Raw genomic sequence first — 144,179 nt, forward strand, 5'->3', positions numbered from 1 at the left:
AGGCCTCTGGTTAAAGATGGGTCTGCAATATAGGAGAGCTGGATTCAATACCATATTGTCTTTATGTTTTCCCACCTCCCTTGGCCTCAACTCCTTCCTCCCCCTTGGGCCTTTTCCTCACCTTAATATTGTAAGAGGTGGATTCTCCGTCCTGCTCCTTGTGGTAGGGGCACGTAGATGTGGGGGGCTAGCAGCGACCAAGATTCTTTACTGGTGCAAGCCCCCCTGTGGGAATCCAAGCCTGCTGTGACTCCATAGGTTTGCTGCTTTACAGTCTTTATATGCAATTCTTATGTTCCTTTTAGTTCGAATAATAATGTTTTGCTTCTTTCCTTTTAGGTATGGAAAGGTATTTTGGTGTTGTCATGCAGTTTGAAGATGAGCATGGGCAGGTAGGCGAAAGCGCGGTGTGCGCGATGCTGTCCGGTGAGTAATTTGCGATGCGCTCCACTGTTTTGCCCTTTATATTGCTAACCTGTGTCTTTTCTGTCCTTGCGGTTGCAATGTTCCTGGCCGTGCGCCGTAATGTTCCAGAAATGATACTGACCAGGAGATGACTACCCATGTAAGAACTGTGTGGCTTTCTTAATTCGGGAGGAAACGTGAGTAAACACGTACTAATGCTGTCTTTCTTTCTCCTCTTTCCAGTTTATGGTATTCCAGAATGCATGCGGTGCTGGATGATGGAGTTCGTACCTTCAGGTGAGTGCAACTGAAGTCAGCGATGGATTGAAGACAGGATACTGTTCCAGGTAAGTTTCGTAGTGTTCTTTCTCTCTCTGCAGGTCCTTGGTTTCAGGTAAGCTTGCATCAAAGAGCTGGACACGGTGAGCGTTACGCTGCCCACAGCAGAGTAACGCAAAGCATGTTCTGCTTTTTGGGTGTGGTTTAAATAGTCTCAGGTAAAGTAGTCCAGGTAAAATAGTGCCAGGCCTGCCACACCCAAAGTAGTCCAGGTAAAGTAGTCCCAGGCCTGCACATCCAAAAGACTAGACCGCACAGCTCAGTTCCTTGTAACCTCCATGTTGGCTGAACCCCCCCAAGTTAAATAGTCCCAAGTAAATAGTCCCATTCTAATGTTGGTCTTCATGATGGTTATGAGCCTGGCGCCAAAGGAGAATGGCCTCCCTGCCCCTCTCAAAATTGAGCCACACCACCTGAAGTTCCGGAAGCAGCTCAAAACTTTCCTCTTTTCCTCTGCTTTCTCTCTCTCTGTCCCCTGTTGATCTACCTGACCTACCTGTCTGCTGTACCGACTGGTTGCTTGGCTGTGCTCAGAGTCCAGACTCTTTCTTGATCAGTCACCCTTGCACTGCCTCTGGGCCTACCATGTACTTAGGGGCTGTAACTGTAACCCTACAGTCCTTTGTCCTCCTTGAACTACCCAGAGCCCTGGCTGCACTTACTCAGAGCATTGCTGCCCTGTTTTTTCCTCCTCTCTCCCTCGCACTTCCCCCTCCCTTTCCCATTGCACTTCTCGTTCTCACACTTGCACGATCTGAATAACACAAGGCCTAATAAGATCATTTGTCTTGTCCTCCCTCTGTCTTCCCTCCCGTGTCCTGTCACACCTAGAAACACTTGTGTACAGGCACGTTATAAATGACTTATCATACAATATCCTATCATTTTATCAAAGATGCCCAGAAAAATATGCAATGCCTCAGTAAGGAATGGCTACACTTGCAGCACCCAAATGCCAAATGCAGAGTGCCTCATACACTAGTACTGCCTCATACATAAGTACGGGGACGAGGACGAATTGGAATAGGAGCAATGAAGATTACCAATAAGTAATCAAGGCATTAAACACAAGTAGTGCGGCTACACCATTGAGCTGACTGGGTTTAAGCACCCCCCCCCCCTGAAATTTTGGGATATGTTGACTCGTCCTGGCTGACCTCCAGAGCAGTTGTTGGACAGAACAGGACACAGATGTTAAACGGCACCTGGGTTTCGCTGCTAACAAGGGTGCAGCAATTACTAATGTAAAGCATTTCACTGTTACTACCTGCATTCAAATGCCGCATTTTTTAGGCAATTGAAATCTTGATTTGGGTTAAGTACTTGAATGCTAGGGGAGTGATTGGAAGGGTAGAGAGGGAACAGGAGACCACTCATTCTCCAGCAGCCATAAGTGGGTGCTTTCAGACTTAAAGTCCAGACTTAACTGCTTGTAACATTGCAGCTGCACTAGAATAGTCTCATTAAAATGCATAAATAAGTAAGATGCCTAAACACTAATAAGTTTGGCTGTCTGCCATGAAGTTAGCACCTCTCCCAACATTTGAAGGGTTAGCCCCCCAAAATGTATGTGTGCACCCTTTCACGGTGCACGCACACACACAGAAACACACACAACCAGCCACCCATACATGTGTGTGCATCCTTTCACCATGCACTCACACAGGCAGCCACCTATACATTTAAGTGTGCACCCTTTCACCATGTACTCAAACATGCACACATCATGGGGTTGAGAGGAGCCCTATCACTTCAAAACGAGATTGTTTCTTAAGGACCGAACCATAACGGAAATAATTTCTTTATGAAGGCAGAGTGACTTCAAAAGTAAACTATTCATTTTTGAACTCTTAGGGCTCCCCTCAAACCATTACACGGAGGCCTTCAGCGAGGGTCGTCCATGTCATGGGGTGGGAGTGGCCCTCTGGCTTCAAAAAGAAAGTTTATTTTTGTAGTCGCTCTTCCTTCATAAAGACATTATTTCTATTATAGGAATAATCTGTTTACGAATGCAGAGTGAATTAAAAGAGGAAAAGAAATATGTTTTAAAAATAAAATTGCATATTTTTTTTTCTTCAAGTGGGGGCCCCCCCCCAGTGTGCCATACATTACATGTCTACACTCTGAATTTGGCAGTGGTTTCTAACAGATACAGAACTGGAGTCAGATTGCTAAATCAATGATACTTATCGGTTATAAAAGTTGAATTCTAGCAAAGGTGCCCTACAGTACTGACACAACTTGTACACTCTGTATTATCCTCACTTTATATTCATGCTTTACTGCACAGTACCAGCAGCATACATGGGGTGCTACAGCTAGATTCCTGACGTTTTCCTAAACCAGTTCAAGAGCCTTACAGGCTTTCCTACCTCAACATCTATTTAGTCTCATATATATTGAAACCATAGCATATCATGCCGGATGCACAGTCTAGAGAACCTGATAGCACTCGACTGACGTCTATCTTGCCACCTCTCCTCCAACTTCCCCACTCACCCCACGTTTCCCCCATGCACACATCCTTATATGTGCAACCCTCGCACTAACACTGCAGTCACCTGTCTTGAAAAACTCAGTTCATTACCCTGATAAGTTTTTTTTTCTTCTTACAAATTGACCCAGTGAAATCCTCCAGTATACTATGGGTCACTCATCTCAAATCCATCTCTTAAACAATCACCATTGTCATCTAGTAACTTGCTTTGGCTGGTCCACATGCTGTCCTCGCAGTAAAACTGAGCTGCCCACTGGTAGATTCCTCACATCATGAATACCACTAACGTTCCTCAGTTATTACACATGCATCCCTACAACCTGCCCTCACCTTTTGTTCATTTTAGAGTAGTTTTCTGCTTCACCATCAACACCTGCCCTGCTGTCACCTTCTGCCATCACCACCCCTCCCAACCTCTCCCTTCCTTATCCGCAGACCAAGGTCTGGCAACACGCTTGTGTGGTTCACAAGACGCTAAATATTCGGAAGAGTTTAGGTGCTTTAACAAAACTACAGTGACCATAAACACAATACAAACATTAGATAAAATACCATATCGCAGTCAATTCTTGCACCACAACCTCAAAGGCCAGGAGCCTTTCGACACAAATGCGTATCTTCTCTTGAAACAGAACAGTCAGAAACGGACCAGTCTGCAGAATTCACAGTTCCTGGTATCAACAAAAGAGAAAAGCTGCTTTTCATGTTTCATCGCTCCCACAAACCGAATACAACCCTCTCTCTTTTTGATCCCACATGGAACCCAGAAACCATGCACATGGCAGCAATACATTATAAACACCCCAATAACAACATCATGTAAAGGTCTAGGACACACATTTGTGTCTGCATATTAAATATCCCTGCACGACCATTCACCAGGATTTTTCTGCTTCCCAGTCTAAGGATAAGAATTGACTTTCTGACACTGTATATATCCAATTTCGCTACACACATTAGATTGTGATATTTAAGTCTACTAAATCATGGCTTGGTTTTCAAGGCACATTTTCAGAATCCTTTGTTGGCTCCATTTCCCACAGCAAAAATGGACACATGAGCATTCCAAATCTCTTCTGACGATATCCTGTGTTTATCTTTCCAAGAGCCTTTGCAATATTCCTGGCAGATCTTTGTGTTATTGATGCCACTTAATAATAAACGGATTATATGAATTAGTTGCTCTTCACCTCAGGATAGAATCCATTTCGCAGAAAATAAATCACTGTATCATATTAATTTCTCAAAAGAGCCCTCTAGACCCCCAGTCGAAGGATACGCTGCGCATAGATATAGGACTGCCTCTTGTGCAAGTGAGACTACACACATGCGTTAATGTAAGTAATGGTAGCATGTGTGACAATCCACTGAAATGTGTGAGGAGAGTGATGTGGGCAGAACAATCATCACAATCACCCTTGTGCTACCCATCCACTTACCAATCACTTTAAAATGCTGGAGGTGATGGCCATGGCCGGTTTGACACCAGATGACACCCCAGGCGGGAAGCATCGTTGGCGCCCTCCCCCCCTTTCATCAGAATGCACCCTTCCTCCCCCGACTGGCTCACGTCACTCCCAAACTACACCTCTGTTGTGCGACAAAATAGTTTCATTACATTGTAATTCAAGTACTTTACAGAAGAATTCTAATGTGAAAACACAGCTGTTGCTGCCCAAGTAAATGGTTTTTCTGTCACCTTGTCTTAGGGAAGCAGTTTCAAACTGTCCGTACTAGCACACTGCAGTGTGACCAGCCTGCAGGGGTCTGAGGGCCCACTGGCCCTGTATTGCAGCCAGGTTTTCTATTTGTACCAACTCACATGTATTTCACAAGGGGCAATACTAGAATAAACGTATGAGTAATTTTCTGATAGTAGGTTATCATTCCAAGATGTGACAAATGAAAATGTGAGGAGAACGTGGTTTTACTTTGTTTCAGGTGGCGACAACAACTCCAGGCAGCAATATCTCCCAATAGACATACCAAGCCGCCGCACAAATGGTGAAAATTCGAAATGGCCCAGAAAACAAAGGCCCTTTGACAGCACTCAGGGTCTGCGGTGCAAGGCAAACACACCAAAACAAGCCGGTTCCCAAAGTCTCTCGGAGACTGACATATTATGTCGATGAGTATAAACTGGCTTGCTGGCGGTACATGTTGCAAACTTTAGTCTGCATGCCATGCTCAATCTCCAGGTGCTTGGAATTCCCACCTCCCACTTGAGCTGGCCTCACTTCATCATTGCCAACAAACGCCCAGTCCTTAATACAGGTCATACATAAAGTAAGAAATAGCCATCTTAAGACAACTGAGCATGCTAGAACGAGAGATAAAAGATATGGACAACATAATGACAAACTATACAATTATGACAACCGATTTAGCCGCTCCCATCATGCCTAGTGTAAAGCATATTAAATGTAGCCCCTATACACAAGACAAAATCACCACTGCCCCTATATGCCGAGTATACCTCATCAAAAGAATGCAAGTAAGTAGAGGTCTCACGCATCACATTTTCATAGTTCGACAACATCTGCAGTTCAGTGACCTAGTCCACCTGGGCGCCTAAAAAGATACCGCTTTTTAATGACACACACCTCAAGGGATTATGCATTGCCTATTCTAATTTTCGGGCATTTTACACAAATGTGCATTATTTTTTTGTAATACAGGCAGCAATTAATAATGTGGAATATGCAGTTTAGCTACCTGCGGTGGGATTACTTTTGAAAAGGAGCTCTATAAGAGCAGAGGGTTAATAATAATGATGACTTGGTGCCATACCTGCCTAACTTCCGGATTTTTCCCAGTGACTCAGGAATTTTAACCATTTCTCCGGGTCTCCGGGAAAGACCCTCGAATCTCAGAAATTTTGGTGGGGGACAGCTTTCACTGATTACTTTTTTTTGTTTTGTTATGCTGGCAGGACTGCACTGCCATGGACTCCCTGACTGAGTGTGGCTTTGTCTCTGCAGTAATGACTGTAACGCTTCCAGTGCATTGGCAAAAATAATGCAGGTGAAGCAAAATAACGTCTCTGTTATTACACACTCATGCTACTAGTGCACTTTGACAGAGATTGTTTGCCTCCAATCTCTGTCAAAGCGCACTCGAGCAGTGGGAGACACCGGAAGCGCACTCGAGCAGTGGGAGACACCGGACACACTCATGAGTCGGCCCAAACACTTACCTGCTGTGCTGCTGCTGCATCCGCCACTCGCTCCTCTTTTCCGAATGGCGGGGCGCCAGCCAGCCCCAATCATCAATCTATCAGTGCGCGCACAGATATAGCCTGAGGGCACGCTGCACGTGTGCTACGCCCATGGGCCTGTCTGGCACCAGCGGGGCCTGGGGCCGGGGAACTGAAAGCAACAAACAAATGTTGCTAATTTATTTGTCAATTGCTGCCATGCCCTGCCTGAGGGCAAAGGCAGCCTGAAGCAGTAGCAATACAGAGACATGAGTGACGTTCATTGTTTGATGTGTGAGTGGCATACAAATTATTCTGAATAGGCCTGGCAGGTGCGTGTGGCCTGGCTTGCAGGACTCAGAGCACCACCGCGTGGCACCCCCTACAGGCTGACTGACATCAGGCAGCCCCCTGAGCTGCCGGACACAAAGACCGGCCCTGGTAAAGGCTGCTCTAAGGGCCAGTTCTGGAGGAAGGCAAAGCCACATGGCTGCCTATGGGGGTAACCAGAGAAAGGACTCTGGAGATTCCAGGCTTGCCCTCACAAAGATTAAATTCGGCCTCATTGCAAGATTGGGATGGGCAAATAGCACTTCGACTGAAGCTGAAGAAATGTGTGCAGGACTCTCTCACTGACAGCCCATATCACGTATTGGCCTAAACAAAGGCTAGAAGCATACCACAAGGAAAAGCAAATAGAATGTAGCAGCTCGGTTTAGCAGCCAAGACACACTTATGACAACGAGTTTAGGATATGTATTCTTTGTGGAATTCCAGTTTCATATGCCTTCTGAGAGTGAAATGAGGTTTGTGCTGCTCTCATTAGGTGGCAGTGGTGGAGCCAGGGTGGGGATAGGAGATGCTGCCACCCCCTCTGGATCCCCGGTGCCCAGTGCGTGACCAGTGCGCCCCCCAGCCTGCACTATAATCCGCCCCTACTGCCACCAAAAGCTGCCTGCCTCCTCTAATGTTAGGAGGTGGTGAAAGAGATATTGAGATATTAAGCATGTTGTGTATTTCCATGAGTGTCGGCAAAACTCAAAAGGCTGCTTCATGATGCACAGCTGACATGTAAGGAACAGCACACGCAACACCCACAAAGACACACATTATTAAGGTGCCAAATGGCATGAGTGCAACTGCAACTTGAGATCTTTCCTGAAAGCCCATTTCTCTGATAGCCGGTCAGATAGCGCAGTGAGATAAGCTCACCCTCATATCTGTGCGACAGCCTGCTGTGGCAGGCTCAAATCCTAACAGTGTCAAATCAGCCTTTCATCCTTTGAAGGTCGATACATTGAGTGTCTTCTGTTATTTTAGCACGCTGATACCTATGGGTCTATAGCGCTATAAATGAAATACATTATTATAGGCCAGATGGTTTACGGAGCAGTCCAACAAATGTCAGGATTGACAGCTATGTTGTGATGGATCGTGACACAGCTCTGACCATCTGAGAAATCTCCCATTTTTCCTGTAAGGCGGTTCATTTCAGAATTATCTGCAAGGCATTGCATCTTTTCTCTGTCAGTGCCAGTGCCCTTGGATGGAAACAGTTGCGTAACCCTATTGTAAACATCCGTGCCGCCCCCGGCATTGGCAGAAAGCTCTGCTTCTGTGCCTTCTCCTCCGTTTTGTTTGTCGGTTGGAAGGGTGTGTGGAGCAAAAGTTCATATAATTAATGTTATTTTATTTTTTTGATGAAAATAGGCGCTGATGGGTTCCGAATATTAGAAATTGCATGCATTTAAAAGTCCCCATTTGAGATGTGTTTTCCACTGTTTGTGGGTCTGAGTTTTCTCATCTATCTTTTATGAAGCAATGCTATATAATGGCAACCCTCTCTTAATGCTTGTCTTACAAACAGAATATTTAAATCACTTTTTTCTCTTTGGCTTCCTATATAAAATCCTTTATTTTCCCCCAATTGCTTTAAGACTGGTCAGTTCTTCTTATGAAATAAATCTGGTCTTCATTCTCTAGATAGGTTTATTTATTTATTTTGTTTATTTAGTTTATAGTGCAGTTGATTTTTTAAAACCTTATACACATTTCATACAAACACTTACATTAATTACATAGCATTACATAACATTAATTGCGGTTTCTGTACACACCATTTCATACTACATAGCATTCATTCAAAATCATCAGCATAATGATGTTAAAAACAATAACATAAAAATAAGAAACAACATATAGTCATCCTAATCATGGATTAAAATCAGTTAATAGTCCCATCTAATAGGGTTTGTGTTCAAGCAAAATGTGTGTCATCCTTTATCTAATTTGTTGCATCATAAAAGTTATTCTTTTCCAAATGTGAAATGTGATGTGTGATTCCCATATGCAACAGTGTTTCTGCCGTGAGGATGGTGGACCAGAATTGGTCTGTGGTAACCATTCTATAATCACTTACCAGATCCCTATGGCCCCTAATATAACATTCCTGCAAGCAGCTACAATCTGTGAAGAGGTGTCTAATCGTTTCAACCTCTTCCCTGCACAGTCAGCACACTCTTTCCTCATATGGGACAGAGATCCAGGCCCCCACATACTCGTAGCATGGTAGTATATTAAAACGGAGGAATAGAATGAATCTTTGGACTTGCTGATTACTGACTTTCATTAAGTAATTACTGGGTTTTACTATCTGGAATCCCTGCATAGCGTATTGTGCACACCGCTTTTTCAAGCTTAAGATCACTAGGTTGTTAGCTATGTCCCACTACACAGCCTTTTTAATGTAGGCGGTTACATGCATTAATCGCTTCCATTTCATCCCCTGGCATAGGCAGGCCAACTTCATGGAGGAGTTGTACAGTTTTCATTAGCTCATTTTGGTTTTTATTCTTATCCATATTCATGGCTATGACACTCATTAAGCTTTCCTGATTCTGCTGTGACAGCTTTATCTTAATATAAAGTGTACTGCAGCGTATCTTCCACAGCGTAGCCAGGGATACTAAGCCTGATTCACATCTGATGGCTTCTACTGGTACAGCATTTGGTCATCATAGGACCAATCTCCATAATTTCCCCTCCATTTTATCAAACCATGTCATATATTTGGCTTCCAGTGTTTCTAAAGCATACAATATACCCGGCACGATGCTGCTTTTGTAAATCTCAAAGAACCCCTCAATGGAATATCCCCCTTTTCATGCCATGTATCTTCAAATAACATTCCACTTTTTCATCATCCTATCTTTTAATATATTTTCATAGCATGTTTTGCGAGGTCCATTCATTATTGGGATACCTAAATATGGAAACATTTCAACTACCTACAATACTTCGTTATCAATCTTCCAATTGTATCTTTGCTTTTTATTCATATGCTCACGATTGACTGAACTGTAGAGGCCAATGAATGTCTAGCATCTCCTATGTAATATGTGTTCCCCACCAATCCTAAGCAGCGGAACTAACATAGTCTAATGATGTCTCTGATGACATAATTGTCTATTATAATGTGATGTCTGTGTAATTTTTGGCAGATCGCTCTCGTGCATCAGAGTTCTTTGCTCACATTTTTTTATTATTATATAAACTTTGTTATCCTTGCAACTCATCTCTTGGTCTTATTCCCTGCCGGGATGTGTTATCTTATTTGTTCATTATTATTGGGACATATGTAATATCAGTTGCCTTCATTTTCTATCTGCGATTCCGGATTGGTGCACCTCCAACGATCTCTGCCTTAATGCCAGTAAGACTGAGATCCTTCTCATTGTGACCCCTACCCCTGCTTCCCCCCCTCTCTCACTCTGGCCATCCGTCTTGGGCTCTCTTCCTTCGCCTTCCTGCGAGGCAAAAAAACTTGGTGTCATCTTCAACTCCACTCAAGGATCAAGTTCACGACTCTTTGTATTGTCCACAAGGCATTCTGGGGCCAGGGCCACCACTACATTCAACGCTTGCTTCCAAAATACCTTCCTTCTCGAGTGGCAAACTTCATTGAGCTGACTGGGATTCACCGGCCCCCTCGCCCCTGAAATTTTGGGATATTTTGACTCGGCCTGGCTGACTTACAGAGCAGTTGCTGGACAGAACAGAACACAGATGTTAAACGACACCTGGGTTTCGTTGTTAAAAGGGCCCAGCAATTACTAATGTAAATCATTTCACTGTTACTACCTGCATTCAAATTCCACATATTTTAGGTAATTGAAATCGTGATGTGCATTTAGTACTTGAATGCTATGGGAGTGATTGGAAGGGTAGAGAGGGAACAGGAGACCACTCATTCTCACAGCAGCCCATAAGTGGGTGCTTTCAGACTTAAAGGAGAGAGTTAACTGTTTGTAACATTGAAGCTGCACTAGAATACTCCCATTAAAATGCGTAAAGAACTTAGAAGCCCACACACTAATAAGTTTGGCCGTCTGCCGTAAAGTTAGCACTTCTCCCAACCTTTGAAGGGTTAGCCCCCCAAAATGTCGGTTTTGTTACGCCCCCGAACACAAACACACACACCATTCACCATATACACAATGCACACCCAGCCATCCATATATTTAATTGTGCACTCTTTCACCATACAGTCACACCAGACAGCCACCCATGCATTTAGGTGTGCACCCTTTCACCATACAGACACACAGGCAGCCACCTATACATTTAATTGTGCACCCTTTCACCATACAGGCACACCCAGACAGCACCCATAGATTTAAGTGTCCACCCTTTCACTGCACACGCACACACATTCACCCATACATCTATGTGCACCCTTTCACCTTACACTCACACAGGCAGTCACCTATACATTTAAGTGTGCACCCTTTCACCATACAGGCACACCTAAGCAGCTACCCATACATTTAAGTGTGCACCCTTTCACCATACAGGCAAACCCAGGCAGCCACCTTTCCATTTAAATGTGCACCCTTTCACCATACAGGCACACTCAAGCAGCTACCCATACATTTAAGTGTGCATCCTTTCACCATACAGGCACACCCAGGTAGCCAACTTTACATTTTAGTTTGTACCCTTTCACCATACACTCAGACATGCAACCACCCATACATTTAAGTGTGCACCATTTCACGATACAGGCACTCCCAGGCAGCCACCCATTCATTCATGTGTGCAACCTTTCACTATACATGCACACCCAGCCACCCATATATTTGTGTGTACCCTTTCACCACACACTCATACAGGCAGCCATCTGTACATTTAAGTGTACACCCTTTCACACCATACCGGTACACTGAGGCAGCCACCCATAAATGTGTGCACCCTTTCATTGTACACACACACACACACACACACAAAACCAGCACCCATACATGTGTGTGAACCCTTTCACCATGCAGTCACACAGGCAGCCGACCTATACATTTAAGTGTGCACCCTTTCACCATGTACTCACACACGCACACGTCATGGGGTTGAGAGGAGCCCTATCACTTAAAAATGATATTATTTCTTAAGGGCCGAACCATAATGGAAATAATTTCTTTATGAAGGCAGAAGTACTTCAAAAGTAAACTATTTATTTTTGAAGTCATAGGGCTCCTCCTACCCCATGACATGGAGGCCTTCAGCGAGGGTCGTCCATGTCATGGGGTGGGGGTGGCGTTCTGACTACAAAAAGAATGTTTCTTTTTGTAGGCTCTATTCCTTCATAAAAAAAACATGATTTCTATTATAGGAATGATTTGTTTTTGAATACAGAGTGAATAAAAAAAGGAAAAAAAATATGCTTAAAAAAATGTTTTTCCATTTTTTTTTTTACTTAAAGTGGGGCCCCCTCTCAGGACATGTGGTGGCAGGACCATATGCAACGTGGGGGCTGGGGCGCCCCTGTTATGCCAGTGTGACATACATTAAAATTCTACACTCTGCATTTGGCAGTGGTTTCTAACAGGTGCAGACCTGGAGTCAGATTACTAAATCAATGATATTTGTCGGTTATAAAAGTTGAATACTAACAAAGGTGCTCTTACAGTACTGACATAACTTATACACCCTATATTATCATCACTTTATATTCATGTTCTAACACAGAATACTAGCCTAGCAGCATACATGGGATTCTACAGCTAGATTCCTGAGGTGTTTCCTAAACAAGTTCAAGAGCCATACAGGCTTTCCTACCTCAACATCTATTCAGTCTCATATATATTGAAACCATAGCATATCATGCCCGATGCACAGCCTAGAGAAACTGATAGCACTCGACTGAAGTCTATCATGCCACCTCTCTCCCCTTGCCCACTCACCCCACGATTTCCACCCATGCACACATCCTTATATTTGCAGTCCCCCGCACTAACACTGCACTAAGCTGTCTTGAAAAACTCTGTTCTTTACCCTGATATGTTTTTTATTTTTCTTACGAATTCACTGGGTGAAATCCTCCAGAATACTATGGGTCACTGATCTCAAATCCATCTCTTAAACAATCACCAATGCCATCTAGTAACTTGCTTTGGCTGGTCCACATGCTGCCCTCACAGTAAAACTGAGCTGCCCACTGGTAGATTCCTCACATCATGAATACCACTAACGTTCCTCAGTTATTACACATGCATCCCTACAGCCTGCCCTCACCTTTTGTTCTTTTTAGAGTCGTTTTCTGCTTCACCATCATCACCTGCCCTGCTGTCACCTTCTGCCATCACCACCCCTCCCAACCTCTCCCTTCCTTATCCACAGACCAAGGTCTGGCAACACGCTTGTGTGGTTCACAAGACGCTAAATAATCGCAGAAGTTTAGGTGCCTTAACAAAACTACGGTGGCCATTGACGCAATACAAATTTTAGAAAACATAACATATTGCAGTCAATTATAGCACCATAATCTCAAAGGCACGTAGACTTTCAACACAAATGCGTATCTTCTCTTGAAACAGAACAGTCAGAAACGAACCGGTTTGCAGAATTCACAGTCGGTGTCAACAAAACAGTAAAATCAGCTTTTCATTTTTCATTGCTCCCCGCAAACCGAACACAACCCTCTCTCTTTTTGATCCCACAGAGAAACTTGAGACCATGCAAATTGCAGCAATCCATTGTACACACCACAATAACAACATCATGTAAAGGCCTAGGCCACACATGTGTGTCTGCATATTAAATATCCCTGCAGGACCATCCGCCAGGATTTTCCTGCTTCCCATTCTAAGGATAAGAATTTACTTAATCCTTTGTTGGCTACGTTCGCCACAGCAGGGGGTGGGGGGAACACGAGGGAGACACGGGCATGAGCGGGGGTGGGGCAACAGGAGACACATGGAGCAGGAGCGGGGGGTGGAGCAACAGGAGACACACAGGGCTTGAGTGGGGGGTGAGGGGGTACACGATGGAGACAGGGCATGAGTGGGGGGTGGGGGGAACACGAGGGAGACACAGGGCATGAGTGGGGGTTAGGGGGAATACGAGGGAGACACGGGGCATGAGAGGGGGTGAGGGCAACAGGAGACACGGGGCATGAGCAGGGGTGAGGGGGTACACGACGGAGACATGGGGCATGAGCAGGGGTGGGGGGAACACAAGGGAGACACGGGGCATGAGCGGGGGTGGGGGGAACAGGGCGCACATGGGGCATGAGCGGGGGTGGGGGGAACAGGGCACGAGCGGGGGTGGGGGAACAGGGTGCACACATGGGGCATGAGCGGGGGGTGGGGGGGAACAGGGGAAACACACGGGGCATGAATGGGGGGTGGGGGGAAGGGGAGAGACACACAGGGCATGAGCTGGGGGTGGGGGGAAAGGAGGGAGACACGGGGCATGAGCAGGGGGTGGGGGAAGGGAGGAGACACACGGGGCATGCGCAGGGGGTGGGGGGAAGGGGAAAGACACACGGGGCATGAGTGTGGGGTGGGGGGAAGGGGAGAGACACACGGGGCATGAGCGGGGGGTGGGGGGAAGGGGAGAGACACATGGGGCATGAGTGGGGGGTGGGGGGAAGGGGAGAGGCACACGGGGCGTGAGCGGGGGGTGGGGGGAAGGGGAGAGAGACACGGGGCATGAGCGGGGGAAGGGTAGAGACACACGGGGCATGAGCGGGGGTGGGGGAAGGGGAGAGACAAAGGGCATGAGCGGGGGTGGGGGGAGGGGAGAGACACACGGGGCGGGGTTGGGGGGAAAGGAGGGAGACACAGGCCATGAGCGGGGGTGGGGGGAACACGAGGGAGACACAGGGCATGAGCGGGGGTGGGGGCAACAGGAGACACATGGGGCATGAGCGGGGGGTGAGGGGGTACTGGATGGAGACAGGAAATGAGTGGGGGGTGGGGGGAACACGAGGGAGACACGGGGCATGAATGGGGTGGGGGGTAGCGGAGAGAGATACGGGGCATGAGCGGGGGAAGGGGAGAGACACACGGGGCATGAGCGGGGGGTGGGGGAAGGGGAGAGACACAGGACATGAGCGGGGGTGGGGGGAGGGGAGAGACACACGGGCATGAGCAGGGGGTGGGGGAAAGGAGGGAGACACGGGACATGAGCGGGGGATGTGGGGAACACGAGGGAGACACGGGGCATGAGCGGGGGTGGGGGCAACAGGAGACACACGAGGCATGAGCGGGGGTTGGGGCAACAGGAGACACATGGGGCATGAGCGGGGGATGAGGGGGTACACGATGGAGACAGGACATGCGTGAGGGGTGGGGGGAACATGAGGGAGACACGGGGCATGAGTGGGGATTGGGGGAACAGGAGGGAGACACGGGGCATGAGCGGGGGTGGGGGCAACAGGAAACACACGGGGCATGAGCGGAGGGTGAGGGGGTACACGAGGGAGACACGGAGCATGAGCGGGGGTGGGGGGAACGCGAGGAGAAACGGGGCATGAGCGGGGGTGGGGGGAACAGGGCACACACGGGGCATGAGCGGGAGTGGGGGGAACAATGAACACACAGGGCATGAGCGGGGGTGGGGGAACAGGGCGCACACACGGGGCATGAGCGGGGGGTGGGAGGGAACAAGGGAGACACATGGGGCATGAACGGGGGGTGGGGGGAAGGGGAGAGACACACGGGGCATGAGCGGGGGTCGGGGGGAAGGGAAGAGACACACGGGGCATGAGCAGGGGGTGGAGGAAGGGGAGAGAGACACGGGGCATGAGCGGGTTGGGGGGGAAGGGGAGAGACACGGGGCATGAGCGGGGCGTGGGGGAAAGGAGGGAGACACGGGGCATGAGTGGGGGGTGGGGGGAAGGGGAAAGACACACAGGGCATGAGGGGGGGTGGGGGGAAGGGACGAGAGACACAGGGCAGGTGCGGGGGTTGGGGGGAAGGGGACAGAGACACGGGGCATGAGCGGGAGGTGGGGGGAATGGGAGAGAGACACGGGGCATGAGCGGGGGGTGGGGGAAGGGGAAAGAGACACGGGGCATGAGCGGGGGTGAGGGCTTACATGAGGGGGACACGGGGCATGAGCGGGCAGTGGGGGGAAAACGAGGGAGACACGGGACATGAGCGGGGGTGGGGGCAACAGGAGACACACGGGGCATGAGCGGGGGTGAGGGCTTACTTGAGGGGGGCACGGGGCATGAGCGGGCAGTGGGGGGGAAACGAGGGAGACACGGGGCATGAGCGGGGGTGGGGGCAACAGAGACACACAGGGCATGAGCGGGGGTGAGGGATTACATGAGGGGGACACGGGGCATGAGCGGGCAGTGGGGGGAAAACGAGGGAGACACGGGGCATGAGCAGGGGTGGGGGCAACAGGAGACACACGGGGCATGAGCGGGGGTGAGGGGGTACATGACGGAGACATGGGGCATGAGCAGGGGTGGGGGGAACACGAGGGAGACACGGGGCATGAGCGGGGGTGGGGGGAACAGGGCGCACATGGGGGATGAGCGGGGGTGGGGGGAACAGGGCACACACAGGGCATGAGCGGGGGTGGGGGTACATGGCGCACACATGGGGCATGAGCGGGGGGTGGGGGGACAGGGGAGACACACGGGGCATGAATGGGGGTGGGGGGAAGGGGAGAGACACACAGGGCATGAGCTGGGGGTGGGGGGAAAGGAGGGAGACACAGGGCATGAGCAGGGGGTGGGGGGGAAGGGGAGAGACACATGGGGCATGAGTGGGGGGTGGGGGGAAGGAGAAAGACACGGGGCATGAGTGGGGGGTGGGGGGAAGGGGAGAGACACACGGGGCATGAGGGGGGGTGGGGGGAAGGGGAGAGACACATGGGGCATGAGTGGGGGGTGGGGGGAAGGGGAGAGAGACACGGGGCATGTGCAGGGGAAGGGGAGAGACACACGGGGCATGAGCAGGGGTGAGGGAAGGGGAGAGACAAAGGGCATGAGCGGGGGTGGGGGGAGGGGAGAGACACACGGGGCGGGGGTGGGGGGAAAGGAGGGAGACACAGGATATGAGCGGGGGTGGGAGGAACACGAGGGAGACACGGGACATGAGCGGGGGTGGGGGCAACAGGAGACACATGGGGCATGAGCGGGGGGTGAGGGGGTACTGGATGGAGACAGGAAATGAGCGGGGGGTGGGGGGAACACGAGGGAGACACGGGGCATGAACGGGGGTGGGGGGTAGGGGAGACAGATACGGGGCAAGAGCGGGGGAAGGGGAGAGACACACGGGGCATGAGCGGGGGGTGGGGGAAGGGGAGAGACACAAGGCATGAGCGGGGTGGGGGGAGGGGAGAGACACATGGGGCATGAGCGGGGGGTGGGGGGAAAGGAGGGAGACACGGGACATGAGCGGGGGATGTGGGGAACACGAGGGAGACACGGGGCATGAGCGGGGGTGGGGGCAACAGGAGACACACGAGGCATGAGCGGGGGTTGGGGCAACAGGTGACACACGGGGCATGAGCAGGGGGTGAGGGGGTACACGATGGAGACAGGACATGCGTGAGGGGTGGGGGGAAAAAGAGGGAGACACGGGGCATGAGTGGGGATTGGGGGAACACGAGGGAGACACGGGGCATGAGCGGGGGTGGGGGCAACAGGAAACACACGGGGCATGAGCGGAGGGTGAGGGGGTACACGAGGGAGACACGGAGCATGAGCGGGGGTGGGGGGAATACGAGGAGAAACGGGGCATGAGCGGGGGTGGGGGGAACAGGGCACACACGGGCATGAGCGGGAGTGGGTGGAACAGGGAACACACAGGGCATGAGCGGGGGTGGGGGAACAGGGCGCACACATGGGGCATGAGCGGGGGGTGGGAGGGAACAGGGGAGACACATGGGGCATGAACGGGGGGTGCGGGAAAGGGGAGAGACACACGGGGCATGAGCAGGGGGGTGGAGGAAGGGGAGAGACACACGGGGCATGAGCGGGGGTGGGGGAAAGGAGGGAGACATGGGGCATGAGCGGGGGGTGGGGGGAAGGGGAGAGAGACACAGGGCATGAGCGGGGGGTGGGGGGAAGGGGAGAGAGACACGGGGCATGAGCGGGAGGTGGGGGGAATGGGAGAGAGACACGGGGCATGAGCGGGGGGTGGGGGAAGGGGAAATAGACACGGGGCATGAGCGGGGGTGGGGGCAACAGAGACACATGGGGCATGAGCGGGGGTGAAGGCTTACATGAGGGGGACATGGGGCATGAGCGGGCAGTGGGGGGAAAACGAGGGAGACACGGGGCATGAGCAGGGGTGGGGGGAACAGGGCGCACACGGGGCGTGAGCGGGGGTGGGGGGAACAGGGCACACACAGGGCATGAGCGGGGGGGAACAGGGCACACACACGGGGCATGAGCGGTGGGTGGGGGGGAACAGGGGAGACACACGGGGCATGAACGGAGGGTGGGGCGGAATGGGAGAGACACAGGGCATGAGCAGGGGTGGGGGGAAGGGGAGAGACACACGGGGCATGAGTGGGGGGTGGGGGGTAGGGGAGAGAGACACAGGGCATGAGCGGGGGTGGGGGGGAGGGGAGAGACACACGGGGCATGAGCGGGGGTGGGGGCAGTGGGGGCAACAGAGACACACGGGGCATGAGCGGGGGTGAGGGCGTACACGAGGGAGACACGGGGCATGAGCGGGCGTTGGGGGAAAACGAGGGAGACACGGGGCATGAGCGGGGTGGGGGGAACAGGGCGCACACGGGGCATGAGCAGGGTGGGGGGAACAGGGCACACACAGGGCATGAGCGGGGTGGGGGAACAGGGCGCACACACGGGGCATGAGCAGGGGGTGGGGGGAACAGGGGAGACACATGGGCGTGAACGTTGGGTGTGGGGGAATGGGAGAGACACGGGGCATGAGCGGGGGTGGGGGGAAGGGGAGAGACACACGGGGCATGAGCGGGGGTGGGGGAGAAGGGGAGAGACACATGGGGCATGAGCGGGGGGTGGGGGGAGGGAGAGAGACACACGGGGCATGAGCGGAGGGTGGGGGAGAGGGAGAGACACACAAGGCGTTAGTGTGCAGGCGGCAGATCCCACTCCTTGGCCCTCCGCTGGCCACTGTGTGCCGATGGCATGAGCGGGGGGCTGGAGTTACAGGGGAGACACGGAGCATGAGTGGGGGTGGGGGCGACAAGAAGGACACAGAGGGCATGAGCGGGGGTGGGAGGAACAGGAGACAGACACGAAAGACTTACTGTGCAGGCGGCAGATCCCGCTCCTGCTGACAAAGCCTCTCATGTGAGGAACAAAGATGGCGGGCGTCTCTGAAGCCAGACGCACTGCACACTTTCACTGCATCCAATGAGGGAGCACGTCAGATGTCCGCGGACATCACGCAAGCTGCTTGCCCAATCACCGTCCTGTCCGCGGTGCGAACAGGGAAGTGTGTCCGCGAAGCGAACACAGATAGCACTCATTTTTTTCACTTATATTTTTGTCATTTTTTTTAAAACTACTGGACGGATTTACACCAAATAAAGCAACGCACGCTTTCGGGACCAAGCCGCCGCTCCTGCCGCAAATCTGGTGTAAATCCGTCCAGCGGTTTGGGCTGTAGGTGTGAGCAAAGATTTTTCCCATTTTGTCTATGGAAAAAACTAAAGTTTTGGGACCCCCCTATAACTTTCCCCCCCCTGGACGAATCCTCACCATACTTTGCAAAAAAATTCAGAGTGGGCCATATACTTATTTTCCAAAGTTTGGTGAGGATTCGTCCAGGGGGAGTGAAGTTATAAGCCGTCCAAAAAGTGCTCTTCCTATGGAAACAACAACTTAAACATAACTACATGGCCACTACCGTGGCCATGTTATATATATATATATATATATATATATATATATATATATTCAGTGAAAAAACGTTGTTAAAGGGACGTTATGGTTAAGTTGCACTACGAAAAACCTATGAAATTCAGTAAAAAAAGTTGTTAAAGGGACGTTATGGTTCAAAGTAAAACCGAAAAACCCCTGAAATTTGGCAGTTATGGTAACATAAGCAACCATAACTCGCGCCACCGTGCACTGCTAACACTAACATCCAGGACATCAAAGATGACATCACAAATGTCATTGATGACATCACTGATGACATCACATGTCTGGCTCTCCCTTTTTTCCTTTACTGACATATCTAGGCCACATAGTTTTCTTCAGTAACAGTCAGGAAGTAAAAATTGAAAAGGTACTATATTTGTAGACTTCGGGTCAAGTCACATCATATGAAACATATACATAGCGGAAGACACAGGCTTGAAAGAGAGCAATCCTTTCTGTGCATGAAGATAATCATTAGGGTTATCAGCACTTTCTCATAGTTTTATTTGTATTACTCTACCTTCCCTGTATATGCTCATATTTATTTACATTGTACGGACTCTCCTTTCCTTTGGGTGCAGTCACAACATGTGATACACATACATATGTTAAGTAGCAGCTTTGAAACAGAGCAATAGTTTCTCTGCATAAAGACAATCAGTTAGGTTATGAACTCTTTCTGCTACTACTTCTGCTTTTTTGTTTACTTCACTGTGCCTGTATATACTCATATTTGTATGTGTTGTTGTCTCTTTGTGTTTTGTCTGTAATAATTATGTATTAAGTGGGTTTTATTATCTACTTATTACTTGTTTCACAGTACCCAAAACTCTAATAAGAAAGCAGTTATCATTTCACTATTCAACGTGACAAGATTATGAATATTGCACCTTCATCATGTATGCTGCACACACTGCCTATGTTTCTGCATGAGTAGCTTAGTATACTGTATAGAACCTCATAACAGAATGCTATTTATATCAATGCATTGCTTAATGCACTAATTAGCTCATGACATTTATCCCAATGATCCTTGACAGTTTTTGGTCAGCATTATAAAAATTCCTTGTACAGAGTTTTCATGAAAAGTAAATGCACATGTGATGTCATCAGTGATGTCATCAATGACATTTGTGATGTCATCTTTGATGTCCTGGGTGTTAGTGTTAGCAGTGCACGGTGGCGCGAGTTATGGTTGCTTATTTTACCATAACTGCTGAATTTCAGGGGTTTTTCGGTTTTACTTTGAACCATAACGTCCCTTTAACAACTTTTTTTTTCTGAATTTCATAGGTTTTTCGTAGTGCAACTTAACCATAATGTCCCTTTAACAAAGTTTTTTCACTGAATTTCATAGGTTTTTAGTAGCACAACTTAACCATAACGTCCCTTTAACAAAGTTTCTTTACTGAATTTCATAGTTTTTTAGTAGCACAACTTAACAATAATAACTTTGACTTTATGTACATATAATATGGAACATACTGAACCCTTTCTACTGAATTTGACGGTCCGCAGACATGTTCGGACAACAGTACCACCACCTAGAAACTCTGGGGGGTATGTGTAATAGTTATATCATAACATAGGAACATTTAACAAATTCACAAAACAGCACACATACAAAGTGTATGTAGTAATACTTAAGGTAACCCATATATGTAACACACTAACCATTCATTTAAATACAATGGGCCTCATTATGACCAAGGCAGTAAGTTACTGCCTGGGTCGTACCCTTACCACCATGGTGTAAACTACGTTTACAACATGGTGGATGGTGGATTTACCTCCCCATTCCAAGGTGAGTGGGGCGGTAAATCCCCATTTCCCATTTTACCCTTCCCCATTCCCATTTCTGCCCCATAGGGCATAATGGGAGTGGGGAAGGTGCTAATTACGCCACCGTAAATTACGGTGGCGTAATTAGCACCATGATCCCTTAGCGCCATGGATTTTAACGCCTGCAAAAAGCAGGCGTTAAACTCACCATGGCGCTAAGGGACCTCGGAATCAGGCGTTAAGGGTTGGCGCCGTTTACGGCACCGTTAACCCCTTAACGCCTGATTCGTAATGAGGCCCAATATGTTTTAAAATGGAATATACCAAAAGAAGATAAAGTGGATTCCACCATAATTACCTCATAGACGCTCCACAACCAACAGCAAGACCAGACGTATAGACTACTGATTACATATCTCACCAGACATAATAAGTGCCCTTCTTTTTATTCATATGTGTATAAACTTTCTATATTAGAAAAAAAAACATATTACTTTTTTGTTTTCTCACAGAAATGTGTAGTACTCTCGACTGGCTAGAGGAGCATTTCCCACGAGAGGAAATGTTAGAAGATAGTCCACCTAATGACTCACACATTACTATATAAACCAATTAATAAATATTATTTTGTATACATTTAACATATACATTTTTCTTATTAGAGACCATACAAAAATTCCAAGCATCTCACAACAACAATCAGAGGATATCACTCTACAACAGATTAATCAAAAAATGGACAACCTTATGAAAACATTTTATGGATTTGAAAAACTTTGTGGAAAATCATGTGAAACCACCAACAGCACACCATTGTCCAACCTGCACTTGTCCCCCCTCACCCTATCCCGCTCAGTTAACCCCAAAACCTGTCTATGGACCAAAGTGTCTCAATGAGCTTTCCTTCCCTTCTTCACCTGATCCCAGTTATCTAGAAATCCCTATTTCTCCTGTTTTTGTTTCCGTTTCAGCCCCACTTTCTCAGTCATAATTGTATATATATATGAAATAAAGTTACTTTTCTTATATTCTGTTGTAATTACTTTCAGTTCTTTGTGGTGAAACCAATTTAGGTGTCCACGGACAGCGTGGTTGTTCGGAAATGTTCGTAAAGAAACAAAAATGTAACTGTCCTGAGGACACTACATCTGTCCGTAATGTTCTCATGCAAGTTGAAAATGTTCTAAGAACACTCGTAGTGTCCTAAAATGTTCGTAAATAAACGAAAATGGAGGTGTGCTTAAGAACACTATGCCTGTTCGTAGTGTTCGCTAGCAAGCAGAAACTGTTCTAAGAACACTCGTGGTGTCCTTAATTGTTCGTAAATAAACGAAAATGGAGGTGTGCTTGAAGCGCTATATCTGTCCGCATTGTTAGCAAATAAATTAAACTGTGCTAAGAACAAACGGCTGTCCGTAACTGTTCGTTTTACATGTGACGCACTTTTAATTAGTTCAGGACCCGAACAGTGTCCGTAGAACATCAACACGCATGCGCAAAACAATGTCCCTACATTGGGTGTCCTGCGGACGGCCGCTACCTTAGCGAACATGCTCACAAAACAATCATGTGACCGCACCCACCCTCATCTCGTGCTCTAAATGCAGACACTGTTCGTGTCCCTGAACAGTTTAAAAGTACATTTCCAAGCAATCCACAATATTTCTAATTAAAAAATCACCATACCACAAATAACACATACTAATCCTAACTTTCCACATAGTTTTTGTGACTTTTTGAACCTTTTTTGATGTTCGATCTGTCTTGCGGACGGCACGCATGTCCGCGACCCACGCACAAGCACCCCTATATAAGACCACGCCCTAGAGCGCATTCTCATTGTGTTTCTGATTATTCCACAGAGCACACTGCATTTTGCTGCATACTTTGCAGATTTTGAGATTTCCATCTCCAAGCCTATGACATCCATGGCTCGACTATTACCACATGGTGCTACATCTTCCTCAGCACCACCCCCACCCCCTCCACCACCACCATTTCCCCAAGGGCCTGAAGAGGGGAACAGGAGTGAGGATACAGAGGAGGAAGAAGAGGATGACGAGAATGAGGTAGAGGAAATCCCTACTAGCCGCCCGCAGCATGATTCTTGGGTGTGGCGGTTGTTTACCGTTCATGGGAATGGTCCTAAGGCTCGTGCGAACCGTGTCACCTGCAACAAGTGCAAAATGGTACTCAGTCGCGGGAGGCATGGTTCGTATAGCTTTGGGACTACGACCCTGAAGTGACACCTGAACTCATTCCACACTGGGGCCATTCGCAAGGTTGTACCTTGCAAAGAGCGTAGTAGGTTGATTGCCTCTACTTCATCCTCCGTTTCTGATCCTGTCACCACAAGGAACACCTCTGTGGGACAGCGTCTTCCTCAAGCTGCCTCACAGGCCATACAGCATTCTGATGACCCTTACCTTTCGAGGGTCACAGTTGTATGTATGTACTGTGACACAGTACTCTGTAGGGGGGAGCGACTTCGGAGTGCTTTTGAGACTATCGTCTCAGAGCACGAGAAGACCTGCTAACTACCCAAATAAAACCCACTCTACATCTTCCTCTCTCAGCTTGCCCTTTCTTATCCCTGTGGTTGGTGTCCCCCCCTTTACCCTCCTTTCCCCTCCTCTCCTAGTGTGTCGTGTGTAAAAAACCAAAAAAAACAAAATAACAAAAATCAAAAAAAAAATAAGGCTCTTTTCAGAGCCGCCTTTCACAGTTAAAAAATAGAAATAACGATAAAGAATGCAGGGCCCTTTCTATTTCTTGAAAGTCCGTGGACAGTTCACGAAAATAAAAAAAATTGGGGTGCTGCCCTATTGTAACCATTGCTTTTTTCTCTGGGAGGAAGTGGTGGCTCTGAAAAGAGCCTTTGGGAGGTGTTTGTATGTCAAAAAATATAAATACTTAACACCTACTTCAAAATAGATGCTGCATTTCTAAAAAAGGTCACAATGCATTTTGTACATTTCTCAGTAAAATCCAGCATAAGTAAGATGGACTCCATCTCTGCGAAAAATGTATGTACTACGAAACATAATATTTTCATTGTGAAAAGAGAACATGCCAAAATCTTTTAGGAAAGCACAAACAGCCTTATTGACATTACGCCTTGCTTTCTCCATTTGTGGACCACATGAGAAAGAACAAAGCCACATTTGTCTCTGCGCAATCCGTGAAAAAATTACTTTGGAGTTTGGAAACATATCCATGATCTTCTGAAGTCCTTCTTTCATTGCAAATTGCAAAGAAATTCCAGACACATGTCCTAAACTGTTCCCTCCACAGTGAATTACAATTATGTCTGGATGTTCCTCTATCTTCAAAGTTGCACAGAGAGGTAGCAAGTCCAGCCACTTCATTCCACGCACTCCATGCCAGTGCACTTCCAAATGTGGGAATCCAAGATCTACAGATATTCCACAGCTTTCTGCATGCACCTTCAACCAATGTATCCACGAGTCTCCCAAAATCCACACAATCTGTTTTTTGAAACACTCAGCCATAGCTATCTGTTCTTCTCTCACCAAAAAGAATATCAGAGAAAACCTCTCCTAGCACAACACACTCACTAAACTTTACTGACCAATCCCTTGCAACATTCAATCTCATTTGCATGCCTCCCCACACCAAATTCCCCGGATGTAATACGCGGTGTCCTGGAACTACCGCCATGTCCGCGAATGTATCGTAACATGGAGAGCCCTTCTACCATTTCCACTTCACTCTCTGTGCCATTCCCTCATTGGATGTAGCTAAGAAATCACATGACCATCCACCAATCAAATCCACGACTTCTACATGTAACTGCATCATCATAGATCAGCACTGCAAATGTACGGTGAATCTCTTGGACTACAAGTCTCATACCATTGGTAAGCACGATCTACGAGAAATACTAGACAAATCTCCAAGATTTCTACTTGCAGCTTCGTCCATATCCATATGCATGAACACAAACTACAGGTATGCATATTTTCTATACAGTACATGAACACATTTTCTAACCGATAATCTGTAAAATGACTATAAAATAATTTTTTCATTATCCTAAAATGAACCGTGACTTACAAACCTTTATACCGTTTAATTTCTTCGTACACACACACAAACGCAAATAATGTTAAACTAATCTTTTTCAAATAAAATATATAGACTACATATAATCAAACAAAATTACATGCACTCTCTATGATCAAATCTCAAAGAATAATATTTCTACAAACACATATTTGGGTTTACTTTTTTTAGTTTATATAATTACTTACATTTATATAGGACAAGCAGGCTATGACATTCACTCACTATTACATGGAAAAGCAGGCTATGACATGGACTCACTATTACGTGGAAAAGCTTAGTTGCAGGAATAGTGGTATACAGTGGTACATTATGAATTTAACAAGCCATAGTGAAGATATTTTCTTTCCTACAGTTAGTCATAAAATAGTTTTAATGGTTTTAAGGAAGGCGCTGAGCATTTCAATTTAAAAAATCTATGTCTAAATTAAAAAGAGTGCTATATACAAACCAAATTACTAATTTCTTTCTTTTACAATTGCAGTGAAGACCATTCTCCTGAAAAGAAGCAGCCGAATTGGAACTACAAAGAACAACTTAGAAGCAAACTGCTCATTTTAGAAAAAAAGTTAGTAGAATGTTACCATAATATTTGAATTATTACTCACACTGTAAGCTTAATTCATGCTATTTCTGTGCCTAAAAATAGAGATTCTGCACCATTCTGACCAAAAATCCCCCCATCTTAAACAGTGATTTACTGGCAGAATGGCCCACAAATTCCTATTTTTCGACACACAAATTACCCAACTCAGCCGCTAGAATTTAGATGTTGTAGAAAAAACAACTGTTTTAATTGTATAGCTTTAGATATACTATTTATACTTCTCCACACCACTAGCTTGCTTTTTTCTGTCATCTGAACCCCAGTTTAGTAACACATTAATTCAAGAATAGCCATCCCTACTAGTTGTATTTCCCAATGCACAATCACACACCATTACATACATCTTTATCACCTTACTCAAACAATCATGCACACACCACACATGCATTGCAGAACACCCCAACCAATACATTCTGTATTCTTTTCAACAGACCCTAAAGAATGCCTACCTAAAAGCAACTCCATAGAAAGGGGCGCAGAAGTAGAGCAAATGAAAAGGAAAGTCTCCAACATAAACATCCATCTATGGCAGAATTTAAAAAAAAAGTTGAAACACAACAGCTAATACAGTCATGTAGTGAAACAGAGGAAGTTTCTAGTACAAAAACGTTCCCTCCTCTATCAAAAAGTAAAACAACCCAAAAAACAATTAACAGAAAATCAACTATCACTACCAATAAAACTTCTTCTATAAATCTTGATATAGTACAAAGTAAGCATACCAAGAAAAGTATTTTAGCCAAAATGTTCCGTCACAAAGTCCTTCAAATTCTTATGAAAACAGGAGAGAAACCAGGTTCAATACTTCAAACCTATCGTACGAAAGTAATCTCAGAAGCGTTGATAGACAGTGCACTTCTTCTCAAAACAAAGTTATTTATTTTAGTGTTAAACAGAATGAAACTACTAACAAAACTAATAACTAAATTACAAAAAAGACTTCTCAATAAACGAAATGTTAACAGAAATAACTTCTTAAATATCTGTGGAGGTGAATTGAGTCACACTACAACCACAGAACCATACTTTAATGAAGAAGCCTACGAACAAAAGCAAACAAATACAATTGCCATACGTAGCAGTGGTCAAGGTTATGAAAAAGTGAATAATACCATAATGGAACAAGAAGAACTCCTTACAAAAATATGCCCTGAAAACGTAGATTTACCCCTCCATTCAACTGAATCAGAACATCTAGTGTACAAATGGCCATGCACGTCAATGTGTAACATTCCCAAAAAAATGTTCAAGTCTTTACGCCAATTCCTCAATCAATATGTGAAAAGCAAAGACAAAATCAAAATTAAACTACTGCAAAATATGGATGCTTGTCCAATACGCAAGTACACAGGACTACAAGGACATTGCTTGGCCTTCATTACAGGACCTACTTGCAAACCACCCTTCCATGATATCAAAAGGATATCAACACATCATGCAAGTATAAGAAATCTAGTTTATAAACTGTACTATCCTAAAAGTCCTGCTTTAGTACTAGCCAATTTAAATAACATTATTCTACACGGTACAGCAAAAGACCTCCTAGAAGAAATCAACTATATCCAGACAAATTATTTTGGAAGTCAAACCCACTTACAAGATGAATTAGCTGTCAACCAACTTCGTAACAATTCTGCACATGGCAATATTTCACTACAGACATACAAAAAAGAAATACTAAAATTTGAAAGTACTTCAGCTGAAGTACCAAACCACGTGTGTGTATGTTGCCTCAGAACTTTATATAAAAGTAGCACAAAAACTATAGACCTATCATACAAAATAGAAGACAATGAAGATTCTAAATGGTTTGAATTAGCTCTCTACCTTATAGCAGAAAACAAATACGGAATAACTGACTCCATAATACTTTGCAGGTACTGCACTACAAAACTTGACAACAACCAAACTCCTTCACGTGCTATCACAAATAACTTGGAATTGTATCCACTACCAAGACCCCTTCAACAACTTAATTTATATGAGAGCATCATAATTCAAACAGTGCACCCATTTCAAGCAATAATACGCCTTCAACCAAAAACTGCAAAATTACCTCCCTCTGAATTAGTGAAAGGTATTAGTGGAAAAGTAGTGTATTTACCATTAGATCTAAAAGAAAATGTGCACACTCTGGGAGTGCAACGCCCAATGCAGCAATCTTTAATTATCTTGGTAAATGGAGTACCTACAAAAGACAAAAATATTTGCCAACAACTGGTAGATTTACATAAAGTTAGAGAAGCCCTACAATATCTTAAAGAGAACAATGAATATTACAAAGAATTTAATATTGAAGAAAACTTGCAAGATACAAGTGAAATAATTGAACAGACACAAGAAGATGGTCAATTTGAGCTCCTAGATCCTGCTACAATATCAAACACTGTAGACCATTATACAATTCATCCATTGCACTCTAATGACACCATAGAAGATGCACTGGAAACGTACCAAATGCGTCAAACAAAAGGATCACCAATCAGCATTTGGGAAAAAAGTATAGAAGCACGTGCTTTTCCTCTACTCTTTCCTACTGGCAAAGGAGGAAGATACGATGATAGACCTATTGAAATATCAGCATCAGAATATCGCTCATTATGAATGTATTCTGAAGATCCCAGATTTCGACAAAATGTGGAATACACATTCCACCTACTCTTTGAAAGTGAACTAGCAACTTTATGTTACAGAGTTGCACACATATTAAAATCAGGATCACACTTTCAAAATATGACAGCTACACAATTATTACAAAAAGTTCAACAAAAAGATGAGGTTTTACGAGCAAATCTTACAAATCTATTAGCAAATATGCATGGTACTAAAGATTACTGGTTTCGACGTCATGGAGATGTACGTTGTATGATCAGAAACCTTGGCCCACCCACTTGGTTTGTTACATTAAGTTGCGCAGAATATGCATGGGAAGATTTACATGCTTTCCTACGCATATCAAACGAAAACAAAACAAACATAGATATACTAACACCTGGAGAACTTTGTTAACAGGATCCTGTTAATGTTTCACAATATTTTCACCATCACTTCATTGCTATGCTACATTTTATATGTAACAAAACTGTTCCTCCCTATTGGAGAAGTGCAACACTTCTTTTGGAGAAAAGAATACCAAGCCAGAGGAGCACCACATATCCACATGCTTTTATGGATTAAAGATGCTCCTAAATTTGGTCAAGACAGTGATGCCACTGTTTTACAGTTTATTGAAAAATATGTCACTTGTGAAATTCCATCAGAATCCACAAATAGTGATCTTCATGCAAAAATTTTACAATTCCAAAGACACAAATGTGGCAAATATTGTCGTCGCAAATACAAAAACAAAAGGAAATACTACACCAAATGCCAATTCGGTTTCCCTAGACCAGTCACAAATACAGGTCAAGTGAACAACCTCATGTCTTCAGTTAGACATAGGCCCTCATTACAAGTCAGGCGTTAAGGGTTAACGCCACCGTTAACCCTTAACGCCTGATTCTGATTTTAACGCCTGCTTTTAGCAAGCGTTAAAATCCATGGCGCTAACCCGCCATGGTGCTAATTACGCCGCCGTAATTTACGGCGGCGTAATTAGCGCCTTCCACACTCCCATTATGCCCTATGGGGCAAAAATGGGAATTGGGAAGGGAAAATGGGAAATGGGGATTTACCGCCTACTCACCTTGGAATGGGGTGGTAAATCCGCCATCCACCATGGTGTAAACAGAGTTTGCACCATGGTGGTAAAGTTGGTGCACTTAGCACCAAGGTTGTAATGACCTCCATAGTGTTAAAGGTAAGTCACCTAAAAATACATATTGCATAAAAAGAAAAGAAGAAGAAAAATATATCAATGATTACAATGCAATCATTGCCTACTTATGGAATGCAAACATAGACGTGCAGTAAATTGCAGACAATTCTACTGCAGTTGCACGATATGTCACTGCATACTTAACCAAATCAGAAAAGACAGAGCTCCAAGACCTCTGGAATGACCTGTCATCAGATAAAACAGTGTCTCAGAAATTATACAGCTTGGGCATAAAAATGCTGTCCCATAGAGAATGTGGATCCTATGAAGCAGCTGATCGATTGACTGGTACTGCATTGTATGCTAAATCTGCAAATATAGTATGGCTAAGTCTTGGTCCAGCTAAATCTAGAAAAAGAGTTCTAAAATCATACGAAGATATAGAAACAATAGCCAAACATGATCTCAACAGCCAAGACATTTTAAAAAACAATTTATTGGACACATACTACCCAAACAGGAGTACCACTTTGGAAACCATGAGTCTATACCACATAGCCCAAATCAACACATACAAAAATAATATAAAACCTGATGAACAAAACCGTAAATACAAAGTGACAAACTGTGAAGGCAGCTTAGTAAAACTCACCAAACCAAATTTAATTAATCATATCAAATTGTCATTAAAGACTCCTCAACATAAAGAAGTATATTACATGTCCCTGCTACAACTCTTTAAACCATGGAGAAAAGAAGAAGAAATACTAGATAACTATGACTCATATGAAGACGCTTTCAAAGCAAATCAAAGCAGTATAACTGATGTAAACTTTGCACAGTACAAAACAATGTTGCACAATGAACAGCAACACGAAGAAGAACTCCAGGCCCAACTAGATAAGGACACTCCTGACAGTAATCAACCATCTGTCACAGGAAGCCAAGAACCACTATGAGACCCACCAATAACAAATGAGGCAGAATTAGCTATGATAGAAGTACAAAACACCATGTGTCAGTATGAAGATAAAAAAGACTTAACTTTACTAAAGAAATTGCACATGGTGTACAACATGAAAACAAAATTACAAACCTATACTATTGTGTGTCAGTGGTGAAGCTGGTTCTGGCAAAACATTCCTAATCAAAATCCTCAGTAAGTTCCTTCAACAATTCACAAACAACAAACTGTCAGCTATTGTTACTGCTCCCACAGGTTTAGCTCCCTACAACATAGGTGGTGTCACTTAACACTGATTACTACTCCTGCCAGTAGAACACCAAAACAAATTAGATTATTACAAACTTTCTGCAGAATCTGCAATGAAACTGTGCAGAGTATTAAAACAAATGAAAATGCTACTAATAGATGAAGTGAGCATGGTGTCCAACCTAATGTTGGCTTTGATTCACCTCAAATTACAGAAAGTACTGAAAACAAACTATGAGGAGCTCTTTGCAGGAAAACACATTATTGTTTTCGGAGATCTTCTTCAATTGACACCTGTAAAAGGTGAGCCTATTTTTAAAACATGAGGACACAAACTCTGTCGTAAAACTGTTGGCAGCATTGGAAATGTCAACCTTTGGCAACATTTCCAATACAGAGAATTAACACAAAACATGCGCCAATCTGCAGATCTCACTTATGCCAACATCTTAAAAAGTATCAGAGTTGGTATACTTTCTAGAGAAGCAGAAGCAATATTGAAAACCCGGCACATTCATGTACTTTATGGTGATAATACATGTGCTACAGATGTTATGGAACAATTAGCCCACAACAATGTCAATTGTATGGCCTTAATGCCAACTCTTGCAAGCTGTTTCAAATCCAATGAAATCATGTTAAGTAAAGAAATGCAACCAATAATGGAAATTAGCGCCACAGACAAACTAGATGTACATGGAATGACACTACCCATGTGTGACCAAGCCACAGCTAGACTAAACAGTTTAGAAAAATCAATCTCAAACACAGCAGGCTTGGAAAAGATATTAAAATTATTCTTAAACTGCAGAGTAATACTGAAACGTAAACTTGACATAGACCAAGGACTAGTTAATGGAGCACTGGATACAGTTGTTGGCTTTCAAACATACCCACGTGACAACAAATTTCACTTTGTCAACATTCTCTTTGACAAACTTTCAGAAGTTAAAAGAATAGGACGCTCAACAGCTCGATTCCTTCTCTTCAAAGACATGTATGTACGCAGAGAACAATTTTCTCTAACTCTTGCATATGCAGTCACCATTCATAAATCACAAGGTCTTACCTTAGACAAAGCAATGATAGACATTGGTAACACAGTCTTTAAAGAAGGCATGAGCTACGAGGCACTATCACGCTTACGTACGCTTGACGGTCTATTTCAAATCAACTTTGATGCAAGTAAAATAAATGCTGATATTCCTTGCATTTTAGAATACAATAGACTTCGTTCACTATACACCCCCATCTACAAACATATCCTGTCCCACAAAAAGGAAAATGTTTTAAAAGAAAACTAAATCAAACAGAAAAGCAACATGATTTCACTGCAAATCCTCCAAAATGAGTAAAAGAACCTAAAATTTCATCAAGTACCACAATCAAAAAAGAATCAATTAGGGAAAGTAAACCAGGTACTTCTTCAAAGAAGGAAGACAAACTCCAAAAAAAGCAGTCAGATACAGAACTACATGGTCCATATAAACTCTCAAATATAGTTGGTGTAAGTTGCTATGCAAATGTAGCAATGAATATTCTATTTCAATTACCACCAATTGTTGAGAACATTTACTTACACAGTGCAGACCCATTGTGTTTGCAAATGTTAATACTTCACAGAAATGCAGTAAACAATCCTGACAACCCGTATAGTGTTTATGGAATAAGACAACAATTGGACTACTGTGCTGGAATGGTGAAATTCACTATAAACTCACAGAAAGATCCACAACAATTTCTAATGTACTTACTACAAGTACTGGAAAACAAAAACATACCTATAAATTAAATCTTCCAGATTTCATACATGTGGAAACATACATGCACTCTCTGCAACAATATGACACAAGAACAAATCCCCAATGAGCGCTTTGTGTATATATCAATACCTAATTGTGAATCCGTTCCATTTCAGCAACTTGTACAAAATGCAAACCAAGGTAGATTATGTTCCACCTGCAATTCAGATAATCGCTCCACGTTAGTTATACAAACACGTAGTAAATACGTAATACTAATGCTTCTACGTTACAATGCAGATGGTACCAAAAACAACTGCAAGCTGACTGGATTCACACATGGTCAAATATCACTTGGTAGGAAAACCTTCACAACAATAGGTATCATCTACCACGCAGGAGCCACAACCAACTCAGGACACTACACTGCATATATAAAAAACAAATGTGGATGGTTTGAATGTAATGGTAGTACAATTACTCTAATGCATAGATTACCAGCAAATCTTACAAACGCTTATTTAATGTTCTTAAAACCAAAATTTGATAACTAAACTGTACTTAAACCTTAAGTACACTTGTAGTAAAAAAATATAAACTGTCACAATATTCCAAAAGCTATCTAACTGCCCAAAGATGCTACAACAACTAAACAGATAAATTAGGACTGCTCAAATAAATCAAAAAATAGACAGTTAGAATACGCCGATTGATATCTAACTGTCCCAAAATTTAGAAATATTCAAACAGATAAATCAATACCACGAAATTATATAAAAAAATAAACAGTTAGAATACGCCTACTGGTATCTAACTGCTCCAAAACTGTACAATATCCAAACAAATACCTAATATCTTACTGCTCCCAAAAACTGGAACAATCCAATGTATAAAGCATAAACCAGAAACAACAAGTAAACACTGAAAACAAACAAACAAATAAACTGTAGCATAACAGAAAAAGTTTTTTTTTTTAATCCAACAGATTTTTTTTCTCCCACTGACCCAATGATTTTAGCAACAAACACAGAAACTGAGCAAATTGCACAGTACTCTTGTTTGTCATCGACTAAATATGAGGGTCAAAAAAAAGAAAAAATGTTAATTGTACATTGTAATAACTCTTTATAAAATACTAATACTAACATGCTATTTTCTTTTATCACAGAAATGAACAAGAAAAACATGGACTTCAGTTACTAAACCAAATAGTAAGTATAACACCATCGCAGCATATCACACCCATACTGGCTTATAACATTGTTCCTTATAAATTTGTTTTTGACCCAAAGTTATAAGCCCCTCTGAGTGTGATATGCTGCGGTGCTTCTGGCCAGGGCATACACTCTTGGGTGCATGGTATATGACTGTGATATGCTGCAGAGCTTCTGGCTAGGGCATAGACTCTTGGGTGCATGGCATATGACTATGTCACACCCATAGATTCAAGCATTGCAACCATTTTAATGTCCGCGGACACAAGGAAGGTCCTAGAACACATTCAACTTGCCAGAGGACAATACGGACAGCGTCCTCAGGACACCCCCATTTTCTTTGTGTACGAACATTTCAGGACACTGCGACTGTTCTTAGAACACTTTCAGCTTGCCAACGAACAATACAGACAACGTCTCCAGGACACCCCCTGCGAACATTCCAACACCCCATGAGTGTTCTTAGCCACTATGAGTGTGATATGCTGCTATACTTGTGGCCAGGGCATAGACTCTTGGGTGCATGACATATGACTGTGATATGCTACGATACTTCTAGCCAGGGCATAGAGTCTTGGGTGCATGGCATATGACTGTGATATGCTACGATACTTCTAGCCAGGGCATAGAGTCTTGGGTGCATGGCATATGACTGTGATATGCAGCGGTGGTTGTGGCCAGGCCATAGAGTGTTGCGTACATGGCTAAATGGCCATGCACCCAACATTCTATACCCTGGCCACAACCACCGCAGCATATCACACCCATAGATTCAAGCATTGCAACCATTTTAATGTCCGCGGACACAAGGAAGGTCCTAGAACACATTCAACTTGCCAGAGGACAATACGGACAGCGTCCTCAGGACACCCCCATTTTCTTTGTGTACGAACATTTCAGGACACTGCGACTGTTCTTAGAACACTTTCAGCTTGCCAACGAACAATACAGACAACGTCTCCAGGACACCCCCTGCGAACATTCCAACACCCCATGAGTGTTCTTAGCCACTATGAGTGTGATATGCTGCTATACTTGTGGCCAGGGCATAGACTCTTGGGTGCATGACATATGACTGTGATATGCTACGATACTTCTAGCCAGGGCATAGAGTCTTGGGTGCATGGCATATGACTGTGATATGCAGCGGTGGTTGTGGCCAGGCCATAGAGTGTTGCGTACATGGCTAAATGGCCATGCACCCAACATTCTATACCCTGGCCACAACCACCGCAGCATATCACACCCATAGATTCAAGCATTGCAACCATTTTAATGTCCTCGGACACAAGGAAGGTCCTAGAACACATTCAACTTGCCAGAGGACAATACGGACAGCGTCCTCAAGACACCCCCATTTTCTTTGTGTATGAACATTTCAGGACACCGCGAGTGTTCTTAGAACACTTTCAGCTTGCCAACGAACAATAAACGCAACGTCTCCAGGACACCCCCTGCTAACATTCCAAGACCCCACAAGTGTTCTTAGAACATTTTCAACTTCACACCGAATCCATTCTGTTTATTTACGAACATTCCAGAACAGCCGTGTTGTCCGCAGACAAATCGAACACAACAAAAGTGTCTAGCACATAAAAAAATACAACATTGAACCCATCTCATACTCCCCCCACCCTCCCCAAACACTCTTACACACCAACACACGCCTCTAAATACAATTTTTAATTCAAGTTTCACCGCGCTGTCCGAGGTCGGCGGCGAATGCAAGATGGCAGGCGCGACAGAAAATCTGACTCGCATCACGCACCACACCGCCCAATCAGCGAACACGTCGCATGTCCGCGGACATGACGCAAGCCCATGGGCCAATCGGGGTGCTGTCCGTGAAGCGAACACAGATATCACACATTTTTTGCCTTACATTTTGGTCATTTTTAAAAAACTACTGGACGGATTTACACCAAATTTGCAAAAGCACACTGTCTGGACCAAGCTGCCGCTCAGCCGCAAATTTGGTGTAAATCCGTCCAGCGGTTCGGGCTGTAGCCGTGCACAAAGTTTTTTCCCATTATGTCTATGGGAAAAAACAAAGTTTTGGGACCCCCCTATATATTGACAACGTGCTGTTAGATATGCATATATTTATACTTTTGCAATATTAGAATTTCTTCAATTTTTATTTTTATTATGCAATTTTAATGTATTTTTATTGTGCTAAGATTTGTAAAGATTCGATGATGATGATTATGAATGACGTATGAATTGATATGAAGTTATATGTAGTTATATGAAGTTATAAGAAGTTCTATGAAGTTTGTATTTCTTGTAATCTTGTAACTTTGTATAGTTATGAAAGATATGTTTTATTGTTTCAATGCTGAAAGTATTTATCTTGTTCATTGTTATGTCTTATGTCTCTATGTTTTATGAGATATTTTGTGTAAATTTCTAATATTTGAACTAAATCACAATAAACGTATTATTATAGTACTGAAGTTATAAGCCACAATGGGTGTGATATGCTGCGGTGGTTGCATGCACCCAAGACCAAAGTTATAAGTACTGAAGTTATAAGGCACTATGAGTTTCAAATACTGCAGTGGTTGTGGCCAGGACCTAGAGTCTTGGGTGCATGGCCAAAGGCCATGCACCCAAGACCAAAGTTATAAGTACTGAAGTTATAAGGCACCATGGGTTTCATATACTGCGGTGGTTGTGTCTAGGACCTGCACCCAAGACTGTAGTTATAAGCACTGAAGGTATAAATCAGCATGGGTATGATCTGGTGCGGTGGTTGTAACCACGACCTAGAGTCTTGGGTGCATCCAAGACTGAAGTTATAAGCAGTGAAGTTATAAGCCAACATGGGTTTGATATACTGTGGTGGTTGTGGCCAGGACGTAGAGTCTCGGGTGCATGGCTGAAGGCCATGCACCTAAGAACGAATGTATAAGTACTGGAGTTATAAGGTATCATGGGTGTGATATGGTGCAGTGGTTGTGATTGTGATATGCTGTGGTGGTTGTGGCCAGGGCTTAGAGTCTTGGGTGCATGGCTGCAGGCTCTAGGCCCTGGCCACAACCACCGCACCATATCACAGCCATAGATCAGACCTATAGATTCGAATATCTATCAAATGTTTGTAATTATACTTACTGTTTGATTTGTTGAGATTCAATATATGTTTTACATGAATTTGGTACCTGGAGGAAATATTCTTTTTCAATTTCTGTGATAAAAGAAAAGAGCATTTTAGTGTATGTATTCTATAAAGACTTATTACATTGCATAATAGACATTTCAGCTTTTTTTAACCCTCATATTTGGTTTACAAACCAGTGTACTGTGCATTTTGCTCAGTTTTTGTGTTTGTTTTTCAAATCATTGGGACTGTGGGAAAAAAAAAATCTTTGTCGGATTAAAAAAAAACCTTTTTTTGTTATGCTACAGTCTATTTGTTTGTTTCCTTTCAGTGCTCACTTGCTGTTTCTGGTTAATGTTCTATCTGTTGGCTTGTTGCAGATTTATAAAGCAGTTAGATACCTGTTGGCGTATTCTGTCTATTTTTTGTTACAATTTAGTGGTATTCATTTATCTGTTTGGTTGTTATAGATTCTTGGGCCAGTTAGATACCTGTTGGCGTATTCTGTTTATAGTTTTTTAATAGAATTTTTGTTAATGTTGAAGTACAGATTAGTTACTAAATTTTGATTTTAAGAAGATTAAATAAGCGTTTGTAAGATTCGCTGGTAATCCCTGCTTTAGAGTAATGGTACTATCATTACATTCAAACCATCCACATTTCTTTTTAATATATGCATTGTAGTTACCTGCATTGGTTGTGGCTCCTGCGTGGTAGATTATACCTATTGTTGTGAAGGTTTTCTTACCAAGTGATACTTGACCGGGTGTGAATCCAGTCAGCTTGCAGTTCTATTTTGGTACCATCTGCATTGAAACGTAGAAGCATTAGTATTACGTAGTTACTATGGGCCTCATTTCGACCCAGGCGGAGGACCATGGTGCTATTAGCACCATGGTCCATGCCAGTGTCCGCCATGGCAGAATGGGGAATTACCACCCCATTCCGAGGTTGGTGGGGTGGTAATTCCCCATGCCGCCATTGCCCTTCCCCATTCCCATTTTTGCCCCATAGGGCTCAATGGGAATGGGGAAGGCGCTAATAACGGTACCGTGAATTGCGGTACAGTTATTAGCACCAAAGTTCCTTTGCGGGTCCCTACTTTAACGGCTGGAAAAACCAGCCGTTAAGTTCGGGTTCCGCAAAGGGACCTCATAATCCAGCGTTAAGGGTTTAACGGTGCCGACACCTTTTACAGCGCTGTTAAACCCTTAACGCCAGGGTCGTAATGAGGCCCTATGTGTTTCTATTAGTAAGGTGGAGCGATTATCTGAATTGCAGGTAGTACATAATCTGCCATGGTATTCATTTTGTACAAGTTACTAAAATGGAATGGATTCACAATTAGGTATGGATACATACACAAAGCGCTCATTAGGGATTTGTTCCTGTGTCACATTGTTACAGAGAGTGCATGTTTGTTTCCACATGTATGAAATCTGGAAGATTTCATTTATAGGTATTTTCTTGTTTTCCAGTACTTGCAGTAAGTACATTAGAAATTCTTGTGGATCTTCTTGTGAGTTTACAGTGAATTTCACCATTTCAGCACAGCAGTCCTATTCTTGTCTTATTCTGTGAACACTATACGTGTTGTCAGGATTGTTTGTTGTGTTTCTATGAAGGACTAACATTTGCAAACACAATTGGTCTGTACTGTGTAAGTAAATGTTGTCAGCAATTGGTGGCAATTGAAATAGAATATTCATTGCTACATTTGCATACCACCAGTTACATTTGAAAATTTGAATGGATAGTTCTGGGTCCAAGTCATTTTTTCGGAGTGTGTGTTGCTTCTTTGAAGAAGTACCTGAGTTACTTTGACTAATAGGCTCTTCTTTGGTTGAGGAAATTGATGACTTATTAGCTTATTTTACTCTCTTTGGAGGATTTCCAGTCAGATCCTGTTGCATTTCAGTTTGAATTACTTTTCTTTTACAACGTTTTCCTTTTTGTGGAACAAGAAATGATTTTAGATGGGGGGTGTATAGTGAACGTAGTCTATTGTATTCTAAAATGCAAGGAATATCAGTGTTTACTTTACTTGCATCAAAGCTGATTAGAAATAGACCCTCAAGTGTACGTAAGCTTGATAGTGCTAAGTAGTTCATTCCTTCTTTAAAGACTGTGTTACCAATAGCTATCAATGCTTTGTCTAGGGTAAGACCTTGGGATTTATGAATGGTGACTGCATATGCAAGAGTTAGAGAAAATTGTACTCTGCGTACGTACATACATGTCTTTGAAGAGAAGGAATCAAACTGTTGAGCGCCCTATCCTTTTTACTTCTGAAAGTTTGTCAAAGAGAACATTGACAAACTGAATGTTGTTGTGCCGTGGGTATGTTTGAAAGCCAACAACTGTACCCAGTGCTCCATTAACTAGTCCTTGCTCCACGTCAAGGTTACATTTAAGTATTACTCTACAGTTTAAGGATAATTTTAATATTTTCTCCAACCCAGCTGTGTTGGAGATAGAATGTTCTAAGGTATTTAGTCTTGTTGTGGCTTGTTGACACATGGGTAGTGTCATACCATGTACTTCCAGTTTGTCTGTGGAGCAAATTTCAATTATTGGTTGCATTTCTTTTTTCAACATTGTTTCATTGAATTTGGAACAGCTTGCAAGAATTGGTGTTAAGGCCATACAATTGATATTTTTGTGCGCTAATTGTTCCATAACATCAGTAGCACATGAATTATCACCATAAAATGCATGGATGTATAAGGTTTTTAATATTGATTGTGCTTCTTGAGATAGTACACCAACTCTAATACTTTTTCAAATGTTGGCGTAAATGAGGTCTGCAGATTGGCGCATGTTTTCTGTTAATTCTCTGTATTAGAAATGTTGCCAAAGGTTGACATGTCCTATGCTGCCAACAGTTTTACGGCAGAGTTTGTGTCCTAAAGTTTTAAAAATGGGTTCACCTTTCACTGGTGTCAATTGAAGATCTCCGAAATCAATAATGTGTTTTCCTCCAAAGAGTTCTTTGCAGTTTGTTTTAAGTACTTCTTGCAATCTGAGGTGAATAAGAGCCAACATTAGGTTGGAGACCATGCTCACTTCATCTATTAGTAGCATTTTCATTTGTTTAAGTAGTTCCATTGCAGCTTCTGTAGAAAGTTTGTAATAGTCTAATTTGTTTTGGTGTTCTACTGGAAGGAGTAGTAATATGTGTAAAGTGACACCGCCTATGTTGCAGGCAGCTAAACCTGAAGGGGCAGTTACAACAGCTGACAGTTTGTTGTTTGTCAATTGTTGAAGGAACTGATGATTTTGATTAAGAATGTTTTGCCTGAACCATCTTCACCACTGACGTATATCAGTATAGGTTTGTAATTTTGGTACATTCTTTATTTTCGTGTTGTACACCATGTGCAATTTCTTGTGTTACTTCTTCAAAAATGGTGCGCTGGTCTTTGTTGATTTTTAATTCTAGTACAGTTAAGTCTTCTGTACCTTCTTCATAGTGACACATGGTGTTTTCTACTTCTGCCATAGATAATTCTGCCTCATTTGCTATTAGTGGCTATCCCAGTGGTTCTTGGGTTCCTGTTACAGACGGTTGACTACTGTCAGAAGTGTCCTTATCTAGCTGGGCCTGGAGTTCTTCTTCGTGTTGCTGTTCATTGTGTAACATTGTTTTGTACTACGTAAAGTTCACATCAGTGATAGTGTTTTCATTTGCTTTGAAAGCGTCTTCATAGCAGTCATAGATATCTAGTATCTCTTCTTCTTTTCTCCATGGTTTAAAAAGTTGTAGCAGGGACATGTAATATAGTTTTTTTCTGTTGAGGAGTTTTTAATGACAATTTGATATGATTAGTTAAGCTTTGTTTGGTAAGTTTCACTAAGGTGCCTTCACAATCTGTCACTCTATATATACCTTGGTTTTCATCGGGTTTTATATTATTTTTGTCTACAAAGTTTTGGGTTATGTGGTATAGACACATGGTTTCCAAATTGGTACTCCTGTTCGGGTAGTATGTGTCTAATTAATTGTTTTTCAAAATGTCTTGGCTGTTTGGATCATTTTTGGCTAGTGTTTCTATGTCCTCATATGATTTGAGAACTCTTTTTCTAGATTTAGCAGGACCAAGACTTAGCCATACTATATTTTCAGATTTTCCATACAAAGCAGTACCGGTTAAATGATTTGCAGCTTCTTAGGTGCCACATTCTCTATGAGAGAGCATTTTTATGCCTAGACTGTACCATTTCTGAGATAGTGTTTTGTCTGATGATAGGTCATTCCAGAGGTCTTGAAGCTCTGTTTTTTTCTGCTTTTGTTAAGTAGGCTGTAACATATTGTGCAGCTGCAGTGGAATTGTCTGCAATGTACTGCACATTTATGTTTGCATTCCATAAGAGGGCAATGATTGCATTGTAATCATTGATATATTTTGATTCTTCTGTTCTTTTTATGTGATATGTGTTCTTAGGTGATTTACCTTTAACACTATGGGCCTCATAACACGGTAGGCGGAGGACCAAGGTGCTATTAGCACCTTGGTCCATGCCGGTAAAATACCGGCACCACCTTGGAGGAAAGGGGAATTACCGCCCTATTCCGAGGTTGGCGGGCGGTAATTCCCCCTTCCCCCATTGCGCGTCCCCATTCCCATTTTTGTCCCATAGGGCTCTATGGGAATGGGGAAGGTGCTAATTACGGTGCCGCAAATTGCGGTACCATAATTAGCACTCTGGTCCCTTTGTGGGTTGGTTTTTAACGCCTGCTAAACAGTGTTTAGCTGTTGTGTGCCATTCTGCCTGATAATCTCTGTTTAATAAATGGGAATTTGTGGGCAGAATGGTTCAGAAATCGATATTTTTTTTTGGTGCGCAAATTACATGAATGAACCACACAATGTCTTTGAGGAACATTAAGAATATAAAGATAGTAGTGTACTTACTTTTTTTGTGGAGTGAGCAGGTTTCTTCGGATATGTTGTTCGCAGTTTAGATGCTGCTGATTTTCAGGAGAGTGGTCTTCACTGCAATTATAAAAGGAACTATGTTAGTAATTTTATGTGTTTATAGCCCTGATATTAATGTACACGTTGATTTTAATGTTTTTGTGGTAGTATTCTTGTTTGATATCTGAACATAGTGTATGCATGCATATCATTTGACTATGTGCAGCCTTTATATGTTATTTACAGTATGTTAGTTCAACATGCTTTACAAATGAGTAGAATTTCAAGTTTTTTTTACAGCTGTGTTGTAGATAGCAGAGAGGTTTGGAAGTGATAGTTCATTATAGTAGATGTGAAAAGTTTGAATAATTTCATATTATAACTTGACATGCAAACAATAGGGAGCACCTGAGAGGGAGATTTCACCACAGCAATTGGGAACATTTATTTTTCTCATATGATCGCCTTGGGATTAGCATTAATTTAGGCGGGAAACAGTAAAAAATTGTGAAATTTTTCAATGAGAACTCTGATGATGGAGTTAGATGTAGAGGTCTTGGATGTGATTGGTGGATGGTTGTGTGACTGCTTAGGTGTATCCAATGAGGGAATGGAACCGAGAGTGATGTGGAAAGTGTAAAAGGGCGGGCTAAGAGTTACTAGCCGTGTGGACTCCGCGGCTGTTGGTGGGTAGGGCGTGCCACATACAGGGTTTTCCAGGAAATCCAGCATGGAAAGGGGACTGTAGGGATCAGCCAATCAGATGTTGACATTGTTGATTTGTATAGAAAGAGAGTGTTTGTAGTGAAGATGGCAGAGGTGGAGAAAGTCAGGATGTTGGTGCTCGGAGATATGTTTGTCCACGGTTTACAGCAGTATTCTTTGATGTTGGAGGAGTGGAGGTGGTGTGGAGCGTTGTGACTGACGGCAATATAGAGGCAATTCTCCAAGTTTGTAGAGATAAGTGTAGAATGAACAGCCCCCATCTGGTAGTTTTGCACTATGGTGCTTTCCATTTGGGCTACGTGAGTTCCCCTACTTTGTTGGCAGATTTGTAACAGTTGGTTCAAGCAGTAATCAACATCCTTCCAAATGCGAAAGTAATTTTTTCTGCACTACTACCTAGAGCAATATGGGACAACAGTTTTGTGTTTTGTCCTCAGCAAAACATTGCTAGATGTGCAATCAATCGAGGCATGCGTGCTTTCATGCTAAGAGCTGGTATGTTTTTCTGTAACAAGAAGACTATTGTTTCGAGTAATGCTGCTTATTTTGAAGCAGATGGTGTTTCTTTATCTTTTTTGGGAAATGCCATGTTCTTTTGAAATGTAAGGGTTTCTTTGGAACAGGTTATGTGAAGATTTTAGTTGTAAAATAAGAAGAAAAAACCCCCAAAAAATACAAAATAACAGGTGTCTGTCAGGCATCTGCAAAAAACCCCAAAAAAACAGATCTTTTCAGAGCCCACCTTAAAGGGGAAATGGGGAACACTATTTAAATGTACATTCACCACGCTCAGATCTTCCACATGTCCGCGGACATGGCGGTAGTCTGCGGACAGTGGGTATTACATACAGGGATTCTGGGGTGGAGAGGCATGCATATGAGAATGAGCAGAGCTAGGAATTGGTCAGTAAAGTTTAGTGGGTGTGTTGTGCAAGGAGAGATTTAGTGAGGACGTCTTTTTCACTGAGAAGAACAGATAGCTATGGCTGCGTGTTTTCGAAAACAGATTATCTGGATTTTGGGAGACTCATGGATACGTTGGTTGGAGGTGCATGTAGAACGTTGTGGTGTATCTGCAGAACTTGGATTCCTCATGTCGAAGTGTACTGGAATGGAGTACGTGAAATTAAGTGGCTGGATTGGTACCTCTCTGTGCTACTTCACAGACAGAGCATCATCCTGAAATAATTATAATTCATTGTAAGGGAACAGTTTAGGACATGTGTCTGGAATTTCTTCGCAATTTGCAATGAAAGAAGGACTTGAGAAGGTCATGGACATGTTTCCAAATTCCCAAGTAATTTTTTCTCGTATTGCACAAAGGCAAATGTGGCTGCGTTCTTCTTCATTTGGCCCACAAATGGAGAAAGTGAGACGCAATATCATTAAGGCTGTTTGTGCCTTTCTAAGAGATCTTGGCATGTCCTCTTTTCGCAAAGAAAATATTATGTTTCGTAGCACATTAATTTTTCGCAGAGATGGAGTCCATTTTACATATGCTGGCAATCAGATTTTTCTTAGAAATGTACAAAATGCATTGCAACCTTTTTTGGAATTATAGTCATTTATTTTGCATTAGACAAATCCAAGTTTTTCAAACACACAAAACACCACCAAAAGGCTCTTTTCAGAGCCACCACTTACTCCCAGAGAAAAGTGCATTGGTTTTGGTAGGACAGCACCCCAAAGTTGTATCTGTCCTAGAACTGTCAGAAAGACTTTTAATAAATGTGCAGGGACCTGCACTGTTTATTTGATAGTTCTATTTTGAAACTGAGAAAGGTGTCTCTGAAAAGAGCCTTTTATATTTTTTTGCATTTTTGTTGTTTTATATTTTTTTAGCTTTTTTACACACGGCACAATAGGAGAGGAGGGGAAAGGAGGGTAAGGAAGGGATACCAACCACGGAGATAAGAAAGGGCAGGTGGAGAGAGGAAGATGTAGGGTTGGCCTTATTTAAGTAGGCAGCAGGTCTTCTGGTCGTCTGTGACCGTAGTCTCGAAAGCACTTCGAAAACTCTCCCCCTGCAGAGTACTGCCTCGCAGTACATACACAATATTGTTACCCTCGAAAGGTAAGGGTCAACAGCATTGCTAATTGCCTGTGACGCAGCTGGAAACAGAGGATGCTGTGGAGGAACTCAACCTACTACGTTCATCACAAGGTACAAACTTGCGAATGTCCGCACCGTGGAACGAAGTTAGGTGTCGCTTCATGGATGTCGTACCAAAGCTGTACAGCCCCCATCTCCCATGACTCAGCACCAATTTGCACTGGTTACAGGTGACCTTGTTCGCATGTGCTTTCGGTACGTTACCATAAATGGTAAACAACTGCCACACCCAGGACTCCCGGGTAGTAGAGCGTTCCTCCACCTCATTCTCTTCATCCTCTTCCTTCTCATTCTCTACATCCTCACACGTATTCCCCTCTGCAGGCCCTTGGGGAGGTGGTGGTGGTGGTGGAGGGTTTGGGGGTGGTGCTGAGGCTGATGCAGCAACAGCAGCCATGGATGCCATTAGGGTTGATGAGGTAATCTCAGCTAGAGCACTAAAGGCAGCAAAAGTCAATCTGCAATAGCTAGAAGTACAATGAAGATCAGCTCTGGGGTGTGGCCTTTTATAGGGGTGGAGGGGTGAACATATCGAACACTCAAAAGCATTCAAAAAGTTAAACAAAATATGTGGAACGCCAGGGCCATTGTCTGGGACATGTGAAATGGTGATTTTTTACTGTAAAATAATTTGGATTGTCTGAATAAGTTATTTTAAAATGTTGGGCATCTGGACAGAGTATATATGTGTGGTCACATGATGACGTTGGGAACATGTCCGCAAAGGGAACGGGTGTCCGCAGGACAGCAATTGCGTAGGAGCGGTCGTACGCATGCGCGCAGGTGTTCTATGAACATTGTTCTGGTCCTCAAACTAATTAAAAGTGCGACACAAGTGAGACAGTCACGGACAGGCGTGATGTTCGCAGAACTTACGGGTATGGTGCACATGTGCATAGATGTTCTGCAGACTGTACGGCCAGGTATAGTGTCCTTAGTACACCTCCATTTTGTTTGACAACGGACATCCCGGACACCGCACCTGTTCTACCGACAGTTCCATCTTGGTTGCGAACGGTACGGACAGGTATAGTGTCCTCAGGACACTTCCATTTTGTTCATTTACGGACAACCCGGACACCTGGTGTGTTCCAAGAACAGTTTCATCTTGGTTGCGAATGGTGCAGAGAGGTATAGTGTCCTTAGGACACTTCCATTTTGTTGATTTACGGACATCCCGGACAGCTGGTGTGTTCTAAGAACAGTTCCATCTTGGTTGCGAATGTTACGGAGAGGTATAGTGTCCTTAGGACATCCACATTTTGTTAATTACGGACAGGCCAGACAGGCACGCTGTCCGCGGATATTTTAACTGCTTTTTATATAAAAAAAAATAAGATACAAAGAATTTCATTACAAGAAACATAACATTTTTTTAATTACATAAATATACACAAATTATGAAAGGGAGGGGGAAGCAGAAACTGATACAAAAATAGGTGAATTAGCGGTTTGGAGAGGATCGATGGGAGGGGATGAAGGGATGGAAGTCTCATCAAAACGTTTATTTTGTTGTTCACGGTTTGGGGATAGTTCACTGGGACATGGAGAGAGGGCACAGGTACAGGTGGGACAATGGTACTTAATTTTTTCTTTGATGTGGTCCTCCACTAACTGTTTCAAACTATTGACATTTTCTTTAAGAATGTCTACTTTATGTTCAATGCGTTCGAGAGTCTTTTCCATTGTGTCTTTTGGAGTCACATTTTCAATCTTTGTATGGTCTGTAAAAAATAAACATATATTAAGTACACATTAGGTAATGAGTATTCATTTCCTTGTATAGACAAGTGTCTACCTTTATTAACACTATCTTCAGACATTTCCTCATGTGAAACATTTTCTTCCAGCCACTCCAAAGTAATGCACATTTCTGTGTGAAAAACAAAAATATATTAATTATACTGTACCTCACACAAAAAGTAGAGCAATATATACAGAAATTTAAGTTTACTTACTAGTTTCTGGTAAGTTGTATTCGTTGTGTTATGTAGGTCAACTGTTGCTTCTAGCTCTGCAGTTTCTGTGAGGTAATTATGTTGGAGGTATATCTTTTTTGTTATGGTATAATCCATTTTATTACATATCGTATTTCAATGGCTGATTGATGTGTTAAGTATGTAGGGTCCACTGCTTATTTATTAATATATATAATGTGTATATGTGCTGCTTTTTCAACTTGTGTAGTGTTTATATGGTATGATAGAACAATTTCAGATACCCCCTGCATGCTTGGGTAGTGTTGATGTCGTCCGTGACCATCCGCAGACATCAAAATCATTAGCGGGGTGTTCGATATGTTCTAAGTTAATTGTATATAAAGTAAGGGAACCCTAGTACACATCTATCAAATTTACACTATGAAAATGTATAATATAAAAAAAACTTTGTTGAAGAGATGTTATGGTTAAGTCGCGCTACTAAAAACCTATGAAATTCACCAGTTATGGTATGCTAAGCAACCATAACTCGCGCCACCACCGTGCACTGCTAAGACTAACACCCAGGACATCAAAGATGACATCTGAAATGTCAGAATGTGTGGAAGCGCCCGACATGTTGGATCCGAAGACAGCGCACTACCTACCAGAGGCGAAATGCTGTTTTAGAAACTGTTTTGCTCTCTTACAGTGCGTGGGGAGGATCACAGAGTAAGAGATGGGTTAAATATGGTACTTGTTTGGGCGGAGGATGTTAATGATGTGTTCGCCATGTGAAATGGTGTTTGGTAAATGATTTTGATTTTCTACAGTGCTTGGGGAGGTTTAAAGAGTAAGAGACGGATGAAATACTCTACTTCTTTGGGCGGCAACTGTCAATTATGTATTCTGCATTGGCGCCTTCTTCAGGATGTTTGTACGTGCAGAAAATGAGGTATCTAATAAGGATACTATTTGCATCCATGCTGTGTACAGGCACCTTGAAAATGTTCGCAGGACACGCCTGGTGTTAATGACCATTGATTTTGAGTACATGTCACTATTATATTATATTTTGCTAAGGGTATGTTATTGGTTAGTGCGCCACCATGGTCGTGACATGCTGCGGAGGTTGTGGTCAGGGCCTACAGTCTTGGAAGTATGGCCTTCGGCCATGTAGTATTGATTATCGATTACATGGTTGAGGGGAGAGTGTACAGTGTTTGGTGCATAGCCGAAGGCGATGCACGCAAGAACAAAGTTATAAGCGCACAGCCTACGGCCATGCATCCACGACTCTTGGCCCTGCCTACAACCACCGCAGCATCTCACGACCATGGATACACGTGCAGTATTGATTATCGATTACATGGTTGAGGGGAGAGTGTACAGTGTTGGGTGCATAGCCTTAGTGACCATTGATTTTGAGTACATGTCACTATTATATTACATTTTGCTATGGGTGTGTTATTGGTTAGTATGCCACCATGGTCGTGACATGCTGCAGTGTTTGTGGGCGGGCCTAGAGTCTTGGATGCATGGCCGCAGGCCGGAGGCCACACTTCCAAGACTATAGGCCATGCCCACAACCACCGCAGCATCTCACGACCATGGATACACGTGTAGTATTGATTATCGATTACATGGTTGAGGGGAGCGTGTACAGTGTTGGGTGCATGGCCAAAGGCCATGCATGCAAGAACAAAGTTATAAGCGCACGGCCTACGGCCATGCATCCAAGACTTTAGGCCCTGCCCATAACCACCGCAGCATCTCACGACCGTGGATACACGTGTAGTATTGATTATCGATTACGTGGTTGAGGGGAGCGTGTACAGTGTTGGGTGCATGGCCAAAGGCCATGCACGCAAGAACAAAGTTATACATGTTCGCAGGACACGTGTGGTGTTAGTGACCATTGATTTTGAGTACATGTCACTATTATGTTACATTTTGTTATGGGTGTGTTATTGGTTAGTATGCCACCATGGTCGTGACATGCTGCAGTGGTTGTGGGCAGGGCCTATAGTCTTGGATGTATGGCCGTAGGCCATAGGCCGAAGGGCATACTTCCAAAACTGTAGGCCCTGCCCACAACCACCGCAGCATCTCACGACCATGGATACACGTGTAGTATTGATTATCGATTACATGGTTGAGGGGAGAGTGTACAGTGTTGGGTGCATCCCCGAAGGCCATGCACGCAAGAACAAAGTTATAAGCGAACGGCCTACGGCCATGCATCCAATACTCTAGGCCCTGCCCACAACAACCGCAGCATCTGACAACCATGGATACACATGTAGTATTGATTATCAATTACATGGTTGAGTGGAGAGTGTACAGTGTTGGGTGCATGGGCGAAGGCCATGCACGCAAGAACAAAGTTATAAGCGCTGGAGGTATAAGCGAGTGCACATCCACATATGGCAATAATATCTATGGACATACAGCTAGGAGTGCAGTCTCTGGCCAGAACAAGTGCAACATAGCATACCCATCAATACACCCGTACTAATGTAAATCACTCAGGTGGTTGTGGGAAGGATGTAGAGTTTTGCTTCCATGGCTGCAGCCCATAGCCGACACATCATACTCCTAAAACCCTAGGCCCTGACCAGACCCACCACATCACATTACTGCAGTGCATACACTCATCCTAGAGGTTAGCAAGTCAGATGGTTCTGGGGAGGGTGTATAGTCTTGGGTGCATGGCCGAAGCCCATGCACCCAGAAACGACCTTGTTAGCGGTGGAGGTAAACCCCAATGTACACCTATAGATTCAAAAATATATGGACAAATATCCAAATCTCTAGGTCCTGCCGTCACCCACTGCAGCACATTAGACAGGCACGTTAGTGACTGTTGCTTTGGCAGAGTGGCTGTTTCCATACACAGAACACTTTTTGGCTGCCTTATACCTGTCCAACCCTTGGACGAATCGTCGCCAAACTTTGCAAAAAAATATATCGGGCACTCTGATTTTGTTTGGAAAGTTTGGAGATGTATGGTGCAGGGGGCGAAAATTATAAGGGGCAAGGCTTCTGAAGATGTCTGTTTTCCCCTTAGACTGGATGGGGGAAAATGTCGTTCTCAGGAACATGTGGCTCTTTCCCTGATTGGTTGAAAAACAGCTTTCCCTAAGTCAGCTTTCTTCGGTGCCCCCCTATCTTTAATTAATGTTTTAGTGTGCGCAGATATCACCAGAAATACCTCCAAAACAAGAGAGCACTGGACTTCTCACACTCAAGTAATAGTATTTCAGAAGGTGAACTTTGAGGGGGGCCAATGAGCTGTGGAAGCACAAACTGAAAAAGTGGAGTATTTTTGTCTCTAAAATGATACGTTTACATGGAAGGAGGTGTATGGGAGTAGTGGTTCTCATAATTGAATTTCAATATGTTGTTTCAAAGAAAGAATGTATTTGGCTTCTGAGTGAAAGCCACATGAGTTGCTTTTTTGGTTGACCGCTCAAAACGCCCGCGCATCCGAGTGAACGTAAAGGGGCAATTGTTTTTTTACCTTGAGCGAAAGAGAAACTTACTAGCTATTCACTGAATGAAAGGGTCGAAAAAAATAGCAATTGATAAGGTGATGTTTTAAAAAGTTTGTAAGGGACATGCACTATCAGTCAACAAAGATTCTTCGCTGCGAACACATTCGTCTCTAATTTGCAGAAAAAGAATGGAGGCAGTAAATATTTTGTAAGTTTACTTTTGGCCACTCTACAGGGAACATGCTTTATGTTTACATAACTGCACATCTAAAAGGGCCAATATAATTGACATATTATTTTTCTTCCCTGTTAAAGTTTTCCTGTAATGTTTCAGAGTGTACTGGTTGCTCATTAGTAGGGTATGGCTGCACTCAACCTTTTTTAGCATTAATATTTCTTATTTTAAAAGTTTACTTTGTCCACATAGCTTTGTGTATAACCTTGCACGTTTTTTTTGTCTTCTTTCAAATGACGAGACATCATTTTTTTTTATTTGTCCACTCTTTTTCATTTCATAACTTAATTATCTTCTTTCTGTGTACTTGGCATTTTTTTTTTCTCTTACGGTGCATGCAAAATTTCGGCGTTTGTAGCCTGCAACTATAGGTACACATGGAATTAGTAACATATTACTAGAATGTCAACTTTGAGCACTTACTTTTGTGTAGCACTTTGCATATTTTCTGTGTGTTCTTTTAAAATGTTTTGGTACAGGTTGGTTACTGACACCTACTTTCTGTAACCTTTCCCGCTTAGGTATATATTGCCTTACTGTGCGTGCCATGGTTTTCAAATCCCGAGTGAGGGCTTCTTCGGACGGCAAATACAAACTGCTGGTGAGCGGTTGCCTGTCCACAACAATAATGTGGAATGAGAGTGTAAGCCCGCTTTTTCCGTACGCTGAACTCGCTATTCGGAGCAACGTGACATCATTTATGGTGCTGTAGCCTCAAGGTCATGACAACTTCTGGGAAATCACTGTGGAAACAAAGCGACTGCTTCAACGAAGACCTCAAAATGTTAGCATGAGGAAAAAAACAGCCTCCTCATCTTGAACATTTGCAATGCCTCCCTTACAAGCATTGTAATCATTGCATTGATTATGGGATTATTCCGATGGTCTCTTCAAATTTGTTGTTTAATAAATATACTTTGTAACCTGTAAAATGTTTACGTGTTCTTTTACATACCACTGTATTATTTCCAAATGTAAGTTATTAGGTTGTACGTCGCTGTTTATTTACAGGTTCTGCGTCACGCCGCGTACTTGTGTTTTTTTAAACCTACCATGGAAAGGGAAGAGGGGCTATGTATACAATAACCGCCTTCCCTTTGTATGGCGGCCATCTTGAAAGAGGATTTTGTTTTGTGATCTGCTGTTAGGCGGAAACCTGTGCAGTTCCCTCTGGGACCACTGCAAAAGATTTAGGACTACAGGTGTTTGGCAGTAAACCCATTTGGTAGCAGTCTGTATCACACAGATTCACTTGGTAGCTGTGGCTGAGCAGTCAGACTTCCCTCAAGAAGAGTTAGGCAGTATGTGGAGTATACAAAATAGGGCAATTTACACAGTAGAACAAGCAAACATGGAACAGAGCTTCAGTGTAAAGATATATAGTTATTTATTTATAAAAACACATCTATGAAAAACACACTGGCACTAATACGGCAAACAACTTCAATTACAATTACTATAAGTAAATCAATCCCCCTAACAATAGTTCGACAAGTCTAGGTTCAACTGCACCACTTATTTGCAGACAGAGGTGAATGCTTTCACCTAGCTGGCACTCTAGTATGCGTTAGGACGGGTGAGAAAAGGCAGGGTATTAAATCAACTCGGTACCAACACTTTTACAAACCAATGCAAAGCAAGTAAGGCATGGTCTACTGTAGATCACAGAGTTCAGAGGCCAGGCCCACTCGGAGAGAGGCAAGGCGATATGTCCCAAAAAGTATCACAGTGGAAATGCACTTCGAGTCTTTGGCACAAATTGTCACAGAAAGATTGGACCAGTTCAGAACAGAAAGTTAAGAAGGCTTAGAGGCGACCCAATGGAGAGGCGAGGATTAAGACACCTCACGCTAACCGTCACAAGGGAAGCCAGGCGGACACGGTACCTTGTATGTGGAGAGACAGCTCCGGCGGGGGCAGTTGTTCCTGGTGGTGGATGCAAGTCGGGGCTTTGCCAAGAGGAGAGATGCTCTCGTCGTCGAAGGAATGTTGAAGATCGTTGCACCACCAGGGAAGAGACCAGCCGCGGAGTTCTCCGTCACAAGGCACCACCTTTTGGTCGCGGTACGGGTTAGTGGCTATCCTGTTGCCGGGGTGCGCAGCACGGGCAATTCGACCACTACGCCCTGGAAGCGAAGAAAAAGCAAAGGGGACTGGTTGTTCCCACCAGTCAGGGGAAATAGACTCTCCAGCCGGGAGATCTCCTCTGTCGTTGGGAAGTGGTGAGTCGGTTCAGCAGGGCTCCACTGGAGGTGTCGTTGTTGCAGGTCAGCTCAGCTTTACCCTCATCGGATTCTTAGGTCCTGTGGCGACTTCTGAAGATCCAGTCCCAAAAGCCCTGCTTTTATGCAGAAAACCACCATTCATTCAGCCTAGCTGTCAATCAAAACACGCTAAGTGGTGAGCGGGGTGGCTCACCACTTGGGCCAATCACACCAGAGTGCGACTTGAGTTGGCAAGGCAACTCAGTCCAGGGTGCCTAAACCCCCTCCCACACCCTCTGTGGTACCCAGAGAGAATGGCACCACTTTGGAGGGCCTCTGTGCAAAATCCCGCCAAAAGTGGAACAAAGGGCTCAACCTTTGGTTTAGGAGTCACAGAGACGAACACAGATGCCATTTTAAAAACCGAGTTCTGGCAGAAAATACCAACCGATAGATTTATTTAAGATAAATAAACCGGTGGTATGTTAGAGATTAACGAGAAAAAGTATTAACCTCCAACAATGGGAAGAATCCCATAGAGTTATATTCGGGGTCGAATATAACAAGTAGTTTCCACTGCCACCAGCCAAAACTCGACGAGGGGGGACGGGACAGTGCCCCCTCGAATAACAGACCCAGGGGTAATCAAATTACCCCTACTAGTACGTCCACAATAGGATGGTTTGTACTAGTTCTGTTAGTAAATTTAGGTATAGTAAAGCCAATGGTGACTTTACATGCCCTGGGAGACAGTAGTCAGTCCCAGAGTATGGAGTCTATGGTGGGGATCCTCTAGGACGCCCCAGTGTTAAGGCACAGAGGGTGCGGTGAAACACACATAGAAAAACATATGAGACCCTATGGAGTAAAAGACCCCATAGCCCATAGAACACATTGACATTCAAAGGAATTAACCACATTCATGTCCAAGACTGGGAGAAAAAGAGTCTCACTCCTGGCAGGATGGAAAAAAACAAACTCCAGAAATCCAGCAAAGCTGCTGGGGGACTCACTAGGTTAGGAAATTCAGCCTAAACAGAGAATTCTCCCTAACATCCGCACTGCCAGAGTCGCCTCGGATTACAACAAGTTAACATCCTTTTTAGTAGCACACGTTACTGCTTTACTAATTTAGACTCCTATTATTGTGTCTATGTACTTTACTGAGAAATATGGAGTACATGGAGTGTATGCAATTTTTTTTTATTTTTCTTTATATTGTGAAAGTTCTTTATTAACGCATTGGTAGCTTTGTTTACGGGTGGCTCTACTTTTTGGCATGGCAGGCAATAAGGCAATATGAGAACGGCATTGAGCAAAAAGACATCAAACGGTAATGTGAGTGGGTGTATTTATGGCAACAAATGTTGTCAGTCTTATGTGCAAGGTAGCGACACAGTTTCTTATGCTTTTACATTACACCACTGCTGCAGTTTCTTAGGGAGGAAGGATGTCTTTAGCGGATGAATTTTTCAGATAAGTACAACTTTCACTACCAATATATAACGTGTAGTGCATTGGCAATCGCTGCATACCAATACGTGTTGGCGTTGTGTAAGGCAAATGTTGAAGGTGTACGTTCCTACATGAACATAAACTCTATTTGCACATTGCCCACCAGACATAGTTTGTTCAGGTAAGTTTGCACTGATTCCGGGACATGTCACGGTGCTGTACGACAGTATACTTTCATGTGGCAATCTTCGCAAGGTGCATACTGTTTAGCGAACAAGCCTTCTTAAAGGGACATTTTGGTTATGTTGCTCTACTGAAAATATGTGACATGTAGTACAACATTTTTTTCTTACCTACATCTTATACTTAAATTGTCCTACTAAAAACCTGTACAATTCACTAAAAAAAACTTTGTTAAGGGGACGTTATGGTTAAGTTGCGCTACTACAAACCTGTGAAATCAACTAAAAAAACTTGACAAATGCGACATAATACAAACGTGCCATTATGGTTCACAGTAAAACCGAAAACCCCCTGAAATCCGCCAGTTATGGTAAGCTAAGCAACCATAATTTGCGGCACCACCGTGCACTGCTAAGACTAACACCCAGGACATCAAACATGACATCACAAATATCATTGATGACATTGAACGAGTACTATAAGAGTGTATTAGATGATATGATAATTTATTTATATTGCGCTCGTACACAAGTGTTTCAGAGTGCGACAAGGAAAGAGAGGGGAACTGGGCAGAACAAAAACAACGATCTTACTAGGCCCAGTGACATTGAGAATGCACAAGTGCATAGGAAAGGGAAAGGGCAAAACATGCATGGTAGGGAGAGAGTGGAAAGTGCAGAGCAGAGGAGAAACATGTAAATAATAATAAATAAAAATAAATAGATAATAGAAACAATAAACTGTGGTAGTGCAGCCAACAAGTGGCAAGTGCTGTGTTTAAGGCAGCAGACTAAGTAGGTCTGGAAAGTGCAAAAAGAATAAGAAAAGGCATCTGGGGGACTCTATGTGTACAGATACAGTCCCCAGTGCTAGGGGCGGCCAGGAGGCAGTGTAGGAGGCTGGCAGGGTGAGCAGGTACCTGGGCCCAGGGGACAGAGGGTAACCAGGTGCACGGTGCCAAGAGAGCAGATCCGCAAGGGAGAGGTGGAGCAAAGTCAGAAGCAAAGAGGAAGGTCTTGAGGTGCTTCCGGAACCGGAGATGGTTCTCTGCAAGTTTTAGAGTGGCAGGGAGGCTGTTCCAGAGGGAGGCCCGAGCCAAACACAAAGATCTACCTCCAGCGCGTTTCTTTGAAAAACGACTGACACTGAGATAGTTTGAGGTAGAGGAGCGAAGATCTCGAGAGGGGAGGTATTTGCAGAGGGATAGTTGAAGGTATTTTGGACCTAGGCCCCAGAAAGCCTTGTGGACAATGCAGAGGGTTTTGAATGTAATCATTGGGTCCACTGGGAGCCAGTGGAGAGATTTCAGAGCTGGAGAGATACGATCCCAGGGCTTGAGGCCAAGGACAAGTCTTGCAGTCCTGTTCTTGATTAGTTGCAGGGGCGGAGAGTAGAGGCAGGTAGATTTAGAAAGAGGCTGTTACAGTAGTCCAGCCTAGAGACAACCAAAGCTTGAGGGACAGTGAGCTTCTGGGGGAAGGAGAGGAAAGCCAGAGTATCTCTGAGGAGGTGCAGTAGAAGGTTTGACTTTTTAGAGACCTCAGGGATGTGGGAGGAGAAGGAAAGTGTGGAGTCAAAGATGACCCCGAAGTTCTAAGCCTTGCAGGTGGGGGTAGGAGGAGGGCCAAGGGAGGCCGGCCAGAGATTGAGGGGAAAGGATAATAAATGTGTGCCGATGAGGAGGATCTCCGCCTTGCTGGCATTCAGACAAAGATCATTGGCGGCAATCAGAGATGAGAGAGGGACAGGAGGTGGGTGAGGGCAGCCTGAAAGTGAGTTGAGTCTCGTCCACGTAGCACTGAAAAGTTGAGCAGAAAATGGCAATGCAGTGGCCGAGAGTTGCCAGGTATTGGTTGAAAAGCCAGTGCGAGAGGTTAGACCCCTGGGATAACCACAGGTAGAGAGGAAGAAAGATAATAAGAGGACCCAAGTTCGACCTGGGAGGGTTGATTAGAGAGGAAAGAGGTCAGCCAGGCCAGAGCCTGATTAGTGATGCCCAGGTTATCACGGAGACGGTTGAGCAGGAAGGTATGGTTGACCGTGTCGAAGCCAGCAGAGAGATCGAGTAGGATGAGGACAGTGTACCAGACTGTCCATCTTGCAATGATAACCTTCCATCAGAAAATAATTCATATTGTTAGACTAGTATTGCTCCTTGCAAAATACAAGTGAGGTGGTAGGAAAAGAATGCCTGCAACACAGGGCCAGTGGTCAGTGGGCCCTCAGACCCCAGGAGGCTGGTCACACCGCAGTGTGTCAGTACAGACATATTGAAACTGCATTCAGGCACGGCCTTCCCTAATGGCAGGTGATAGAAGAACCATTTACTTGGGCAGCATCAGCTGTGTTTTCACATATGATTTCTGCTGTGAAGTACTAGCATTACAATGTAATGAAACCAGCTTCATTTATATAGACATTAATTATTCATATTAAGGAGGGGTTTTGTCACATGACACATAGTTGTAGTGTATGGGCGACATATGCCAGTGAGGGGTTGTGGGGGGCAATTCTGCTGTTTCGCCCTGGCCACCAAGTTGGCTAGAAACTTCCCTGGCTGCCTCCGCTAATGTTAGGAGGTGGTGAAACAGATATTGAGATATTAAGCATGTTGTGTATTTCCATGAGTGTCGGCAAAACTCAAAAGGCTGCTTCATGATGCACAGCTGACATGTAAGGAACAGCACACGCAACACCTGCAGAAACTCAATTTATTAAGGTGCTAAGTGGCTTGAGTGCAACTTGACATCTTTCTTGAAAGCCCATTTCTCTGATAGCTGGTCAGATAGCGCAGTGAGTTAAGCTCACCCTCATATCAGTGCGACAGCCTGCTGTGGCAGGCTCGAATCCTAACAGTGTCAAATCAGCCTTTCATCCTTTGAAGGTCGATACATTGAGTGTCTTCTGTTATTTCAGCATGCTGATACCTATGGGTTTGCAGCGCTATATAAGAAATACATTAATATAGGCCAGGTGGTTAACGGAGCAGTCCAACAAATGTCAGGATCTACAGTTATGTTGTGATGGATCGTGACACAGCTCAGACCATCTGAGAAAGCTCCCATTTTTCCTGTATGTCGGTTCATTTCAGAATTATCTGCAAGGCATTGCATCTTTTCTCTGTCAGTGCCAGTGCCCTTGGATGGAAAACCAGTTGCGTAACCCTATTGTAAACATCCGTGCCGCCCCTGGCATTGGCAGAAAGCTCTGCTTTTGTGCCTTCTCCTCTGTTTTGTTTGTCGGTTGGAAGGGTGTGTGGAGCAAAAGTTCATATTATTATTATTTTTTTTTTAATGAAAATAGGCGCTGATGGGTTCCGAATATTAGAAATTGCATGCATTTAAAAGTCCCCATTTGAGATGTGTTTTCCACTGTTTGTGGATATGAGCTTTCTCATCTATCGTTTATGAAAGCAATGCTATATAACGGCAACCCTCTCTTAATGCTTGTCTTACAAATAGAATACTTAAATCACTTTTTTATCTTTGGCTGGCTATAAAAAAATCCCTCATTTAGTCAAAGGTTTTCCCCCAATTGCTTTAAGACTGGTCAGTTCTTCTTATGAAATAAATCTGGTCTTCATTCTCTAGATAGGTTTATTTATTTATTTAGTTTATTTAGTTCATAGTGCAATAGATTTTTTAAAACCTTATACAAATTTCATACAAACAATTAAATTAATTACATAGCATTACGTAACATTAATTGTGGTTTCTGTACACACCATTTCATACTACATAGCATTAATTCATCAGCATAATAATGTTAAAAACAATAATATAAAAATAAGAAACCATATCTAGGGCCTCATTAGGACCCAGGCGGTAAGGGGTTTACGGCAGCGTAAACAGCGCCGACCCTTACCGCCTGATTCCTTGGTCCCTTAGCGCCATGGAGGATTTAACACCTGCTTTTAGCAGGTGTTAAAATCCATGGCGCTAAGGGACCTTGTTGTTAATTACGCCACCGTAATTTACGGTGGCGTAATTAACGCCTTCCCCACTGCCATTATGCCCTATGGGGCAAAAATGGGAATGGGGAAGGGTAAATGGCGATTGGGGACTTACCGCCCACGCCAACCTCGGAATGGGGCGGTAAGTCCGCCAACCACCATGGCGTAAACATAGTTTACGCCATGGTGGTAAAGGTACGACCCAGGCGGTAACTTACCGCCTGGGTCGTAATGAGGCCCATAGTCATCCTAATCATGGATTAAAATCAGTTAATAGTCCCATCTAATAGGGTTTGTGTTCAAGCAAAATACATGTCATCCTTTATCTAATTTCTTGTATCATGACAGTTATTCTTTTCCAAATGTGAAATGTGGTGTGCGACTCCCATATACAACAGTGTTTCTGCCGTGAGGATGGCGGACCAGAATTGGTCTGTGGTAACCATTCTATAATCATTTACCAGATACCTTTGGCCCCTAATATAACATTCCTGCGGAGTCAGCTGCCGAGTCTTTTGGTCTGCACTAGAGAAGGTTCTACTTTTTTTCTGCTGCTGCCGCTGACTGCATTTACTTTGACTGCCCCTGTCCTCTTTCTACTGCAATTACCTAAGAACTCAAAACCCCCAGAATACCGTGGAGCGGCCACAGAGTCGGCTGCAGAGTGTTTTGGTCTTCGGTTTCCGGGAGCTTGCCTCTGATATTGTGAGAAGCATTGTGTGACTACACCAAATCGTTTGACTAGCAGACCAAGTTCCTGTACCCCCAGCAGCCAGCACTTGTTAACCCCCCAACCGAAGCCCACCTGCCCCAGCACACTGAAGTAGCAATGACTATCTCCCTTTCCCTCACCTGCAACTCACTTGAACCTCCACACAACCCACGAACGAGCCCACCGATCACCATCTGGCCCACTGATAACATGGACGAGAGGGTGTCGACCCCCTGCGGTGCAGCCTACCAGAAACCCTGGGAATGAACTTCGTCTTAAACACCCAACTCCCCAGCACAGTGAGAAAGTGGGAAAGTGACAACCTTTACCGTCAACGTCTTCACCAGCCCTCACCCCACAGAGCCCCCGTGGCTGGCCAGCTCCGGCGAGAGTGCCACGCCAACGCAGTGCAAACAACCAGCAAGTCTAGAAACTGTACAGTGCTCCAACCGCTCCATCGCGAACCCTCACAACAACAAACACTCACCCCACAGAGGAGCTTGCAGCTGGACATTCGGCGCACCTACCTCAGAGTAACGTGCCGCCGCGGTGCGGCTGGCCTTCGATTCTCGCTGCTGCTCGAGGAACTCGTGGCTGGATATCCGGCACATCCACCTCAGAGTAACATGCTAACGCGGCACGGCCGGCCTTTGATTTTCGCTGCTGCATAGCACCCCCACCATCTCGCCAGCCAACTGATGCCTACGGATCAGTCACACCAACATAGCACCGTCTGTTGGATAAGTCTGTGCCCCTGAGACGGCCGGCACTTCCTTTGAGCCAGTGGGCGTTGCCAACCCACAGCGGAGCTCTCGAACACCGAAATCCCACAGTTCTGCTGTTTCCACATCGAACTCAACCAGTGAGCCTCCCCGCCGATGCGAACCCCCAGTACCCGCGGGCGTGACGCCCAGCACGCACCTACCCCTGCCGCCTCTGTGACATTGGTGACAGAGGAATGATAGAGGAGTGGGACTGCAACGCTGTCCGCTGATACATCCACATTGGAATCCTCTTACTCAAGAAAGCACAGATTTGGAGCCTATCCGCGCTCTTCCTTCCCACCGTAACTACTAAGAATTGACAGCTCAACGGAGACACTGTTTATTTAACAAGCTACTCACCTGACCACAGTGATCTCCACAACACGATACGAAGCCACAGAGAAACCCTCAAGAGAACACTCAGGAAAAGACCCAAGGAGTACACCCCTTCGGCGGCTATACCACCAGCTCACTTGACCCAGCACTTCAAGCAGGCACAAACCGCCGTCAACCCCAAAGAACTGTCAGAGCCCAAGAGGCCTCACTCTGCTACATGAGACAAGACCAAACCTCCAACCAGGAGAGTGAAAGGGTCGGACGCCTGGACAAATCACAGCACTGACCAAGGAATCGAAGCGGCCCTGACCCATGGACCCTCTACCTCGCAAACATCTCACCTGAAGTGTACTATTGGTAGGAGACCAAAGGGACTTGATCCTTGGATCTTACCCACAACGTCCTCAAAACCTTAAATCACCAACAAACAGCAAGGAATTACGAGACCGAGACTGTAGCCCCCCTGCCTCCTACTACCATAATCACAATTGCGGTATTATTGCCCCATTGCCCAGGAGACCGAAAGGGCATGACCCTTGGACCCTGCACCCAGCAATTACCTATACGGAATTTTCTTTTTCGGTAGGGGACCGAAAGGGCTCGACCCTTGGACCCTGCTCAAAACCTTCCAGAAAAACGTAATACCTCAGAAGGCAACTACTTTCGCCACGTCACCCACATTCCTGACAGAAGCCTGTTCCACCTATGTTAGGAGACCGAAAGGGCACATCCCTTGGATCTTGAACCATGTACTCATTTCAACGCAAATCCTAGCACTATTAGGAGACTGAAAGGGTTCGTCCCTTGGATCCTAACAAAGACGGTACAACATCTCAGGAAAAATATCTACAAACCGAAACACCAAGCAACAAACCACGATACGTCCAAAAACAAGACTAAGAACAAAACTCAATACAGTTGCTTTCTCCGATCAAGACTCCTCAAAATTAACTATGGAACAATCATTCCAAAGAGCACCAACTGTCAAAGGAACTACAAAGCATCACCCAAAGTACTCTGAACGGAACCACAATGACCACCTCAGAATAGAAGACCCTTGTATCACCAATACCACATCCCAAGAAAATCCACAACTAGAACCCGAAAAGGCAAACTTCTGAGGCTACTCAAAATCCTAACCTTGAAGAAACAACACTTAACCAAATCAACATACAAGCGCAAATTCACAACCCCTGCATCATGAATCAGCAATATGACCTACAACTCCTAAAAACCTACAATCCTCTGGCGCTTACTAACCACCACGCAAGTAAAACTACTACCCAGACCTCTGATAATCGGCAAACCTCAAAGATCAGTCCTCAAGGTAATATGGAACAAGAAGAAACACCAGCACCTAGACCTGTCAACCAAGAACTTCTTCACACAAAAAATAACTCAAATCTTCAAGACCCTGGATTACCGACCATTGACAATAGCGACCCTCAAAGCAACATTACTAATACCTCCAACGATAAAATCAAAACAGCAGATACAGAAGAACAAACGCGAAGAGAATGAAGAAACCCAGCAGCCCTCAAAACAGCGACCACAACACAAGAAAAGGATAACAAGCCAACAACAGACCTTAATAACTACATACCCGGAAAAGACACTTCAACACACCAAACAACTGAGCATAGAGACCACATCAACCTCCAAAAGCCATCATGGACGACATCCCAACAAATGAAGAAAGAAAAAGCAAGATTAGCCAAACTTGCCTGGCTACAAACACACAACTCAATCAAGCTCGCACAACCATTAGAAACGGTTGTAAGAAAAATGACAACCAAGGCTGAAAGACTATCGATGGACATCACTGAAATCGAATCAATTATGACAAGCCTTGACAAACGAAAGGAATTATTTGGTAACCTGACTGATAACCATCAAATGCACTCAACCTCGACTCCGTGTATCACACACGAAAGCCATCAACTACCTGCCAAAACAGAATCTCATCCTGGCAACTTTGGAAAACAATCCCTCCCAACCCGCTTCAACTATGAGTCAGACGACTCCTATTACACCCCAGATCCTATGACCAAGAACCAATAACTGACCTTTCATTGTAACACTCTACAAGACAAGAACACCAACACCATGCCAAAAGACCAAGACCTCGAGAGAAATGCCAAGCCCAGGATTCCTACCACGATGCTAGATCTACAAAACATGCTAATCGCAGTACTCTCCCAATCGATGATCTCGTTTCTTAAATTACATGAAAACATGAAAGACAGCATGAGAGACCAAGCAACCCTCCGAGCCCTCATACACTCCAAACAGATCTACATGGAGAATTTCATATCGACAATTGAATCCCGCTTGATTACCGAAGCAGAAGAATCACATCGTTGGCAACAAAGACTAGATGAAATAGCAAGAGGTGACCGCCAAGAAAAAGCAAAACTAACAACTAGAGTCTTATCCCTGCTTAAAGCACACCATCAACAGCAACCAGCTCTTCAATTGAACCCAATTATCGACCAAGGTACACCAGTCGTTCCTCCTCCTAAGTCACTCCAATAACCCAACTCCGCACCTCCGATCAACGAAAGGTGCCCTTTGAAAGGAACATCTGGAACCACTATTATCCCACAATTGGACACTCAAGAACCTATACAACTAAACAAGAATACCACAGAGGCGTACAAGATCTTTGCAAAATAAAATAAAAACAACTGACCCGAAACCAACACAATCAAACACCAACAAAAAACGACAAACGGGTTCAAGAGTGTTCCTGAGAGCCATGAAAACAACCGACCAATTGCACACAGCGTCAAAATGCAAGACCCAAAGTCTCCTTACACCATCAATCAGTCGAACCCAAGAAAAACTCAAAACTCAGCCACAGTCTTCCTCACCACGAAGAACACTAGAAAAATCACTCCTAGACAAAGACCTACTCAATTTATCCACCCATGGAGATCAAATACCAGACACACCGCCATCCATACAACCCACAGTCCACCCGAGCTTTATAATAATAGATGAATACCCCCTGGAACACGAACAACCAACAACCGACAACTACGAAGAAATCTCACACTCCTCTCTGGACGAAATTTCAGATGTGTCCCTGAAAAGCACTACAACTGATGAAACAACAAAAGAAACATACGATCAAATTTCATCCGACTCACTCAGGTCAAGATCCCTAGACTACACCAAAGAGAGCTACAAAGTTCCATCATTTGTCAATCCGCTACGTCAAAATCAAATCTACGAAATCCACATTGAAAATCAAACCAACAGACCTTAACCGCTAATTCTCAATAGAACGAATGTGCTATGCCTCTTTGCCTCAATACAGCACTTAGATAAAATAGCAACAAAAGACATTGGCCCTCATTACGACCCTGGCGGAAAGCGACTGACCAGAGCGCCACAGCGTAAATAGCGTTTCCGCCATTGCACGAAGGAGCAAAGTGCGGCCCATTCCGACCCATCGGGCACGAGCACCACGCCACGGCGGAAGTGCAAAGTCCGCAATGGCGGAAATGACCCCAAAACGGCCCACACCGCCGCCGTAAGGCGCCCTAGGTGCAATACCACCACCCCTCTTAGCGGTCACCGCAGTGTGCGCCTACCGGAAAGTACGGTGACCGGAAATATACGGAAACGGAAGTTAAAACACGGGCCCGGAACGGGAAACATCCCGGCGTACACCTATAAAAACACTAAAACCACACAACCACTAAAATCACTACCCTGAAACACACCCCAACCCGTCAACCACCCTAGCGAAACCAAGAAAAATGGGAAAAGTAGCGAAGAAAGCGTGCGACCGCAAGCGGCAGGTCCACTTCTCCCGTGAGGAACTCACCGTGCTAACAGAGACCCTCCAGGAGAATGCTGCCGTCGTCTTCTGCACGCAAATGACCAGGACGGCACTTGCAAACAAGAAGGCCATATGGGCTCTGGTGGCACAGCGGGTAAGTGCGGTGGGGACCGCACCCCGCACCCCACAGCAATGCCGCAAGCGATGGGACGACCTGCGGATACGCGTCCGCAGCATACTCTCTGCCAACCGCAACATTGCCACAGCCACCGGGGGAGGTCCTGAATCACCCATCAAGTTGACCCCCTGGGAAGAAATCTGTGCCTCCACCATCGGAATGGAGAGCATAGAGGGAGTCGGAGGGATGGAGAAAGGAGTGCAGACATCCGAAGATTCAGGTAGGTGGGCCAGATAAAACAATGCCAAATCCACACAGTCCATCCATGTGAAGTACCATGCGTCCACATAGTGCAACAGAAACACATGTCCAGGAGAACGTCCACACACATCGGCCTGATAGCGCACGTTAAAACCCACAATAAATACATAAATAATTAAAAACCCCTAAAACACGCACTACACGTGCAGCAGGCACACCCTAACTGCAGGCTGCCAAACAACTGCAGCCTCACTCCACACACAAATGAAAGCACCTCCAAGGCCCCGACCCAAATCACCCTCAGGTACCACCCCAAAGCATGTGATACAATGCCATTCCAAATCCCACAGACCCATCAATAACCCTCGCCCTCCTTTACTCCACCACAGGGTCCGATCCAAACGACGAGCTACAGGACACCCCTACCAGCACACCTGCAAAGAGGGCCAAGACCAACGGCCAGAGACCCTCCACCTCAGCTGCACGCATCAAGACACGGCAGCAGCACAAATCAGGTGGCAGCACAGAGGAGGGAACATCAACAGGCACCCCAGCAGCCAGCATGCCCACAACACCACCACCACAGGTCCCCCCAATGGATGCCACAGAAGGCACTGCCTCTGGTGGCAGCAGCACCATAGGTGACACCCCATTGATGGCAGCATGCTCGGACACAGAAAACGGGGATGCCGAAGATAGATCCATCCATGACCTGTCCCAATCCCCCTGTCTGTCCCATCCCGTACAACATGAGGATACCACGCAGGGGCACCCACAAGACGACGACTGGCCATCCCCCACAAGCCCTGTGGCAAGGCAACATGAGGACAACAGCCCCTCTGTGACACCCCCGCAAATGGCCATGGCCCAGCAGAGGCAACAGTCCCTCGACCAGTTGATCGATCAACAGCAGCAACTGGCCACACTCCTCAAGGACCATGCCGATGAATGTGGGGGCACTAAGGCAGACATAGAAACATCAACTGAGACACTTAGGGCAGAAATGGAGAGAGGTACAGAGACGCTAAGGGCACAAATTGAGAGAAGCACCGAGAGCCTGAGGGGGGAACTGCATGCGACGTCCAAAGACGTATGTGCCGAACTTGCCGCAGTGCGCCGTGTGCTCACTGAGCTCTCGCAAACCCTTAGGGACATGCATGGACGTGAGCAGGCAGACACATCATCCGTTGCAAGTTCCGTCCAGGGCAGCCCCCAACGTAGATCTGGAAGGAACCTGCGCTCCACAGGCAGGGGTGCCCCTGATACCCGCAGAGGGGGCATGCAATAGCGACAGCCCACTGACAATGAGCATCTTTGGACACTGGTGTTCGGGGGGGAGGTAGGAGGGTGGAGGGGGTGTGTTGGGCTCACTTGGGTGGCGGGTCGATAGGGTGTTCAACATGATATCACATATGCCATAAAAAGTGCACGATCAACCAATGAGAAGTGTGGACATTGATCTTTGTGTACTAGGCCATCATAGGCGTACAGTCCATATTGTGCATGTCCCAGACACACGCAGTGCCACGAGTCCCGTGTCCATGTATCAGCCACCAGGCGTGAGTGCTAGAAGCACACATCAATGAGATGCTGACGAATGTCACGGGCCTCCGGTGCCTCGCAGACTCCATGAGGTGCTGCCACATCCCCACCCTCATCATGACCATCATCAGGTGCTTGCAGTTCTGCGTCAGGGGGCATGGGCACATTTCTACGTACGCACATGTTGTGGAGCATGACACATGCCATCACCATCTTTGCAACCTTCTCATGGCGGTACAGGAGTGCCCCGCCAGACCTGCTGAGGCAGCGGAAACGGCCCTTCAGTAGGCCGAATGCCTGTTCTATGACTACACGGGTACGTGAGTGGGCATGGTTGTAGTCCTCCTCATGCTGGTCCCGTGGGTTCCGGACTGGTGTGAGGAGCCATCTCTTCAGTGGATATCCAGCATCACCTGTATGTGGACGAGAAACGTATGATGTGGAATGCCATTGATACGTACGCACACCCCCCCCCTTCCTGCCAGGTCATTGCCAATTCACATACCCCACATTATCATGCTTGAAATGAGACTCACCGAGTAGCCAGGATCTGTTCCCTGCGTGTCGCTCCATGTAGCGTGGTATTGTAGAGTTCGTCAAGACCATAGAATCATGGGTTGATCCAGGGAATCGGGCACAACAATGTGTAATGATCCTGTTGGAGTCACACACCATTTGTACATTCAGGGAATGAAATTGTTTTCGGTTGCGGTACTGGGCCTCCATGGCATGTGGGACGACCAATTCAACATGGGTGCAGTCGATGGCACCAATGCAACCCGGTATGCCGGCAAGTGCATGGAATCCCACTTTTGTGTTGGTTATTTCCTGCTCCGAGCGTGGTAGAGAGATGTAGTCGTCTGCGTGCTGCAGGAGGGCATCGAGCACTTGCAATAGTGTCCGTGAGAACAGTGGCTGAGAAATGCCATGCAACTGTCCGACTGTGTGCTGGTAGGTGCCTGTGGCCAGGAAGTGGAGTACAGACACCACCTTCAGTAGGGGTGGGATGGCGGTTGGGCTATCTAACATGCTGACAAGGTCAGCCTGTGTCATGTCCACAATGGCGGCTATGGTGTCCCGGTCCAGACGGTAGAGGGTGTGGATCTGCTCATCAGTGAGGTTGAACGGATGTGCTCGGAGGCGTGGGATTGCGGGCTGCCTGCGTGGTGGTAGTGGCTGTGCTGGTGGGCCTTGCTGGCCCTGCCTTGGCCTCCTCCTCCTCCTGCGTCTCCTCTGTGCGGCTGTTTGTAGTTGGTGTTCGTCTTCTTCTTGGAGTCGGAGCACTTGCAGTGCTATCAGGTCCCCCAGGGCCAACATCGCGAGTCCTGCCGGTAGCATTTCGGTGTGGTTGTGGGAGGAGACTGGCTGTGCAATTTATGTGTTTTCAGGCTGTATGGCCTCCACCTGTGGTGATTGATTCCACCTGTGCAAACTGCTCTCCCCTTTGGCCGAGCACGTCCCGCGCACAACGCTGCAAATCGGGGAATTGTATCTTGCTATTGCAATCATGTATTTGTACCCGATGGCCGTGTAAGATTGGTTGATATGTTCATTCTGCTGTGGTCCCATTGTTTCCCATACTATCTGTGCAGTCGCGAACAGACTTGTGAAGGGTCAGTGGAACGTAGTACTCGAGTAACGGTGGGCCCTCATGCATCACTGTACCGAGTTGCAACGACGGGCGGGGCGTCCCATTTGTGGGTGAAGGCAGTTGCCATTTTCACACACAGCCGCACTCGATGGAATAATTAGTGATTTCAAACGGCCACAGATGCCTTTTCGACGTGATGTTGCAAATGAGGAATTCGAAGGCCGGCGCTTTTGGTTATCAGCTAGCGGCGAGGAGATGCACACAGGTCTGACTGCAAATATAACGTTCTATTGTTCAATGTCCTTGAGACAGGGCCCATGGCGAGGGAGCAATGATTGATATGAATAGTTTGGGATGCGCAATAGCTACGTGGGCGATGAGGCCGTCCGTTCCCAAATACATGTTACTTCACAACACTGGAATTACGGGCTGGGGCACTGTGGATTTAGCAGGCTGCATAACGCACAGACTCAATGGATGTTTCTAATGTTATGTGAGTAATTATTCAGGCGTTTTGATCCCGGGATGAGGGAATGATGAATGGATGCATGGGCAGGTGATTTGATACAGAGTTTGCCATGTACAGGGCTTCTTGGGATCTATCCGCCTCCCCTACGCTATGTGATGCAGGGCTGCCATAGTGGGACCATCGTCTATCTGGCCTTGTTGAGCCCTCCCTGTCTCGAGGCGCCCTCAGACACTTGTGTCCATGCACGTTGACATTCCCATCTGATGGAATCTGTTTTGACAGACGCATGCACAGGTACACTCGTTTGTGATGGTGTTTGCACCTCGATATAGATGGTTATGAGTCGCAAGTGGTTTTGGGGTGGTGATGATCCTTTTGAGTGGGCTAGCATGCATATGGCTGTGGTTTTCGTGTGATCATTGAAGTGAGTTGTTCGAATGTAGTTCTGATGGCCATTAAGTTCTTGTTCTTTTCTTTTGGTTGACAGGTATCTCCTCCCCTTTTGCCACTGCCATCTGTATGCCACTCCTGCAGATGGATTTTACTCCCGACACCTGCTGCTTCGTGTTAATCAGTGGAGCAGCATTACGATCTTATGGGACGATCGCCAATGGCCCACATGCCCTTACGCAGTACTGGTGGCTCGGAGCAACATTTCGGCCTTTCAGCTGGACTAGTGCCTCCCCATTGGGTCGGCCCTGCGGTTCTGTGCGCTTCCATGTTGCCTTTTCGTACGTGAATGTGGCTCTGTGTACCATGGGGGAACAGGGCGACACACAGGTAGTGGCTGGTCATTTCTTGCGGATGCAGCCCACAATGGTGATTAGTGTTTTGGAGTTCATGGCCTGATGGCTGTATGGGCTTGGTGACTTTGATGTGCATAAAATTTCTAATCTGATTTGGCCCGTGTAGCGTTTTTCTTTGCAAGTGATGTGGCATATGCCTATTTGGGGGGCGATGTATTGTGAGGAGATCTGCATTGGGTTCCAGCTTCGGGGTTTAGTTGCGTGGTACTGTGCTGGGCGCGTTTGCCTACGAAGCCCAGTGAGGTCAGGGATGGGGGCTGCCAATATGACTGTTTGAATGTTGTCATGCTCAGGGGCGGGGGATTGGGTTTTGTGTAACAGATGCCGGTCAGCCAGGTGGACTGGTGGAATGATGTGATTTTCGGAATATTGCTGGTCACAGGTGCCTGTGTTTGCGTGCGTTTCTTGGTGGGGGACTGTGGTCATGTCCATTGGGATGGCTTCTGTATTCGTGCCATCTGTGCCCTGCAGCTCCCATTGGCCCCTCTTGTGTTTCTTTTGTTCGTTGCCATGCATGGGTGACTTGTACATTTCAATGGTTACATTGTGGCTTCATTGCACCTACGGGGAGTTGTACTTTGTGGGCAGGGAGCGGTGTACAGGCACTCAGTGGGGCCGTTTACGGTTGATTCGCGATGCCGTACTTCTCGCCATGGCGGAATGGTACATTACGCCATGCCTGATGGCGTTAGGTACATGTCCGCTAGGGTCGGAATTGGCGTACCCTTGCGCCATGGTGGTGTTTGCGGTTTGGCATGGCGCGCGCGCGCGTGCTTGGTGCAGTTAGCGTTGCCGTTCACTACGGTGTCGCTAATGGCTTCGTACTTTGCGGTGACGGGTCATAGTCGCACCGAGCGCTATTCGATGGCGGTATTGCATTTCCGCCATCGTTTTTCGCTTTCCGCCAGGGTCGTAATGAGGGCCATTGACTTAGTAACATTCAAAGACGATCTGAACCTAGATAAGATCATCATTGAGCTAGGAGACTTCAACCATCAGGAACTGATCTTATCAAGACTCCCCCAGCTCCAAAAGCTCGGATTCACATGCTGGGCCTCTACAACTACAAGAGCAAACAATAAACAAATACACAGACCAAAGAACGACAGAGACGACTATCGGCAACATCAATCGAGGGCACAAACGAACAACTATACTTATGATCACCCAAGAGCAGATAGAAAACAGAGCCAATCACCACAAACACAACAAGCATCTACAGATGAACGACCGATTAGAAGAACCTACCACTCAGAAACCTCATACACAGAAACTACTTCTTCAGGAAACTCAATGAACTAACAAACATAACAATCAACAAAGCTGGAAAACACGTGGTCACTCTGCTCATGGAATACCAGAGGAAACTTGCCTCTCTTCACCAACCCCTCTCAGGAATTAGTACAATATCAAATTATATGCCTTCAAGAGACTTGGCTCAGTGAACCTCCAATCTGTGATGGCTTTCTTACCTTCCTTAACCCTACCATTGTTAAAAAACAAGGAAGACCAGCATCAGGTCTCCTCACCTTAATCAAGAAAACCCCCCATTTGACAGTACTGAGCAATGAAAACATCAATTCCTGGACCCAACTAACAAAAATAACGAGCACCAAGAATCACCCAAGGAAAAAAAAGCATCAGTCAACAATTGCGATATTAAACCTGTACTGGAACCCTGCAGCAATAACAACAGAAGCATTAATTGATGGAGTATTCATAGCAATTGACAACGTTGTGGCAAATCACCAACAAGCAGAAATAATAATCTGTGGAGACCTGAATATCAACCTATTCACCCAAAATGGGACTCTCCAAACTCCCCCACAACTTTCACCAAAAGCAAGCAGATGGATGAATGAAATCACAACTCGCAATCATATACTCCTAGACCATGCAAGGAATAACTCTACATCTCACACGCCAACCTGGGCCAGAGGATCCTCAACCACAATTCTTGATTATATATTTCTATCATACAACTTACACAAATCTGTCATAAAAGCCCAAACGATAACAACAGATAAAAGTGATCACAACCAGCTAACTGTGCACTCACGGCTGCTAACTGAACAAAGAGAACTTGCACCGTTATGCCCACTAGAACTCGATGGTTGTCATGATGCCTATCCCCGGAGCACAAGGACAGGCCCAGCACCCCCAGGAGCAGGCATCATGCCCTCGGGTAAAAGCCCAGCAGCCCCTAATAGGGACTCTTTGGACTTTGTCATGGCGCCTTTGGCTCCAGGCTCATGTTGGACATCAGTCCTGGCGCCATAGGCGCCAGGCTCAGAAAAGAGGGTGTTTGGTGCACTTACCTGACGCAGACCATGCTGCATGAAGCCTCAAGCCAAATGAGGCTTAGGAGGGACTATTTTCTCAAAGGAACTATTTTACTTGGGTGGGGACCGTAGAAGAATACTTACCTGGAACTTCTTCCAAGGCTATTTAAACCACGCCCGGACTGCCACACATGCTTCGCGTTGCTCTGCATCTAGCAGCTGAATGCTCACCGTGCCTGCTCCTGCATCTTGCCTCCAGCCACGCCTGCCTCGATCTTGGGATACCTGAAAGGAAGGAAGGGAAGAGAAAAGGTGAAAACCAAGAACTTAATCTAATTTCTTACCTGTCTCGGGAATCATCACGCCAGCGATCCTGAAGATAGACATTCTTTAAAAGCAGCGCGCTACTTGTAGCAGCGCCACGCATCACTTACCTGCCTCGTGGGCTATTCACTATCCACCGCGACCTCTGGGCATTCCGCCACATCTCTGCACCTGCAGGGGAGAAGAAGAGACAAAAGGTGAGCAGGAGGAACAAATGAGGAAAGCCTGATTTTCGTCACAAGACTTACCTGGCCATATTTGACGGAACCACTCCTCATTTTGGGTCGGCGCCACTTCTTGGCCTGGTGCCGCACCCCAGCCCCTAAGGGGAAAAAAGAAAGACATTACTAGAGGGATTCAAAGACATTTAAAGGGATCATTTTATCACAAACTCACCTGAGTTTATCTCCGGCAATATCCCTCGAAGCATCACTTCCACTCTGCACCTGAAAATAAGGACAGATCGCAGGTTAAGAAAAGCAAACAAAGAGAAGACTCTACTCTGGAACTTTTTAAACTGCATACTTACGGCATTTCGCCTTCCGAAACCAGTGAAGTAACTGGTCAAATACACGCCCCTGCACCAGAACCAGGATGGAGAGCTCATCCATTCAAACATTAAGGTGAGCCTTGATTGGGGATTTTCGGAGGTGGTCAGAGAAGAGCAAAGGGGAGGTGGGAAGCAATCACAATACTCTGCAGTCAGTTAATCCCCTTTCTCCACCTACAGAAAGATTTTTCTACGGGCCAGACAAGCCAGATTTGGGGGTCCAGTTCAGTCGGTGTTTCGAATCCTGCGCATCACGATTGAAGAGGTCACAGCAATCCAGACCAGGTCAGCGCCTCCGTAGGAGCCAGGTGAGCGTTACAGAACACAAAGCCATCCTACAAATTCCCACCCAGGCGCTATGGAAACTTCTAAGACTGATCTGTTGACCCAATTACTGGGGGAATTACGGGCCGAAGTACATGCCGCTCGTCAAGAGACTAATGCCCTCAGGAGGGAACTAATCGTATCTAAGGAACGAACTGATGACCTGGCTAGGCAGGTATTGCAAGGTCAAGCTGGGCAAACCCCTCTACCTGGTTCCGGGGGGAATTCTGTTCCTGTGGCTTCAAGTAACCCTGTGCAAATCAATCTACCTGGAAATATGCCGCTGGCCCACCTGAACGCTTTGCTGGGGACCCCAAACGGTTCACCGTATTCATGAATCAATGTCGTTTGCATTTCCTATGCAGACCTGGGGCCTTCCCTAATGACCAGACCAAGGTAGCTTTTGTGTTGTCATACCTTAGCGGCTGTGCTGCCGATTGGTCAGTACCACTGGTTACTCAAGATGACCCAATCCTCCGGAATTTCCAAGGATTTCAAGCAAGCATGGAGAGATTATTTGCTCGACATTCTCAGGGACAAGCTCTGGATGATGAACTTCTATCCCTACAACAGGGCAACCAAGACCTCCTCTCCTACATAGCAACCTTTAACAGACTAATCGTGGAAACTGGGTGGCCAGAGGATAAAAGAATCACATTATTCTATCGGGGTCTACGCGGAGAACTTAAAGATGTCTTGGCCCAAGTCCTAAATCCGCCCCAAGAATGCACAGAATATATAGACTTAGTGGTCCAATTGGATCACAGGCTCCAAAACCGAAAAGCGGATCGGTCCAAGTTTGAAACCCGGGTGTTGGTCAAGACCCACGTCACTCCCAAGGGTGCCAATGTCTCCGAGCCTATGCAAATTGGAGGGGTTAGAGGACCTTTAACACAAAAGGAACGTGAAAGGAGGCGGCAGTTAAAATTATGTCTTTATTGTGGGAACTCTGGACACTTTCTATGAGATTGCCCGGCAAAACCGCCCAAGAAGGTGGTAGGAGCCGCTGATAAAAACCATGAAGACTCTGTTTCGGGAAACGACTCCGCCCGACAAGTGTAGGGGTCCGCTTGCCGAGCTTGAAAACTAACTCTCAGACCTCGCATTTCATTGTGCCATTGGTTCTCGTAGATCCGGAACAGCCTAAGCGGTTGCATGCAATAAAGGCATACATCGATAGTGGGGCTATAGGAAACTATGTGGATCATGAATTGGTCTCTAGGATTAACCTCCCTCTGCGTCCAAAAACCAGCAAAGATGTCATCACCACAGTCGATGGAACTGAAATTGCCTCAGGACCGGTAACACATTCCACTACTGAGGTGACTCTTATTGGTCCGGACGGCCATCGGGAGGCAGTTGTGTTTGACATAATCAAGGCCACACAGTTTCAGGTTATTCTTGGAATTCCTTGGTTAAAGACACATAATCCTAGAATTGATTGGCGAGCAAAGAGAATAACCTTCCCGGATTGTGCACAAACCTGCTACCCAGAAAATCCGAAGATTAGTCTAGCATCTGTAACCTCTGTCTCCATGCAACTACCTCCGGAATACCAAGACTTTCAGGATGTCTTCCAAAAGGAACAGGCCAACACGTTACCCCCCCACAGATCATACGATTGCCAAATCGATCTGGTGCCCGGTGCACAACTCCCTTGTAGCAGGATTTATGCCCTTACTGAACCTGAGAACCGGCATTTGAGACAATATTTAGATCAATACCTAGCCAATGGTTTCATTCGCCCGTCAAAGTCCCCGGCATTCTCGGCTTTGTTCTTCATGCCCAAAAAAGAAGGCGATCTTAGAACTTGTATCGACTACTGCGCATTGAACCAGATAACGGTTAAAAACCGTTACCCTCTGCCTTTGATCCCTGAACTCCTTGACCAGGTGAAGGACGCTTGCGTATACACCAAGTTAGATCTCCGGGGGGCTTATCATCTGGTGTGAGTAGAAGAAGGCGACGAATGGAAAACGGCCTTCTGTACAAAATATGGTTTATTCGAATACCAGGTGATGCCTTTTGGGTTGTGCAACGCGCCTGCTGCCTTCCAATTCTTCATGAACGATGTCCTTCGGGAACTTATCGATGTTTGTGTTGTCGTATATATCGATGACATTCTTGTGTACTCCTCTTCGGAATCTGATCACAGAAAGCATATCCGGGCCGTCCTTGAGAAATTGCGCCAGCACAAACTGTTTGCTAAGCTGGAAAAGTGTGTTTTCCATACCACCGAGGTGGAGTTTCTTGGATTCATCCTGACACCTAATGGGGTCCGAATGGACTCACGGAAAGTGGAGGCCATCCTCAAATGGCCATCTCTTAGCTTGGTAAAAGGGGTCCAAAGCATGCTTGGTTTTGCCAATTTTTATCGCAGATTTATTCCGGAATTTTCACGTGTAGTACAACCCATCACTGCACCTTTGCGGAAAAATAAAAGTTTCGAATGGACCAAGGAAGCCGAACAGGCCTTTCAGGAATTGAAAGCTAAATTCACGTCTGCACCTATTTTGAAGCACCCGCGTCCCGATCTCCCATACATAGTCGAAACTGACGCGTCCAGTTAAGCCATGGGAGCTGTCCTGTCTCAGAGAGACCCTGAAACCAAGCAACTGCATCCTGTAGCATTTTGGTCCAGAAAGTTCTCACCCCTGAGGTAAATTATGCAATTACCGATAAGGAATTATTAGCCATTAAGTCCGCCTTTAAGGCGTGGTGGCATTATCTTCTTGGCACCAGGCACACCATCACCGTGATCACTGATCACCGAAATTTACAATATTTAAAGACTGCCAAGGCTCAATCATCACGTCAGCTCCGATGGGCTTTGTTCTTTGCTGAGTTTGATTTCGTAATCACTTACCGTCCCGGCTGTAAGAATGGCAAAGCAGACGCACTATCTAGAATAGGAATGGGAGAAATAGACACTAATTCAGAACCTGTGCCGATCATTCCCGAACAAAGAATTTTGGGATTAACCTCCTTACAAACCTTTGAAGACATTCAAGCACGAGTAAAACAACTCCTGGACTCTACCGCCTTGCAGCATTGGATCCAAAGGGGGTCTTACTTTTCGGTCAACGATGGCCTACCTTACTTCCAAGGACGCTTATTTCTGCCAGAAAATGAATTACAAGAACTGGTTATTTCCCGTCATCATGATACCCTGATGGAAGGACATCCTGGCATTGCCAAAACTGAGGAAAAAATTCAACGACAATTCTGGTGGCCTTCCTGGCGAAAGGATATTAAATCTTTTGTGATGTCCTGTGGAGTTTGTGCCCAAAACAAAGGCCAAAAGACAAAACACGCTGGTCTTCGTCAGGCTTTAGACATTCCACCAGCGCCTCGGCACACCTTGTCACTAGATTTTATCACGGACCTGCCCCCTTGTAATGGATACAATACTATTCTGGTTGTGGTGGATCTATTTTCTAAAATGGCTCATTTTATTCCATTGAAAGGATTACCTTCAGCTTCTGTCCTTGCTAAGGAATTCCTCGAAAATATCATCCGCTTGCATGGATTCCCGTCCATATTAGTCTCCGACCGGGGAAGCCAGTTTGTTTCACATTTTTGGAAAAGGTGTTGTCAATTGGCACAAATTGACGTAAGACTCTCAACCAGCCATCACCCACAGACCGATGGTCAGACGGAGAGAACGAACCAGACCCTTGAACCATACCTACGGTGTATGTTGCACCAATCGGAGGGTAATTGGAAAGATTTGTTATGGGTGGCCGAATATGCATACAATAACTCAGTGCCCTCTGGAACTGGACAAAGCCCCTTTTACACCCTATATGGACATCACCCTCGTACTTTAGACCTGGACTCTCCTCTGAGCCTTGAAATGCCCGCAGTAAACCATTTGCATTGCACTATAGCTCAAGCATTCAAGAATGCAACTGCCCATTTGCAACAAGCGAAAGAAAAATACAAGAAAAATGCAGATCTGCATCGGAAGGAGGCGCCTTCATACCAAATAGGAGACCAAGTATGGTTGGCTACCAAACATTTATTACTCAAGGGACCTCGAACATTTAATCCAAGGTATTTGGGCCCTTATTCGATCAAAGCTATCATTAATCCAGTGGCAGTCAAGCTCGATCTGCCAGCTAACATGCGGATTCATCCAGTTTTTCATGTGTCACTTTTGAAACCAGTGCAACCAGGAACCAGATTAATAAAGCCACCAGAACCAATTCAGATAGAAGGGGAGCCTGAATTCGAGGTGAAGAACATTTTGGATTCTAAAATTTCAAAATCAAAACTTTTCTATCTAATTGATTGGAAAGGGTACGGACAGCAGGAAAGGACTTGGGAACCCAGCGACCATGTACATGCACCTCGGCTGGTAAAAAAGTTTCATCGGGATTTCCCAAACAAACCGAAACCTCCAGAGGGAAGGACCTTGGGAGGGGCCTTGGGCGGGGAATGCTGTCATGATGCCTACCCCCGGAGCACCAGGACAGGCCCAGCACCCCCGGGAGCAGGCATCATGCCCTCGGGTAAAAGCCCAGCGGCCCCTAATAGGGGCTCTTTGGACTTTGTCCTGGCGCCTTTGGCGCCAGGCTCATGTTGGACATCAGTCCTGGTGCCATAGGCGCCAGGCTCATAAAAGAGGGTGTTTGGTGCACTTACCTGACGCAGACCATGCTGCATGAAGCCTCAAGCCAAATGAGGCTTAGGAGGGACTATTTTCTCAAAGGAACTATTTTACTTGGATGGGGACCGTGGAAGAATACTTACCTGGAACTTCTTCCAAGGCTATTTAAACCACGCCCGGACAGCCACACGTGCTTCGCGTTGCTCTGCATCTAGCAGCTGAACGCTCACCGTGCCTGCTCCTGCATCTTGCCTCCAGCCACACCCGCCTCGATCTTGGGATACCTGAAAGGAAGGAAGGGAAGAGAAAAGGTGAAAACCAAGAACTTAATCTAATTTCTTACCTGTCTCCGGAAACATCATGCCAGCGATCCTGAAGATAGACATTCTTTAAAAGCATCGCGCTACTTGTAGCAGCGCCGCGCATCACTCACCTGCCTCGTGGGCTCTTCACTATCCACCGCGACCTTCTGGGCATTCCGCCACATCTCTGCACCTGCAGGGGAGAAGAAGAGACAAAAGGTGAGCAGGAGGAACAAATGAGGAAAGCCTGATTTTCCGTCACAAGACTTACCTGGCCATATTTGACGGAACCACTCCTCATTTCGGGTTTGCACCACTTCTTGGCCTGGTACCGCACCCCGGCACCTAAGGGGAAAAAAGAAAGACATTACTAGAGGGATTCAAAGACATTTAAAGGGATCATTTTATCACAAACTCACCTGAGCTTATCTCCGGCAATATCCCTCGAAGCATCACTTCCACTCTGCACCTGAAAATAAGGACAGATCGCAGGTTAAGAAAAGCAAACAAAGAGAAGACTCTACTCTGGAACTTTTTAAACTGCATACTTACGGCATTTCGCCTTCCCAAACCAGTGAAGTAACTGGTCAAATACGCACCCCTGCACCAGAAGCAGGATGGAGAGCTCATCCATTCAAACATTAAGGTGAGCCTTGATTGGGGATTTCGGAGGTGGTCAGAGAAGAGCAAAGGGGAGGTGGGAAGCAATCACAATACTCTGCAGTCAGTTAATCCCCTTTCTCCACCTACAGAAAGATTTTTCTACGGGCCAGACAAGCCAGATTTGGGGGTCCAGTTCAGTCGGTGTTTCGAATCCTGCGCATCAAGCTTGAAGAGGTCACAGAAATCCAGACCAGGTCAGCGCCTCCGTGGGAGCCAGGTGAGCGTTAAAATGGTACAACATCAAGATTACGCATCCCACAACCAGCTATGGCAAACCTACCAAACAAACTTCACGCTGCCAACTTGACAGATACCGAAAAACTGAACTATTAATGGATTCTACTACCCTTTCGGCAAACAGTTAAAAATCGGCCACATCAACACCACCGCCACACATACAATCAGGAAATAGCTGATAAGAATAAATGCCTAAAACAATCGATACGGCACCTGAAAAAAACAAAATCTGGAGAAAATACGACACAGAACAAAAGTTTGAAACAGAACTAAGCCAATTGGAGAAAATCCCAACAGAAAATCCTCCAACAAGCTCCAACAAGCTGACGCAGAAAACATACTGACATTATACAAGTCACATAACACGAGAGAGCTCTGGAATCTGCTCAACGACAACCTGCAAAAACAACACAAATTGACAGCTAACGTTGCGCAAGAAACGTGGATCACACATTTCTCAACCATCTATGGACCAAGATCAACACAGCTTCAAGAAAAAACGCCCAAAAACGAACCGAAATGGCAAGTAAAGGCGGAAAATGGTGACCTCATACAACTGATCAGAAACTTAAACACCTCAAGAGCACCAGTCCCCAACAGAATATCTAACACTGTCATAAAGCAAGACCCGCCGGCTTTGTGTCATATCACAACCCTGATAAATACACTCAAGAAAATTCCAAACTCCTGGAGGTCGGCCACAATTTTTCCAATCTATAAGCAAGGACCCAGAGATGTACCACAGAACTTACGCCCAATTGCCCTACTGGACCCGCTCGGAAAACTCTTTGCGTCAATACTATTGAAACAACTAATAGCATGGGCCACCGACAACGGCAAATTCTTGGCCAGGCAAACGGGTTTCACTGCCAAAGTCGGAACCAACATCAACCTGATATTACTTCATCTAATAAAACATAAAGCCATCAACTCGCACACCACTATACATTCAGCGTTCATCGACTTGAAGATGGCTTTCGATACCATCTCACGGCACAAACTATGGTCGAAACTCAGAGCATGGAACTGTCCAGCGAATATCCTCCAGCCAATCATCCTATTATATTCAGAAACTTCCATAAAAGTGCGATTATTAAAACAGGGTGCTACCACTACCGCTCTTGCCACAGCAAACGACCTAAAGCAAGGGTGCCCCCTGGCGACAACCCTGTACAATCTGTTCACAGCAGACATTGAAGAACATCTAAGCAGCAACCAAACCAATCCCCCAAAAATAAATTCAACACAATTTCCCGCTATGGCATACGCAGATGATATCATCTTGCTGGATAAAACAACCTCCGGACTACAAGCATCCCTGACAGCTTTGAACAGCTACATGAACAAAACTGAACTAACAATCAACATCTCAAAAACCAAGACAATGACCTTAACCAAACCCCATATAAAACACGCAAAGCAACTGACATTCAACATTAATGAAAACCGACTAGAAAATGTCACAACCTTCAAATATCTCAGTATTTTAATAAACCAACCTAAATCAGAAGAACAATGGCTCGATAAAATTGAACAAACAGCACAAACCCTGGCACGACAAGATTGTACACTTCACAGGAAATACTGCCAATTTTTCTTCAGACTCATCATTGCCTATTACAGACAAAAATACATCCCTATAATAAATTATGGAACCGAAGCAATGATGAACGCCCGCACTATAAACTGAACACAATTTGAAGCAATTTTTTGGCACAAAATTCTCCACCTACCGCAGTCATATCCAATGCCAAGAATACGTCATGAAATGGCAACTCAATCAATCGCAACCATTGTACTGTGGAAAAGATTAGACATCTTCCAAAAAATACTTACCGCCAGAAAACCACAGCGATCCAAATTCTGAGAGCTCAGGCAAACACCTTCAAGAACACTGTACTACAAAAATGGAAACAGTCCATAAGAAAGGAAATGGAAAACAAAGAGGTGTCATGAGAACTTCTAACTCTTCGCGCACAACACGCCAAAATAAAACACCTTCAGAATGACTGGATAAAAACGATTCGAATGAAAAGTGCTTATAAACAGAATCTGCAATTCACCAAAGATATCAGCAAAATCTACGGTTCATTCGTTATTGGGATACCTAAGTATGGATACATTTCAACTACTTCCAATACTTTCTTATCAATCTTCCAATTGTATCTTTGCTTTTTATTCGTATGCTCACGACTGAAGGAACTGTAGTGGCCAATGAATGTCTAGAATCTTCTATGTAATATGTGTTCCCCACCAATCCCAAGCAGTGGAACTAACATAGTCTAATGATGTCTCTGATGACATAATTGTCTGTTATAATGTGCAGCCCATGTAATTTTTGGCCGAGCGGTCTCGGGCAGCAGAGTTCTTTGATCGCATTTTTCTTATTATTATATAAACTTTGTCATCCTTGCAACTCATCTCTTGGTCTAATTCCCTGCCGGGGTGTGTTATCTTATTTGTTCATTATTATTGGGACATGTGTAATATCAGTTGCCTTCACTGTCTATCTGCGATTCAGGATTGGTGTGCCTCCAACGATTTCTGCCTTAATGCCAGTAAGACTGAGATCTTTCTAATTGTGACCCAATCCCCTGCTTTCTCTCTCTCACTGTGGCCACCCGCCTTGGGCTCTCTTGCTTCGCCTTCCTGCGAGGCAAAAAATCTTCGTGTAATCTTCAACTCCACTCTTGGCTGTAAGGATCAAGTTCACAACCCTTTGCATTGTCTACAAGGTTTTCTGGGGCCACAGCCAACACTACATTCAACACTTGCTTCGAAAATACCTTCCTTCTTGAGCCCTTTGCTAAGGTACGTCCAACTCTCTAAGGGTTAGACGCTTAGCCAGGCAGAGAGTAGAGGGTTGATCCCTCTCCTCTGCAGGTGCCTTCTTCTAGCATGGCCTCCCTGCCCCTTTCAAACTTGAGCCACACGACCTGAAGTTCCGGAAGCAGCTCAAAACTTTCCTCTTCTCCTCTGCTTTATCTCTCTCCCTCCCCTGCTGACCTACCTGACTTACCTGTCTGCTGTACCGACTGGTTGCCTGGCTACCCTCAGAGTCTCACTGAGTCCAGACTCTTTCTTGATCAGTCACCCTTGCACTGCCTCTGGGCCTACCATGTACTTAGGGGCTGTAACTGTAACCCTACCGTCCCTTGTCCTCCTTGCAATACCCAGAGCCGCGCTGCCCTGTCTGCACTTACTCAGAGCATTGCTGACCTGTTTTTTCCACCTCTCTCCCTTGCACTTCCCCCCTCCCTTTTCCATTGCACTTCTCGTTCTCGCACGATCTGAATGACACAAGGCCTAGTAAGATCATTTGTCTTGTCCTCCCTATGTCTTTCCTCCCATGTCTTGTCACACCTAGAAACACTTGTGTACAGGCGGGTTATAAATGACTTATCATATAATATCCAATCATGTTATCACAGATGCCCAGAAAAATATACAATGCCTCACTAAGGAATGGCTAGACTGGCAGCACCCAAATGCCAGTCTATCCAGGTAATTACACTTATCAGGACTGCTTTATCATAAATGCCCAGTTAAAAAAAGAAAATTATACCAAACTGAGGAATGACTAGATTGGCTGCACCAAAAGGCCTATCTAGCCGTTAATACCAAATATCATTCCTGCTTAGACTGGACATGGACAACCATTATGGTTTATCACACAATCATGCCCCCCTACACTTCCCTCTCCCTCCCACCATCTATGCCAATGTCCACAATCAGCTCCTTTGCCCAGAATTACCTACACATACCTCTTATTTGTCCCAGAGCTTATGTATGAGGCACCTTGCCTCATAGGACGGTACTGGGATGAGGAAGAGTGGGACTGGGAGTAATAAAGATTACAGGTAGCTACGTCAGGCATTACCTACTTGTACCTATACCTCATCCCAGTACTTGCATATGGGGCAGAGTGCCTCATACACAAGTACAGCCTCATACACATGTACGGGGACGAGGACGAATAGAGATAGGAGTAATGAAGATTACCAATAAGCAATCAAGGCATTAAACATAAGTAGTGCGGCAACACCATTGAGCTCACTCGGCTTCAGCACTCCCCCCCCTGAATGAAATTTTGGGATATGTTGACTCGGCCTGGCTGACCTACAGAGCAGTTGCTAGACAGAACAGGATACAAATGTTAAACGGCACCTGGGTTTAGCGGCTAAGAAGGGTCCAGCAATTACTAAGGTATAGCATTTCACTGTTAATACCTGCATTCAAATGCCAAATTTTTTAGGCAATTGAAATATTGATGTGGGTGTAGTACTTGAATGCTAGGGGAGTGATTGGAAGGGTGTAGAGGGAACATGAGACCACTCATTCTCACAGCAGCCCATAGGTGGGTGCTTTCAGACTTAAAGGAGAGAGTTAACTGCTTGTAACATTGCAGCTGGACTAGAATAGTCTCATTAAAATGCGTTAATAAGTTAGATGCCCGCACACTAATATTTTTGTCCGTCTGCAATGAAGTTAGCACCTCTACCAGAATTTTAAGGGTTAGCCCGTCAAATGTAAGTTTTGTTGCGCCCCTGAACACAAGCACACACACCATTCAGCATATACACACATGCACACTCAGCCATCCATACATTTATTTAAGTGGGCACTCTTTCACCATACAGGCACACCCAGACAGCCACCCATACATTTAAGTGTGCACCCTTTCACCATACAGGCACACCCAGGCAACCAACTTTACATTCACGTGTGCACCCTTTCACTGTACGTGCACACAGTCACCCACCTATACATTTAATTGTGCACCCTTTCACCATACAGGCACACCCAGGCAGCCACCCATAGATTTAAGTGTCCACCTTTTCACTGCACACGCACACACTGCCACTCATACATCTGTGTGCACACTTTCACCATACACTCACACAGACAGTCACCTATACATTTAAGTGTGCACCCTTTCACGATACAGGCACACTCGGGCCGCCACCCATACATTTAAGTGTGCACCCTTTCACCATACAGGCACACCCAGGAAGCCAACTTTACATTCAAATTTGCCTCCTTTCACTAAACATGCACACACAGCCACCCATATATTTGTGTGTACTCTTTCACCATACACTCATACAGGCAGCCACCTGTTCATTTAAGTGGATTGCAGATTCCTGTTCATTTAAGTGTGCACCCTTTCACCATACAGGTACACTGAGGTAGTCACCAATAAATGTATGTGTGTACCCTTTCACTATACATGCACACACACACAACCAGCCACCCATACATGTGTGTGCATCCTTTCACCATGCACTCACACAGGCAGCCACCTATACATTTAAGTGTGCACCCTTTCACCATGTACTCACACACGCACATGTCATGGGGTTGAGAGGAGCCCTATCACTTCAAAAAGAGATTATTTCTTAAGGTCCGGACCATAACGGAAATAATGTCTTTATGAAGGCAGAGTGACTTCAAAAGTAAACTATTTATTTTTTAAGTCATATGGCTCCCCCCACCCCATGACATGGAGGCTTCCAGTGAGGGTCGCCCATGTCAGGGGGTGGAGTGGCCCTCTGGCTTCAAAAAGAAAGTTTCCCTTTGTAGTCACTCTTCCTTCATAAAGAAACTATTTCTATTATAGGAATAATCTGTTTATGAATGCAGAGTGAATTAAAAAAGGAAAAAAAAATATGCTTTAAAAAAAAATATTTCATCTCAGGACATGTGGTGGTAGGACCCCCCGCACTGCGGGGGCTGAGGCGCTCCAGATGCAGAACTGGAGTCAGATTACTGAATCAATTATACTTATCGGTTATAAAAAGTTGAATTCTAGCAAAGGTGCTGTTACAGTACTGACATAACTTATACACTCTATATTATCATCACTTTATATTCATGCTTTACTGCACAGTACCAGCAGCATACATGGGGTGCTACAGCTAGATTCCTGAGGTGTTTCCTAAACCAGTTCAAGAGCCTTACAGGCTTTCCTACCTCAACATCTATTTAGTCTCATATATATTTAAACCATAGCATATCATGACTGATGCACAATCTACAGAAACTGATAGGACTCGACTGAAGTCTATCATGCCACCTCATCTCCCCTTCCCCACTCACCCCGCGTTTCCCCCATGCACACATCCTTATATGTGCAGTCCCTCGTACCAACACTGCACTAAGCTGTTTTGACAAACTCTGTTCTTTACCCTGATGTTTTTTTTTTTTTTCTTACGATTTGACCTGGTGAAATCCTCCAGAATACTATGGGTCACTCATCTCAAATCCATCTCTTAAACAATCACCAATGCCATCTAGTAACTTGCTTTGGCTGGTCCACATGCTGCCCTCACAGTAAAACTGAGCCACACACTGGTAGATTCCTCACATCATGAATACCACTAATGTTCGTCAGTTATTACACATGCATCCCTACAACCTGCCCTCACCTTTTGTTCTTTGTAGAGTAGTTTTCTGCTTCACCATCATCACCTGCCCTGCTGTCACCTTCTGCCATCACCACCCCTCCCAACCTCTCCCTTCCTTATCCACAGACCAAGGTCTGGCATCACGCTTGTGGGGTCACAAGATGCTAAATAATCAGAAATGTTTAGGCGCCTTAACAAAACTATGGTGGCCATGGGAGCAATACAAAGATTGGATAACATACCATATCGCAGTCAATTCTTGCACCATAACCTCAAAGGCCTGGAGCCTTTCGACACAAATGCGTATCTTCTCTTGAAACCGAACAATCAGAAACGGACCAGTCAGAAAAACTCACAGTTCTCCCGGTGTCAACAAAACAGAAAAGCAGCTTTTCATTTTTCATCGCTCCCCACAAACTGAACACAACCCTCTCTCTTTTTGATGCCACAGAGAACCCAGAGACCATTCAAATGGCAGCAATACATTGCACACACCCCAATAACAACATCATGTAAAGTTCTAGGCCACACATTTGTGTCTGCATATTAAATATCCCTGCACGACCATTCACCAGGATGTTCCTGCTTCCCATTTTTAGGATAAGAATTGACTTTCTGACACTGTATATATCCAATTTCGCTATGAACATTCGATGGTGATATTTAAGTTTACTAAATCATGGCTTTGTTGTCAAGGCACATTTTCAGAATCCTTTGTCGGCTCCGTTCACCACAGCCAAATTGGCACAGGAGCATTCCAAATCTCTTCTGACGATATCCTGTGTTTATCTTTCCCTGGTGCCTTTGGAAAGTTCCTGGCAGATCTTTGTCTTATTGATGCCACCTAATAATAAACGGCTTATGTGGCTCTGAATGATTTCCTCTTCAGCTGAGGATACTATCCATTGTGCAGAAAATTAATTACTGTATCATATTCATTTCTCAAAAGAGCCCTCTAGACCCCCAGTCGAAAGATACGCTGCGCATCGGTATGGGACTGCCTCTTGCGCAAGTGAGACTACACGCATGCGTTAATGTAGTTAATGGCAGAACGTGTGACAATCCACTGAAATGTGTGAGGTGAGTGGTGTGGGCATACCAATCATCACAATCACCCTTGTGCTACCCAACCACTTACCACTCACTTTTAAATGCGAGAGGTGATGAGTGGCTCTAAGGGCCAGTTCTAGAGGAAGGCAATGCCGCATGGCTGCCTATGGGGGTAACCAGTGAAAGGGCTCCGGGGATTCCAGGCGTGAAATCACAAACATCAAATTCGGCCTCATTGCAAGATTGGGGTGGGTAAATAGCACTTCGACTGAAGCTGAATACATTTGTGCAGGACTCTCTCTCTGACAGCCCATATAGCATATTTGCCTAAATAAAGGCTATAAACATACCACAAGGAAAACCAAATAACATGTAGCAGCTCTGCGTAGCATTCAAGACACACTTGATATGATATTTATAATGCGCTTAATACCCAGAGGTTTCAAATCGCAGACCCGGGATCCAACATGTCCTGCTCCGTGTTGTCTTGCTTCTAAGGCGAGGACGTTGCTGCTGAGCTATCCCCCCCAGACTTTTGACAAAAAGTTTAGGATATGTATTGTTTGTGGAATTTCAATTGCACATGCCTTCTGAGAGTGAAACTAGGTTTGTGCTGATCTCATTAGGCAGCAGTGGCGCAGCCAGGTTGGGATAGGAGGTGCTGCTGTCCCTTCTGGATCCCCCCTGTCCAGTGTGTGACCAGTGCTCCTACCGCTGGTGCACTATAATCCGCCCCCACTGGCACCAAAAGTTGCCTTCAGCCCCGTTTCTTGGCCCGGGCAGAGCGGGCGATGGCCCGGGGCCAAGAGCTGAATAGCTCAGAAGGTGGCGCAGTAAGGGGCCCACCCAGAAAGCTGAGTCTGATTTTGCCAGTGAGCGCTCCTCTGTGATGGGCAGCTGGCTGCTCTCTGTTGACTTGAGAATGACTGGGATGCGTTCAGGTATGCAAACAGAGGAATGCAGCGTGTGAGATGCTCTGGAATGGCACACCCTGTGCCCCTGACTCTTTGTTCTGACATCCTTTCAAGTGGGGCAATTTATAAGTGATGGTTCACTTAACAAGCCATTGTTTTTACACCGTATGTGCTATTTCAGTGTTAAGAACTGAACATGGGGCAATCTTTATCCACCAATCCAGCACAATCAGTTAGCTGACCAAGCCTGAGCATTCTTCAAAGATAATGAAAATGCAACACAGAAAAAGTTGTAAACTAATTTCTTTATTTTCATGTCTCTATTTGACACACCAAAACATGTTTTTTTAATATATATTACTATTTAGTTACACATGACGTATCCCTGGCAAGGTTAACTGTCATTTTCTCACTTAAGTATTCTAGTGTCTGCTTTGGGACATGGACTAAATGCATGCACTTAGCATCAAAGGTCTTTTAATTTTCTAAACAAGCAAGGCACTGCCTAGCGCACACACCAGATGTGAGTCACCATGCAGACATGAGTCCATGGCAATTCAATGCAGTGATATGTGTGCAGCAATGTTTTGTGCATTGCACAGGCCACCAACCTGTTGGTCAATGGCAATTATGTGGCACTCCCATATGTAAAAGCACATATGACGGTTTTTGTCTGATGTGTGCAATGTTCTTACAATAGCGTACTGGAACGTTTTGTGTATGTGGCTTTGACAAGCATGCCATACTGTGCCCACACTAAACGCAGGAAGCAATCAAAGAAGTTTCCACAAATTGTACATCCACTAGGCCAAACGCCCTTTCTACACTGTCACATGACGATGCTCACTAGCTGCAGGCCAGCACTAATACGAGATGCTAATGCCAGCTCTGTTAGCTTAAACATGGGTCTGCTAGTTTTTGCTCAACGTTGTATTAATGGTAAGGCTAAAGATTGTAAGAGGTACAATTCTTTATGTGTAGCCTTTCTGTGCATTGTTTATTGGGTCGCTCTTGTGCGGTATCGTTTCTGGTCATTAGATATTATTCTCTAAAGATGTTTCTGTATTGGGGGCTGGGCATGCTCACACTGAGACCCAGCCCTTCCTCATCTAAAATTCTTCAGAAACAAGAAGCACAAGCGCCCCAGCGCCCCTTTTGAGTGTCTGATGTTACACCCATCTTATACTTGCATCCAACATTTTAACGTTGGGGTGAGTATTGTGAACAGTGATGCAAGCACCAAGCCTCAATTTAGAGATTCACACATACATCCTTTTATCACATACTTGTGTATCCAATATAGAGGTCTCTGATCGTTGTTCAAGTCCTGAAATGTTTTGTGAATTAATGCAAAGCATACAGGAACCATCATTGGTACTATTTGTCCCCTTTCCCACTCTCATAGAGGTATTTTGAACGAGTACAATTAGAGTGTACCAGACTGTCTATCCTGGAATGATAAACTTCCATCAGAAAATAATTCATATTGTTAGTCTAGTATTGCCCATTGCGAAATACAAGTGAGGTGGTACAAATAGAACAACTGCAACACAGGGCCAGTGGTCAGTGGGCCCTCAGACCCCGGTACACTGGTCACACCGCAGTGTGCCAGTATGGACAGATTGAAACTGAATTCAGGCAAGGCCTTCCCTAAGGGCAGGTAACAGAAGAACTGTTTACTTGGGCAGCAACAGCTGTGTTTTCACATACGATTTCGGCTGTGAAGTACTAGCATTACAATCTAACGAAACCAGCTTCATTTATATAGAAATTATGTATTCATACTGAAGAGAGGTTTTGTCGCACAACACATAGTTGTAGTTTGGGAGTGACGTGTGCCAGTCGGGTGGGAGGGTTGGGGGGGTTGCGCATTCTGGTGTTTCGCCCTGGGCACCAAGTTGGCTAGAATCTGCCCTGGCTGCCTCCACTAATGTTAGGAGGTGGTGAAAGAGATATTGAGATATTAAGCATTTTGTGTATTTCAATGAGTGTTGGCAAAACGAAAAAAAGGCTGCTTCATGATGCACAGCTGACATGTAAGGAACAGCACATGCAACACCCACAGAGACACACTTTATTGAGGTGCCAAATGGCATGAGTGCAACTTGAGAACTTTCACTGTGATATCTGTGCGACAGCATGCTGTGGCATGCTTGAATCCCGACAGTGTCAAATCAGCCTTTCATCCTTTGAAGGTCGATACATTGATAGGGTAATTCATAGAATTTCGCAGAAAAGTGTTGCAAGCGGCTGGTGCAGATTGTCCGCGTGCGATTGTCTGCGCCAGGCGCGTGCGCCAAAACCGATTTCCGCGCACAGCGTATTCATGGATTTTACGCACCCAAACCAGCCGTGGCGCAGAGTATCGCAGCGACCCTGCAGCAGCACCAGTAACGCCCCCAAGAACGCCCTCGCGCAAGGAAAAGCCATCAAAATCGCTAAATCATCGCAAAGGGCTGCGCTAACCCTGGACCAGTTTACAGGACTGCGAAACAAGGAACGCAAAGCGGGTAACGTTCATATCAGGGGTACGCGGGAAGTTTTACATGCGATTAGCCAGGATACGTGTATGACAGGGGTACGCGTGAAGTTAAACACGCGATTAGCCAGGGTACGTGTATTACAGGGGTACGCGGGAATTTTCACATGCGATTTCGCTGGGTACGTGTATGACAGGGGTACGCGTGAAGTTTTACACGCGATTAGCCAGGGTAAGTGTATTACAGAGGTGCGCGGGAATAATCACACGCGATTTGGCCGGGTACGTGTATTACAGGGGCGCGCGGGAATTATCACACGCGATTTGGGTGGGTACGTGTATTACAGGGGTGCGCGGGAATAATCACACGCGATTAGGCTGGATGGGTCCTCACAGGTGTACCCTGTACACCCTCCACGGCCCCTGCAGGCAGCCCACAAAACAGGGGACTACCCTGCACACCTGCTCATGTCTCCCACCCCCCACTCTCCCCAGCAGTGTGGGGCACCCTCCACCAGGCCCCCACCCATGTCTCCCACCACCCCCACCCCCCAGCCACCATGGGCAGCCCCCACCAGGCTCCCACCCATGTCTACCACCCCCAGCCACCATGGGCATCCCCCACCAGGCCCCTACTCATGTCTCCCACCACCCCCACCCCCCAGCAGTGTGGGGCACCCTCCACCAGGCCCCCACCCATGTCCCTCCCATGTCTCCCACCCTCTCACCCTCCTTGAAACCCTTCTGTGAATTCTCGTAGCGTCTCACCTTAGGGTCTGGAAGGACGAGCTCTCCATCCTGCTTCTGATGCAGGGGCGCGTTGGTATCCAGTTACTTCACTGGATTTTCGGATTGGTGAGAATCAAACTTGCTTGGCTTCCAGGTAAGTTTTTTGATAAGAGGTTCCCCTTGTGTCCATGCATTAATGTACTAATGCTAGTGTCTTTTTCCCCATAGGGGCCGGGGTACGGAATGCCGGGTAACAGGCACCGACCCGAGATGAGAGGTGAAATCCTTGTAGAAATCAAGTAAGTCTTTAATGAGCGTTTTTTGGTAATGTCTTTTCATTCGCTCATAAACGCTGATGTCTCTTTTTCCCCTTAGAGGCCGGGGTCCGGAAATGCCAGGATGCGACGCGGACCCGAAATGAAGAGGGAATGAATCAACAGGTAAGTCTTAACATGGAGATTTAGCTTTCCTTATTCCCTTCTCTCTCTCACCTTTTGTTCTGGTGTTTTTCTCCCTAGGCGCTGGGGCGTGACTGCGAATCCGGATGATTGCTGCTGAACATGGAGGTGCCCTGTAAAGGTGAGTGGAATGCGGCGCTGCAGCGATCGACGCGATGAGCTTTTAAATTAAAGTCTTCCTTTTCAGAGTGGGGGCCTGGTGGAGGGTGCCCTGCACTGCTGGGGGGTGGGGGCGATGGGAGACATGAGTGGGGGCCTGGTGGTGCTGCCCCTGCACTGCTGGGGGGTGGGGGTGCAGGGGGACATGAGTGGGGGCCTGGTGGAGGGTGCCCCTGGATGCTGGGGGGTGGGGGTGCAGGGGGACATGAGTGGGGGCCTGGTGGAGGGTGCCCCTGACTGCTGGGGGGTGGGGGTGGTGGGAGACATGAGTTGGACATGAGTGGGGGCCTGGTGGAGGGTGCCCCTGCACTGCTGAGGGGTGGGGGTGATGGGAGACATTGGTGGGGGCCTGGTGGAAGGTGCCCCTGCACTGCTGGGGGGTGGGGGTGATGGGAGACATGGGTGGGGGCCTGGTGGAGGGTGCCCCTGCACTGCTGGGGGGTGGGGGTGGTGGGAGACATGAGTTGGACATGAGTGGGGGCCTGGTGGAAGGTGCCCCTGCACTGCTGGGGGATGGGGGTTATAGGGGCCATGAGTGGGGGCCTGGTGGAGGGTGCCCCTGCACTGCTGGGGGGTGGGGGTGATGGGAGACATGGGTGGGGGCCTGGTGGAGGGTGCCCCTGCACTGCTGGGGGTGGGGGTGGTGGGAGACATGAGAACGGACATGAGTGGGGGCCTGGTGGAGTGTGCCCCTGCACTGCTGGGGGGTGGGGGTGATAGGGGCCATGAGTGGGGGCCTGGAGGGTGCCCCTGCACTGCTGGGGGGTGGGGGTGATGGGAGACATGGGTGGGGGCCTGGTGGAATCTGCCCCTGGTGGCTGGGGGGGTGGTGGTGGTGGTAGACATGGGTGGGGGCCTGGTGGAGGATGCCCCTGGTGGCTGGGGGGTGGGGGTGCAGGGAGCCATGAGTGGGGGCCTGGTGGAGGGTGCCCCTGGATGCTGGGGGGTGGGGGTGATGGGAGACATGAGTGGGGGCCTGGTGGTGCTGCCCCTGCACTGCTGGGGGGTGGGGGTGCAGGGGGACATGAGTTGGACATGAGTGGGGGCCTGGTGGAGGGTGCCCTGCATTGCTGGTCGGTGGGGGTGGTGGGAGACATGAGTGGGGGCCTGGTGGTGCTGCCCCTGCACTGCTGGGGGGTGGGGGTGATGGGAGACATGGGTGGGGGCCTGGTGGAAGCTGCTCCTGGTGGCTGGGGGGGTGGTGGTGGTGGTAGACATGGGTGGGGGCCTGGTGGAGGATGCCCCTGGTGGCTGGGGCATGGGGGTGCAGGGGGCCATGAGTGGGGGCCTGGTGGAGGGTGCCCTGCACTGCTGGGGGGTGGGGGTGATGGGAGACATGAGGGGGGCCTGGTGGTGCTGCCCCTGCACTGCTGGGGGGTGGGGGTGATAGGGGCCATGAGTGGGGGCCTGGTGGAGGGTGCCCCTGCACTGCTGGGGGGTGGGGGTGGTGGGAGACATGAGTTGGACATGAGTGGGGACCTGGTGGTGCTGCCCCTGCACTGCTGGGGGGTGGGGGTGATAGGGGCCATGAGTGGGGGCCTGGTGGAGGGTGCCCCTGCACTGCTGGGGGGTGGGGGTGATGGGAGACATGGGTGGGGGCCTGGTGGAAGCTGCCCCTGGTGGCTGGGGGGGTGGTGGTGGTGGTAGACATGGGTGGGGGCCTGGTGGAGGGTGCCCCTGGATGCTGGGGGTGATGGGAGACATGAGTGGGGGCCTGGTGGTGCTGCCCCTGCACTGCTGGGGGGTGGGGGTGATAGAGGCCATGAGTGGGGGCCTGGTGGAGGGTGCCCCTGGATGCTGGGGGGTGGGGGTGCAGGGGGACATGAGTTGGACATGAGTGGAGGCCTGGTGGAGGGTGCCCCACACTGCTGGGGGGTGGGGGTGCTGGGTGACATGAGCAGGTGTGCAGGGTAGTCCCCTGTGGTGTCGGCTGCCTGCAGGGGCCGTGGAGGGTGTACAGGGAATACCTGGGAGCACACAGCCAAATCGCGTGTAGAATTTCCCACGTACCCCTGAAATACACGTACCCAGCCAAATCGCGTGTGGAAATTCACGCGCACGTACCCGGCCAAATCGCGTGTGGAACTTCCCGCGCACCCCTGAAGTCCACGTACCCTGCCAAATCGCGTGTGGGACTTCCCGCGCACCCCTGAGATACACGTACCCAGCCAAGTCACGTGTGGAAATTCCCGTGCACGTACCCGGCCAAATCGCGTGTGGAACTTCCCGCGCACCCCTGAAATCCATGTACCCTGTCAAATCGCGTGTGGGACTTCCCGCGCACCCCTGAGATCCAAGTACCCAGCTAAGTCGCGTGTGGAAATTCCCGCACACGTACCCGGCCAAATCGCGTGTGGAACTTCCCGCGCACCCCTGAAATCCATGTACCCTCCCAAATCGCGTTTGAGACTTCCCGCGCACCCCTGAGATCCCCGTACCCAGCCAAATCGCGTGTGGAAATTCCCGCGCACGTACCCGGCCAAATCGCGTGTGGAACTTCCCGCGCACCCCTGAAATCCACGTACCCTGCCAAATCGCGTGTGAGACTTCCCGCGCACCCCTGAGATCCACGTACCCAGCCAAATCGCGTGTGGAAATTCCCACGCACATACCCGGCCAAATCGCGTGTGGAACTTCCCGCGCACCCCTGAAATCCACGTACCCTGCCAAATCGCGTGTGAGACTTCCCACGCACCCCTGAGATCCACGCACCCAGCCAAGTCACGTGTGGAAATTCCCGCGCACGTTCCCGGCCAAATCGCGTGTGGAACTTCCCGCGCACCCCTGAAATCCACGTACCCTGCCAAATCGTGTGTGAGACTTCCCACGCACCCCTGAGATCCACGTACCCAGCCAAATCGCGCGTGAAAGCCCGTGTTTGTGGGTACCCCTTTGCACGTCATTTGTCCTGGAGGGCCACAGTATAGGACATTCATCATAGCTGTATATAGGTGCTATTTGTTGGCGCACCTTTTTGGCGCACATTTATTACAGGCGCAGAGACGCTACCGCCTGCTTTCTTGTGGCGGTCGTGTTTGTGCCTGTGCGCTGGTTTGACCGTGCGCTTTTTTGCCCTATTCGATTTCATGAATACGTATTGTAGGCGAGCGTGTGGGCGTTCCGTGCACTTGCACCCTGTACTTCCCCCGTGACGCCCACATTTTGGCAAGTTGTTCCCCATTCCGAGTGTTACGCCCCGTGTTCCGCCTACTTTTGTTGTGTGTGCCGCGCTATGTGCGATTTTCGCTGTGGCCTGTGCGATTTTCGCTGTGACCTGGCGCACGCCGTTAGATGGCCTGTGTGCCAATGTGCGCCACGCACTTTTTTAGCGCACATCCGATGGTTTTCTCGCGCACGGCCTTCCATGAATCGATGTGCGCTGCTTTTCGTGCGATTTTCGCACTTGCAATGCGATTTTCGCTATTCCACTGCGAATCGCACGTTTTTGGCCACTTGCGCTGCGCTAATTATTCCATGAATCGGCCTGTGAGTGTCTTCTGTTATTTCAGCACGCTGGTACATATTGGTCTGTAACGCTATATAAGAAATACATTATAATATGCCAGGTGGTTTACGGAGCAGTCCAACAAATGTCAGGATTGACAGCTATGTTGTAATGGATGGTGACACAGCTCTGACCATCTGAGAAATCTCCCATTTTCCCTGTAAGGCGGTTTAATTCGGAGTTATCTGCAAGGCATTGCATCTTTTCTCTATCAGTGCCAGTGCCCTTGGATGGAAAACCAGTTGCGTAAAAGTACTGTGAACATCCGTGCCGCCCGCGGCATTGGCAAAAAACTATGCTTTTGTGCCTTTTCCTCCGTTTGATCTGTCGGTTTGAACAGTGTGTGCAGTAATAGTTGTTCATATTAATGTTATTTTTTTAATGATAAGAGGTTCTGATGGGGTCCGAATATTAGAGATTGCATGCATTTAAAAGTCCCCATTTTAGATGCGTTTTCCACTGTTTGTGGATCTGAGTTTTCTCATTTATCTTTTATGAAGCAATGCTATGTAATGGCAACCCTCTCTTAATGTTTGTCTTACAAACAGAATACTGTATCACTTTTTTTCTCTTTGACTTATTTAGTCAAGCCCCCCCCCCCCCCCGATTTTTTTAAGACTGGTCAAGTCCTTATGAAAGAAATCTGGTCTTCATTCTTTAGATAGCTTTATTTATTTATTTTGTTTATTTAGTTTATAGTGCAATTGTTGTTTTTTAAAAAAAAAACTGTATACACATTTCATACAAACAATTCCATTCATTGCATAGCATTACCTAACGTTAATTGCGGTTTCTGTACACATCATTTCATACTACAAAGCATTAATACAAAATCATCAGCATAATCATATTAAAAACAATAATATAAAAATAAGAAACCATATGTATTCATCCTAATTCTGGATTAAAATTAGTTAATAGTCCCATCTAATAGGGTTTGTGTTCAAGTAACAATTCATCCATTAGCTAATTTCTTGCATCATAACAGTTATTCTTTTCCAAATGTGTATGCGGCTCCCACAAACAACAGTGCTTCTGTCGTGAGGATGGCGGAACAGAATTGGTCTGTGGTAACCATTCTATAATCACTTACCAGATCCCTATGGTCCCTAATATAAAATTCCTGCAAGCAGCTCCAATCTGTGAAACGTGTCAAATTGTTTCCACATCTCCTCTGCACAGTCGGCACACTCTTTCCTCATACTGGGTAGAGATCCTGGCCCGCACATACTCATAGCATGATATTACATTGAAACGGAGGAATAGAATGCATCTTTGGAATGCCGGATTACAGACATTCGCTAAATCATTTCTGGGTTTTGCTATCTTGAATCCGTGCATATTGTATTGTGCATACTGATTCTTCATGCTTCAGATCTCTAGGTTGTAAGCTATGTCCCACTCCATAGCCTTTTTTTATAGGCGTTTATTTGCAGTAATAGCTTCCATTTGTTCCCTGTGTATAGGTATGCCAATATCATGGAGGGAGGATGTAAATGTCAGTTGTAGAGTTTTCATTCACTCATCTTGTTTTTTTTTATTATCCATATTCATGGCTATCACACTCAATAGGCTTTCCTGATTCTGCTGTGCCAGCTTTATCTTAATATAAAGTTTACTGCAGCGTATCTTCCACAGCGTAGCCAGGGATACAAAGCCTAATTCACATCTGATGGCTTCTACTGGTACAGCAATTGGTAATCTTATGATCGATCTCCATCATTTCCCCTCCATTTTATAAAACCATGTCATATATTTCGCCTCCGGTATTTCTAAAGCATGCAGTGTACCAGGCACGATGCTGCTTTTGTAAATCTCAAGGAAACCCTCAATGCATCATCCCCCTTTTCTTGCCATATATCTTCTAATAACATTCAACTTTTTCATCATCCAATCTTTTAATATATTTTCATAGAATATTTTGGGAGGTTTATTCGTTATCGGGATACCTTAGTATGGATGCATTTCAACTACCTCCAATACCTCGGTATCAATCTTCCAATTGTATCTTTGCTTTTTATCTGTATGCCCTTGTGACCCAATTATCATGATTTATTTTTGTTGCATTAATGCACACATTGTTCTTTGCAAATGCGTGCAGCACATTGAGCATTCTCTGCAACCCAATAGGTGTTTTATTCATAATAGCAGTGTCAGCTGCATATGTCATCCAGCTTATTTTTATTTTACCAACATTTGGTGCATATCCATGTACAGATTCAAGGGCTTCTTCATATCAGCAACATATAGGTTATATAATTCCAGAGATGCTACACAGCTCTGTTTCAAACCCATATTAGTGATCACAGGGGGAGTAGTGATAGTGCCCTTCTCCAGGCAGATGGTCACTGTAGTGTCAGTGTATATAGTTTTTAGTATGTGCAGTACGGTAGGGCACAAACCCCATTCAGCTTTTTACTCCAGAGCCTATCCCTATCAACACAGTCAAAAGCTCTGGAGTAATCAATAAAGCACACATACAGATTATTCCCTGTTACCGATCGTATCAGGGATAATGTGATTCAATGTGATCATATTATCCAGAATGCTGAGACATTGCCTAAAACCAGTCTGCTAAGAAGACAGTAAATTTGTTTTACTGATCCACATGTTAATGAGTTTCAGCAAAAGAGTACAAAAGTTCTTGCAGCTTGTGTCTACCATGGCCAACAGACGGTAATTACCCGGACTAGTTCTCGCTCCCTTTTTAAAGATAGGTTCTAACATCGCTTTCCTCCAGCTGTCAGGAATTTCCCCACTTCGCCAGATAGTAGTAAACATATTCAGGAATATTTTAGCACATTTGGCTGGGTAACGTTTGATGACTACATAAGCTAACCCATCTGGCCCATGGGCTCTGGACGTGTTCATTTTATGAATTATATTCAAGATATCTGCATAGCCAAAGGGAGGTTCTAGGTGGCTATTCTCCCACAGCTGTATATTCAACCAGGGCTCTTTATGCTCCACATAATATAGTTGCCTAACATACTCTACCAGCTCATCCAGAGGTATAACAAGTATGCCCATATTATCATCCTCAATTAGTTGTTGTCTATACAAATACCAACATTTCTTTGAGTCATTGGTCATACATAACTTACGTTTTTAATATCTTATTTATGGGCCTTCCTCCAGTTCTTATATTTCATACGTAGGGTCGCATACATGTTCCGTTTCTGGTCACAATCCATACCTGTTGCATATGTTATACTCCTTATTCCCTCATTCAAACTTTTTTTCTCATCATGGACATCTCTATCATACGTATTGGTATGTTTCTTCCCTATTTGTTGTGTGACACTGACTCTATTAGTAGTCATGAATATCATGCCAAGCATATCACCCAAACCTTTAATTCCTGGTCGAGACATCTCCTTGGTATCAATGGGGAGGAAATTAAACATATCATTGAATTTCATTACGTTTCTGTCCGTCCATAGTATCCTATTCCCATGCGCCGTAGCTTGGATATTCATGTTTTCACCTGTGTTGTGGCTCCTTTTACTACCAGCCTTATTTAATTTACTTTTAAGCACTGTGTGATAACTGTGAGGGGTCAGAATATGTTTGAATTGTTTAAGCTGCACACGTATGGCCTCAGTAACAATCATGTAATCCACTCAGTAACCAATTTTTCCATTAGTCCACGTGGATTTCTTTCCTCTTTACTATATATGTTTAAGTAAGAGAGTCCCCAATTGTGGACCACTTCTAGCCATTTGATTCCATTAGTTACTTGTGCAAGGGAGGTGGTATATTTCCCGACCCTGTCCAATTCTGGTGGTACCTTTGCATCAAATTCTCCACATAATTATTACCATTCATCTGTGATAATTGTGGATTTATCACAGTCTGCATTAAAATCTCCTAATACTATGATCTCAGAGTAGGGTGACTCTAGCATCCATCCTTCAATGGAATCGGCAATCACTTTAACCACTGCCTCCACATGGGCCCCCCAGGATGGGAGTAATCATTAATAATTCATTGAACTTTTTTTTTACAATAGCACTGTGATGAATAAACTTCCGGGGGCACCAGTGGTCTGTGGATGGATATTGGTTTCTAAACCATCAATCACCCCCACACCTCTGGTACAACAGAAGGGATCTGAACAGATTGGAATGCGAGTTAATTATAAGACCTTGTTGTCCAATTTTTGGTAACGTGGATGGAATGGCAGGCTTATCCACGCAAGGTCGAGATTCGTTGGTTAGTTGCAACACAGCGAAAATACAATTATTATGCAATATTTACCCATTACTCAAGGTTGTATAAATAAATCGACTTTACTTTTACTACAACAGACAGTTCTAGCACACAACAATTACAACCCACCCTGTAAAGGAACACAGAGAACAGACAGTTTCACAATGTAAAGGGATGCACTCTGGATACTGACAGGAGGTTAGTTGGTAAAGTATTCCGTCATACTGTTCAAGATTATTTGGTTTCAGCAACAAAGGGCCAAAGGGTCATAACTGTCTCTCAAGGCCTTCTGATAAGGACCAGAACCACAATTTACCTGGTGCTGAAAAAGTTCTTAGTGCTCAACAGCGTCAAGCCGGTTCCAGGGTGCTATGCACCCCTTGACACAGGCAGCAGGCATTTCGACAAGCAAGGCTGGACAGACATCTGCAGGCTGTCCGGTACCGCGGCTTGAGGTGAATAATTAATGTCTCTGTGCTTGACAAGGTGGCTCAGATGGCTCTTGTGTCTGCAGCATGACAACAGACAGCGGTGCAGCCAGATGCGGTTCTAGGAATTGACTGTCTCGAAAATGTCCTTCAAAGATGGACGCTGGATGGTGCTTCTGTGGCACTCCTATTAGCTTCTTTGCAGAGTTTGTGTCCTTTCAAAGTGCATGTCCCAAAGCTCAGGAAAGTGATTGCAGGCAATGGACTTGTCCTTTGCCCAGATACTCTCTGCACATCCAATTAGGAAGCTTGCTAGCATAACCTAGAAGGGTACACTGTGTGCTGCCTGGGTACCGGTTCTGGACCTGCTGGACGGGTTCCCTGAGTATGGTATCTCCCTCTGTTCCCTGGATGTTTAGAGGAGGGATATTGCTTCCCTTTTGGAACTCCTGGCCTTCCTGCACTGGCGGAAAATGTAAGGTAGATTGAACCTTCAGCTTGGGACCAAATGAGTCCTTATTCTTACTCCTTTCAAAGTCTTCTGATGATCTCCTAAGTGAGGGGTTCAAGACAAATGAGCCACAGTGATTGGCGCAGGCTAAACCTCCTTTAATGAACCAATCCTGGGTCCCCACCAACAATTGTCTGTTATGCATGAGATCAGGACCAGGGTGTTCTGCAAAAGGACAGACAAGGGGAGACAACCCAAACCTATGTCCTACCCTTCTTCCCTTGAAGTATGTGATGGGCGCAGTCTTCCTGTCTCTCCCAAATCACACCCTTCGTCCCTTTGAAAGGGTTCTGCTCTGAAGGGACACCTGCAGTTAATGCTGGACCCAGACAGGCCATTCACTGCCTTTCATACAGAGAGGTGGGAACTAGATTCAAGTTGACACATTGCATACCAAAGGGGTGTTAGTCCCGCCTTCCTGTTGCCTCTTCCGGCAACCAATCCTCTCCTCTAGGAATGCTTCAATGATCTCGTTCGTATGCACTGCCACCAGCCGGAGTAGCCAAAAGGAATGCAGATCCATGGAGCCTTTGATATTTAAATTAGGCTGCTCATTGCTGGAGGAAGGTGTGCCTGCCGCCGTCTGGAGATGCTTTGATGTACAGTGCTGTCACATTCCAGCTGAATATGACCAGGGAAGACAGAACCTGTAGGCTGTGGCTTCCTGGAGTACATGTGACTATGCATTTTGTGCGGTAGGCAGATGGACTGTGTGCGGAATGGCCTCACACAGTCCTCGGCGGTGGATCTCCCATCATTTATTATTATTATAAAAAAATTAAAAAGTCAAGGCAAATTCCTCATATGTCCCCCAGCCTCAACATGTGAACCACCACCCTACTGAGGTTCTTGTTCGTCATCAAGGTGAAAGTACCAGCTGAGGCCATCTGCATTTCCATGCTAGGTGCCTGGTTTGTGCTGGATGTCCATATCTAATCCCTGCATTGCCCAACGCAAAAGCTTAGGGCTTTCCCCTTGCATGGCCATTAACCATCGCATAGTCCTGTGGTCCTTCTGGATCGTACAGTGAGACCTGAAGATGTGGGGTTTCACCTTCTTTACGGCCCACACCACCGCATATGCCTCTTTTTCTACGACAGCCCACTTGCTTTCCCTTTTTGTCAACCGCCTGCTAATGTAGGCAGCAGGTTGCTCTTTCCCTTGAGAGTTCAGCTGCGCTAACACTGCTCCAATCCCAAATTCACAGGTGTCTGTCTGGATAATGAATTCCTGACCATAGTCTGGCACTTTCAGAACAGGGGCCCTGCACAATCCATCCTTTAAATCCTGAAAGGAGGTTTGACAGGCTGGGCTCGAAGTTACCTTCTTTGGTATCTGTTTGGATGTTACATCATTCAGGGGCATGGCAATGGTCCCATACACTCTGATGAACGACTGGTAGTAACCGGTGAGACCTAGAAAAACTGCGTCTGTGTGGTGGGGATGTCCCAATCCTTCACAACCTTTACCTTCATCTCAAGAGGTTGTTTCTTGCCTCCACCGACCATGTGGCCTAGGTAAGTCATGGTACCCTGTGCTAACTGGCACTTCATGGCCTTGATAGTCTGGCCTGCATTCTGTAGTGCCTGAAGCATTTGTTTTAGGCAGGATGCATGATCCTCCCAGGTGTGGCTGAACGCAGCAATGTCATCTAAATAGGTGACACTGAAGTTTTCCAGTCTAGACAAAACCTGGTTTACCATCCTCTGAAAAGTGGCAGGGGCATTCTTCAATCCGAATGGGCATCATGGTGAACTGATAATATCCTTCTGGGGTTGAGAATGCTGACCTCTCTCTCGCTCCATCTGTCAAGCGACCTGCCAATACCCCCTGTGAGGTCAAAAGTACTCATGTACTTGGCAGCGCCAAGATTGTCAATGAGTTCATCTGCCAGAGGAATGGGGTGAGCATCTTTCTTCGTGACAGAACTGAGCCCTCTGTCGTCCACACAAAAGCAAACTTCAGTCTTCTCACTACTGATCTTTTTAGGGAGCAGTATCATGGGGCTAGCCCAGGAGCTGTATGATGGCTTTATCAATCCGAGGGACAACATCTTGGAAACTTCCTCCTTGATGGTGTCCCTGACCTTATCGTACATCCAGTGAATTCTACTCTTTACCTGCTTAGTGTCTCCAGAGTCCACATCAGGCAGGAGAATAACCCACTTTATCCTCAAGTACTCTTCCAAGCCACCTATCATGCCCTTTAGAATCTTGTTGAACCGCTCAACAAGCCCATTGGTTTGTGGATAGAAGGAGGAAAAGAAACGGATGGCGATTACAAACTCTTCCCACATAGCCTTCATATAGGCTTATATGACGTATGATCTCCTGTCAGAAATGACTTCCTTGGAGAATCCAACATGGTAGAACATCCCAGTCAGATCCTTTGCAACCACAGGGGCTTTGATGCTCCTCAGAGGGGCAGCCTTAGGGTATCTTGTGGCATGGTCCACCACCAAAATATATAGGTTCCCTGAGCTGGTTTTGAGGATCCAAAGGACCCAGAATATCCATGCCTATTCTCTCAAAAGGCCTCCCAAACAAGGGTAATGAAATTAAGAGCACGTTTGTGGCACTACCTGACTTGCCAGAAGCTTGACAAGACAAATTCCTTAATTTTTATGATGAACTGTGGCCAGTAAAAGTGCACAGAGAACTGATCCGATGTCTTAGTCACTTCCAAGAGACCTGCAAAAAGAATTTGGTGAGCCAAATCCAAAATTAACTTTCAGTGGCATTGGGGAACCACCACCTTTCTGGTGTCCTCACCCTCAGAATCTTTTGGCTCACTGTACAGGAGTCCATCCTCCAAGTACACTTTGAATGGTCCAGGGCCTTGCCCTTAGCCTGCTCCTCCACATACTTTGCAGACCCGCCAGAGTGGTACATTCTTTCTGGGATGTGTAGAAGTCAGTCTAATCTGGGCACACAGCTGATGCAAACTCATTTATCTTGGGCAGACCCTTCATATCTGTGGACACCTGGTCCTCCACCTCAGGTTCCTGCACTGACCCAGGCAACTCTGAGGTCATGGTGTCCCCTGCTATAGAAGTAGTGTCCTCTGTTGCTACAAGCCCCTCTCACTCAGGAGTAGGAGACACAGTAGTCTGTGGAACTGGATAAGGGGCTTCCGGTCACGCCAGTCCTTCCAACAAGCCCTCTGGACGCACTCCAGGCCCAAAGGCTTTTAGAGCATTCAATTTGACATTCTCTTTAGCCCTCGATCGTGTAGCCGCTGCGACTATTTCGGGATCAGGATGATCATTACCCAACAGACATGGGACAGGGATAGAGTCTTTCACCTCAGCATGGTGCCGGGTCGTTACACCTCACCAGCTGAACTCTACTATCACCAAGGGGCACATACTCTCAACTTATGCAAAACTATGGCCCATAAATATACTGGCCTGGCTGTACCCACTGCCGGGTGACAGAGGAGATGCTAGCGCCAGTGTCTCAGACCGCCTGAGTTCTGTGTCCATTGACGTACTTTTGCTCTAGAAAGAGTTGAGTATTACTGGGAACTGGGGTCTCTTCTGGAGATCCGGTACCGTTCCCACTCAGTGTAACCATTACACATTCAGCCACTTCCTGACCTAGTGGGAAACCCTCCTCATAGAGGCCCACACTAATGATGGACTCTTCCATGAATCCAACATTCACTATGTCTTGCTTGATTAAGCACTTGCAAGCAGGATCACCTTTTCTATGGACCAGCTCTTTACACTTGAAATAACCTTTGGGTGGTGAGAACGCAGGTGTCCCAGTTTTAGGTGTGCCTGCCCTCTCCTTTTCGGTGTGCACGGCCGAACTAGAGTTTGGGAGTTTCCCTTTGTTCTTTTGGGGACCTGACTTTGAAGAGGATTGGGTTGGACCTTTGTCCTTCCAATCCCTGTTTACTTTTTTGCCTGCTGATGTCTCTTCCGGTTTGGGTGTGCTCGTCTGAGCCTTTTTCTGGACTCGAGTACTCACAAAGCTGTCGGCAGCATTCGCAAATTATCTAGGGTCTTTATCAGTCTTGCCACCTGGTTGTAGGTCAACCTCACAATTTCTCAACAAATGCTTGCACGCAATCAAATTGTACATCGCTTTAAATGTGTCAACTTTGTTACCAGTCACACACCTGCTCAGATATTCAACAACAAGTGTGTGAACGCTTCAAATGTCTGCCCACTTTTCTTTTTAAGCTCTCTGAAGCTCTAAAGATACTGTTCTGGGGTTTTACATAACTTCCTGATCTCGGGGGTATAGGCAAAACTGGTTTTGATGAGGGAGAGAAACCTAGCCCTCCGTCCAGCATCAGGACTGACCCTGCGTCTGATGCTCCCACGGGGTCAGCTATTTTCTAGGTCTTAGTCCTCTTTGGGTTCCTAATCCCCCTTCAAAAGGAGACCAGTGTCCATCAGCCCCATTTTCCACAGTTTTGAATAATTTGCTAGCTGTCCCTGTCAACACCTGCTTTCCGAGCTGGCTGAGATCAAATATCTCCTACTAGTTCTGATCAAGGGGGTGCTGGGGCCAAGAGGGAGGGTGGTGGGGGGAAGGGAGGAGAGGGCTCAGCAGGGCCTGGGCCTGGAGGACTGTATCCAGACTCTGACAAAGTCCCATATCCCTCGTACCCCTGCCCACCCCTGTCTTTGCAGATCAGATTCTTCCTTCTACGAGGAGCCAATCATAGGTGGTTCATCCCCCAGTGCCACCTCCATGGAGGGAGCCCATTGGGACCATAGCCATCGAGCCCCAACCATTGCAGAACCCTGGAGGGAGAGCCAGGCGCAACATGCGTCCAGTGGGGATGGGGGTTGTGTGTCAATCCCCGGGCTGGGGAGGTCTATGCCTGGGCACCATACTTGTGAAGGCTGCAGTAGCTCCATGGTCGTCCTCCAGTGAGTCCCTATACTATCCACTGACACAAGAGAAGCAAAGGATGCCCTGCGGAACAAATGTCTTCACGGGTTGCGGGCTGTAAGGGAGTGTGGGTTTGTGTCAATGGATTCTCTGTTAGAGTGCACCAGACTGTCCAAATTAGCATAGCAGCCAAAACGGACATTGTCCGACTGGCTTTTGGGGCGCCCGTTTGGCAAGGGCTGTTTTGGGAAAATGCGATGGCCAAGGGCGGTCTAGGAAAACTGGCATCACAGTCAACTCTCCTCCCATCCCTGTTTGTGCTAGCCCCATGGGTGACCCCCACGAGTAACAGTCCCTTCTCAGTGGCAAATTTGACTGGCTTGGGTCCGAGGTGCTATGGGAGACCTGAGAGGCATGGGGATGGCGGATCCTGATTATTGGTCCAAAGATCTGTTTGGTGGCACTCAACTAGGGTACAGCCTTTTGCTTGCTTTTGCTTTTCTTTTTGTCATGTTTGCTGAAATTATATTTTAGAATTGTATTTTTAGGATCCACTTTGATGGTCTTTCAGGCAGAATAAAGTTGTTTGACTGACAAAAAGAAAATGCCAAATACATCACACGAGTCAAAATTATTAGCAATTGGTTTTTAGGATTTCCTACGCAACTCCATTTTACCTTAACTATAGGTCACTGCAATGTAGTGAAGTTGAGTGTCAAGCACCATCGTGTACCATGGTATATATTTATAAAGAGAGCGAGATAGACAGATAGAGAGTCTGAAAGAGATGTATTCACACCATTCTTAATACCGTTTTCATTTTTTTATGAATTGCTCCCATAATGTCTAGTTTAGGGGGCCCTTGACAATCCATTGTTTTCTGCTGCAAAGCACCAATACCAATATAAAGGTTTTAAGGTGCAGGGGGACCAGTTCTCTGTCAAATATTATAAAAACTGCTGGATGGATTTACCCCAAATCAGTCAAGGAAATTAAGTCAATGCAATGTGCCATACATTGTTTCTTATTTGGTGAAACATTTTCAAGCTGTTTTCATGTTAGAGCTGTTCAAAAACTGCACTGTTCTCTTTGGGAAAACTAATGCGAGTAGGCTGTTTTCTTAATATTTTTTTATTTTCTAAACAAATGAAACTAAATTGTCCAGTTTAGCTGGGATCTTGATAAACTGTTTGTTTGGAAAGGTTATCCAAATCCATTCTGAATGTCAAACGTTATCCACCTCGCTCACCCTCTCTGCTGTTAAAACCACCAATGCTATTAAAAAGGTTTTAAGGAGCAGAGGGCACCCCGTTCTCTGTCAAATAGTTTTAAAACTACTTGATAGATTTACCCCAAACCAGTCAAGAAATGTAAGTCAGTGCTTTGTGCCCAAATAATTTCTATTTGATCCAAATCTGCAAAGCATTTCTTCGTGCTACGGCTATTCAACAACTGCACTTTCTCTATGTGGGAAAATTAATGGACAGAAAACCAGGAAACTGCAGTGATTTGTTTTCTTAATAACTTTTTTAATTTGTTCAACCTATTGTTGCCATAATCATATGCAATTCAGGGGGCCCCTGACCAAGATTTTCTTTCAGAAATGTCATCCAAATCCATCTAGCAAGTGAAAAGCTATTATCAATATAATTCTGGGGGTAAAATGCTGCTTTTTCATTTCTGAAAATCCTTTCAGCCTCTCTGCTGCAAAGCATCATAGGAGATGTCACTATCATTTTGGCCACTGGTGTTTTAAAATGTATGGTGGTCATGGATGAAGACCATGCTCACTGGCCAAGGATGAACACTCATCTATGGGGCCCAAAAGATCATTGTGGGGGAATATGTACAGTGTATATGGCCAAATTCCATAGCAACTGGCCATGGCCAAAGGCCATGGCTAGTGGCCTAGTAGCATTTAAAATATACAATGGGCACAGCTGAAGGCTGTACTTACTGGCCAGGGCCAAAGCCCCTAGCTAGTGGGCCCGAAGGTCATGTATAGTGGCCACGGCTAGGTCCAAAAGAAAGATATTGGAACACATCAAGTGGCCCAGTAGTGTTTTAAAATATACAATGGGCATGGCTGTAGGCCCTGGCTAGTGGGCAGGAAAGACGCTGTGGCCACATAGAAGGTCCAAAAAAACATGTTGGGGGATCATGAACAGTGGCCATGGCCAAAGGCCATGACTCCTGGCCTGTAAATAGAATGTTGTCGAACAAATCCTTTGGAATTCCTTGAAACAAATGTAGTTAAGTTTCAGTTAAGGTTACTAAACATAATGCAACAAAACCCTGGAAATTCAGTGCATTGGGACACTCAGGATCGGCTTAACTCGGTGTGTTCCTGTTGCAAAGCCCAAGAGCACAGTATAAGAAAAGGGATTCACAGTGCCATATATACGAGGATATGGCATTATGGGGAGATCAAAGGGAATGCGAGAGAGAGAGAGAGAGAGAGATGACACAGAGTTTGACAATGGCAAAGAATGAAAGTAAAATGGGAGCCGTATACAGATCTCAGTAGAGGAAGTGTGGGGAGAAGACCAGGTGGTTTGTCCTTGTGTGGGCATTTCATTCTTTTCCATAGCTTGTAATACTTTGTATGCATGGTATACATGTGTCATGCTTTGCTAGGCCTTGCAATATGTGCCATGGCAGTTTGAAGCACTTGCTAATCTGCTAATCTTCTCACAGTTGTAATACCATATGCTCTCCTCTTTTCCGGTACTTCCAGGTGCCCAACTGTTATTTTCCCCCAATGTACACTTCTGAACTTGGCTGCTTTGTGTTCCACTATAATTCACAGGACCTGGCCTTTGATTTCGCCCCTGTGTCCAATGCAATTAGCACACATTTCTGCTATTATACCCTGCTGCCAAATGTTATTTGTGTTACTGGCACCCAAGATACCTGAACCTGAATGTGTGGCATGCTGAGTTGTCCCTTGGAACCCCAGCAAGACACTGTCATTTATGGAATATCCACTCTAACCTCCCCTTGGGAATTATTCTCATCAGCTATCTACTTGGAAACCACTGCTGCATACCAATGCTTCCTTTCCATATCTCCGGAATTGATGTGCAATTTTTTTTGTCAGATATGTTTCAAGTGTTTGCATGTAAAATGTCCATTCAATAAGTATTTGCATGCCAAATATCCATCCCATAACTCTTAGCACTCCACTTAGTGTGATGGTGTTGTGGGATATATTGACCCACTCAGCTGTGCTTTACCACATCACTTTTCTGCATTGGTGAAAGAAACAGCAAAATAGCTGTGCCGGCTCCTGTGCATGCCAGGATCTCAAAATTGTGTTTTTACAACAACCAAAAAAAGGGCTGCATCACCCTGCCGCACACATTTCAGGTGGGGTGAAACAAGGGGACACACTGCGGGAGCGTGCCAGTGTGCCTCTGAAACGTATACATGGAATTAAGTAAATGGGCAGCATTGCTTTGCTGAAAACCCCACATTCCCCTTCAAAATGAAACATTTTTCACCCATTAAAAATGCTGTTTGACGCCAATTCCATCCATTCATCTGAAACCACTGTGATTGAAAAGACCTTGCCGCGCCCAGGAGAATTCATTGTGCCTCAGGAAAACTGGGCATAATTTCTGGATGACAGGTCCTGTCAAGTTAGCTCTGAAAAAAATCAACAAGGATCTTTATTTTCACTCACACAGGAACGCACATTCATTTTCTTCACAATGTAGCAAACATCAGTAGTTCAAAGGAACTCCAATTATCTGAGCCTGGTCAGTTTCATATATCAGTGTTCAGATAAAACTGACTTTAGCTGCCAAGACACGGTGGAAATCTAATGAAGCTGCCAAAACTGAATTAAAGAAAGAAATGTCAGCTTGGCACCACATGTAAAAATAGGCTTTTGCAAAATAAAGAAAAACAAATGCTTGTGTTTTAAAACAGTACACTGGTAAATGAAAGCTTCACAGTCTTTAGCAATATGAAGGAGTTTGTTAGTGGTGAGGCTATATCACATATCTTATTTGGTGCAACAGGCTTGTTTAATTCTGAATTTAAGATCAGAAAATGAAGGATTTAAAAACCAGGGTGACTGGAGAAGCAAAGTTGAAAGACAGGGCTATCTCTCTAAACAAATCCTGGCAACCCCCTGATAATTATAGGGTGGAACAGACTTTTGTCTCTGCTGGGATCCAGGACAATGAGCTCCCAGGGAAGGAAGCTGGATGTGTGAGAGCCAATAAGACTTCAATCAGGCTGAGGAACCCCCCATCCTGCTTGGAAGGAAATGGCAGCTGGTGTCAGCGGAAAAGAAGAAAAAATGATCCAGTGACTCCCATTTGTTTCTACAGACTATTTCGTAAGGAAACTTTAAAGACTTGTATCTCGGCAGCAAAACTTTGTAGAAATGTAGAATTTTTGCAGTGTAAAAGTTAATTTGTGGTCCTTATTTTAAAACTTGATAGAATGTATTGGCACCTTGTGGACAAAAATGGTGAAATATGTTGGATTACTAGAAAAGCATCCACGTTGCAAATGTAAAATGTTGTACATACACCCTAAAGACAACCCCCACCTCTGTAAAAAGTTGTAGAATTTTGAGTGATATAAATCCCATTGAAAAGCGCACAAAAATGGTAGCGGGGCGAAACAGGCCTCGCGGAATGGAGGTTTGGACAGAAATGTGATGCACAAAAATATAACCTGTGTATCTGATTTGCTAAGAGGTTGCAATTGGGTAAACATACATTTGTGGTAAAAGTAGATTTTAGTTCCAATAACTATGGGAGGTTTCTGGACACTTTAAAATGCAGCCCATAAACCTGACATCACTTTTCTGATTCCTGATTTCCTACGCCAGCGTCCTGTTCCTGTCTGTTCCTGTCTTCATCTTGCATTTATCCATCTAATCTCCAGATCCCAACCACAAGTCTAAGCATTGCTGATCCTGCTTCAGCTAGGCCTCAAATCTAAAATAATCCCAATAACCAAGGGAAACTCAGTGGTGTTTTGGGAAGCATCCTGAATTAACCTGGCTTGCTGCTCACTAAATGCATGCCTGCTGCAAACCTGCCATCCAGCTGATCTGCATTATCCAGTGATCAGTCCAGTGCCAGTCCAGTGCCATCCGGTAACCAGTCCATGCCCAGCTGATCCTGTCCCGCTGATTTTGTCCAGCTGTCCTTTGTTAGACCAGATCTGTGTGGTGACCAGAGCGCTGACTGTCCAAAATCAAAAAACTAAAAAGTGGACTGTCAGTATCAATAGGAACCATAGAAATGCGTAGAATACCTTGCCTTGCTTTGTCCTGTCCCAATCTCTAAAATATCCTATTCTGACCCTGATATCTTGTTAAAATTGTCAGGATCATATGTGAAACACAGCCTTTGATTCCTAGTGTTAGCGCCAATTATCTCTTCATTTTTGTTTTTCTAGAACTTGAGCTATTAGCGATTTTGATTAAATAAATTAATTTTCCATAAAGGAAACGGGGTAAACCACGTGAAGGGTTACAATGGCCGCGTAACTGTGGAGATTCACTGGTGACATTCTCTTTTCCTTAGTCATTAAATCTAGTTTAAGTCAAGTTTGCAATCCATTTTAAAGCTGCTTTTCTGTCTTTCACTACCCGCTTTTTCCAAAAAAGCACCTCATTCTATCTTGCCTATCTCCCTCAGTTTAATAGCTAGAGACTTTAATATCACTTCCAGATTATACCTAAGATCTATAGCTACACCCCAACTAAAAAAACGCACTCCAAATCAGAAACCATTTGGTTAATTCCAGACAGGAATTGAAATATTTGCAAAAGTTCCCACATGTCATTTTGATTATAAACTGTTTGAAATCTTCCATTCAATTTCGAATTGTATGCTTTTGCTCAATCCATTGCTGGTGATTGCTAGTATCTTTCCAGTGTTGCTCCAGTAAAGAATTGTTTTTGTTTCAAGATTTTTATACACATTAATTGTTTTATTGAGCCATTTCCGACTGTCATTTTTAGCATTTCAAGGGTTTCAAATCCGTTTTTCACTCTCATTTCAGGAGGGAAAGTTAGATTTGAATTCCGGTTCCAGATTCATATTCCTAACTGTGTGCTGCTTCCTTATATCCATTCAGAAGTGATTATTTGTGGGTTGAGGGAACATTGCCGGGGGAAATACTAACTTGAGTGCTATCTTTCCGAAAATCCAAAAGTGTTTCTATTCCCTGGTGCTTTCTATCTATGTTACTAAAAGGTTGAATTAAGTGCATTGCCTACATTCCTATTGTTATTATCATCACCTTGGTTTTTGCTGCCCCATTTATAAAAACGTGTATGATTTCTTTTGAATTTTTAAATAAATAAATAAGGATTACCTTTACCCACCAGCCTGGTTCCTGATCCATCATGACCCGGGGTATTTGAAAACGGGGTGTGATATGAGTGGTGTATCTCTCAAATGTTGAATCTATATATATATATATATATATAAATAAGCATTTCAGTCGTGAGCTGCATACTAGGCTGAGACCAGGGTGTGTCACCTGATTGAAATCTGTAACAAATTTGGGGGTTCGTACTGGGATTTTGAGTTTGGTTACCACCCGTGACAGTCTAGCACAGCAGACTAACCTGCATGGTAGGGATACCTTGCGTGTTTGGAATATTGTGTTACACTGTACAAGCGCCTCCTAAAACAAATACTCCAAGACCAGGCCTGTCTGTAAAAGTAAAATTAAATCAACCTTGAAATAATTAATAAAGAAAGAACATTGCCAAAATGGCTGTTCCAGTAGAAATAAGTATGGCTAGGGAGCACACCCTGCACAAGCTTTTTGTCAGGGGTGAATGGCCAGAACAGGATCAAAATGTCTGGCTGCAGAAAATCACACAACATGTCAGTGCCATGAACCTGGATACATGGCAGGACAACGGCCTATTACACCAAGCTCTGAGTGAATTATACATGGCCCCAGAATTTAAAGAGGAGCAAATCAAAATTGCCAGAATTGCGGCCTACCTATATCTCCACATGGGAGTGATACAGGAAAAGCATGTTGAAAGCACAGTTCTGGCACAGAATCAAATTGAATTATGAGAACAAATCCAGACTGATCTAGATTCAGCAGAACAAAAATTACGGAAGAGCCAAGAATTGGAGGCAGAATCTAGAGATTATGTCACAAAATTAAAAGAGGATTTGGCTCTCCAACAGCATGAAAAGGCAGATCAAGAGACCGAATTACAGGCATTGAAAGAGGAGTGTAAGGAAAAGGTTGACTGACTTCAAGAGAGTCAACAGAAGTTAAATCAGCAAATACATTTTAATAGAGCCTGCGCAGAGCAGATGGTTACCCTAAAAGACCAGATAGACAAATTGAAAGAGGAAAATAATAAATTAATTGTGAAAGACCTCCACTCTCAAGAGGAATTTGATCAGGAGCGCCAGAAATCCAATATTATCAAAAAACAAAGGGATGACCTGGCGGAGCAGAGGGGCACCCTAAATACAGAGAAAGACGCCCTAGGCCAGGAAATAAGCGAGTTAAAAACCGAGTTACAGGAAAGTAAGATGGCCCTCCAGGAGCTAAAGGAACTAAGAACAGAGCATGGGAGGCTACTGGAGTACGCCAAACGGGTAGAAGGTGATCTGAAAGAGAACACCGAAGCCAAAGATACACAAACGCAGGAGATGATTCTCCTGCAACAGAAAATGTCTCAATCTGCCCGAAACATGCAGGAAGAGAAAAGAGACAATGAGGACCTCTGTAAAAAAAAATGGATGGGCTCCACCAACAAGTGGCAGCGCAAGAGCGGATCATTGAGACCAGTAAGGCCTTGATAGATGAACAAAAAGCTCAGATCTTTGCGTATTACCAAGAAATGGGGGCTGGAAAAGAAAAGCTAGCAAGGTTGGAGGAAGAGGGTGCTAGACTAAATCCTAACAGGAGGGACTCTGAACAGGTAGAGAGGGACAGGTCAACCTCTGATCATAGCATCAGGACCTCTGTACTCTGGGACTCAAACCCATTCAATACCATGAACACTGCCAACTTCATGTCTACTGGCTCACATGAGCCGGGAGCCATGGGGCTGTCAGAATTCAATAGATTTGGTAAAATGGTACTGACAGATCAGCGCCCCCCAGATATTGAGGGATTGGCCGTCCTTGTACATATACCCAAATAATAGGGCTGATATCTCTGACAAGGAAGACCTAGGGAATTAGGGAATTAGATCCACTGAAATACCGCCTTCCAAGGGACCAGTTGGTTAAATTTGATGAGACACTAAATGATATAAGACCCAAAAAGAGCATCCTGAAGACCTCTACCCAGTTAGGGCAGTGAGGGGAATAGTTTCATAACTCCATATCATAAACATTCAAAGTATTCTGTTTGGGAACACATAGAACTATATGAGCAAATGATGGATACTTTTCATATGAAAGACAGCCAGTATGGAAAATTGACCTTCTCCCCTGAATACACCAGTTTCTCTGCAGGACTGGAGGACCAGAACCACTCCAGATGGTCCACCTACAGGGTGGCCATCTTGAAACATTTTTGTGTTCACAGAAACTCCCAAAAGGCCCGCAAGGCAGCCTACAATCTGCAGTGCGGGGAAGATCAAGCCCCCCAAGAATTTGTGCAGGAGCTCAAACGCGCCTTTGTCCAGACCAGCAGGAGGGAGTGCACAGATAGTCGGGAGTTCATCACCACCTACCTTCTTTCATGCACTCCCAAAATATATAATGACCCAGCTGGTGAAGGACTTTCATGAGAAAAGATTGCTGGACTGGGTCATAGAGCAGGCAACCCGCATTTATGAGGTCCAAAAACCTGCAGATAACAAAAATCCAAACAAAAATCCCAAACAAGCCAATACCCCTGCTGCTGCTAAGGTGGCGGAGGTGAATGTTGCCCCAGTTTTAGATCTGGAGATGAGGGGGCCGAAAAATATACCTGTACCGAATCAACCCAATCAAAGACCCAGAAGGCCCTCGGGCCAATCCCAGCCAGGTGGTAGTCAGGGAGGTAATCCCACAAATGGGACCCCTAACTCCCCTGATTACATCAGCCCCCAATACAAGGGTAACAGACCCATCCTGGGGTATGTTTGGACTCCCCCAGCCCAAGGGGGGATCTAACCAAGTAGGTACTGCCCCAAGAAAATTCCCTCCTAACTTTTCCAAGGAGGGCAGTAATCCCCCAAATGCTTTCCCCAGTACCCACAAAACCCCAACCTGCAGGACAACCCTCCTTTCTTTCGCCACTTTCAGGAGCCCAGACAACTCAATCCGGGAGAGGGGGGCCAAGGGTGGAGGGTTACCAAAATTCTCAATACCCACAGTACTATGGGAGAAGGGATAGCTACCCTTCAAGTGACTCACCTAGGGTTGACCAGAGACCCCCGTACCAGCCACAACGGGTGTCACAACTGGAGCGCCAGGTCCAGAACCTAACCCAGGATCTGGGTCACATGTTGAGGGCTCAACAGAACCCTCAGATGAACATGGCGGCTCAGAACCCCACCAACCAAGGGTCTGGTACCCTAGAACAATGACAGGGAGAGCACCCCGACAACTCACCGGTTCCAGAGGAAGAGGCACGGGGGGAAGGGAGGTGTAAAGCCCTAGAGGAAGCTCTCTTCCTCACCCGTAAAAAGCCCTTGAATACCCAGGAACCGGAACAAAAATCTCCTGCTCCCGAAAGTCTGCAACCCAGGGAACAGACGGTGGGTAGGAGAAATAAAGAACCCAAAAAGGCCTATTTTGTGGAGGAGGTTAGTGTCCTCCGGTTCGAAGGGGAAGAATCCTCAGAGGATTCTGGGAAAAAGATCTTCTCCTTCAGGGAATCAGAATTGCCCATCATTGAACCTCAGAATGAGCATCACGGAAACCAGACTGTCCAAACCAAGTCTGTTAACTGCCTCCAAAAGAGGGGAGTGGGGGGGCGGCCCAGAATCAGAAAAAGGGGATCCCAAAACTCCCCACATATCCCAATGTCAATTTTTTCTTTCAGATCCACAAACTCGAACACAGAATCATGGCCAAACTACCCCTGTGTTGGAGTCAATTACCTTTGCCCATTGGAGAAGGAGGGTAGATTTTATGCCCCAGTCCAAGTGCAAGGGCAATGTACATTTTCATCACTGGTGGACATGGATCCCAAGGCACTCTTCTGTCTAAGAGGGCCTTTGATCAGCTGAATTCAGGAATGGGGGAGAGACACCAGATCCCTCTCACCTCTCTTCCTGGACAACTTCAGAACTTCGATGGGAAAGAAATTCCTGTTGAGGGGACTGCGCATTTGGAAATATAAATTGGCCGATACAAGGTGAAACACCCAGCCATAGTGGTGATTCCAGAGGGCACACCATGGCTACTGGGGAATGACATCCTGCGTAGGTTGTCCCCCATAATAGACTGTGTGAACAAGGTCCTCTGGACCCAGACTAACAGGCCAAAGAAATTAAAACATAGTGTCAACCATTTTAGTTTAAATGGCACATGCCACATGGTTGAACAAAAACCTGATCATATTGAGTTTCATTTCTAGAATGACCAAATACCTGACATGACAGTAATTGTTGTAGGACAACAAACTGGTGATGGGAACTCCTCTTCATTCCTGAAAATCAACCTTCCTTCCAGTCTCAAGTGGCATTCCACACTGGAAGGAAATACTTTAAAATTTTATACCAATTCACAATCTGAAAATCCCAAATCCATAGTCAAGAGTGATGAAAAACCAGCTCAATGTTTAGCTGACATTCGGAAAATTAGAGAACAGTTATTCATCCCTATTCAATTAAATGAGGGGAAGGAATCTGTTCTCGCCCGAGTGTGTGTGAACAACGGTAAGAGCTTCATCAGCGAAGCCATGTTCTGACTGCTCCCAAAAGATCCAGCCATTCCCACATTTAAATTGATCAATAACTGTTGAAATGGGTTTGGAGATCCCAATTCCAAACATCTCCTGCCTAACAGGTGTATGCTCAAAATCTCTATCGGAAACAAAAGCATAGTACATAATTTTTGGGTTGTGCGGGATGTCCCTGCTGCATTCTATTTAGGCAGTGACATTCTCAATCAGTTTGCCATTAATTTGGACCTGATAAATTACAAAGCCTGGTCCCGACTAGGGGGTAATACCATGTACTTTGATGATTCAGAAAAAACATTTTGGTCAGCCCAATCGCTGCCGTATGCAGCTGAAGCTCAGATTGGAGAGGAGGTTACCATCCCAGGATGGACACGACTATTCCCACTCGAGTTAAAATTACAAGAGGACAAAAACTGCAAAATCCAGACGCATATATACAACTCAATGCCCATCTTCAACAGCAAGGGTTGGGGTTAAACCCAACACCATTAGTCAATGTAGAACATAACACCATTCCAATATTGATTGATAACAGCGACCTTACGAGTATCACTCTGGGCGCAGTCACCATTATTGGAATGGCGGTTGATGATCGACATTTTTCTGTAGATCTAGGTAATGAACTGATAAGACCAATCCCCAATGACTGTTTTGACAGTGATAGTGACAATGACATAACACCCGGGGGAGAATTTCCTAGTGTACTCTTCCTGCCCTTACGGGGAGGAAGAGGTGACTTGTGACATCAGGCAGGATGAGGTGATATTCCAGGTTCCCAATGACAGCCTCCCTTGACTGAAACCCTCAGTACAGGTCAATACTTTAACCAGGGACATCTCCACTCAGCTTGAGGAGGCCGCTGAAATAGCCACACCGGAAGTCTTTTCAGGCTTCAGGCAAATGGTTGAAGAGTGAGTCAACATAGCATTTGCCTGTGAGACTCGGAGCATAAGCAACAGTTGAAACAAGTTTTCTTAGATTTTCAAGATCTCTTTGCGGTAGACTCGTATGACTGTGGTTGCACCAAAATCCATACAACAATAATTCCCATGGACCATGGAATGACTCCAGTGGTTGTGAAGCAATACCGCTTGCCTCTCGGATCCATGGAGTACCTCACGGAAATAATAAAAAACTTTGAGTCCCGTGGGATAATTTGTCCAGTCCACAGCATCTCTAATAATCTGGTGCTAGGGATTTTAAAACGAACGGCCAGTGGAGACTCTGTGCTGACCTAAGGGAGATGAATAAACGGGTCCCTACATCCCCATGGCTTCTTCCCTACATTGACCAAGGGCTGGCCCAGATCAAGGGGACAAAGGTATACACTTCCATTGACCTGACCACTGGGCACTGGATCGTGCCTGTCAGTAGGAAGGACCAATACAAACTGGCCTTTACCTTTGGGGGGCAGCAATACACCTGGACCTGGACTCCCTTTGGATACATCAACTCTGGCAACAAATTCATGCCCAACTTGGGTGAAAGGGTAACCTGGCCTATGTAGATGATGTCCTGATGAAAGGCTCAACTGTTGAGGAACACATAGCAGAAATCCGTTATGTTCTGACACAGTTGAGGGTTGCCGGAGGAAAACTCTCCTTCCAAAAGGCACAGTGGTGCAGGACCCGTGTCAACTTCTTGGGGCACGAGATAACTCCTGAGGTTCTAAGTCCCCAGGAGAAGAAAGTAGAAGCACTCCTAAAACTGAGAGACCCCACCACTCTGTGTGAGCTAAGGAGCCTCCTTGGACTGATTAATTACAGTAGGAAGTTCATTGAGGACTATGCAGAGATCACAAGATCCCTGATCCATCTGTTGAAGGGGGGGTCAAGTGGGAGTGGGGTCCAGAACAAGCCGAGGCAATAAAGCAACTCAAAAGAAGCCTCTCAAAAGCGCCTTGTCTAGCTTACCCTTTCAAAAACAAGGAGTTCTTCTTGGAGACTGGATTCTCGAATACATGCTTGACAGCAGAATTATATCAAAAGTATGACAAGGTAAATAAAATCATCTCCTATGCAAGCAAGACTTTATCTTCTGTGGAGGAAAAATTCAACGATTGTGAGAAGGCACTCAAGGCAACGTTCATCCAGGGAGAACACATCATAGTGGAGACTCAACACCAGCCTTTGCAATATCTCCAAAGTGACAGAAACCGGGTCCAAAATGTGAGCAATTCCAGAATTACTTCCTGGATTCTGTCAATGCAAGGCTTTCCTGTGGAGGTCAGATATGGCCAAAACAAGAAGAGTCCCCTCGCGCAAGGCCTGGATGACTTGCATTATTGTGCCAGAGAAAACTGTCTCAAGGACGAAAGTCTTAAAATCCAGGACAACATGGAGGCGTACCTGAACTCCCCGCACAAAGTCTATGAAGAAGACAAGTGCGAGGGAATGCCACAGTTCATGTGGATGGGTGCTCCTACCATGTTGACAACGGATAAAAGGATCTGGTGGCCGGCGTTGGGAATGCTTGGGTGAATGATGCCCCGCAACCCTCCGCTGGGAACAAAATTGGTCCCTGTTGTTGTCAGGTGGCAGAGTTGATGGCAGTTCATCAGGCCATCCTCACTGCTGTCCAACAGCAACTCCACAAACTGGTCATAATCACTGATTCAGATTATGTCCAGAACGGGTTCGTGGAGCACCTGGTTGCAGTATGATGTTAAATATCTAGGTAATAGCAGGCACCCACATCGTCTTACTGTGCTTAACAAACTCTATTGGGATAGAATCCAGGTCTACAGACCTGCCATGTGCGAGTCCTGCAAGAGCTAATGCTACCTTATCCTCTGACCCCACCAGACACAGAGCCATGCTATTGATGTCATAAGGGGCCTCTCTTTCTTTTGTGTTGTCCACCTTCTCAGATCACAGTTTTCATATAAAGCCATAAAATTATTAATCCATCTTGCCTCTCATACCTGTCAGCATGGTCTTTTGACAGCATGTTCTCAGCATGCAAACCCTACGCAATAACCCTCCAGTAATCTCTCCAAATTTCACCAGGCGGTTTCTGCCCTTTGTGCCTTACTTGACTTTAGTGCATGCTTATTCATTGTCCTACCTGCACTAATATGTGCCTGTGATCTATTTTGGGTTCTAAGTGCCTGTAGGAGTGCTTTTTTCGCCCGCCTACATTCTGGATTAAACCATGCCAACCTTTTTGGGCCTGGTTGAAGGGTCACTGCAGTCTTCCTAAACTCCTGGGATATACAGGACATTATGACTGTCCAAGTTTCCCATTTGATCTCCAAGGATGTCGCTGGGTTTAAGTATCTCGCCAAATTATCCATGACTGTGTACATCACCCTGGGAACTAAGTAATCAGTGTCCTCCATGCCCCACTGCAATGTTTTGTAAATAGACGTATAGGGCAGTATTGCCCCTATTAAAGACCCTTAATTCCCAGACCATAATACTAGAACAAGAGGGTAGTGGTCACTTTCAACCCTTGGTCCCACCGAAACTCCTTTATCCATTGACAGACCTCTACACCGACGATAATAGAATCAATTATCAAGTGATATTTCGTATTTACAAAAGTTTGCTTACCCGGGGTATTGGACTTAATTTTCTCATTTACTTCTCTGAACCCTAGCCGAATCAGTACATCCATACATTTCTTGCCCGGAATGTCTGCGCTGGTCTCTTTCAGACATGGTGGATGAATACCAAATGCTACATCCTCATCCATAATGCTGCCATCGATCCCTGTGTAATTTCCTATTATTAAATTAAAGTTGCCGCCCACCAGTAATCTGATATTTGGGGGCACTCTTCCTGGCTCCTAGCCTTCTTCAGTATCTCTATTAGGGCTTGAGTGGCCCCCGGCTAATTCTGTTCTTAGTTGCATTATACAAATTGCCTATTCGCCACACATTACCATCCACCAAATTTACATCTACTATCAGCAGGGTCGGAGAGGTGTGCACTAGGCATGCAGTGACCAAGAGTGTTTGGCAGAGGCAAACAGAGAATGTGAAATAAAAACTAATTTTCTATACTCTGGCTTGGGGGCAGATGTATAGCAGCCCAAACTAGTTTAGTGACAGGGACAACATTGGGAGCTGTAGCTAAACCAGTTTAAAGTATGTGGATGCCGTCTAAGTCTCAAAATGTGGTGAGCTTGTAAGGGGTTCTCAATGAGCACACACACAGTGAAAAGACAGGGAACAGACCTAGACAGTCAATTATAAAAATGCATATTATTTATGGCCATATTACATTATGAAAACTGTCTGCTAGCATGTCATTTTATCACACAACACCAGATACATATATACAATCACTGGAGTAGGGCAAAATACATATAGAACCCTTGTAAAGTAAGGTAGGTATAGTATGCAGCAGTACAGGTTCACAGAGATACAACAATCACTTTAGAAGTCCATCCCTAAGATGTATGGGGCTATGTGCCCAAAGGGTCACCAAAGATCCACACATTTTTGTGAGATGGGAATAATTTGTGTAGGGTTTCTGGGGTCCAAAGAGGAGTTCCAAGTTGTAGAGGACAATTTATTTTAACTAACACGTGTCCCCAACATTCGGTGTGATTGTGCGAGCAAGCAATGGTAAAGCCAAACTGTTGTGAATGTTTCTAAAGGTTATCCCACTTTTAAAAGGGAGTAAGGTGTACTGCTAAGTATCGTTACTACTTACCCCCATACTCTGATTCTTCATAGGACTTTTCAGTTTTTCTGTAGACATTCCACCTTCAGCTCCGGTTCCTGACGGCCAGGGGTTGCAGGTTCAAGTAGATCTCTGGTCAGCGATAAATGCTGGTGCAAGGTCTTTAGGTTGGAGAATGCAGACAAAGCTCGATGCAGGGCCCCTCTCAGCACACAATTGGATGGAGGAAAGCTGATTTGGACAACAGCCACTGATGTATGGCAACGCAGGAGGACACACTTGTTATGGTCAGACTTTGCCTCGTATCTTGGGTCTTCTTAAAGCTGGAACCATGAAATCTGACAGTGGAGAGTCTTGTAGCACAACTGGCGATCCCCAAGCTCCCGGCCTCAACACCGAATGGTGACTTATGCAGCACAGTAGCCCAAACTCTGAGCTATTCAGCCACTCGGTGATCAAGGGGCACTTCTAAAGTCTAGGTCAGAGGTTGTGTTTCTTTGTGAGCCTGTGTGCATTAATGTATGCACTTTTGCACAATTCGTTTCTTCAATCCTTTTCAAATGCACACTAATTAGTGAATATACGTATTGGTTTTAATTCAATTGTTTCAATTTATTCATATACATAATTTATATCGTTTTTGTGCCAACATAACTCTGCTAGGAGGCACTTGCATGTGTTTCGCTCTTTCTTGGCCTTCTTCAAGGCACTAGTACAATGGTTTGGTGCATCATGTGTTATTCATAATTACAGAACAATGTGTAAATAATATAGAAATTTAGCATTTATTAGTTCACAAACAATGTTCTTTGTTCTTTTGTTTTTGAAGTTCCTGAATGATCACATTTCTGTGGTTCTGAGGAATTAGATGGGAAAAAGGGAAATCCAGGTTAGTTGATTACAGTTGGTGTATGGGAGGAAATCACCAACCTGTTAACTCTGATTTTCTTTTGTGTTTTGACAAGATGAGACTCACCTTTAATTAAGGTAAGTGGAATTCACTAATGTCAGGTCCTGTTAGAGCGAGTGATCTTGCAACTTCTCGCCGTCCATCTTCTGATCCCTGCCAACATTGATCAATTGTTCTGGATTTTGATTGTAGGTATAATATATATAATTCCCGATTGAGACTTTTTACAATTTTGTAAACATATTTTTTGTAATTTGACAATATTATAGCCATAAATAAAGTTCATTTTGTTTTATTCTAATATCAATGCCGGTAGTCGGTTGGTGTTTGGTGAGATCCTGTATCAAGTGCTGCTGAGTGCACGTGGTGGGATGAACTTGAGTTCTTGATATTGTAGTCATCTGTTCCTGACACATTTTTGTAGATTTTGGTCCAATTAATTCTATTTTTGTCTTTGTCAGTCTTTAATTGTTTCTAAATCCAAGAATGGTGGCTATGCCATGTGCCACCTCATTTTTGTATATAAGGGTCATGCTAGATTGCAGCCTGTTAGACGTGTACTCAATATCAATATGCAGCCTATTGCACATGATATTGTGTATTCAGTGCTCATTATTTTAGTTCTCCCAGTTTATATTTGCTGTGCTTGGTACATTCTTATGTGTTTTGATCAAATTCATTCCATTATGTTTTATAGAATGTGTAGGAATCCTAGAATGGTGGCTGTGCCGTGTGCCACCTAATTCGTGTGAGCTATGTTTATATCCAAATGTAACTCACTCCTTAACTCCGTATTGCTATATGTACTAGTCATAATCATGATATTCTGTTTGGTATCCATCATACTCATTACGATTCATACTCATTACGATTATGCCAAGATATTTCCTTTTATTTTGAATTAGTTATCCTCAACTTCCTGTTCTAAGATAAGTGGCTAAATTAAGACCGCCTGTCTTATGCGATTCAGTTCATTATTTTGGAGCATGTCCGTGCAATTACACTTTGTGAATTTAAAGGTTCACTGTGCCTTCCGGTTGTTAAAGACTGTGTACATTCATTTGTGTATAAGTCATTTGTTAACCTCATTTACAAGTTGGTTGCTGTGATATATATTTATAGTACGATTCCCACGTCTTCACTGCTTTCATCAACATAAAGGCTCCATGCATTAGGTGCAAAGCCATTGTGGCAAAGGTGTCATACACGTTTAAAGTAACTCTATACGCGTTACAGTTGTAATACTTAACACAGTCATGTTAGCAGGCATTTTCTGATTGGTCTTACCTATTGGGATGTGTCATGTGTGCTTGATGCTCCGAACGGCCGTCTGCTTCTTGTGGCTGTTAGAATCAAAGATTTGTTTCAGTCAAGATATCCTGTCGCAATCCGTGTCGTTGCCACTTGTGTCACGTGAACTTGGCGTTCTGATTACATTTGTTAGTTCCCTTCAGAGTCCGTTTTGCTTAGCCTAGTTCATCTGCTATATAATTAGTAGCTGGTTGTGGGGACGTTTGGGTTCTGTTTTAAAGTCTGTTCCCGTTTGATTTTACATCTTACATATTGACCAAATGTTTTTACGTATTCAGTTTAGTTGCCATCTTATTGGATTAGTCTTATTGATCTAGTCAATATATTTCTACATTATCTATTTTGCTAGGTACATTGGCCATGGTTCTTGTCCAAAGTGCACCTGTGAAATCATATGTGATTCAGGCACTCTCATTCCGATCTGGCATAACATTTTTTGTACAATTCATAATGCATATTTGGCATTTGAGGTTGTTGTGTGGCCCAGCGGGGTGTATGGAACCACTCACACATGCACACACACAGACATGCACAGAGGAGTCAGACACGATGTTGCCGGTTGCATCACCCGGCGGCAACTGCCGCACGGACTTCCTTTATTCCTTTGCGCATGCGCGGGCCCAAACGAGGCTCGCGCATGCCCAGTGCAAACTCGGGACGTCACATCCCTTTTTATCTTTAACAACAAACAACAACATGAAGTTAACTTAGTAAAACATTAACTGGAGCGACCTGGCAGCAGGTCTATTCCCATCACTTACTGACGGCCACGGATATCCTGAGCTCAGTCCCCTGAGTCCAACACATAGTCCTTGAGATGGGCAGGCGGTCTCCTGGACACTCTTGAGGGATACCTAGACGTGACTGTTGGGGTCTCCGTGCTTGCTTCCGCCGCTGGGGCTCCGATGTTCATGGGTTCCTCGCCCAGCTCTTCAGGGCCTTCTTCCTGGGCGGGCACGGCTTGGGCACTGGACATTCCTGTTGAGGTGTCCACCTTCTTGAAGAAAGACACATTACGCGTGACCGTACCGGGCTCACAGGCGGCCGTCACCACGGTCCCCTTTACATGGGTGACTTTCCAAGGGTGTGGTTCAAATGGTAGAGTAGCTTTCCTTCGGGATGACGGTTCTTGACTAGCACTGAATCTCCGACACGGATCTCCTTGCCCTGCAGGCCTCGCCTGTCACTTTCCTTCTGATTGTGTATGGCCCGCTCTTGTCGTACCTTTTCATTGTCTATGATGCCTGGATTCCTCCCCTCCATTTCAGGTATCATTCCTCTGGGGCAGCGTCCAAACAGGGCCTCCGCCGGGGCGACACCCGTGGACTGATGGGGTGTGGTCCGATATTCCCGCAAGAACTCCACTAGCTTCTTCTGCAGGTCGTCACCTCCGTTGGCCGAGATCCTCAGCACTTTATTCAGCGTGCGCATCATTCTTTCCGCTTCTCCGTTAGCGCGAGGCCACAATGGCGAGACTCTGTGGTGCTGTATTCCCCTATCACGGAGGTATTGCGCAAATTGGTTGCCGGTAAACGGTGATCCATTGTCGGAGCAGAGCAGCTCCGGAAAGCCGTGTGCTGCAAACATTCTGTCGAATGCCCTCGTGGTGAATTCTGTTGCCGTTGATTCTACCACCTCCACCTCCGGGTATCTCGACCATTGGTCAACGGCTACCAGGAAGTACATGCCCCGACCCGTCGAACCAAAGTCTACATGGATTGTCCCCCACGGCTTCTCACTCTGCTCCATCGAGCTTATAGGGGGAGCCCTTTCTCCCGGGGTCACCGCCTGGCAAGCCAAACACCTCTTCACGAAGCCCTCGACTTTTTCTTCTAGATCCGGAAACCGCACCTTTGGTCGTAGTCTCGCTTTCGTTTTGACCACCCCTTGATGTCCGATGTGTGCCAGTTCAAGCACCCGCTTCCTTAGTGTCTGCGGTATTACAATTTGCCTCCCTCTCAGTAGCAGACCATCATCGGATATTGAGAGCTCCTCCTTTACCCGCCAGAGTTCCTGAAGATCTCTCTGGGCCTCCTACTGGCGCCGGGAGTTGTTGCACAGCATCTCCCTCCATTCTCCACTTCTAATGGCCTCCTTAGTGATGTCAAAAACTTCATCCTTAGATGACTCTGAGGCAATGGTTGCTCTCGACAACGCTACTGGGAGCGCCCCATCCACCACATGACAGAGTAATCCCTGGCAGTCTGACACCTCTCTGCCTTTGTTGGTACCTCCAGCGTTGGGGTGACGTGACAGGTAGTCCGCCGGATTGTTGGTGCCTGGCCTATATATTAGTCGCACCCCATACTCCATCAGGGCCAGCATCCACCTCTCTATTCTTGGTGGTGGCTTCGAAGAGAGGCCCGCCAGTATTGGTAGTAGGGGCTTGTGGTCTGTTACCACTATCACAGGCTTTCCCAAAATATACAGGCGGAAATGGTGGCAACCCCACAAAATGGCGAGCGCCTCCCTCTCAATTTGCGAGTATCGCATTTCAGTATCAGAGAGGGCCTTGCTGGCGTATGCAATAGGTCTCATGTCTCCTCTTCCATCCGGCTGCAAAAGCACTGCCCCTACTCCCACCGGACTGGCATCAACGACAATCTCCGACTGTACGGCGGGGTTAAAGTAGGCCATGGTGTCCCCATCCGACAGGGCATTCTTGAGGGCCTGAAACGCCTCCTGCTCCTTGCCTTCCCACTTCCACACTGCATCGCTTCTGGTCAATGCTCTGAGGGGTTCTGATAAGGAGGCGAGGCCCTTGATAAAGCGTCCGAAATAGTTCACCATCCCCAGGAAGCTTCTTACCTCCGTGGGGGATGTTGGCGCCGCTGCCTCTCGAATGTCCCTGATCTTTTCCGGGTCCGGTGACCCTCCCACTGCATGAAATATGAACCCAATCCGATCTTTGAGGAACTCACATTTCTGGCGGTGCAAGGTGAGGCCTAGGTCGTGCAATCTCTTGAGTGTGCTCTCGAGCCTTCTCATGTGCTCGGCTTCTGTGTCCGCAAACACCAAGATATCGTCACTTATGTTCAACACCCCTTTTAGGCCGGCAAGTGCCCCTCTTATAGTGTTCTGAAAGACCTCCGCCGCTGAGGAGATGCCAAAACTCAGGCGTTTAAACTGATAAAGCCCCTCGTGCGTCGTGAACACGGTGATGAACCTAGAGTCTTGGTGGAGCTCAAGCTGATGATAGCCCGCTCGTAGGTCCAATTTCGAAAATACTTTCGCTCCCTGTAATTCGCCTATAATATCGTCCAGCGTTGGCGTGAGGTGCCTCTCCCTCTTAATGGCAGCATTGGGGAGACGCATGTCCACACAAATTCTCACAGCCCCTGGCTGCTTCGGCTTTGGCGCCACTACTATGGGGGATACCCAGGGTGTCGGCCCTCCCACCCTTTCAATTATGTCATTGTTGACCAGCAAGTGAAGCTCCTCTTCTACCTTTTCCCTCAGGTGGAACGGAATTCGCTGTGCTTCAGGGCGGTTGGCCTGATCGTATTATCAATGTGCAGCCGCACCGGTGGTGCTTTCAACTTTCCGACCCCTTCAAAAATGCCTGTAAATTTGTTTAACAGCACCTCGATGTCCATTTGATAAACTGCCATCGTGAAATGGACCAAATTCAGGGCCTCGGATGCTGCGCAGCTGAGCAACGAGTGGCGGCTCACGTCCGTAACGAAGAACCGTGCCTTTATGGTCTTACCTTCCTTGGACACGGGCGCTATGAACACGCCATCAATTGGAAGGGGGGTATCCCCACCAAATGTAAAGATCTTGGTAGTTGATGTGCTTAGCGCCGGAGGTCCCGGAATCCGCCTATAGTGGTCTGCGGCCAGCACACAGACCGATGCACCTGTATCGATGAGCACTTGCGTCAGCACCCCCTGGATGTCGACTACGCATTTAGGCTGTCTCTTGTTCTTGGCACCTGAAGCAATGTTCGAGATGAAGATTACTTCTTCTTCTTCTTCTTCTTCCTCCTCCTCTTCGGCCATGTGAAGCCTCTGTATCTCCTGCTCCAACGCCGCGATGCTTCGCATTTTTCTTGAGCCACCACCACGTGCTCTGGCTGGGCCTCTCTGCACTGACACCGGGGCGGGGGCGCGACACATTCGGGCATAGTGGCCAGGTCCATTGCATCTGCCACATGACCTGTCCTTGGCAGGACATTCCTCTGAGTGGGGCAGATCATAGCCGCACTGCTGGCAAATGCTGTCAGACCCCGCAGTCGAGCGACTTTCCTGCTTTCTCTGCCCCCGCTTGTCGCTTGACATCGACCGTTTCCCCATGGCGAACGCTTCCTCCGAAGCTCCTGGACGCACCGCCGCGTCCATTTTCGCACCTCTGGACTCGGCCAGCTCAAATGTTCTGCCACTGTCCAATATCTGCTGCAGGGACCAGCCTGGTTCTCTTAACACTTGCCTCCGCAGTTTGCTGGAACTGCAACCCTGCAGAACCTGATTACATATCATGCACTCATCATTGTCCCATCGACAAGAGGTGGCCATCATTCGAAGCCGGGCAAAGAACTGGTCTAGCGACTCCTCCTCCCTCTGCTTTTGCCCGCAGAAGAGGAAACTCTCGTAGTCGACATTCGAGAGCGGTATGAAATACTTCTCCAGCGCCTTCTTCACCTCGGCATATATGCCTACCTGTAAGTTGAGGGACTCGTAAATGCGTAAGACCTCTAAGCCTGCTGAGTATAACAAGGTGGCCCTCTTTGCATTGTCATCATTAATCCCCGTTGCTGTAAAGTACATATCCAGTTTTTTGATCCAAAGCCGCCATCTTGGGCCCAATTTCGAAGGGGGTCCTGACACATCAAATTCTTGCATGGGTAACAAGGCTCCCTGTTGTGCTCTCGCCGCCACTGCTGCAGTTTCTGCCTCTCCATCACTGTCTGCCATGTTCACAGGTCGCACAGGCACCTCCTGCTGGGCTGGAGGCCGCAAACCTGACTCTGGAGGGTCTTGCACGTACCTTCACTTCTATTACTGCGTGGGGTGGCCCCCTTGTTGCAATTTGCTGCTTTCAGGTCCCCTTCATGTGGTGCCTGCCTTCAATGGGCCATCCTCTGTGTGTGGAGGATAGCCAGAAATTCCAAAAATTGGTAGAAATGGAGCCAGTGGCGCACGAGCACCTTCTCAGGCCGCTACCACTGTGCGCCTGCTTCTAGAACGTCGCCGGAATGCACCCGCCGGGTGGTGACTCGTCTGCCGTGACGTCGCTGCTACAACGTGCCATGTGTGTTTCACGCCGCTCGTGCAGCATCCCGCCTCGGCGCCAGTTGTTGTGTGGCCCAGCGGGGTGTATGGAACCACTCACACATGCACACACACAGACATGCACAGAGGAGTCAGACACGATGTTGCCAGTTGCATCAGCCGGCGGCAACTGCCACACGGACTTCCTTTATTACCTTGCGCATGCGCGGGCCCAAACGAGGCTCGCACATGCCCAGTGCACACTCGGGACGTCACAGAGGTCTTTTAATTGTCTTACCTTGTTCATATTTTGAAAAGGTCGGGTCTACCCATCATAATATGCAATCAGATTTTTGTGCATTAAGATATAGCATTTTGTTGCTTAAGTGGCATCTCATATTGTGAGTAGGATGATTAAACCATATTAGTTTAAGGTCTAATTTGGAATGTAATTTAACATACATTTTGTTTAATTGCTATTTTTGCTGTTATCAAGGCCTCATTGATAAAATGTGATTAATGTGTACACTGTTATAGCACGGTGGTATGAGCTGGGGGTGGGGATTGGTCATAATTAAGCAATATGACCAGAGCGGCGGGGGCTTCGCTCGGTCCTATAACTATGGGCCCCGGGGCATTACCAGAGTCAGTAATGCCCCGCCGCAAGGGTCATATTGCTATTAGTACCCCAGTCCGCATTATATGCGTGACTGGGGCACTAAAAGCATTTTTTTTCTGTCCCGAAACGTCGCAGCGTTTTGGGACAGAAAAAAAAAAAAAAACGACCAAGAAAATGGCCACCGGGAAAGGGAAAACGGGAGTCCGATTTCTCTTTCCATGGGGGCCTTCGAGAGCGGATGCGCTGGGAACACAAGTGTTCCCAGCGCATCCGCTCCTGAAAAAAAATAAGCAGAAGGTAAGTGGGGTTGGGAGGGCGGGAGGGAGGGGAAGGGGGGAGAAAAAAAATTAAAAAAGCTTACCCGAGTCCCCAGCGGGGGGCAGAGGCAGCCTCTCAGCCGTGGGGAGGCTCGGTGCAGGGATGGCCCCACTTAGAGCCTCCTCATTGGCTGAGGGGCTGCCACGCCACCCCGCCGAGGACAAGGTAGCTGGAGTCCCGGCCGAGAATCGAAGGATTCTCAGCCGGGTAAGGACCCGGCGAGAGCCAATCAGAATGTGTGTTGCATTAGAATACTAATGTGAATTATAACTCTCAGGCACCACTTCCATTAGTTCATACATTTTTACAGGAAACGATACATTTCTGTATCCATGTTTAATCCATCTGTTACAGCTCTTATATTACAGATTAGTCTACATTGATTTTGGTGCAAACATTTTTCTCCAATACCCATTCTCACATCCTGGTTAAGATGTTTTACTCCAAAGAACTTTGAGGGTATTTCATGGAATAAATGTGCTCTGAAATTTGTGGTGCAAGCTGGCGCACGCTTGAAAAAGCCGGCGCACGCCTGCGAAACGCAGGCGTGCGATTCATGGAAGGCCCTGCGTGTGTATTTCCCAGGATGTGCACCAAATGCGTGCGTGGTGCACACGGGCGCACACATCACTGCAACATCCCGAACGCTGTGCACGACGCGCACAGAGAAATCGCACAACATTAGCGCACACACCAAAAAGGGGGCGTAATCCGCGGAATGCGGAACAACGCGTGAAAATAAGGGCGTAGCTGGGGAAGTACTGCTGGGAAGTACACGGAATGCCCACACGCACGCGAACTACACATATTCATGGAATCATATAGGGAAAACACACGCACAATTACGTCCGCCACAAGAAAGCAGGCGGAAGCACCCCCGTGCAGCATAAAAGTATGCGCAAACAACAAACAAGCATATACAGCCACGATGAATGTCGCGTTCCTCGCAGCAGTGATCGTGGGACACCGCAGGAGGAGGAGAATAGCATTGCCCCACATTTTCTTGCCCAGGAGTAGCCTTTTTGGGATGCCTGATGACCAGGTTTAATGGGAGGTGCACACAACAATTGTCCTGGCCAACTTGGGTGAGGGGGTAAGGTACATGATGAAAACAGCACCCCTGTGCTCCTGCAAAGTTGCCTGGGGCCCTTTAGGAAAAATGACGGGTCATGCAATGCTCAGGCATCCAAAAAAAGCAAGAAAAAGAGATATGCGACCCCGGTATCCCACGTGCGTGTAAAAAAACACACAAAGTATGCTGTGGCAGCCAGGAACACAAGAAATGCATACGCGATCAACACGCAGGCTAGTATGACCGAAAAAAAGGGCTATGCACAAACAGAGACACCTTCAGTGGGAGAAATAGCATGTACAACTCACTGTCTGCCTTGTGTGTAAAAGAAGAATGCGTAGGCAACACCCCCGCATGTTAGCCTCTGTGAATTAATCGCATGTGAAACCCAACGTCAGGAAAACACACTCATGCTCTCCATGAAAAGCACGTACAGGGCAATGGAAACACAAGTGGGACCTTTAACCCGTGCAGAAAAAAACACCTGCGTGTGTTATGTCACATACGTGCTTACGCGCTAAGGGCCTTTCCCCGAATTACACACATTCACACGCAGACGTGCTGTTTTTGCACTTGCGGATGCACCCGTGCTGATGGAAACGCTTGCGCGTGTTACGTGACATACGCGCTAAGGGCCTTTCCTCGAATTACATGCATTCACACGTGGACATGCTGTTTTTGCATGTGTGATGCACCCGTGCTGAGGCAAACACCCATGCGTGTTATGTCACATACGCACTTACGCGCTGAGGGCCTTTCCTCGAACTACACGCTGATGTGCTGTCTTTTCACGTGCCAAATCACTCTGTATCAAGCTGGCCACGCGACAACACATGGAAGACCACGCTCCTGCCCAGAAGGCCAAATTACTGCCCCCAAGAGCCCTGAGCAGCCTCCCACGAGCCATCTGCTGCTGCCTGCCTGCCTGCTGCCACTGTGCCCTGCCATTTGGTGCCTGCACATCTGCCATCTGCAGGGGTCCAGTTGCTGGGACCACCCCTGCTGGAACAGAAGACTCCCGACTGGTGTTCCATCACTCCACAGCCCAGCCCCAGGACCCATTTGCCCACACAAACCTGCCTCAGGGGTTGCCATGTCCGACACAACATCCGGCACCAGTGGCAACCCCCCAGCAGAGAGGCAGAGGGCAACCAGCTTCAGTGAAAAGGAAGTTGGTATTCTGGTGGAGCAAGTTCTGGAGCATTATGATGCCCTCTTCACACCATCACGCGCCGACAAGGAAGGACGGAGGAGGATCTGGACGGACATAGTGGGGGCCATCAACGCGGAGGGGGTGGCACCCCGCAACATCAAACATGTCCAGAAGTGCGGGGGTGACTACAAGTCCAGGACCCTCAAGAAGGCCCGGCACCTCTTAGACGCAGCGGATGCAGAGGGGGACCGGGGTCAGCTTACCACCCAGCAGATGAGGGTCCTGGAGGGCATTCACCCAGTGCTTCACCACCAGATCCTCAGGATGCAGGCCCGTCTGGAGTCGAGCAGTAAGTGCCCATGCATTCCCATGTAAAACAGTACATGTTGCGGTGTGGAGGTAGTTAGCTACTTGGCTGTATGTGTGACATGGGTCATGTATGGATGTGTGTTTGCAGGGACATGATGGTGCTGCATGTGAGTCCAGTCAGGCGTAACCCACATGGATGCTGTATGTGTTACAATGAATCATGCGGAGCAGCATGCAGAATGCACACATGTATGCATGGCTGTGGCTGTACTTGGACATGTTTGGGGTGTGAGAGATGGGTGCTGCTGTTATGTACATGCATGGTGTACATGTCTGTGTGTCTGAGTAGTCTGTGAGTGACTAGTAAACACCATGAATGCATGACACATGTCCTTGATGATGTGTTGATTCACTGATACAGCCTAGTCATCCTTTTATCCACTGTGTCTGGGGGTATACGTGACCAGATGCATGACCCTCCGGTAATGTGTGTGCATGTGAGCTGCATGTTACATGATGCATGTGGTATCAGCCCACCATTGGGTGTATCTACGGTGCCTTTGACATGGATACCAATGTTTGTTGCATGTGCCGTGCCTGTTTCTGCATGTGCGTTGCCTGCACTGACCCATGTGTTGTGGAGGGACATGATGCAAATGACGTTTGACAGTGCCACTCATGTGCTATTGCTTTCTGTCTAGAGGACTATTGTACAGTACTCTAATGCTTGTGTTCAATGTCTCCCTTTACACAGCAGAGAGTGAAGAAGATGGCGGAGACAGCGCTGTGGAGGAAAGCGGCAGGGATGCCTCCACCGGCCGGCGACGCAAGGCCCAGTCACCATCCCAGGAAATTCCATTATCCGGGAGCGAGGGGACTGGTGCCACGTCTGCCACTACGGCTGCAGCAGAAAGGGTGGGTGAGCCCCCACAGGGGCTTGCAACGGCAGAAGACGGTGCAGAGCCATCCAGGTTGGTGGTGTGTATGGAGGAGGAGGAGGCCACTACTGAGCCGCACATGGGGCCTGGTGGGGGTGGTACCACTGGTGCAAGTGGTGCAGTCCATGGGCAGGGGCAGGAGGCAGCACAAGTCTCAAAGGAGGGGCCTGTGCATGTCACTGTCCCTGACACTGTGACTGCATCACCATGCACCAGCAGGAATGCCCCGCCCCAGGCCCGTCCGCAGGTAGTTTGGATGTCACCAGGGCCCCCTGTGGACCTGACCCAACCAACGCAGCCAGCCTGGTGGAGATCCCATCCCTGCCACAGTCAGGAGTCGGCGGTCCAGCAAGTGTGGCCACCCCACCAACAAGACCCCAGCAGATGGAGGATGTGCCGGCATCATCGGGCAGGGCACGTGCACGACGGTGCTGGAGGATTCCATCAGCCCAGAGGCTGTCATGGTGGCAGAGGCAGTTGCGTCTGAGGCAGCAGCAGTCTCAGCGTGGGAGGCATCATGGCTTGGAGCCATCAACACCCTGGGGGCTGGCATCGGCCGAGTGGCAGGAGGACCCCGGACTGGGAGTGTCTTCCGTGTGGCAACGGTTGGTTCGGCAAAATAGATGCGGAGAGGTCAGCGGGCAGAGAGGGCACGGCTCACAATGGTCAGGGCGGAGAACTCCATGCGCCGGGCGTTGAGGCGGGCTGAGTGCCTCGAGGAGGAGGAGGAGGAGGGCATGGCTGCATCCCTGCGAGACCTTGAGGCCAGGGAAGAGGCCCGCCTCCGGAACATCAACGTGGAGTTCGATGATGCCCTGGCCCGGAACATCAACAAGTGAGCCATTGGACTTGCCGCCGCCTTTGTACATAGTTCTTTAGTGTTAGGTTTCCTTTGCTTTTTCTTTTTTTTGGAGTTAATGGACTTAGCTCCACTTCATGTATATAGTTTTTTTTCTTCCTATGATTTTTGATAGGTTTCATTTGTTTTGGGGATCATGGACCCTTTCGACTTGGATTGTATATAGTTGAAAGTTTGTACATACTTTCTTTTTTGACATTTTCCATGGATCAATGGTTTTATTTTTTCATATTGACATTCTCGATGGACCACTTTTCTTTTTTCATGCCCTGTTTTTCATTAGATTTTCAGTTTTTTTTGGTAATACCTGTCATTGTTTATTGATTTTCATGTTTGATTTTCTTTATGTAATTTCATTAGGTTTTTAATACATTTATTCTCACTTCAAGATTGGTGTTGTGTACTATCATTGGTTTTGTGCATGTCTCAATGAACATTGCCTCAGTCATGTGTTGCCACTGTGTGGCTCTGTTGTGCATTTATGCATTGGCATGGTGGTTCTTTTAAGACTGTCATGCCATGGGTAATTTGGGAATGGGTGCTGTGGATGGTTGCAAGCTTGTACTGGGTGGCAAGGGGGATTTGGGTTGGCATTAGGGCCATGGGTCTGTTTTGTTAGGACATGTTGTTTGGTGGGCCATGTGTCGGGGCCTGCTGGCAGGTGCCTGTCAATGGTGGTGGTTGGGAGTGTGGGGGGACATAAGTCGGGGTCTGCTGGCAGGTGCCCATCAATGGGGGTGGGTGGGGGACATGTGTCGGTGCTCCTGAGTGCATGGTGCCATGTGGGCTGCCTGTGGGGCATGGTCTGGGGTGATGGGCTGCGTGCGGGGCATGGGGAGGGGGGGCACACCCAGGAGGGCACACACTGCCAAATCGCATGTGAAAGTCCACGCGCACCCCTCAGAATACGCATACCCCCCTCGTGCCAGCGAAAACGCCTGTGAAAGTCCACGCTCATCCCCGGAATACACGTAGGCCTGCCAAAATGCGTGTGAAAGTCCACACGCACCCCCGGAATACACGTAGGCCAGCGAAATCGCATGTGAAAGTCCACGTGCACCCCTCAGAATACGTGTACCCCGCTCGCGCCAGCAAAAACACGTTTGAAAGTCCATGCGCACCCCCAGAATACACATAGGCCAGTGAAATTGCATGTGAAAGTTCACACGTACCTCTGGAATACACGCAGGCAGCACATCCACCCTCCCCATGGCCTGCAGGCAGCCCATCACCCCTGGGCATGCCCCGCAGGCAGCCCATCACCCCTAGGCATTGCCCGCAGGCAACCCATCACAACTGGGCATGCCCCACAAGTAGCCCATCACCCCTGGGCATTCCCCGCAGGCAGGCCACAAAACAGGATGGACTTTTCCCACGCATTTTACCTGATGCAGCGAGGTACACATGTTCCCAGGGGTGCGTGTGGACTTTCAAATGCGACTTAGCTGGCGTACGTGTATTCCAGGGGTGTGCGTGGACTTTCACGCACAATTTCGCTGGCTTACATGTACTCTGGAGTGCGCATGGACTTTTACACACTTTTTCGCTAGCGCGAGCGGGGTACGTGTATTCCGGGGGTGCGCGTGGACTTTTACACGCGCTTTTGCTAGCGCAAGTGGGGTACGTGTATTCTGAGGGGTGCGCGGGGAGTTTTACATGCATTTTCGTGGTTGGGGGGCTGTATGCTAGTCCACTGGCCTTTGCGCCATTTAGGGGATGTGTGCGATGTTTTTGGCGCATGGGGCGGGGTTGGGGGCGTTACTGGCACTGCTGCAGGGTCGCTGAGCCACTCTGCATCATGTCTGGTTATAGATGTTAGTATCAATGAATACGCAGTGCGCTAATATGGGTTTTGGTGCCCGGGGCTGGCGCAGACTGTCACACATGCACTCTGTGCTCTAGCCGCATGTGCCACTTGTGCACTAAATTCTATGAATTACCTCCTTTATGTGCTCTTTTTTTGTCATTTAGGTGGTTCTTATTCCAGTGTTCAGACAGAGCTGAAGGGTTGTCTACATTGTTGATGCTTCCGAGGTGTTCTCTTATCCTCAATCTGAATTCATGCATGGTGCTTCCAACATAAATTTTGTTCCCTCTGTTTTTTTTGGGTTCATCTGGGGTCCACTACCCGTGATATATTAGAGCTCTAAACCCTTATGCCATGAGCACAGCCAGAAGAGTTATAGCAAGATAAATACCTACACATGATCCAAAGTGTCTCAGTAATCTTATAGAATACATGACATGAGGACAATTTGAAGGAAAATGGGCAACCCTACGATGGAGGTCAAAGAAAACTCTCCCATATGAAAGTGTTTACATACAAACGCAGAAGATGGAAAAAGATCCAGGTTGGAAAAGCAGAATGCTCCTCTACTCATTCAGTGGTATGACTGGAGAACAGATAAGGAGTGTTGAACAAAAGAGACTGGATTGTGCAGACTCATGGGAGACACCAGGATTGCCAGGATGCTGGAAGAGACCATGGCTATTTGTATATTGACGAGTAGCCACCAGTACAGGATGGGAAGCAGGAATGCTAGGATGCAGTGTACACTTATTTATGACAGCACCAGTACAGATAGTGCAAATAGTGAATGATGAATGCTTTAAGGAATGCTCCAAGTCTTCAAAATTACCAACATGGGTTGAAAATGAAGCAGGGCCTGTATCCATACTGTCAATGAAGAATGTGACACTGTGTTTCAGAAACAGTGGTCTGACCAAAGTTGGAGAGAACAGACAATGGGGGTCATTCCGAGCATGGAGGTAAGGTAAAAACCATGCCGGTAATGATTTACCGGCATGGTTTACCACTACATGCTATTCTGACCCCTCAGACCGCTAATTACGGCACCGTAAACTACAATGCCGTAATTATAGGTCTTGGGTCTTGCGTGCGCCCGACCGTTCCGAAATTAGTGGCATGTCATAAACGGGAGCTGATCGCAAGTGGGGAGCACACGTAAATAACGGCCTCCACAATGCCGTAAAGTACCTGACCGGCATGGAGTACATACAGGCATCTCAGAGAAGGAGTAAAAACCCTGAGCAGTGGTTCCCAGAGCCACAGGTGCACACATTCATCACAGATGGAGGCTATGGAGTCTTCCACAGAAGAAAAGGAACACACCCACACACCACCCCCCCTCCCACACCAAGATGACACCAATAGAACCAGCAAGGCCACAACCACAAAAACTTCTGCAACAACACCAGGCCCCCCCTCTGAGGAGACACAGGGGTAGAAGGAGGGGGAGACAGGCCCTGCATGCAGCACCAGTGCAGGCTCCGTCACCACCCCAGCAGCCCCCATGCACACGCAGCATGTCTGGCCACTCAAGGAAAACCCTTAGCAGATAGACACCCCTGACCACCTTGACTGACACCATCACCACCATATTTCGCCAGAGACACAAAGAGATATGCGAGCAGCATACAAATATACACTGCTAACCTGGCACAAGTGACGGTGTTGCCTGTGCCCCATACCCATGCCACAGGCACCTACCAGCACACAGTGGCACCCATGCATGGCATGTCACAACCGTCCATTAGACAGCCACATAAACAAGTGCTGTTACACCTCCCCAAGCACACAAGGGCCTACCAATCCCCAACATGGACCACCCAGGAGATACACAACAGTAAAGCTGGACCTCATGCAAATGGAGGCATGCCAAATGACAATGGTGCCCCTGACAGCACCCACAGGTCGTATGTGGACCAGCATGCCATGCAGGCGGCGGATAACAACTGCAAACAATACCACTCCCCCTACCTGCAGATGGAATGCAACACAACCAAGAAACGCACACATGGGTGGGCCCGACACCAAAGAACTACACATGACTCAAAGGGGCAGCAGTTCACCACGCTACCATGCCGCATGGTCCAACATGCAGGATGATGTGCCTGGCTGGCTGTTGAGTCGTCTGACTGTGTCATGCAAGTGCATTGGTGCCATGAGGTGGGTGCCTGCATGAACCAACTGGGTTGAAATGATGAAGCCATCGTACGGTGTTCACCCCAACAACAAACCTGCCACAGAACCAGTGCAACGGCACATACAAACAGATTCCCGCCCGCTTTGATGGAATAAGGCACTCACAATACACTACATCTCCACCATCTGACAAAGGCTAATCACACTACACTTGCACCACTCATTGGCGGCCACCACAACCGTAAGTGCATATCGGAAGACACACTGCATATGCACAATGTGGCAGCCCCCAGCATGGCACCACATCAGAGACCCATCCCTGGGAGTGGATCCCAGAGGGCAGCAGGGATACCACACCACGTCACCGGAACGGCACACCCATAGGAGTGTTGGGATTCAGCATAGTATGTATTTGAGCAGGATGATGACCACGAGCCACGGACTACAGCCATCACACCCAAATACGAATCTACACAGTACACAGCACCACATGGATCTAACATCAGGACAGCAGCATGCAACAACGAAACATGTACCACGAGATGTCCATGCCTTCGTTCACGGACCATCTTGAAGACGCAACCCCCCACAGCATTCCATTGTATTGGACACATATTGTGTCCATGATCGTGCAGAATGCATCCATGGATATGTGCATATGGCCATCAATGAAACCCTGCCATGACAGCCAAGTACTGTTCTCCACCATGACAGTCCAGACACTCACTTTATTTGGCTAGACATGCAGCTATTGGTGGCTGTCCCTTGACAACATGGTACATGACCCCTGTCAGTAACCCCCTGAACAGGCCCAGGGAGCACTCAAACAATAGCCATACCCGTGCATGCGTGTAGATGAAGCAGTCACCTGGCTTGCATAAAGCACATATGAGTTGGCGAAGCAGGACTGGTGGGTGACCCATCCACTGATATCTGGTGTCCAATAAGCCCATGTCATATGTGTAGCTGAATAAAAAGTGCATCCCTAGATTAGCATCTATCACCCCTGACATGGTACTGCTTCGACCACATGACGATGCGGTGTAGGTGGAGGGGGAAGTGGCAAGAAAGCATCATGGAGGCAGTGCACTTGAGGGACATGTAATGCACCAAACCTAACAGTGGACAAGATGTCCAGGACAGAAGTCAGCAGAGGGTGGCATGACATGGGCACACAGGGCACTGGACGTGTGTATACTTGTACACCATGCACTGGCAGATGTCAATAAACACATGCTCAATGATAAATGTCCACAACGGTTGAACTTTGCGACACCAATAGTGTATTGTGAAAAAAAAGATTTAGTGAAAGCATCAGCAGTCCCCCTCCCCCCAAACTCAACAACAAACCATCACCCCCCTAAATCCCAACCCCACAACAAACCACCCCCCCACCCCCCCTCCCAACTCCACAGCAGTGGTCCCATGTAGGACGTGAAGCCCACATGTGGCAGAAATGCCTATTGTTTCTTGCTCCCCTTGCCCGGGGAGGCATATCCCTGCGACGCATGGAACACCAAGTGCGTCTCTCTGGGCTGCCTTGTGTGGCCTCACTGGATGCAGCCGTGTCCGCCTGCTCTGGCTGGGTATTGGAAGGGCCTGCCTCAAGGGCATTCGCGATGCTGCCAAGGATATTACAGAAACGGGTCGTGCTGTCTGTCAGAGTGTCACACAACCGGTTGGTGCAGTCGGTGAGGGACTGCCACATTTCTCTAACTCCATCATGCCATTGAACCCTGGCCTGGCGGTTGTCCTCCATGAATTCTGCAATGAGGTCTGCCAACGGATTCACTCAACGCGTGCCAAATGATGGGAAACCATTGGCGAAACCACTTGCCCCAGCATGCTCGGGAGAGGGCTGTACAGGTGGACTCGGGAGATCATCCTCAAACCCCTGCGGGTCGAGTTGAGGACTGTGGGCAGGTGTAGGTGCATCCCCACTGTCACTGCATGAGGCCAGGGGTACAATGCAGGGCTCCGGGGTGTGCAATGTGGTTTGGCCCTCCTCCTCGGACACCCCACAGATGGGTGACGGGCTGTCCACACACTCATCAGGACCGGTAGCAGCAGCCTCCCCAGAGATGCTCGACTGTGCCGAGTTAGGGGTTGGCATAGTGGCTGGCGCTGATGCTGGGATGGATTGTGGTTCGGCAGCATCCAGTGGCCTTTCCGAAGCCGGGGGGGCGGTTCTTTTAGGTGCTGGCATTCGCCTGACCCTGCCACTACCCGTGGAGGTGCTTGGCCGGCTTGATTGGGGCTCGGCGCTGTTATGGTCAATGCCTGTGGGGGTAGAAGAGAGGGACAACATGAGTGAATGTGCGATGTCCTATTTGCATACATGGCTGCATACACATTTCGGTCAATTAAGGTTTGTGGCATTTTGGGGGTAGCTATGGCAGTGGTACATGTGCATGGTTATGTCATGTACGCATGTTTGGGATTGACTCATCGTGGCCTGGTTATGTGCAATTTGGCTAGTACCATGCCGAGCCGGCTGCACAGTATGCATGATGGTCTGTGCAAGTTAATGCACTATGGTTGATTTGTGTTATGTACTCGCACTTGGACCTTCATTGCGTGGCACTTGACTCAGCATTAGTTGGATGGGGGGATGCATTGGATGGGGGGAGGGCAACGCGAGAGGGTGCCTTCGATGGCCCTTGGGTCAGTTTGAATCATGCAATGGACATTGCCAGTGTACACTGTGGACACTCACCTCCTTCGGCAGAAGTCGTTGCCCCGCACTCCATCTTCCCCACGCCCTCGATACATTCTGTGCCAATGAGAGCCGCACAGGTCTCCTCCCACGGCTCCAGTTGGACAGGGGTACTTGGTCCGCCTCCCATCTGCATGGCCTGACGGTGGTTGCTGGAGAGGAGGCCCTGCACCCTCACCCGCAGGTCATCCCATCGCTTTCGGCAGTCCCTGTGGGTGCGGGGGGGTATTGCCTATGGCGCTCACCCGCTGTGCAAGTTCGGCCCAGATGTTCTTCTTGGGAAGGATGGACTCCCTCTGCATGTCATTGCTGAAAACGACATCGGCATGCTCAGCCAGGAAGTCAACCATGGCCTGGAGTTCCTCGGGGCAGAATCTCCTCTTGCGGATGCGATCAGCAGCCTTCTTTGGTGCTTTGGGCATGTTGTGAGTTGTCTGGTCCTGTTCCCGACTTTAGTTAGCTCACAAGGGTGCTGGCGGATGAGGATGGAAATGGATTGTGTTTTTAAAGATGGCCGCCGCTCTCCTTCCCGTTCCTGTGCGATGACATAATTTCTGTTTCCTTTTTTTAGCAGTGGCCGTAATTTACGGTCTCCGTAAATTACGGTCAACGTTATGTACTGACGCTACAGCTTCCAAGGCAGTGTTGTTATTTACATGTCGCAGCATGCCGGTAGGGGTGTTTCTGGTCGTTTTGTGGCAGGACGCTTGGTTCTTTTCCGGCATGGCGAAAAGCGCGTGTCTGCAAGCTTGGAATGGGCCGCATTAGCGGTCTGACGCCATCCCGGTGTCGTACTTTCCGCCATGCCGGAAAGTACCGGTACTTACCTCCTAGCTCGGAATTAGGGCAATGTAAGCAAATTATTGACGTGCCAAGAATGAATGGAGGAACTGCCTTGCAGATGGAACACTATTAGGCCTGTGGTTTCAAGGTTTATGTGAAGCTGCACGCAAACTGGGGACGAATATGTACCAGAGTAGCAATACATGTTCCTGCATTGGTGATCCCTCAAAGTGATCTCCAAATCAGTGAATTTCCAAAAATGCATTCACATCAAAGGAAGAAGAAATCGGTCAACCTCATTCGACAGAAGAGAAAGAACTATATTTCTGCAAAATCCATAGAAACTTACCACAACATTCTAAATGAGCACACATTGTGCAGTAGAATGCCAGTGATATTTACAGCTATATTTATGCCAGCAATTCCAACTCCAGTGGATGCCAAGTGGTATCAAATCACTAGATGAGTACTGCTACAAAAAATAAACACAACAATAAAAGTATTTAATGCGATTGGAGAAGAATTGAGGGGGGCATCAGACTCATGACATTCCAGAACAGGTATGTCCTGTACTTTATTACAGCAATGGAAGGAGGCATGTGCACAAGGTCTGGCCTGCTTTCTCTACATACTTCCTACCCTTGATGGAGAAAATGGAACCCTGGCAGAGGCAATAACTATGCTGTCTACTCTGCATATGAAAATGATAAAAGAAGTAGATGAGACCGAAGATGATTATTGGAATTCACATTTGTTTCAACCTGGATGTCAAATGCCTTCAAACTACTGGGAACAATACTAGTGTTGGTGTTGCTATGATTCTGTCTTATAAGAATAATTGTTGAACAATGCAAGAAAACAGAAATAATGATATTGGGATGAAGATAAGCATCAATGTAAATGCTGTCACTGACGAGCATACACAGACCGAAAACACCACCCATGAGCACCTGAAAAGAATTACCTTTGCTCCTCCAGGAACAAAGTTATACTATCCGAAGGATTTTAAGAACTATGTGGGATGTTAGGTAGTCTGTCTAACAACTGAGGAGTGTTCCCATATGAACTGGATTGTGGATGAACATATAAAGAATGCAGGTGACCTGAGGAGGGTGACAAATATATTGATTCTGAATAAACACAGTGTGATGAGAAGGTAAAGATGACTGATGGGATGGTTGAGGACTCAACCAGAGGGGGTATGTAGAGATGCAGTTATACACATTATCTATACAGCCCTTCCCTCGCATTCATCATACTGGAAGAACAGCAAGAGATCACTGTGCATGACAGCTGGTAACATCCCAATACCACATCAAAGGTCTGAGAGACGTTAAGCGCTCAGACAAATGTATTGAATGTACCTTCAAACTGATGCAGTAGACATGAAATTGCAGACGCCACTCGATGTAGAAGAACTGTAATAAAGTCTGACAGAAGAGAAGTGACGTTGCAAAGAGAAAAGATATATAGGTGAACTAAACCTGAAGGTATGGATGATCAAAAGAATGAAAATGTAACTGAAGCAACAAAGTAAACATACATCTAAATAAGAAAAAAGCCATATGCTAAGAAGTTAAGTGACAAGAGATGCCATAGATGTATATAAGCAGAAACACAAGGTAGATAAGAAGGCAAAGAAGCTTGCTAAAGTAGGAAATATAATGCGAGTAAGCAGCCATGTTGAGAAAATTGACGTCAGCATTGTATAATAGTAAGCCGAGGAAAGAGATCAAGCCTGCAGAGCTGACAGGCGCTGGAAAACAGATTTGTGTGAGGAACAAAGGGTATTTGCTTGGCTCAGGATCAAGGATGTCCCTGCAAGAAGGAACTGCAAGGAACGAAAGGAGTGGAAGAGGATAAGCCATGTATGTAAGACTTAGTTCTCTCAGTAAAGTAGCACACAATTATGAGTGCCAAGTACTGAACAATCAAACATGAAAAAAGCATGTGCAAGACACAGCGACCAAGATTCAGAGGCCAAGAGGAGTAATATCACCCAATACAATTGAAACAAATTCCCTTAAATAAAAGGACATAATGGACAAAATCATGTTCTCCTCACCTGCAGTGTAAGACCAGGAAAGACAACCTATTAACAAAGCTCCAGATGAAGATTGCAATGTTCCTTCACTACCTTTAAATTTGTGAGGAAGAGAATGGCCAGCACGGTCAACTACAAAGAAGACGTCTTGGCTTATAACCTAACTGATTAGAGATGGTGGGCTAATTAGCTAAGAAATGCAGTTGTTTACTGTTATTACCTAGCACTTGGGTTTTGTTGCTTACATGCTGCTAATGAGCCGAATGTCCAAGGTTGGAAGTGAGTGCCAAACAATCATAAGGGCCTTAGTGATGGTATACTATACATTGTTGCAGAAGTCTATACGCTACCGTTATTATGCTATTATCTGTATTTTACATATTTAGAGGGTATTCAAGGTGTACCTACCAGATAAAGGGCAGCCAATGAAGATACTAACACTTATCTAAGCTATAGATATATATGTTCCCCTATCCAATTCCTCTGCCTGTTTGTCACATAGGATGACATCATAACTTATGTACAACGAGGTATAAAGCTGTTTGTGTAATGGAAATGTGGTGAGACTGTGTGAGCTACACTCTGTTTACTCACCAGGTTTCCCCACGTTATTGAACCATTAATAAAGTAGTGTTTTGCCATATTCTTTGAGTCTGTCCGGTTATTTGGCCCTGAGATCATTTATGTGGTAATCCCTTTCGGCACTTGGAATGCTCCAGGTGCTAGTGTACATTTACATACCCCTTTGATTGTGATTTTTCCAAAGACCACTGCTGGTGTTCCAGAATTCATTGGGGACACAATCATCTGCACGTGTTCCGGCCGAGGAAGGCCCAGGTGTTGCGGGCGGAGAGGTAACTTCTGGTGTCAGGTTCTGTTCCAGTCAGCTTCCAGTAAAAGACATTTAAGACGAAAGATGCATTTTGAAGGGCAGACCACATCAGGGCACCTCACGGAACTGAAGAAGGAATGTTGCAACAAGATCCACCATGGCCACACAGCAACAGTTGCTCTTCAGGCAGTGAACATAGGAGGAAGCCCAGCACAGCTTCACTTGAAGTGAGGTAGCTGATAATGCAAGAGCAGGTGACCTGGGGCACAAACTGAGGATCTGCAAGGTTCCAAAGCTCTAATCAAAACAGTGATAGCTGCAGAGTGGTAGACCAGGAGAGAGCTGGTCAATCCACCGTTTGGATCAGGGACACTTCCAAAGGCTCAGCATGCCGGGATGCTCATGCAAAGTTCATGACTGGTTATTTCAACTGGTCTTGGGGTTGAAGCACCAATAAAGGCTTCCTTGAGATAAGTACGGAGGAGCATGGCTTTAATGGAACAACACTGGGTTGCTACTGGTCAGCTGCAGGGATCGTATTTGGGTCATCAGCAGGCTGCTCTTCTAAGTAGGTTTCAACAGTGATCTGATCAACAGTTGCAGGAGCTCTCCTTTCATCCAAGATTCAGGCTGGGAGCAAGCCCAACAATGGTAAAGATATGCACCATTCAAACAGCCAGTGGCTGTCCAGTCATGGTTAGCCATGGGTCACCACATCTGCAGAGCAACAGATTTCTTTACACCAGAGATGTGGATAGGCAGTCCTAATCCTCTTCTCTGGTACACACATGCAATGCATCTTAGCCATCGAAAGTTAGAGCTTTCACTGGGAAATACATTTTAATATAAGGCATTCCCTGATTTGACAAGACAGGAAAAAGGCCAAAGAACACTGTGACCAAAGAACAAATGTAAAACTTTGTGGCATGGCCAACGTAGGGTGCTAGCCTGCTCTAGTAGCCCTTTGCTGTAAATGCAAAACTGCACATGTAAAATAACAGAGAAATGTAAAAAATATCACTGCTTCCATCACTTCGGCTCATGAACAGTGTAAAAGTAACCAAAAAGCCATTATATAAAAAGATATAAGGATACAAAGCATCCTAACTGCACTTCACTGTAAGGTGATGTGTGCAATTGAAACAATACAAGAATTCACAAAGAGAGACATAGGGGTTAATTACAAGGTTACTGGTAAGCTGCAGGTAGTGCCAGTGGCTTATTGGAAGCCTCAATTTACCGTTTCCGTCACACGATATCCTCGTATCACTGGGATATTACAAGCGGTGGAGGAACGGTACTTTCTCATTAGCATGGAGTCCTGTAAGACTCCATGGGATGGGAACCACTGAAGCACAAGTGCCAGTTCTTCAGTGAATTATCTGAATTATCTGCTGTTAAGTGCATGAATTATCTCCTGGTAAGGGCCTGAACTACCCGCCTGCCAGTAGTTCACTGCCCCTATCAGCAGATTCACAGTATGGTAGTCCAGAAAAGGTGCTGGTACACATTGTTACCAGCATCTTATTTCCGGACCGGCAAACTTCTAATGACCCCAATAGTCTCTCAGTAATGAAAGTCCTAGTCAGTTTCCTCATAAGAAAGAGCAAATCAGGCATGGAAATTAAAGCAGAAGGATTTATTTACCTCCAAAAAGTCAGGACCAGGTTAATGTCAGGACCCGGTTTAAAATAAGAAAAATGAAAATGTGTCCCATAGAAATCTATGGAGATAAAGTTGCAAAAAGAAAATCTTTTCTAACAGCCCAGAACATTGGATGGTTGAGGGGAGGTGCTTGTATAGAGAAGGTGAGGTGTTGTCAGCTGCTTCCATAGGGTCAGGATTATTTTGATATATTTTACATTCTTTTCAATGTTTCTGACACCTCCTTTAGACTGATTTAGGACTTGGACTTTGGACGCTCTGCTTATTGTGATTGATCCTTGATGGTGCTCAGCATTTCAAAACCTGATCCACTGGCTG

Source organism: Ambystoma mexicanum, chromosome 3p (genome assembly GCF_040938575.1).
Source record: "Ambystoma mexicanum isolate Mex_15411 chromosome 3p, UKY_AmexF1_1, whole genome shotgun sequence".
Taxonomy (NCBI): Eukaryota; Metazoa; Chordata; class Amphibia; order Caudata; family Ambystomatidae; genus Ambystoma; species Ambystoma mexicanum.